This window comes from Lethenteron reissneri, chromosome 54 (genome assembly GCF_015708825.2).
Source record: "Lethenteron reissneri isolate LAM-NWPU_2019-01 chromosome 54, ASM1570882v1, whole genome shotgun sequence".
NCBI classification, from domain to species: domain Eukaryota; kingdom Metazoa; phylum Chordata; class Hyperoartia; order Petromyzontiformes; family Petromyzontidae; genus Lethenteron; species Lethenteron reissneri.
The window spans coordinates 8,830,039-8,959,167 of NC_083832.1; the positions used below are offsets into that span (position 1 = coordinate 8,830,039).

General features: G+C 45.9%; 1 protein-coding gene across 1 annotated transcript; it reads right to left on the minus strand.

The window, feature by feature from the left end:
- Nucleotides 1-2,208: 2,208 nt before the first annotated feature.
- LOC133356607 (neuronal cell adhesion molecule-like) lies at nt 2,209-118,211 on the minus strand. The gene is given in 32 exon segments (XM_061574232.1): nt 2,209-2,504; nt 5,041-5,052; nt 6,517-6,589; nt 8,010-8,141; nt 10,064-10,228; nt 11,186-11,305; nt 15,101-15,136; nt 16,138-16,252; nt 16,254-16,318; nt 21,352-21,474; nt 23,738-23,942; nt 24,972-25,087; nt 26,747-26,975; nt 28,125-28,195; nt 29,678-29,875; nt 31,120-31,221; nt 32,553-32,677; nt 33,906-34,050; nt 38,907-39,052; nt 39,981-40,092; nt 42,774-42,917; nt 43,805-43,936; nt 44,531-44,715; nt 47,424-47,532; nt 49,325-49,381; nt 51,833-52,003; nt 52,988-53,110; nt 59,522-59,721; nt 61,123-61,228; nt 62,776-62,793; nt 64,949-65,178; nt 117,940-118,211. Coding segments are annotated over 31 exon segments (3,888 nt in total). The 5' UTR covers nt 65,046-65,178; nt 117,940-118,211; the 3' UTR covers nt 2,209-2,248.
- Nucleotides 118,212-129,129: the final 10,918 nt, after the last annotated feature.

Consider the following 129,129-nt stretch of genomic DNA (forward strand, 5'->3'; position numbering starts at 1 on the left):
ATAAGACAGTGGGGCTTTACACCAGAGCCCTCTGCTTCTTCCATGCAGTCTTAAATGATCTCCAAAAACGGAGCTTGATGTGTTAACAATTAATGTGTACACCGATGCATTTTGAGCAAACATCTCCCTTGAACCTGCCCAGCATGCTTGCTATCATGAATCATTAGTCAACCACTGTACTGGTTTCTCAACGCTAACAAATATATTGTATTTATCTTATTCAGCCACCCGCGTGTGTGTGTGTGTTACTGCAGCGGTGCAGGTAGCATGCGTGTGTGACACTCCCCGTTCTATTTGGCGCGGACGTAATTGCAACGTTGGAATGAGATTTTTTTTTGGGGGGGGGGGTAAATCAGAAAGCCATCGTGGAGTGCGAGTCACCACCGAAGGCCAAGTGAGAAGCCGTCGATCAAAAGGCATGAATTGGAAATATGGTCCCTGACAAGTGGAGGTGATGTTACAAAAGCTGAACGTCCATGCAAACGAAACACGCTGTAACACGGGGTAGGCTTTCACGACCACAGTTATTCATAAGGTGTTTTTTTTTAATAAGATGGTGTAAATATAAATACGTGGTTAAGTCCCCACCACTAAACACAGCCAATTAGTAAGGTTTGTCACGTAAACAAAACATGCCAATTCGTTACTAGTTCAGCACACCGGTGCGTTGGAGAGTAAACCCACAACATTTACAATTCGAATACGACGTTTCACCGGTAATTACAACCAGCATCATCAGGCGACAGCCAGGGTTGTAAATGTTTACTCTCTCCCACTCAATTATGGAAAAAAAAACTTTTAGAAATATAACCGTTAATAAAATAAACAAATAAAAACATTCCATTGAACATTACGGAACTCGAAATGAATGTGAAAGGGAATCGAGCGAACACAGAAGGCCCCGCGAGCGGGCAGTGGCAACGTGCGGAGCAGGGACAGGAGGACTGATGGATTAAAGGGGTAGTGCAATGACAGTCAGGGGATTGGAAAAGATTACGAGACAGATTCACGGAAAAAGGTATCAGCAAATTGTTGGTATCTGCTTCCCGGACGAGAGCCACAAAACCATTCAAATGCAATAATCATAAAGGGTAAGGAGGTGAAACAGTGAAAACAACATTGGGGTCACGCCCAGGCTGACACGAAATGTATTTCATCTGCATGGCTTCAACGGTAGTGTCATCACCACGTGTAAGACTTTTTATCCAGCGGTGCGGAGTGTTGCTGACTAATGCTGACGCTGATGATGCTGATGGTGATAATTATGGTGAAGATGATGCTCTAACCCAGTGTAAATTTAGTCAACGTATTTTCTTTTTTCAGTCACGCAGTCTTAAGTCTGTGGATTTCATTGAGTCGTTTTCTCCAAGTCGAGTCGATGAAAGCAGTCGGGCAGTTTCGTCAAACGCTCTTTACTTATTAAATGTTGGTGTGAGGAGCGCGGAATTTGTCCCCACGCATCAGGTCATTCAATTGATCAGCTGGGTCAATTCCTTACTTTTTATTTATTTATACATTTATATCCAGTTACCACGTTTGGAAATCATCAGCGCACAAGCAGCCTCCAATAGCGTTACCATATTACCGTGGGGCCTGCGTTCCACTTCAGGGCCATTGATTTCGTCTCGTCACAGGTCAGCTCCTCTAGAGGAACTCTCTGGCACGCTCCCCCTTAGCCAGATGCCCCCTTTCTACCGGCCGTGGCGTCAAACCGGCAAATGCAGGGGGTGGAGGTGGAGGGGTGCCAGTGGCGTAGCTAGGATATTTTGCACCCGGGGACGAACTATAAAATTGGCGCTCCCCCCCCCCCCCCGTTTAATCACATACCAAAATTTAATTACATGACATGTAGGCTGTGTGTGGCGGGATATATAAACTTTTAGGTTGAGGTGTAGATTTGTGCAGTAGTTTCAGGCTGCCGCGCCCGCCGCAATAAGTTATAATGTCACGTTGTAAGCCTCATTTTGGCGCCCCTTTACCTTGGCGCCCGGGGACACATGTACCCCCCTGCCCCCCCCCCCCTAGCTACGCCTCTGAGGGATGCCGCGTTCTGCAGTGCGCCGGTCACGGTCATCGTCACTGTCAGCAATTCCCTCCCCCGGTCCAGCCACGCCACGGCCACGCGCCGGCTAAATGAAGAGCGACCCTTTCCGTCGCCGAATCTCGCAAGCCGCCGCCACCCCAACCCACCCACCCACCACCCTCCAAAAAAAAAAACACCCCCCGGCTCGCGCCGCCGGCGACCGGCTCAAGCCGTAGGGGCGACGGGCGACGTGGCGGCCGAGCCACCGGGCGGCGGGAGCGGCGGGGCCGTCGGGCCCCCGTCCGCGGTGGAGGAGACGCGCTCCTTGCTGCCGCGGTACTGCCCGATGAAGGAGCCGTCCTCGTTGAACATGCCCTCGACACCGTCGCCGTACTGCGCCAGGCTGTCCTCGCTCTCGCCGTGCGGCACCGAGCCGTTGAGCGACGGCATGCTCGCGGCCAGCGGCTTCTCGTCGTTGTCGCTGCGGGGTGGGTGGGTGGGTGGGGGGGTCAGTGGCGGCACGAGCAAGCGTGGGGAGTTGGGGGTGGGTGGGTGGGCACAGGTTGGCACGAAAGGGTGAACATCTTGCCAGTCATCTCGGGCAGTTGACTCATGGCACCTGCTGGGGCTGTCCCGTTGACCTGAGCCTACGACACTTCACGTGGCTTTAAAGTACACATAGCCTGGCACAATCGCCGTGGTGACATCACCGTCACTTAGTGGGGAATGTCGGTTGTCCTGAGTTCGATTCCTGCTCACGGCCAATATCGCTGAAGAATATCTGAACCGGTTCTGGGCCTCCTCTAGATATACTCAGCCTCAAATGAGTACCTGGTGAGGTGTGTAAACATCACCACTAGGGAGACAAAGGCGGCCGGGCCGTGGTGTTGGCCACCCACCCCCTCGTGTGTCGTGCCGGCCTTCATAGGTGCTCGCTAACAGCACTTTCCCCAACAATCTGTTACAGGCTATACGGGGGATCTTTGTCTTTGTAGGGAGGAGACATGGGGGGAGGGGGAGCGGTGGTGTAGTGGTTGTTAGCACTCTGCGTTATGAAACCCAGCAAAACACCACGTGCGTTTATTGGAACCGGTCCTGGGACCTTCCCTCCGTCAACTCAGCCTTAATCATATCAGCTTCAAATTAGTGGCGGGCGCGGTGTGTAAACTAGCACTGTGCCGGTGCTGCATGCTAATGGCACTTGTCCCCTGCAACCTGCATGCCCCGGCAATTCAAGAGACTTTCATATATAAAGATAAAGATCCCCCGTATAGCCTTAACAGACTGTAGGGGCAAGTGCTGTTAGTGAGCACCTATGAAGGCCGGAACGGTACACGAGGGGGTGGGTGGCCAGCACCACGCCCGACCGCCTTTGTTTCTCCAGTGGCGATGTTTACACACCGCACCAGGTACTCATTTGAGGCTGAGTCGACCTAGGGGATATCCAGGACCGGTTCAGATAATCGTCACTGGGTGTTGGCCGTGAGCGGGAATCGAACTCGGGTCGCCAGGTTCATAGCGCAGCGCGCTAACCGCTACACCACCGCTCCCCACTATACACACACACACGCATAGTTGAGCATGAAATAATGAAGCTGATTAAGGTATGCTTCACCAAAGCAGCTGAGCCAAAGCTACTGTGCGCATGATACATTTCACAGGCAGTGTTATAACTATTTAATATTTTGGAATAAATCGCAAGCGAAGGTTTCCTTCAAATGTCTCGGAATCAAGTGACAGTAACTCGAAGCGAACCTGTACCATGACTTTGTTAAATTAGAGAGGTGCACGAAAAACGTTTAATAAACGTTGAAAGGAATATGAATCAATAAACAGAATCAGAAAAGATACCACCTGCTGTGTATTAGGCTTGCCACTGGTGTTAAATGTTGTGCAAACATTTGTTTTTATATTCCACTATTTCATGAGTATCCTCCTCCCGCACCAGGAATTCAAGGGGCTGATGCAAAGCTATTGACATTGGGCCACACTAATTAAGCCATTGGCAATGCAAAAAAAAGGTCACCCAGCAGATTGTGCCAAGTTAGGAGTAATCCTGAACACGCTTCAATAAGGGACAAACCCTATAGTCCGTGATATTGCCATAACGACTCAAAGGTCCTTGATCCGCAAAGAAAATATTCAAAGTAGACTGTCATTTGCTCAGCCGTGTCGCTTTTCACGACAACACCTCCGAGCCATTTCCGTCGCTGGCACTCAATCAGGTATGTGCTGTTTTGGCCACGCCCCAGCCACTGTTGCGGGATGAGTTTGCGATGGTGAGCAGCAAATGGGGCTGGGAAGAAAGAAAGGTTGGCGAGCAGGTACAGCGCGGTGGGGCAGGAAAAACTGAAAATGTAACGGAAGCAAGGACTGTCAAATGTTGTTTGTGTCATCCATAACAGGGACATAGGGCATTAAACTGGTGCATATTCGTTGCTGCTTGGATAGGGGCAATGGTTAAACCAACAGTTAATAGAAAATGGCGATTGTTTATTAAAAATGTGTCATTTTCTCCCACGTTATCCCGATCGTGCAAATGGAATAATTTGATAGGCTGACGTATCCATTGAAATATCCCTGGAGAAAAGCCTACAAAAGCAGACACTCCAGAGCTACATTTAAGATCCCTTCAAGTGATCCCTTGTCCTCGGAGCAGAGGGCAGCACTGCCTCTGGTGTATATGAGAGCAATGCCCGTCGCATGGCAGTCAAGCCAAATATTTGAATTCTCATAGGTGGAAAATTCATTGCAGAACCACATTTAATGCGAATGACGTTGCTGTGAGGTCATTGGTGACCAGGCTGAGACCATGAAGTCATCACGGCACTTGACAACCTGGTTAAATCATGAGTAGTTCCCTGAATTCAAAGATTAGGCACCCGTACCGACACAGTGTTCTGGCATCTGAGCCACCCCAAGAATAGCCTTTATTTAAGGTGTCAGTTTGTTGATTATGGTAAAGAATTTGTTTTAACATTTTAAGAAAATATCTGTTAAATGTGAACAGTACCTACCTTTCGAGTGGTCTATATATCCAAAGGTTTGCAAAGAAAATGAATTGAAAGGCATTAAAAAGTGATTAACATTGCGTTGCAGATGTGCATTTCAAGATAAAATGTGGTGAACAACAAAGACATGCGTGTTCATGTTTGTTAAATGTCTAAAGGAAAAATGTCGATTTATTGTAAACCCATGAAAGTTAGTTAACTTAAACGTTTCAATTCTGGGTTTAAGTCAGGGGACATGTCTACGGTGCAATTGTGGATACTTCAACATTGAAAGTTATGTTTTTTACTTTCAATTTCAAATTAACATTTTATGGAAATAATATATGTATGTATTCACGTAAGTGCATTTTAAGTGGATCCTTACAGGAAGCCATTTAAAAATCACATTTAAATGTGAGACGTCACTGCACTTTAATTGCTGTGGCCTCAGTAGACATTATTAAAACATGCTTATCATTGCACCACTTGGAAAGCTGATTCTAGGCGAGCAAGTTTTTTCTCTCAGCCAGAGAAATGAAACACGTGTGAGCAAAATACGATGGTACCGCAGTTGAAATGTGCTATTTATATAGGCATTAGTGCTTAAGATCCATTTGGGCAATGCATGCTTGGGCAGGTAACACGTAAAAGAACATGCACCAATACACACACAGCAAGCAGAGCTCGGCAGGGTAAACAAAGGAAACATTTCAAAGGCAAAACTAAAAGCATTTTATAAATAATGATAATAACCATGCGAGCACCGTTAAATTAAAACAACATACATGGGTTTCATCTATTGTGAGAAGAATGTAGGTATAATTTATTTCTTTTTCAGAACCGGCGATGGAGAACTTAAAAAAAGATGATCAGGCAATGTGTCCATGTCCTATTGCTAGTTTTGATCCGATTGACCAGAAATAATACACTTTCTTATGATGGGAGCAAGTCTACCCATTAGGGCTGCAATCAATCAATAATTTAAAAAAATTCAATCATAATCTATAATGAGGTGCAGGTTTGCTGCCTCCAGTAGCTGCAGGGGATCACGTGAACGAGCGACTGATGACACCCAACATGCACACGCTTTGACAATCGTTAATTCCCGCACGCACGATTTGATGCAACGTTGTACTCAAATTCTGGACATCATTCTCCACGTTCTATCTACCACTTTGCCACCTCACGTCGTTACGATGCCGCAATCCATCTCGCTCCTTTGCAAGAGCCGATCTCACCCAGGAGAGGCATCGTGTTCGTGCCCGGTGAATCATATTACTCTGTATACACCTGCAATTTATCTGGCATTAAACACAGCTTTCAGTACATTGGCCAGAGGCAAAAGTGAGATACACAGGAAGACGAGGCGTACGTATTATCCGCCTGCCCTGTCTTCACGAGCGACAAACAACACGTGTTGAAGCTACCTGCAAATATCACTCCACTTTAGGAGGTTGAGTGTATATGTTTTTGGGGTGTTTGTTTGAGTCCACTTTCCCATACCTGTATTCACCAAAAGTCTCCTCTTTCGTGGGTTTTATATCAGGATCTGCTCTGGCATCTTCCTTGTCTTTGACTGTTGACGAGAGAAAGGCAGCACTCACAAACAAGGACACTCATCACATTCACGTTTGTCTAATGCATCCGTTCTCTCTGCATAGCTACACGTGCTCGACAGTGAACGCGGAATGATTTACTTCGAATGGCATCCAACGTCGAACACCAACAACATTTGATGAGGCTGTTGAATAAGTCTGGCTGCTGATGAGATTGAAGGTCAAACCAAATAAATTCTGTTGTAAAAATAAAATAAAAAATACACTCTCATCCGGAGGGTCCGTCATCTATAACACAACAAATACACTTTTAGAAATCTATATTTTTAGAGATTTCCTCAATTTTATCCAAATCATGGTAATGGCGTCACGTCATTAGACAAAGTATCCATTCAAATATCTCGCAAAGCAGTGGCAACCCTTGGAACCTCATTTGCCAATAAAAATATGATAATTGGATTTTTACCCTTCTATCTGGCAACAAAACTGACACCTTTTTACAAGGAGTCATGTTTGCATAGACCACAATACCTGCAGTCATAATGCAAAAAAAGAATATAACTCTGATAATGTGCACTGTCCTTCAAGTTGATTGGTCCACACCCGAGACAGCTTTCCTTAGAGCCTAGTCTCACATGGGTTGTTGCACCAGATGACGCCAAAAGGCCTTTTGGCCACCAAGGAAAGCTGTCTCGGGTGTGGACCAATCAACTTAAAGGACAGTGCACATTATCAGAGTTATATTTTTTGTTTGCATTATGACTGCAGGTATTGTGGTCTATGCAAACATGACTCCTTGTAAAAAGGTGTCAGTTTTGTTGCCAGATAGAAGGGTAAAAAACCAATTATCAGTGGCAACCCTTTGTGCTTGAGATTGGCCCATGGAAGTGGATATCACAGAGTTGCCTCTGAGATGCCTTTGAGTGACCTCTGTTCCACGTGGTAGACGCAAACGGAAAAAAAAACACGTATTTAATGTCGAGTGATTGACTACCTTATCCATTATTTATATGCTAATTCCACTCAATGTGCTCTGGGGCTCAGTGAATATTAATGATCGTGAAATAATATGTATATATATTTTTTTAATAATACGATTCATCTCACTGATGTCAGGACTCAAAATGTCAAAAGCATACTTGTGGATAAAAAGTAGTAGCACACATTTCACGAAATTCCCTTTCTTCAGCATTCACATTATTGCAGCTAAACTAGCAAGTGGCATTTCGGCATTGATTTAAATGCAAAACCCAACTGCCAGCACGGCGACAACAATTTGGAATTTTCAACGAAGAGTGCTCGGCAACCAAGGCAACGTAATTATCACATTTCCCATCGGCAGAATCTTAAAGATGACGTGCAAAGGAATGGCCCGATAAACAAGGCAGGCCGCTGACGAGTATCCAGCGACATCTGCAATTAGCACGTGGTGAGGCTCACCGGAATACTTGCCGCCTTTGTTCCTCTTGATGAAGCAAATGATGAGCAGGATAAGGATGAGGAGGGCTATCAAGCACAGCAGCGCGATGAACCACGCCTGAGTAGCCAGGTCCACGGACCTCGTCGGGTACGCTGTAAGCGGCACACGCAGAGGTCCCGTGAGCTAAACGAAACTATATATACTCTTAGTTCTTTCGGTAAAGTCACGTAGGTAAAAAATATGAAGTTAAAATTAATAAAAATAAAATAATAAACTCACGACGTTTCGGAGGCAACACAAGTCTCCGTCATCAGGTGGGACCGTCACAGCCAGATTTGCTGCAGCAAATGATTTGCTGCATCAAGTGATGTAGCAAATCTGGCTGTGACGGTCCCACCTAATGACGGAGACTTGTGTTGCCTCCGAAACGTCGTGAGTTTATTATTTTATTTTTATTAATTTTAATTTCATTTTTTTACCTACATGACTTTACCGAAAGAACTAAGAGTATGAATCCTTGCAGTCACGAAAGCTACAAATCTAAAACTAAACAAAATTTTGTATTTTTATTTTACCAGATAAAGCGCACTGAGCAATAGAGCTCTTTTTGACAAGCGACCTGGCTATCACAAATGGCGTATCCATCACGTGGGCATTTATAGCAGCCAAATACTCTAAACGCATGTTTCTAAATGCGGAGGGAAAAACTGGAGAAACCGAAGAAGAATCCACGCGATCACAGGGAGAACATGCAAACTCCAAATATGCAGGCGTCAGGGTTGGGATCAAACCCACGACCTTCTGCATCCCTGGTGAGGTAGCTAACATCTCGTCACTGTGGCGCCCCCCTAAGGGGACCCACATGAGCTACAACATTCAACAACAGCCACAGCGCGGACAACAAAAGTGTAAATCTCACCACCGCACGTTACGGTTGCGCAACTCTTGTCGACAGGAATTTTTTTTTATCGTTGAAGGCCTCCACGAACAATCCACTGAGTGCCTACACACGAACTGACTTCATCGCTACATCACCCCGGTGGATGTTCTCTCGGACGCATTCCATCCCTTATTATTCACTCTGTTCATTATTATTTGACCATCGGCCATCGTCCCGTTCTCGAGACGTGTCCTGCCCAAGCCCTATTGGCTTTTCTGCGCAGTTCGGATGAAGTCTTTCACCTCCGTAGGTCAGAGGTCGCAACCGGGTACCCGATACCCGTACCCTACCCGATACCCAGCTACCCGTACCCGGCCGGGTATGGGTTCGGGTAGCCGTTTGCGACCCTGGTGCGGCCGGGTACGGGTAGGCCGTGAGTCACTGGTGAGTAACCGTTTGTCACTCATTTCGGGTAGGGTACGGGTACGGGTAGGGAACGGGAACCCGTACCCGGCCGGGTACGGGTACCCATTTGCGACCCTGGTGCGGCCGGGTACGGGTAAGGAATCAAAACCCGTTTGCGACCTCTGCCGTCGGTTCTCCGGTGAATGTGTTCTTCTTTCAACGACAGCCGACCCATCAAGCAAGACCTCAACAATCTATCTCGCCGCCGACTTATTGACGATCCCCCTGCTGCGATTGCGCTCTTGCCGTCTCTAGAATCTCACCCGGATCCATGAACAACGGCTGGCGAACAGGATGGAACAACGCGGACGCCCGGAATTAACACCTCGTCCGAGACAGAAACATCGCACCCTCCTGGCCCTGACATTCCTCAAAGACACACGTGTAACCATCAACCGTATCCGAACATCATCAGGCCGATGCGCAGCATCTCATTCATGAACGGGCAATTGAAGGCACAGCCACATTGCAATTGTGGCCCTTCCACCCAATGTAAGAAGAACACCGAAACTCGACAAACTTTCTCCCGAGGCCCTCTCGACGTGGCTAGCAGACCTCGACATGACATCCGATTTGTGTGTTTAGTCCGTTACCCCTTTCCCCCGCACCTCCGGTTTGCACGGTTGGGTACCTACAGTGCCCTGTGCAAGAATGTAACGGCGTAAATTCCAAGCGTGCGATGACACACGTGCTGCAATCACGCAAGCCGGATTGTGTGCACGTCTTTACCCGTGCCGATGGTTTCCACAAAGTCCTCCTCGCTCACGGTGTGCCCATAGTCGTTGCGTGCGATGACGCGGATGTTGTAAGTGGTCCCCGGCTGGAGGTCCTCGAGGACAAAGAAGTTGGTCGAAGAATCCAGGGTAGAGGAATTCTTCCAATCGTCGTCATCGCCTTTGGGGGGGGGGAAACGTACAGGCAGAGAGCGCTTTGAATGATCAGACTTCATCACGCCACCTCTGTTCCCAAGTGCTTCTCGCTTTGCTCGATTCATGAAATGTGTTCACTCGTTTCTATTGCGGCTGGAATAGTGCCATTCGTTCCTGGCAGCTTTGCAGCACAACTTGAAGAAAAGCAAACAAATATTCACGCATGCAGCACGTACATACATGTGCACACAGTCAACAAAGACAAATCGGGGGTGCATCCTTAAAGGACTGCAGGGGCAAGTTATGTTAGGCTGGAACGGCACACGAGGAGGTCGGTGGTCAGCACCACGCCCGGCCGCATTTGTCTCCCCAGTGGCGATGCTTACACACCACACCAGGTTCTAATTTGAGCCTGTGTCGAACTAGGGGAGGCCCATGACTGGTTCAGATAATCTTCACTGGTGTTGGTCGTTAACAAGAATCGAATTCGAGTCGACGGATTCGTAGCGCAGCGCGCTAACTGCTGCACTACTGCTCACGCACTTTCGCACACGTAGCACACGCATTCACACAGCCCACACACAGTCACGCATGCAACACACACACACACACAGGCACATTGATGCAGCGCGCACACATTCGCGCGTGCAACACACGCACATTCACACAGCGCGCACACATACATACGTGCAACGAAAACACAGGCACAATCACGCAGCGCACACATTCACGCGTGCAACACACACTCACGCACATCCATACAGCTGACACACATCCACGCGTGCAACGCTCACATTCGCACAGCACACACACTTTCCGACTCCACTGAGCGGTGCAGCGGAGTAAGTAGGACACCGAATAAGAAGGGCACTTCCAACTAACACTTCGCGGCTGACAAGTAATTGCCTGGCATTCGAGACCCCGATGGTAGTAGTGGTGGCGTTGATTGCGCGTCCACAGTGTCCATTTTCCCACGGCGTACCATTTTTCTTCTGGTACTGGACCACGTACTGCTCCTGCCCATCGCTGGGAAGCCACGAGATGTTGGCGAAGTTTTTCCCGACGATGTGACTCCCTCTCTGCAGCGAAGGTGATTTCGGAGCTTTGCAAAAGAGAGCGCGCAGCAACCGTCATTTGTTATTCGAGCGAGAGAAAAAAAAAACGCTGTTCACACTGCATTAGTTAATAACACTGCCCGAATGAAGACAACAACAACAGCATAACACGTTGTAGGATAGGTGACGTTTCAGGCAATTGCCCTAATTCGTAGTAGAAAGACGAAGATGAACGACCCATTGCCAGGAAAGTTATATTTTATAAATAATATTACGTCTTTAATTATTTACGTCACAGTTATATTGTTTCTCATTTAATCAACCACGTTTGTACTGCTTTGTTCGTGCAATTTTACAAACGCGTTAAATCAACACATCATCTGCATATACTTTGCATGAATCGCACACGATGCATTTATGCATGCACAACGCAACGCAAATATAGTGAGCGTAGGAAATTATACGGATCAATTGATCTGTAATCAGATGCCTCGAAAATATACAAGGTAGCGTGCGTCAGTTTACAAGGGGAAAACAATATCGTTCTGCTTTACATCGCATTCGCACAGTGGTTCTCAGCCTTTCAGAGGGGGACACAGGCTGCGGCATGGATACCGTGCAGGAGGAAAATGTTGAATGTGCGAGGGAACGTCAGCACCTCAATGTGGCTACAAAACGCACTGATGCATAACGTTAAACGCATGCTTTACTAGCACAAAAACACACCTATACACAATGTGAAACACGTGCCTTAGTAACACGAAACACGCTAATACACAAATTTGTATAAATGCCTTGACAATACACAATGCGCAGATACACGCAACGTGTAAACAAGTGCCTTGTTAACACAACAAAATACACACAAATACAGAAAGCAAAACAAATGCCTTCGTAATCTCGGTGATGGAGGAGGAGGGCGCATGCAGCCCTTGATTGTGGAGGAGGGAGAGGGGGCAAACATGAGGATTGAGAACCACAGCTTTTTAGCGGTTTCGCCGCGATGGATTTGTCAGATTTGACCACAACAAAGTACTTCAACATTGCAGTTTCTATCCAAGGTCTGGGATTGAAGCGATCACCCATTGCCGCACAACGCGCACACCAACTTGTTTGCTCGCTGCGCCTTTCGATCGTGAAGAAAGACATTCATTACGAGAAAGGGGCGACACGGCCGTGAATCCGGCCCCGGCGAGCGTGAAGAATGCGCGTCCCTTTGGAGGGAACGATCGACGGGTTTGTTGCAGGCCCGACAGTCGCATCACGCAAACCACGCTGGAGGATTCAAATGCACGTCGGGTCAAAAGCGCTTCGCGGAGGACGAGGAGGAGGCGATTTAACACGCCGTAGGCTTTCGCGACCAAAATTATTCACGATAAAAATTAATAATGTAGAACAAGGGCCCTGTAATATAAGTTATTTGGGTTAGATCGCGTAAATATATTAGCGTCGTTAAACCTGCCACCACCCAACACAGCCAATTGGTGAGGTTTGTCGCGTAAACAGAACGTGCCAGTTCGTTACTAGTACAGCACACCGGTGTGTTGGAGAGCAAATCCACAACATTTACAACATTTACAATCCAACACACCGGTGTTGCTGTACTAGTAACGAATTGGCACGTTCTGTTTACAGGACAAACCTTACTAATTGGCTGTGTCGGGTGGTAGCGGGTTTAACGGCACATTTATATTAACTCGATCTAACACCCCCTCCCCCAAAAAATCCTACATTATGGATGATATTGGTCGCGAAAGCCTGCGTGTTAAACTCACAATAGGTTTTTTTTCTTTCGGTTAGATCGCGTGAATATACGTGTGTCGTTAGCCCACCAATTAGTAAGGTCTGTCACGTGAACAAAAAGTGCCAACTAGTTACTAACTAGTTACTATCTTCTTGGTTCTTTCGGTAAAGTCACATAGAAGGGAAGTAATAAAATAATAAAAATAACGCAAGCAGCTATGACAGCTGCTTGCGTTGTGGCCGAAACGTCGTGAGAATGATTTTATTATGTTTTATTTTTATTATTTTATTACTTCCCTTCTACGTGACTTTACCGAAAGAACCAAGATGATGAATCCCTGCAGTCACGAAGGCTTTAAATCGAAAAACTAGTTACTATTTAAGAATTTCCTAGGATAACCTCTGTTGAATTCAGGTGATCTCCTCATCGAGCCTGTGCTGTATTAATGATTTAAGACTGTGCCATCAATGATTGTAATGTCTCAGTAATGGTGCAGGTTTACTCTAAAATAAAGGCAACCATGTTGGATTGTTCAATATGCATTGCTGTGCAACAATTACATTCACAATACAATGCAATTGAGATTTATAAGGCGTTTAAATGTGACCGCATCTCGGAGGTGCTATATTAAACAGCGTGGGTATATATCTGTACGCACAGTGTACGCATTCATGCAGACAGCCTGGGGAATCAGCTCTTGTGCGGATTTCTGGACTTGGCGTTGTTGCGTCGCATAAGTGAGGCACAGGCTTGGTGGGGAGGCCTTCAACCAGTACGGGGGTTCAACGGAGAGACAAGAAGTCAGTCGTTGACGGAGGAGAAGAGGAAGGTGTTGAGACTTAGTCCAGAGCACGGATGGCTGGGGGGGGGGGGGAGTTAAATCTGGGGTGCAGCTCAGGAAAATGAGCGACCTTACACCTGAGCAAAGATCGACTATTTTGAAGAGCGCAATCATTTACGTACAGAACAGTTACAACCATTGAACCTCAGCTTCATGAGGTGTAATACATACAGTGCGTGTGCATACGATGTGTATAATGAACACATTTTTCTTTTTTAAATCATGGAATTAACCTTTCACTACATAACACACCCGCATAGGAATCGGACCTTTTATTTAGCTGTGAACGTTTCCAAAATGTAACTCAAGTGACTCCAATTCATTGCCAAACGCCCACGAATTGTTGACATTAACGGACACGTAGTTACTGTTAAGGAAAAAAAACGAATTCCCACGCGTGGCACAAGGCTTCCTAGTTTCAGAATAGCGCGGTGTATATTAATATATGGATAGTATTTGAGTGTGATAAAACAGTCTCAGATTCCGTGGGTCAATTTACAGTCAGCTTATATAAATAATAATTAGCAGCCCTTTGTCAATCCACTGCTGGATGAAGAACACGGTAGTGGGGGAAGGGGGGGTGTTGACCATACTTCACCACGCTGGTCTCTCTTGTTTGATGCAGGAGAGAACCCCGCTTACCGAAATATCACTCTACTAATTTTAGCCACGGTCCTAGCAAGCAAACTCATCTCACCTGATTCATATTTGTTTGTATTCATAACTGATTGAATGTAACAATGGTAACACCATTGCAAAAGAGGCAATGCATCACACGCCTCAATGGGCCTGCATTTCCATCTGCTGGTTAAGCAAAAGATACCGCAACTACCGTACGTAATGTATGTTGAACATATTTTAGCACCGTACGTAGGCCAACCGTGCTAATCGGAGGGTGAGTATGATCACGGTTGGCTACTCCTGCTACTGGCACAGCGCAGTGTTCTCACCGCTGCGCCACTTGCTCCAGCCTTGTTTTTACGTGACAGGAACAACAACAACATAAATATATATATACAACCATACACGGCCACAAATAGCAGTCAAGTACGCCCGCCAGCCGTTTCAATAACGCCGCTGTCACAGTCCGAGAGCGCGAAGTGCACCGTCTCTCTCAAGGGACCCCGGGGAGCCTAAATTTGTCCCGGAAGGTTCGGGCAGTATGATAATCCACAATCTCAAAAGCAATGGAAAGCAGCCGCAAGCATTCCGAAGCCATGCCTCTCGAGAAGTGTGACCTCCTTCGTGTAGCGTTACCTGCCATTCCTGTCTGAACAGCACGGTTAAAATCACCTGATTGTCAAGGACAGGAGGAACAGAGGGACATATGCTTGCTTGATCAGGACAAAGCACAGGGCAACACACACACACACAATCACAAGCCCGACGCGACCCACTGGCAAACACACCGCAATGCATTTGCACTTTCAAGTTGCCGTGTAAATTTATGTACGCACAGCATTAAGGAAACTGCTTCCCAAAATTTTTAAGATTTCTAAAAATGTTCAGTCTGATCACGCAAAGTACAATTAACTGTGGTTTGTGCTTTAGCTCAAATATAGCCAGCGTTGCACGAGGAAATGCATTGCAAAACATATCCCTTTATCAATTCCCCACACAATTAGCAACATAATCACTGCATAGTAACTATAGGATCATACAATGGAATAAATAGGTTGACAAGATGAATTATCAGCATGGCTGGGCAGTGGCAAATCGAAATGATGGGAGTTCAAATTCTGTTTGGCGGTTGACACAGCCCATCATCCCTCCCCAAGTCGTTAAAACGAGTTCCAAGTGAGTACTCAACTGTGGTTGTCTAATGGTTAGACTGGCACACGCCATACGAACGTAGATTTTTCACCAAGGGCACCAGGTCTGTAAACGGGAGATGAACAATGCCCCCCTGTGCTAATTTGAGGTGGAAAAATCACATTTGACCTTTTTTTCCTGAACCGGGGCCTCATCATCTTGGTTCTTTCGGTAAAGTCGCGTAAAAGGGAAGTAATAAAATAATAAAAATAAAACATAATAAAATTTTATTTTCATTGTTTAATAAAAATAAAACATAATAAAATATTATTTTTATTATTTTATTACTTCCCTTCTACGTGAATTTACCGAAAGAACCAAGAAGATGAATCCCTGCAGTCACGAAAGCTTTCAATCGAAATTTAACCGGGGCCTCATTATTATTTTACCAAAGCAACTCGCTAAAAACGAAAACGAGCGCGAACGACAATTCTACGCCAGCGGTTCGCCCACGGGACAAGTGAGCAAGGGCGAATATTTACCGACATCCATAACGGTGTGGGCCTCTTCCGTGATCACGATCCCAGACCCGGCGTTGGTCTGAGCGCCCACGTGGAACTTGTACATGCTCTGGGGCTCCAGCTCGGTCACCTGCCACTGAGGTCACGTTCGCCGGGATGTTTTCCGTTTTACTTGGACCCAGCTCCTGTGTGGTGCTGTTAACTGCACACACGCACAACGTGGATAATGGGGGGTGGAGGGAGAGGCAGAGGAATACGGGGAGGGGGGGGGGGTGCACAGACATGGAAAATAAATATTTTGGATTATTCCTGCAGCTATGCAACTACTAAGGCATGAGCTATATTACGATGAGTATAAACTGATATCTCGAGGGTTAAGGACCACGTGCCAACGGCAGAGGAATATGGAATTCCACATTCCTCTAGCGGAGCAAGTGTACCCATAGGACAAAGACTGTTGACTTTCCCACATAAAGAGGGACGCCTTCATTTTATCGACCCCAGAGGTATGATGGGCCGAGTCAACCCCCAGGCAGGATTTGAACTCGCAGGCCTTCCGATCGCAAGATGCTCACTCTGCCAGCGAACCGTCGGGATTCGGTGCGAGTTCGTTTTTTTTTTTGGGGGGGTGGGGGGCATCTGCTTTAATTACGGTGCAGAGAAAAGTGAACTGGGGGGTGAAACTGCCACCGCATTGGCCGAATGCAAATTTGAAAACACACAAAGGACGCTTTTTTAAAATCCTTTATATTAAGTGCACTTGCTTGCTTGCTTGCTTACGACCTTGCAAATCTTTCGGTCGTTTTTTAACCCACTTCCCGTGATCCAATCGAGCTGACATTTTCCACACAGACTCGTTGTGCGTGACAATTTATTTTTGTGAAAATTTTTTTCCAACATTTTACACTTTTTAGGAACAAAAATAATGGTATGACTGTGTGTGTGGGGGGGGTCTGTTTATATGTATGTGCGTGCAAGTCTTCATCCTGGTTCTGGTTGCATGTAATTACCAATTGCTTAATGGTGGCAGGCAATCATCTGACCCATAGGTGGCAGCCATCTCAAGCCAGAGGACGAGAGGACTCTAGCCGCCACGCATATAAAGGATTTATAGTGAAAAACTTTGTTTTTACGGGTTAATTTTTTTTGTCTTTCTTCCGCGAGTGCGTGCACCGCATCGGGACGTTTTGTTGCAGGCAAGCGCCCCCTGCCCACCGTTCCATAACGATTTACTGAAAAAAAACCAGCTGGAATACATTTTGCGGTTACGTGGACGGACGTTTACTCCACGGCGAATTTATAATGAAAATTAATGAGACAATTAAGGGTGTTTGTTTGTGGGGGCTGGTTATCTCCGTGCGATGTTTGCACGGCTCGCGTGTGCCCACAACTTGCCTGTCTGCAGTACATTTCACATCCCTAGCACTGAGTCCACGTTCAATGTTTAACGCATTTAAGTTTGCTCAGCTCAGTAAGCTTAGGCTCTTTCCACGTTGTTAAACAAACAACCCATTGTTTTGTTTGGAGTTTATTAGTGGCCCATTGACAGTTGTGTTTGGAGATGCCAGCCTGTCAAGGATAATGAAACAGTGGCGCGGCTGCTTCTAGTGGCTATGTTTAGCACTTCCACATCCAAAATGCGGGGCATACCAATGACCGCACACAAACACCTCCCGGTTTGCGATTGCGTTTGCCGCAACGCACATTGTGATAATAGTTTTTAAAGGGATTCGCGTACTTCCACAGGCTAACCACGTCGACGTTATAAAACAACAGCGGGCGAGTGTAAAGGGGCAGCCGTGCAATCTCCTGCTTACGCCACTGCTGACGGAAGAACCTCATTCTAGATTTGAAGCTTTCGTGACTGCACGGATTCATATTTTTAGGTTTTTTTCGGTAAAGTCACGTAGGTAAAAAATGTATTCAAATCAATAAAAGTAAAATTAAAATAAAAAATCACGACGTTTCGGAGGCAACACAAGCTTCCGTCTTCAGGTGGAACCGTCACAGCCCGACAGCTGTATCAAGTAAATGAGAGATTACTAGAGATACCACTCCGTATATATAATGGTTGGAGAGGGGAAGGACCAGGGACGGCACACTTTTAATTAATATGGTAAGGTGCGGCTTAAGACTAAGAATAGACTGCATAACAAATGACTGAGCCTTTGTTATGGAGAGGTACGGTTTGTGACTACGCATAGCCTACATAACAAATGCTGTAAATGAGACCGAGCCTCTGCCATGTAGATGGTAATAGGCTACATAACAACTAAAGGGAACTCGAGGTGGCGTCTTTTAGGCGAATGCGATCTTAAAACGCTGCCGTCATGGGATGTGTAACCTGCGCAGACCCTCGCACGCAAGAGGGCACGAGGGAAAGCAGCCAGAACAGGCACCGACGATTTCCCAAGCTCTGCGGTCCTATATTGGGATGTTTTGCCAACTCCATTAATGAGTGTTTATAAACTAGGCGGGGGGGGGGATGAAACTGAAGCACCCAGATAAAGCCCACTTGTGCAAAGGGATGGGGCAAGTGGGGGGGGGGGGGAACTGCACTCCCCATACAGATGGAACTTTATCCACTTGCTGTAATGCTATTATAGTCTGGCCATGAGCCAAGAGATGGCAACGATTATCGGAACCGGCCCTGGGCCTCCCCTAGGTCGACTCAGCCTCAAATGAGTACCTGGTGCGGTGTTTAAACATCACCACTAGGGAGACAAAGGCGGTCGGGTGTGGTGCTGGCCACCCACCCCCTCGTGTACGGTTGTGGCCTTCATAGGTGCTCGCTAACAGTACTTGCCCCTACAGTCTGTTAAGGCTATATGGGGGGTCTTTGTCTTTGTAGATACATATTTCTTCCCACCTCCCTTTGGAGTGTAGGTTTCACGAATTTGTGTGATCCATCAAGTCCGCCTCCACACTTCCGAGTTTCATCCGTGCATAGGCAACAGGCCATCACTACAAATGACTATTTACACATAGGCTGTGATTTAAGTTATAAATATATATGTAAAGTGCACGCACAAGACGCAGTGTTTCACTGCATGAAGCACATGTGCTTAATTTTTCATAAGAACTCATGCAGTAGCTTGGTTCGCTCGCTGCTTCTGCTGCTGCTTTTTAGTGTTACAGTGGTGACGTAAAACTAAAATTGCTGGGTTAATCGTTTTTTTTTTCCAGGCTTTAATGAGGCCAAGAATGCACCATTGGACACAGAGACCAGCTTTCATGAAAGGATGGGCATTCGTGACTGCTTTTCAAATTCTGACTATGAATGGGAGACAGCCTTTAGCCCATCACAGCCAGTGATTGCTATCCAAATGAAAGGAGACAAGGACACTGCGAAATCACCTCCTCACCAAACAAATTCCCATGGAGGGTTAAGGCGAAATAAAAGAGCGTGCCTTGTGCATGCGATGGACATGGCACTGGCCATGGCATTGTCCTACTTTCTACGTCGACCTCAATAGGAGCTCACTAACGGCGCTTCCTCTCAACTAGCCATCGCAGACCAAGTGTGGGCATCAAGGGTGGCACAGTCGGGTTTTTTTACAATCGGGCTTAATCGTCTTTTTATATTAAACCCGATCATCTGAGATTGTGAGAAATCCGGTTTAATTGGTTCTAATTGCAGAACCGCACTTCGCCAACTTCTCAACGACGGGCTTCATCCATTCCAAGCGAAGGAACTCACTGGCGCCCACGATTGTGGAGGAGAAGCTCGTGTTCATCAAGACGAACCTGCCCGCCGCATTCTACGACTACCCCGTGCCCGACGGCCCCGAGTACGATAGCAGCACCGACGAGGAAGCAGCCTAAGCCTTGGATCAGAGTTTCGTATTCATTAAACCAGGTTTTAATTCCCCGAAATCAGGTTTAATTGTATTAAAGTAAAAACCCGATGCCTGCCGCTGGAAAAATCGGGTTTTTTCCACCCATGGTGGGCATCACTGTCTTGTGTGTGCGTGTGTACGTATATGTATGAGACGGCCAACATTAGTATCAGTAGAACATGTGTTAGCTGGTCCTGGGCCTCACATAGGTTAACCCAGCCTTAAACGAGTCACCGGCACTGTGTGTAAACATTAGCACCGGGGAAACAAACTCGGTCGGGCATTGTGATAGCCACACCATCCACTCATTTGCCAGTTTGCTCTTCAGAGGCGCTCGCTAACAGCACTTGCCCCACCGTTTTTTAAGGCTACAGAAGGGATCTTTGTCCCCTGATTTGTGTGCCCTGGGATATATCTTCAACCTTTCATTTTTGTGTATGATGGTATCTGAACCTATGCTAGCCCTCCCCTAGGTTAACTTAGGGTGCACGCTGCACCCCCTGGGGGTGTGAGATGCCCTTCCTGGGGGTGCGAGGCACGGCCAGATTTTTTTAGAAGGTAAATAATCGAAACGCAAACTAAGCACGCGCACGTAAGTACAACCACTTTGTTTCATCAAACCCCTATGTACAGGTAGTCCCCGACTTACGATGGAGATGCGTTACAACGACCCCATCGTAAGTCGAAAATATCGTAAGTCGAAAATGGCCTAGCCTACCCAGGAGTCCTAAAGAATGGTGATAAGTTAGCAAAACATAGCAATTTACAGTACCGTATTGTATAAACAATATGCGTACAATACATCCCGGCAGCGTCCCAACGTACAGTATCGTACCTCGTACGCTGCTGCGTTTGCCTGCCGCGCGAAATGTAAAATATTTTACAATTTTGTCATATCGCTATCGCCATCGTAAGATCCAAATATCGTAAGTTGGACCATCGTAAGTCGGGGACTACCTGTATTTATTAATATTGTAAATTTTTGTAACGATTGAGAACCAAAGGGGTGCAAGGCTGCAGTGAAGGTGAAAAACCGCTGGTCTAAACGCTTGTCACCCCCACCCTTGACCGAGTGGCTTTTGCCCGAGCACAGTCTGTTATGGAGTCTTCGGATGCTTTCAAATCAGGTCATGTATAGTGTTACGCCTCCACCACACTACTCAAGTGTGTCTGGGGTCAAGGGCCAGCAACCCTTGAACCCCACCCTCAGTCGCAACGAGAAACAATGCACCACACGCCTTGTACGACCAAGCCTTTGCGCTGCAGTGAACCCAATGATGATGCCGATCAGACGTCACTAATGTCTGATATGGCTGTTTACAATTGTACCCAATGAAACAAAAAAACAGAGACATTTGTTTGTGTGTTTATTTGATGATTTCTTTGGTAGACTTACTGTATTCGTACGTCAGGGTATATCCGGTAAGGATACCGTTGCGTTCTGCTGGCGGCTTCCACTCCAGTGTCACGGAATTCAAAGTGGTCTGAGTAACTTGTAGGCCAACAACTTTTCCAGGAACTGTAAATAAAATAAACCACACATATATACATACGTGCACACACGGACGGAAAAAAAGATTAAGAAAAAGTCACACAGCAGTGCACGTGATTAGTACAGGTCCTGCAGCTATAGTAAAACGCAATTCAAAGCAGGTATGTGGTTGATATGTCCCGTATAAAGAAAGAGGCATTGTTATGTTTTCATTCACGAATTCAACTGCCTCCAGTGTGACAATTAAATTTCTACAACCATGAAATACTGCCAAGTTGTCTCTATCGCACAAGGACTGAGCCTAAACGAAAACTTCAAAGTCATCTTTAACACTACCTTTATAACAGCAAAACACAGTTCGTCTATCATCAAATATAAAAATCTAATATTTAATAATATTAATTGGACAGCAATTCCAGCTAGTTTAGTACAACTATACACACACGCACAATGAACTGTGAATACAATAATGATGCACATTGCCAGGTCTAACTGTTCTGAATGTCTGTTTATAACCCTCTTCGTTAAGTTTGAAGCACTGGACCAGGCCTCTCCTGACTCACCGATAGTCACCTGCCTCTGTTCCACTCATTCTGTAGTACACACAGAGGGTGCTTTTTTCCTTTCAGCAAAGCGCTCAAATTGATGGACCATTCTTCATCAGGCCAGCCATGTACCTTTGCATATCTTTCAATTAATTACAAAAAAACGAGACTGGGTAATCCTTAGCTCGGACGAGCCCCCACAATTTGTACGTACGCTTTTCGTCTCTCCAAACCCCACGTGGCATTGGCCATACACGTCGCATCAATAATTTTTTTAGACAGTCCCAAGCGTTTCCCCCAACACCTTGAGAGCAATTGTTTCAAATGCCCCTGCTGCACGCGCGTATGTACATGTTTAACTTCTTTCGCAGCGTACGTAGCCAGCTGCCCTAATCGGATGGTGCTGCGTTCGTAATCCACTTTGCGGAGTGCTTGAACTCGTGCAAAATACGAGCGCCCATCGTGATTTCTCAAGCTGCGCTATGAGGAATACCCAGTTCTAGAGGTGAAGTATGGTCAACCCTCCCCCTCCCATGGATCGTCTCGGTGATGTGGTGTGAATGTGTACGCAGGCTGGTACTGCGTCCACCTTGATTTCCGACAGTTGCCACTGGAAATCCCCTTCGCAAGGGATATTGGAACTGTCGAGATGTGATGTAAGCACGGGCGGAGTTTTTTTTGGGGGGGAAGGGGGGGGCATGCTCCCCCCAGACTGGACACATTAATTAATTTATTTTTAGTAGTTTACAATGAAGATTACAAATAGAAAAAATTAATGTTAGGGAAAAGAAAACCCCTGCTCCCCCGAAATATAGAAGTGAAACTCCGCCTCTGGATGTAAGGCACTGTGAGTTGCTTAGGCAATTAAACAAGTGTGCTACGCATTCAACTCATTATCCGTATTGATCGACTGATAATAGGTGGCATTTATCCTTTTTTAATGTATTTATTTTGGTGGGATAGTGAGCCCAATTGCTCCCCCTACCCTCCTTTCTGTTGATTGTGAAAGATGATAGATTTTGGATGTTTTTTTGGATGCACTGCGTTTGGGGATTCTGTTCGCCGAGTTTCTGTGCCCCTCCTCGTGAGTAGAAGTTTAGTGCTCCATATGGGGCTCTTGTTGAAATACAATAAAACACATTTAATATACAGGGTGCTTAAAAAAATATTAACACTTATGAGAATTTGCAACAACACCACAAGAAATGTGCCCCTCCGGGCTCTGGAGACCACCTGGAGAAGATTCAGGGCACGTGTTGACAATGATGGTGAACAAGTGGAGACTCTATGACTTTTTGAAGCTATTGACGACATACATTTGTTGTCATGTCACAGTGTAGCATCCGTTCTTTTTCTATTAAAAACGACAGTCCCATGAAGTGTTTACATTTTTTTTGAAGCACCCTGTGTGTGTGTGTGTATGTGGGGAGCGATAGTGTAGCGATTAGCACACTGCGCTATGAACCTGGCACCCGAGTTCGATTCCCGCTCACGGCCAACACCAGTGACGATTATCGTAACCGACCATGGGCCTCCCCTAGGTCGACTCAGCCTCAAATGAGTACCTGGTGCGGTGTGTAAACATCACCACTAGGGAGACAAAGGCGGTCGGGCGTGGTGCTGGCCACCCACCCCTTCGTGTACCGTTGCGGCCTTCATAGGTGCTCGCTAACAGCACTTGCCCCTACAGTCTGTTAAGGCTATATGGGGGGTCTTTGTCTTTGTATATACATATTTCTTCCCACCTCCCTCTGGAGTGTTGGCGATGATGGGGTGACTTGCGGGCCCCTCTCCCTTGCTGTTGAACGCCGCCACCTCCACGCTGTAGGCGCTGAACGGCTCAAGGCCGGGCAGCATTGTGAAGTTCCTGGCGCCGTGAAATTCCAGCACCTTCTTGCCCGTGTGACGTCGCCTCCTCTCCTGCAGCCCCCTCACCTTCGAGTAGTAAATCTGTTGCAGCAACGCACACGCTGCCTTTACTACGACAACAACAACAACAGCAACGACCGCTAAGTGGCGGTGACATCATTGCGGCACTTGTGCCAGGCTAGGAATGCTTAGAGGTTATGTGATGTGTCGAAGGATCTCTGCTGGCAGAAGGTCACGAGACAGACCCAGGTGCTATGGGTTGATTGACTGAGATGACTGGCAGATGCACCACCTGTGCTCCCCACTGTGCCCACTTGCTGCACTTTAGCATCGCTCCTCTGCCCTCCGTTGTTGCTGAAGGGCGACTGCCTCCAACTGCCCAGTAGCATCTTTCATGAGCTTCCTCCACAGAGGCTGATCTTGAACGGCTGTTACCAGTCGTCAGAAAGTCCACTCAGCTTCACATCCTCTTGTACCACATCACCCCATCGCTTCTCTAGCCATTCCCATTGTAGTCCCCACTATCTGGTCAAACAGAAGCAGTTTGGTTTCAACTCAACCTCCCCTTCTGGAGAAGCTCACTCATGGAGATAGTGCCTTACGCACCTATGGTCATGTGGAGCACTATTTAGAGGAACATAATAAGTTAGTCGTAAACCAATTAGTCATGAAAAAAGGCCACTCATGCGAATCAAATGTGTGCGAATTCACGCAAAATATGGCTGCATTCTACCACAACAGTGTACCACATCGTGTCTACTGCGAGTCTATGGCTCAATGTGTGAGTCTATGGTTCTCTGTGTGAATCTATACTCTCTGTGCGAGTCTATGGGTTTCCATGTGAGTCTGTGGGTCTCTGTGTGAGTCTGGGCCTCTGTAAGTCTACGCCAGTCTCTTTGAGTCTGTGTCTTCGATGGAGTCGATGCATCTCCGTGTGACTTTATGCAGGTCTCTGCAAGTCTACTCATCTCTGTGTGAGTCTACGGGACACTGTGCGAATTTGTGTCCCCTGTGAGCATTTTCTGAGAGCGAGAGGTAGAGAGAGAGAGAGAGGGGAAGAGGGGGAGCTAGAGAGAGTGAGAGAGATATGGGGGGGGGGCACGGTGTTACCTTATAACCTTGAAGCCGACCGAGCACATCTTCTTGACGGAGTGGCTCCCACGAGACCCTGATCACGGTGCTGTTCACCACCTTGTACATCACGTTCTTCGGTGCTGTGCGTGGAACTGCAGCAATAAGGCAATGGGAACACAGCGATTGGGATGTGTGGCAATGCGCGTCTGATTCACCGCTCGCGGGTCGGGCCGAGAAATAACTTCGCAGCTCATGGGATTCCCTCCAGTGTGTAAATAAACGACCCGATTCCGATTCGGCTCTCGCGTGTACTCGCGGCGCACGCGTCGAAGGGTGTGTGCAATGCATCCGCTGCCGAAAAAGCTCCCTGGGGGGCGCGAGGAGCAAAACGTCAGACATCGCGCCAAACGACGCACGCGGTACACCCCGGAACCACGTCGGGGAGATGTCGGTCATGTTGATTGTGTGTACACGTCGTCATGCGAAGGCGTTCGTGTGACCTCTGCCGGCGAGGCAATACGTTCGCTAGAAAGCTAAACACACCAATTGTTTTATTGAATCGTGACAATTCGTTTAAATATTGAGGGGGAAAGACGGATAATTGAAATAACTAGGAGTTACACGGGGGTTTTCAACAGCAGCTGCGCTTTGTGTGATTGTACAACATCGACGATTAAAACCAGCAGGAGCAGCAGAAATAGCTGTGCTTGAATATTAATATCGGTTGTGAGGCTTTTTTCAGTTCTGTGTATGAATGCATCAGGGAACGTTAAGTGGGCCTTCAACATCCATCATTTATTTGGAATCAGTGGCAGTCACTTACGTAGGTTTGTGTGTCTCTACATACATTTATGCAATTACCTAAAGGCTACATTTAAACAGGAGGTGGTGCGGTGGTGGCACTGTGGTTAGCGCACTGCACAACGAACCCAGTGACCCAGTGTCCAGTACGAACCCAGTATCTGAACCTATCTGGTAGCCACCACCTCCTGTTCAAATTAATGATCTAGGTAATTGCATACATGTGCGTGGAGAAACACAAACCTACGTAGCTGATTTGTCACGGCAATGGATTCCTTAAAGCTATTTTCCAATTGAATGTCGTCCCTGAATACTCCAGGTTCCTCTCAAATGAAGCCCAACAAGACATGCAAATCTTCTTGGTTCTTTCGGTAAAGTCACGTAGAAGGGAAAAAATAAAATAATAAAAATAAAACATAATAAAATAAAATAATATAATAATAAAATAAAATAATAATATAAAATAATATAATATTATTTTTTCCCTTCTACATGACTTTACCAAAAGAAGCAAGAAGATGAATCCCTGCAGTCACGAAAGCTTTAAATCGAAATTTAAGACATGCAAATGTTGCGCACATCCCAATGCGGAACCCTGTGTTGTTCTCCTACTGGATGTAGGAGGCCTGGTAACCAGGTTCTCCTGCATGCTGTACACATGCCCCACCCATCACTTTCAGATGCACTTCCGGGGCCGTCTGGAATGCTTTTTCTTCCGATATTAGGAAGCCACTGGAGCTATGCACTTTTAAATCAACTAGATTGAAAACGAATTTATTTTGAACTGATTTTTGTGTTTAGTTTGTTGTCCTTCCCCCGCACCTCTAATTAGCACGGTTGGCTACGCACGATACGAAACAAGTTCAACATACGTTGAACAGCACCACATTCACATGTGGAGGACTTGCATTGCCTGTGGGTTCAACATACATACAGTACATACACATATCACAACGTCCTGTCCCCGATCACGCAACGGCCAATAGGAGCTGCAGGCCTTCCTCTTTTACCGGCCTCTCCGGAGAAGCCGACGATGACCAGCGGTTCGGGCCCCTTGCCCTGGTTGTTGACGGCCTGCACTTTGACCTCGTAGGGTGTGAAGGGCGGCGTGCCGGCCAGCACGTAGTGAGACTCGTTCCCACCCACCAGCTCCTCCCGCCAGTCATCGCCAGATCCCTTCTGTCGCAAGCTCACTTTGTACTGCAGGTCCGGGCCATTGGAATCCAGGGCATCCAGTGGCTGTGAAATGTGTGAGACACGCGAGAGATTTAGGGTGGCAGTGGTAACACTCGAGCCTCACAGCGAGAAGGACCTGGGTTCGATTCCCAGGCAAGTGATTTTATTGTGTAAGTTGGAGAAATAACTATACAAGCAACAAATGACGTTTGTCATTTCGAATGCACCCGCATTTTATTGTCGTAGCTGCACCGCGCTGATGCGTGACTTTGACGTTCGGGATTTGACCAAGTACAGCTATTTGTGGATTCATCTTCTTGGTTCTTTCGGTAAAGTCACGTAGAATGGAAATAATAAAATAATACAAATAAAACATAATAAAATAATTCTCACGACATTTCGGCCACAACGCAAGTAGCCGTCCTCAGGTGGAGAACAGGTCTGTCGAGGAGACAGAGTCTGTCAGACTGTGGCCGAAATGTCGTGAGAATTATTTTATTATGTTTAATTTTTATTATTTTATTATTTCCATTCTACTGTGACTTTACCGAAAGAACCAAGACGATGAATCCCTGCAGTTACGAAAGCTTTAAATCGATATTTGTGGATTGTCTAGATTTCATGTTTGTTTGCTGTAACCAGGTTTGACGGTGTAGTCAGGTTCCCATCCAAAATGAGCATTCATAGGGGTGAGAAAGGCGGCTTTGGATGCTTGTTTCCGACCCCACCAGGAGATCTTATGGCCATCCCATGGGTACTCGCTAAACAAACGCAGGAGCTCATGCCTGTAAGCCAACACTTTGGAGGTAAGGTTTCGGTGGATCGAGCAAAATTTGTGAAACTTCCCAAAGCTGCTGAACTGCGAGGTAGCCTGGAGGAGGTAGTCAAGTGAGTTAATTTAATTAATCTGTACGGAACTTTGAGTGTTAACCCATTCGTGCGTGTGGGTTTGAGCCGAGTAGCTTAGTTTCCTCCCACTGGCTTCTGAACTCTCATTAAATGGCATTGGCCAAACTTCCCCGAAGCAGGACGGACAGTCGCAATCCGACACCGTGTACATGTGTGTTTTATTTCACACCGCTCGTAGCCAACATTTGCCAACCGTGCTAATAGGAAGTGCGGGAGAAGGACAACAAACTAAACGCGAGAAGCAGTTTACATGTGTGTCCATGCGTTTGCATTGATAGTGCAGCGCATTAATCGCACGCTTACTTTCCAAGATATGATCATCTTGTCTGGATCGGTCCCTTCTGCTTTCACGCCAAATGGCGCAATGTCAGGTGCTGAAAAAAACCACACACACAACACAAATTACGCTCACCCAAACTTTTTTTCCAAATTATAGTCGATTGTATTCATTGGCCTCGATGCGTAATTGTTCGACCATTTGGAACTTATTTTAGCGCCTGTTGAAGGCAATATTTTCGGGTCGGTGCAGGATTGGTAAAAGGCCTTTCCGCATAGCTGCTCCACGTTTAGGGAATATCTACAGCTTGGCTCCCTCCCTTCACCCCCCTCTCTACTCCCCTGTGAGACCAAAACACACAGTGCTTATTTGTGCCTGTGTCTAACTTTTTTCCTCCGGTGCCTCTTGCTCCCACGTGTTTTGCGCTGTCTTTTTCGATCCGCGTGTCCTTCATGTCAACGTTAGGCTAAAATGCAGAGCTTACTGGTACTGGCACCCGTACCTAACTTCTTTTAATGGCAACTCTTGGTGTCATATTGTTTTTTTGCAGTTTTTATTTTATTTTAATTCATGTGTATTTCGTGTACGGCCGTCATATGAACCTTATGGCGGGACCCCGGGGTCCCATAAGCCCCCGGCTCTCGCATAAACTGCATTGCGACGTCATTTTATGTCTGTTGAAGGCGAACGATACGGCAATCTATTCCTATCGACGCGCTCTACACGATGCACTAATCAAAGTTTCAAAGTTTTGTTTCTTCTGCGCATTCATCCTCGCTACTGCGCTTGGACGACACGACAAAAGAATGATCCGCGCCAGGTGGGTCGCGGCGCAGACAATAATAATTGAGATGCTCCTGTTGCCAATGACGATCATAATCATCATCACAATGCTGTTGGAAACGCTGACGATGCTGGCAATGTTATTAATGCCGCTGAAGCTACTTTTGCAGATAAGGCTGCTGCTGCTGATGATGATGCTGATGATGAGTATGCTGATGTGGACATTGTTGGCACTGTTTTTAGTGTTTGTTAAACAGACTTGATTTATACTAGTGTAATATCGCATAATAAATGACGGCGATGACGATAATGCTGATAATTCTGCTGCTGCTGCAGATGATAATGATAATGATGTTTTTTGTTTTGTTTTGGCTAGTCATCGAACAAAGACGATCACTGCATCGCACGCTTTCAGATGCGCGTTCTGGAACGCTCTTCCTTCCGATATTAGGAAGCCACAAATTAATTTGAAAACTAATTTCTTTCGAACTGCTTTTCACGTGTAGTCTGTTGTCCTTCCCCCGCACCTCCAATTAGCATGGTTGGAAACGTACGGTGCGAAAGAAGTTCAACATCATACACACGCGCACACGATGAAACCGGCTGCACTGACGCGTGGTTGCCGTTGAAACTGCTGCTGCAGACAAAGCTGCCTGGCGCTAGCGATGCTTCACCGTGCCGGCCTTCGTAGGCGCTGCTTGCTAACAGGCACTTGCCCCTTAAAGTCTCTTAAAGCTACACGAGGCTAGGGGGGGGGGGACCGTGTTTGTCTTTGTTGATGGTCGCGGACACCTACTGGACGGCGGCGTGAAGTATCGCTCCGAGGGCTCGCTGGCATTGCTCGGTCCCAGCTCGTTGTGCGCGATCAGCCGGAAGCGGTAGTTCACGTACGGACGCAGCTGCAGCTTGGCCGAGCTCACATCGCCCGTGAAGTTGTCGAGCGTCTGCCATTCGCCGGGGCGGTGCTTGTCCTCCTCGAATTGCACCGTCACGCCTGCGTGCCGGGACAAAACGATGCCCCACCGGCCAGCGTGTTGAGAGGAATGCTGCTGTTGGCTGCGGGCACCGCCTATGAAGGCCGGCGCAGTGCCCGTTGGGGTTTGGCGTGGCCGGCGCAGTGCCCGTTGGGGTTTGGCGTGGCCGGCGCAGTGCCCATTGGGGTTTGGCGTGGCCGGCGCAGTGCCCGTTGGGGTTTGGCGTGGCCGGCGCAGTGCCCGTTGGGGTTTGGCGTGGCCGGCGCAGTGCCCATTGGGGTTTGGCGTGGCCGGCGCAGTGCCCGTTGGGGTTTGGCGTGGCCGGCGCAGTGCCCGTTGGGGTTTGGCGTGGCCGGCGCAGTGCCCGTTGGGGTTTGGCGTGGCCGGCGCAATGTCCTCGGACCGCCTTTGCCACACCGCAATGCTGATGTTTAAACACCGTGCAAGGTGCTCTTTTAAGGCTGGTTCGATTCATTTAAGGCTCATTTGATCCAGGACCGGTTCAGATAATCGTCACCGGTGTTGGCCGTGAGCGGGAATCGAACTCGGGTCGCCGGGTTCGTAGCATAGCGCAGCGCGCTAACCGCTACACTACCGCTCTCTACACGCACACATACACAAGATCAACAGGTCATCAAGGTCAAAGCCGCCTATGCCACCACACTTTGCCAATGCTTTCTACCACTGGAGACACGTGACCTCCAAGACATGCCCTGACAGTATCGAACCATTGGCTCTTACTACAGTGTTAAACGAGGGTACTTGATGAGATCAGGTGCATTCAGAGATAACTGCTAAACGGGAGTCACCTTGTGCTCCTTCGTCTTCTGGCCGATGTTGTTGATGTAATTTTACATTGAGATGGTCGAGCCAGATAATTTGCGCTCAGGAGCAGCGGAGTGCATCGCGTTGACGATGCATCCTCCTTTATATATAAATAAATACGTGCGAATCGGACTCGTTATATAAGTTCCACGGTCTGCTCTGGCTGGTGACCGCAGTTGCACACTGCCAGGGAGTTTCTCATTTTTCCATCTGGTGCACCATCAAAGAAATCCGCATCTGCCGTTGCTGCCATGGCTTGTTTGTGCCGTGGGTGCCGTTTCAGGGGTGCGCCCGCAACCGTCGCGGAAGACCGGTGGGCCGCAGAGTTCAAAGTTACCGCCTCCGAGATCCTGAGAGACCACATTTTCATTCGGGGGAGCGGGGAGTGGGGAGGGCGTTCGTAACCGCTGGCAAGAGCGTGCGGCAAGAGTTGCTGCACCTGAGACGGGGCTGTTGTGGCTGTCGCCCGGAGCCCACTGGAGCTCCACGCTGCGATCGCTCAGGTCAGAGAGGGTGAGCTGCGCGGGGGCGGCCGGCCGGTCTGCTCGCGAGGAAGAGAAGAAACGAATCAAACAAGAAAACAACAGGACGGTCGTCGTTTACGCCGGGGATTCAGCCTCCGTTTGCTCGAGTGAACGTGGAGGAGTTGTGGGGGGGAGGGGGTGGGGGGTCATCAACAAAAGCAAAGCGAATAAACCGGAGCTAAAACAACGGCGTCACGTGAGTTATCGAAAACGTTCCACGTACGTACCTTATCTTCACGTTGTTTATAAAGTGCCTTAACCAAGGCGCTTTTCAGTGTAATTCACAGCGCGTCGCATGGATGCGACGGTAGAGATGAGGTGAATGAAATGTATGGGAGGGAGCAATGGTGTGTTAATTCGGCGAAAGCGCGAAATTGATGACGGCAAATGATGATGGATTGAATGAACGGGGTCGATGAGTGACAGCCATGTGAATGAGAAGATTAAGAGGGAACCAAACAAGTGAGTTTTGAGGGAGGGGCAGAAACTCTTGAGGAAAGATGACTGCTTAGATCAGCGTTCAATAACACGTTTCGACTGATCATAGTCCAATTACAGTGGTGGACGCACACAGTTTCAGTTTCATTTATTTGGTATAACCCTGTGAGCCATTCGGCTCTTGAATCGAGTGCAACCACAACAAACAAAAAAATGAACAAGAAAACATCTTAAAGTGACTATGTGACTGTGCAAACAGAAAAATCCAGGAAAAAACTGCAAAGTTTTCCAGAAAAAAAGCACCGTACACCAACGCTGTGCAAAAGTCCCAGTGGGATGCAAGGACATGGAGAAAAATCCACGCGGCCACGAGGAGAGAGAGAGAGACACGAAAACTCCAAATATACAGCAGGCGTCAGGGTTGGGATCGAGCCCACGACCTCCTGCATACCAGGCGAGGCAGATAACACCTCGCCACTAGCACAATGATCACGGTTGGCTACGTAGGGTGCGAAAGAAGTTCAACATACGTAGAGCAAGTAGCTAAAGAGAAGCTTGCTTTGGCTACTGTACCCCTTCTTGAATTTTGTGTCCACCGAGTGAACCCTTGCCTGAGCCAACATGATTCTGAGAAATAATTGCATGCATAATAAACGTCAATATTTTACCCAAATGTTAATTTCGTGAGGTGTCCTTGACCGGCTGGTAACCGCAAGCAAATCAAACCAAACCCAGTGGGCGCTCTGCACGCGCGACGTCATTTGCTTGCGCTCGCCAGTAACTCTTGACGAGTTTAGAAAAAGGCATTTTACATCATTCTAGGCTACCATCTGACTTAAAAATGTCACCGCAGTTATTTCGCGATGGCAGATTCTGCCGCGTGCGTGCGTGCAAGCGTCGGCGTGCGTACCGAGCACGGTGAGGCTGGCCGAGGCGGAGTGTCGGTCGAGCGAGGTCTCGGCGAAGCAGGTGTAGACGCCGCCGTCCTCCTCGGTGACGTCCTCGATGGTGAGCACGCCTCCGTCCACCGCCACCCTGCACGGGACTCGGTGCGTGTCAGCGGGGAGGCGAAGGGTGCCCGTCTAATGGGTTGGCAGGGGAGCCTCCGAAAGAGGGACCTTAAAAGAGACCCTAAAATTTTCAGTTTCAGTTTTCGGTTTCAATTATTTAGGTGTAACCCTGTGAGCCATGTGGCTCTTGACTCGGGGGCAACCGCAACAAACACAAACATGAACAAGAAACATCTTAAAGTGACTATACGCAAACAGGAAAAAACAGCAAAGTCTTCCAGAAAAAACACCGCATTTCAACGCTGTGTGCAAAAATGCCAGTGGGATCCAAGTCAAAACAATAACAACCATAAGACAATTTAGATTAAAGTTATCAGGCTAACTCTGTACTAGGGTGCTTGGCCTCCTCTTCCACGTTGGCCAGATCCCCACGACACCGCGATGGGCCCATGCATCCTGCTGGGTGGACAAAAGTTGGTGGATATCGATAAATGTTCCCCCGTTGTTGAAACTGTCATGCCAGGAGACTGGGCCAGCGACCGTCCAGATTGCAATTCCCGTGACACTATCCGTTGCACCACCATGGCAGAATATGACATAACCACTGGAGCGATGTACTGTTAAATCAGGATTGAAAACTCATTGCTTTTGCTTTTTGTGTTTAGTTTGTTGGCCATCCCCCTCCCGCACCTTCGGTTAGCGCGGTTGGCTACGTACACCGCGAAAGAAGCTCAACATACGTAGAGCAAGTAGCTAAAGAGAAGCTTGCTGTGGCTACTGTACCCCTTCTTGAATTGTGTTTCCACCGAGTGCACCCTTGCCTGACCCAACATGGTTCTGAGAAATGATTGCATGCATAATAAACCAATTGTTCATTTCGTGAGGTGTCCTTGACCAGCTGGTAACCGCAAGCAAATAAAACCAAACCCAACGAGCGCTCTGCACGCGCGACGTCGTTCGCTTGCGCTCGCCGGTAACTCTTGAAGACCGCCATTGTTTACGGTCGACGAGTTTAGAAAAAGGCATTTTACATCATTCTAGGCTACCGTCTGACTTAAAAATGTCACCGCAGTTATTTCACGATGGCAGATTCTTACGCGATTAGTCACCAATGCGTCGCGCGCGTAACGTAATTTCATGCATTTGTAAATCGCCTCACGTGCCCCCAGTGGGAACATTTCTCGATTTACCACGCCAGCCCGCCTCTCGGTTGAGAACCACCTGCTGGAAACGACGCAATGCACGAAACCTGCCTGCTGCTGATGATCGGCGCCGCACCGTCCTTCTCCCAGGAGACGTTGAGGCTGAGGTTTTCGTCGGAGGAGACGTTGCACACGAACCGAGCGTCCTTGAGCCTCTCCACCCGCAGAGACGCCATCGGCTCGATCCTCGTAGCGTCTGCGGTGGCGAGAGCGCCGCGTGGCCCCGCGTCGAACGGAACGTTTACTCTGTGCAGCAGCAGTAGCCCTCGTCGGCCGGATAGATTACGTGTTGATCTATTTAACTGTTAACTATAAATGTGTTGTTCATTTGACCAGGTAAGGCCCCCACCTGAACTGTACGGCTCTTTTTCAAAAGCGAACGCGGCCACAAACAATAGCGCAACGAAGCGGCTCGTCACGTGCAAATTTAAAGCGGTAGCCAAAAACTCTAAACGAGTGTTTTGTTTCTAAATGTGGAGGGAAAAACCGGAAGACCTGGGGAAAAATCGACGCGACCACAGGGAAAATATGCAAACTCCAAATATACAGCAGCAGGCATCAGGGTCGGGATCGAACCCACGACCTCCTGTACACCAGGCGAGGTGGTTAACATCTCACGGCCATGGTGCCCTTCAGGATCTCCTCTGGCACACTTTCCCACCCACCCTACTACACAAGAATTCCGTCACTTGGCAGGCAAACCGATATTATTTTAATTATGAGAGCTGGAATTTTGTCAAATTAAGTGAAAAAGCAAATTTAATTGCTTTTTGATACATATATATGCAGTCATTGATGACTGGGCTTAGACCATTAACTCACGACGTTTGGGATCCTGTTATGAATCGCATGTGGTTGAATAAACGCTGAAAATATGCACAGAAGCGCGGAGACATGCATGCTTGGAATTGAACTGAGATACAGAAAGAGCAGCGCGTGGATTAGAAAACAGGTTAACGACACCATCCAAACTATGAAGAAGAGTGAGTGATCTAGATGAGTGCTCAGTCTGGGTGCATGCCCACTCATTGCCTCCGATCAAAACGCAGAGAGAGAGAGAGATCCGTGCACGGCGTGACGAAAGAAGCTCGCGGTCGATGTTACTCGCCATCGAAGAAAGACGATCACACCGCAACCGCGCGCTTTCGGACGCAGCTTCTGCGGCCGTCTGGAACGCTCTTCCTTCCCGATATTAGGAAGCCACTGGAGCCTGTGCACTTTTAAATCTACATTGAACACTCATTTCTTGAGAACTGTTTTTTTGTGTGTGTTTAGTTTGTTGACCTTCCCCCCCCCGCACCTCTGATTAACATGGTTGGCGACGTACGGTGCGAAAGAAGTTCAACAAACATACATACAAAGACAAAGATTTCCTATATAGCCTGGAACAGACTGTTGGGGCAAGTGCTGTTAGCGAGCACCTACGAAGGCCAGCACAGCACACGAGGGGGTGGGCGGCCAGCACCACGCCCAGCCACCTTTGTCTCCCGAGTGCCAATGTTTAAAACACCACCCCAGGTACTAATTTGAGGCTGAGTCGACCTAGAGGAGGGTCCAAGCCCAGTTCAGATATCCTGCACCGATTTTGGCCGTGAGTGTGAATCGAACTCGGGCCGCCGCGTTCGTAGCGCAGCGTGCAAGACCGCGACACCAACGCTCCCCACAACACACACACATGCACCTACTACTGCACTATGACAGACACTCCTCTCTCAGCGCAATCTGGCGTCCGTTTCACGACCTTGCGTGCCACGTGAATTTGTGTGTGGGGGGGGGCAATGGGGCTCCTGTGGGCCTGGCTTCGAGCCAAGTGGGAAACAATAAACAGAGTGGTCACAACCTCATTAGGAATCCTGCTGAAGTAGCTGCTGTTCATCCCCTATGGGCTCTTGACACTTTAACACAAGCCATACTAATATCCGGAGCAATTTGGTTTCTCGCTGACGTACAAATGTGCACGTGTATATGCATACGCAACATATTAATGCGTGCATTATGTTGCGGGTATAGTTAAAGGTAAAGCGGGAGCACTGCAATGACGTTCCTGCTGGCAGATGAGCCTCCAAAGAGGGTATTTTGCTTACTCTTCCCTGGTGGCCATATGTTTTGAAAGAGGTAGGAGCACTCACACTCTACTCCACCACTACACGACCTGCCGATTGGCTAAGATGTGTATAGATATATATGATTGCCGCTCAATAACTGTCAATCGCGAAGTGCTATGCAGGATGGACCAGCTCAGTGTGCGAGCGAATCAGTGTCCGGTCAGGTGGACGCAATGTCACAACAAGATGGATGTGACGAAGTTATCAAGTCCTTCACGGATAATGTTGTCACCATCAGGACTGGGATGTCATACGCCCCCTCAAGGTCGGTACCCTGACCGAGAAAGCTGCGATCCACCGATGAGCAATCGATGAACATGCCTGGTCCCTGGGGTCCGACTGTAAACTTCTGGGATCTTGGTGCTTTGCTTGCAAGGCTCCTGCCCTGTAGAATTCCCTTCCTCGTCGGACGAGGAACTGCCCGACTGTCCAATGGTTTTAAAGAGAACTTAAAATTAATCGGTTAAGCTTCGCTTTTCCAGATGAAAAGTAAATGCATTTTAGAAACTTAATGGTTGCGGATCAACCTGCTTACAATTTTAATGGCGTGGTTTAAACATATTAATGGAGGATACATTTTACGTATTCTTTGGGTCGTTCGGTAACATCAAGACGTGAGAAAATATTCTCAGCAGCTCTCCCGCTATATTTTTCACCTGATGACGATTGCTTGTGTTGCGATCGAAACGTCGTGATATTCATCTTCTTAGTTCTTTCGGTAAAGTCACGTAGAATGGAAATAACAAAATAATAAAAATAAAACATAATAAAATAATTCTCACGACGTTTCGGCCACAACGCAATTCGTCGTGATATTGTTATTATTTTTATTATTTGTTATATCTACGTGGCTTTACCGAAAGACTCAAATAATATGAATCCCTGCAATCACAAAAGCTGTAAGTCAAGATACATTTTACGTCCAGGGGGAGGCCTTGGTTTTCAGAAAAGTAACTTTGGAGAAATAAAGTATGACTGTTGAGCTTACTTACATTCCTCAACATCGAGGCGTATGATAACACATCAATTAACTGTTTGTTTTAAAGCACCGTTACACTTGCGTAAACATGATTCAAACGGTGAATGCAAGAACCGATTATTTTCAAATTGCTCTTCCTCCCCATGAATTGGGTCCACGCAAAACCTTGCAGCTACCAGAGGCGCTGCATTCACCACAATAAAAACTAAAAAATCTTGAGTCTCGAGCCAAATCTGAATGGTGACAACACACTCCACGTGAATTCATCTCTACTTTCACAATATTTCCCCATCATCATCATCATCATGGTCGATCTACTGCTGGAAGAAGATCTCCCCAAGCCGTTGCCATCTCTCACAATCCTTGGATGTAACGATTCACCCAGCATCTGCGATTTCATCGCACCATCTCCTTTGTAGGAATTATCATAAATGAATTCATTACTTGGCTGCATTTATATATATATATGTGTGTATAGCTCTCATCACTGAAACATCTTTAGACAGAGCAGCAACTGTGATGAGAATCCTCCTCTGTTTATTAAGCATCACCCCTGCAGCGGACAAATTTGGTAGTTTCAAGGAAAAATGTCTAGGTAAATTGGGTCATGCCATTGGCTTTAATTAAACTCGTATAACATTTACAAATACTTGGATCAAATGAGAATTGCAATTATAAACTGTTTAACTATTTACAGAAGCATGCCGAGCATGTGTCTTTAGGGCATGTTCCCTGAGTCGCTCAAATTTAAAAAGTAATCATACAAAAACATTACAAATCTGATTCATTAAACTCCCTTATTTCAATTTTATTTGGCAAACAAATTAATGACCCTAGTTTAAGTGCAACATTTTCTAAATTTAGAATATAAGTGTTGGTGTCTGATATATCTTAAAGCACTTCAGTTGACTGATTTTGAGTAACATTGACATGCGATATACGCAGGCAGTTTCAGATCATCAATCTCACAGTCATGCTTAATTCACTGCTGAATTAAGACCTCTCCAAGCCGAGATCATGAATGCAATAACCATGAAGCGAGGACACAATCGGCTTTTCCTGGCTGTGGAAATTTGCTGCAAAAATTCTTTAAAGTCGTTCCACTGCATTACAAGCATCAGGAGCCCTGACCCTGCCCTGCTTAGATCCTGGGTTCAAATCCAGGTTTTGGTTAGCTGTGATGAAACTGGGTCCTCAAGTTCAAGTGTCGCAAATCCAAGGGTCTGGCAATGACTGCATCAACAACAAATATGTACTCGTAGTTATTTCGGTAAAGTCACGTTGGTAAAAAATAAAATTTAAATTAATAAAAAATAAAAAAAATAAAAATTACGACGTTGTATCAGCAAATCTGGCTGTGACGGTCCCACCTGATGACGGAGACTTGTGTTGCCTCCGAAACGTCGTGATTTTTTATTTTTATTAATTTATATTTCATTTTTACCTACGTGACTTTACCGAAAAAACTAAGAGTATGAATCCTTGCAGTCACGAAAGCTTCAAATCTAGAACAAATATGTGGCTTTGGTTTCTCACGTAATTCATGACAAATTCTAACTCGGATTTGTTTGTATTTTTTATCGACTCGCCTGCCATGCGGCAAACGTCTCTGTGGCAGCAGGGACTCGCGGGGACATGACGCGCCTTTGGTTTGAATACCAGGTCACTTACACTTGGAGGCAATTGCAAACAGTAGTTTAACAATATCCTCACCAATGGATCATTCTCAAACACAAAGGGGCGGCGCAGAGGTCTGCAGGAGTTGCCGAATGTAATCCCATTTCGTCGCATGACATCAAGAGCAGAATTTGAATAAAAAACTGGGCACAAAAAAAAAGACCCAGACGCAAAAAACTAATATTTGCGTTACAATTTCACAAATGGCGCACGTTGAGAGCCCGCGAGCATTTTTGGAGAGCCAGTGAGGAGGGAGCGGGCTCTGGGCTGTCTGTGTATCAAGTCACGCACCTCTGACGATGAGGTTGGCTTGAATGCTCGTCGAGTTGAGCTCATTGGTCGCAGTGCACGTGTACAGCCCTTGGTCGCGCTTGGTGGTCCTCTGGATGAAGAGGTTTCCATTTGCGTAGACGACATTTTCATTCTTCTCCTTGGACCTAGGAAGAACGGAAAGGTGCGTAACAGCGATAACGATTGCTCGGTTTATAGAGCGTCGTCGTTAGTGCAAATTGCATCTCACAGTCGCTGAGCAACCACGAACAAGCTGCAAGACAGCCAGCCGGTGGGCCGGCCTGCAACCATCGCCATATATTAAGATGCTTTCAGCCCATTCGTGAGCATTCATACGTGTGAGAGAAAGCCGGAGCACATGGAGCAAACGCACAAGTGCGAGGGGGCAATACTCTATCCCAAGCCAGGGAATCACACCTCGATACCCACAGAGGAGGGAGCGGGGTGGGGGTTGGGGTTGTAATCCATCAGCCCTCACTGCCTCCACAGTGCAGGATTACAGGAATGTATAACTACCACCGACATCGACAATGCACCGATTCATCGATTCATATTGGCACTCTACGCTCGCGACAGATACGCGCATCGAATCGCGTATGAACGAATGCATTGCTTACGATGTATACATCAACAGTGGTGAACGTGAATGACTTATTGAAGGCGGTGATCGAGGGGACATTCTTTGGGAGGAGACCGAGAGGAAGAGAAAGAATGGTGAACGCGTTGGCGATGTTCACCAAGGCAGGACATACGAAGAGATGAAGGGAGCAGTGGAAGACAAAGGCTACACACGGAGGAGAGAATTGTGCCTCCGACCCATCTCGAGACAGAACACAAAGTGAACACACTTGCACTGTATGCAAAATGTATGCTCGTGGTACGTACAGAGAATACAACTGTGCAGACAACGCAGAAAGAATTGCTAAACAATGCAAACAAGATGGTGTAATTAAGAGGGGGAAAAAATGCCAATTCCTGAATCAAACCATGGCCCTGTATTATGGCAATTCGTTTAATTATCGGGGCGAGGGATTGCATTGCCAGCATCCTTAATTGCGATGCCGAGTCTCTTACCATTGCATCACAGGCTTGGGTGAGCCAAACGCTTTGCACTCCAGGGCAATCGCCTTGTTTTCCACCACCTCGTAAACTTTGTTGTTTTCCGTTTGTATGAGTGGGGCCACCGCTGCAGACACACACAGAAGGCCAGCGACGTCGTACGCATCAGCTTGCACGGGTTTCCACGCTTACGCTGTACAGCAGAGGTCGCAACCGGGTACCCAATACCCGTACCCTACCCGATACCTGGCTACCCATACCCGGCCGGGTACGGGTATCGGGTAGGGTACGGGTAGCCGTTTGCGACCCTGGTGCGGCCGGGTACGGGTAGGCCGTGAGTCACTGGTGAGTAACCGTTTGTCACTCATTTCCCAACGTCTTGTCTCTTCTCACAATTCAAGTTCCTAGAATCAACCCACCCGCGCCTGCAACATGGCTTCATCCCAGAGGTCGCAATCAGGTACCCGATACCCGTACCCTACCCGATACCCGGCCGGGTACGGGTAGCCGGGTATCGGGTAGGGTACGGGTACCCGTTTGCGACCCTGGTGCGGCCGGGTACGGGTACGGGTAAAAAATCAAAACCCGTTTGCGACCTCTGCTGTACAGCCCCCCCCCCCTCCCTCTCTCTCCGACGTGTTCCTGAAGAAGCTCCGAGCGCGATGGAGCGAAACGTCGAGATGTGACGTCGCACAACGTGCGGTGCAACCCAGCTACGTAATTAGAAGGCTGTAATTTCATATGTAGCGACACGCGATATGAAACACACACAACATACCGCGGAATATCTGTACCCCCACATCTCCCCGTTTCTCGCGCTTTGTGCCACACTCTTGTTTAATAAAAAAAAATATTATAACAACAACAAAAACACACGCAACGCGTAATTGATGACTTGTCGTACAAATGTCGAATGGACAAGACACCGGTTTTGAAAAACAAACGTGAGAAAAAGCGTGCGCGGGTGGGCATTGTCTTGTTTTTTTGAACAACATTTAACATCACGTGAGAAACTTAATTTGTTCATCCATGAGTGAGTCTGTCAGTCAGAGTGACCACCTGGGTCTTTATTTTGTGGATCAAAAGCTCATTCTGACTGCAGAAAGAACTAGGGCCCTATAATGGAGGTTTTTAGTTAGATCGTGTAAATATAAATGTGCTCGTGAAAGCCCGCCGCCACCCGACACAGCCAATAAGTGAGTTTTGTCACGTAAACAGAACAGTGCTAATTCGTTACTAGTACAGCACTAAGCGGTGTATTGCAGAGCGAAACAGGAGGAGGATTTCTCCACAACTCTGTCTGTTGCCTAATGATGCTGGTTGTAATTACTGGCGAAACATCGCACTTGAATTGTAAATGTAGCGGGTTTACTCTCCAACACACTCCGGTGTGCTGAACTAGTAACAAATTGTCATGTTTTGTTCACGTGACAAACCTTACTAATTGGCTGTGGCGGGTGGTGGTGGGTTTAACGAAACATTTATATTATACGCGATCTAACCGAAAATCCTCTATTGTGGACAATATTGGTTCGTGAAAGCCTACAACTACATGTTAAACAAGGGCCCTATGGCATTGATGATGGATTCTATACAAACTACGATGTTGTCCTCTGTAATAAACAAAAACAAAAAAATGACTGGGAATTTTCACCACGCTAACCTTGGGGGTGAGTGATGGGAGGGGGCGTTATAAGTTTCTGAACTAATTTTAATGATCATCAGCCATGATCATTCCACTGGTGGATGAAGGCCTCCCCCACGCCCCTCATTTCATCGCTCCATCTCCGAGCCCCTGCCAACGGGACAGATTTTGCAGCCTCTGGAGATGGACCGTGCGACTGGATGCCATTCCGGCTGATTTGGTCATCCGGCAGCGTCCACGCGCAGCGAGTCGACCATGTGTATCACTTCATAAATATGACTGTTCCTACGTATCGAATTAATACATTGATTATGAACAAATATATATTATAGAAGTATAGGTAGGAAGTCCCTATACTTCTCTACCTCTGTTAGTATTCATAGTTTTTATTATAAATTCATCCTTTCTAGATATTAACAGAGTTTGGGCAATTTGCTGACGTTGCTTCAAACAGTCTTCACACCTCTGAATCATTCGATCTGTGCGCTTTGATTACGCTAGAGTATTATTAGTATTATTCATGAAGACATAGATATAGGAACTTTCACCGGGGCTGGCATACATTAAAGTGCACGACGAACAGATTCAGACTACGAATTTGAAAAATTACCCACTAAATCAGAACATACAATCATTGCCCCCCCCTACCCATCACCACGCACCTGTCAACCCCTTATCAGTGCCCTACCTTACTACAGACCAATTCAGACATTATTGGTCATCTCGTGCCCTTATGAATCCTACAAAGTCCCATCACAAGGGAGAAACACAAACAAATCGTTAAAAAAAATGTTTTGCTCGTATTGAAACGTCAGTACGCCATAATACAGTTTTTTTTGGGTCAGATCGCTTAAATATATAAATGTGTCTTCAAACCCTCACCACCTGACACAGCCAATTACTAAGCATTGTCACGTAAACAGAACGTGTCAATTCGTCACTAGTACAGCACTAGCCGGTGTGTTGGAGAGCCAAGCCACAACATTTACAATCTGAGTACGACGTTTCTCCACCAGTTGCAACTCGCCTCATCGGGCGATCGGCTGTCAGCCCTATGGACCCGAAAACTCAATGTCCATGTACAAGAATACGGGGTGAACCCGCGTGAATTGACAGCTACGAGATCGGCGGTGGGTTATTTTTTCTCTCGCTCGCTCGCTCACCCAGCACATTGACGAAGACGTTGGCGAGCGAGGAGCCGTGTTTGTTCGTTGCTTGGCACTGGTACACGGCACTGCCGCCAATCGGCAGCCGCTTCAGCGTGACAAGGTCCCCCCTGACGATGCGGTTTGGGTTGTGCGGCACCTCTGGGGAAGAACAAACGACGGCGTTAGCTCCGCGTGTTTACGAATCACGCGCAACAACAACAACAACAAAAACCGTCGTTTAACCCACGGAGTGTCGGTGACGTCACCGCGGCGCGTGTGCCATGCTAGGTGCACTTTGGTGAGTGAGAGTGTGAGTGTGTTGTTGTGACCTGCAGTGCGGTGAGAGTGTAAGTGAGCTGAGTGTGTGTTGTTGTGATCTGCAGTGTGGTGAGAGTGTGAGTGAGCTGAGTGAGTGTGTTGTTGTAACCTGCAGTGTGGTGATAGTGTAAGTGAGCAGAGTGTGTGTTGTTGTGATCTGCAGTGTGGTAGTGGCTTAACCCAGTGTGGCAGAGACTGAGCAGTCACGTAGACCAAGTCTGCAGCAAGGGTAGAGGAATCAGGCAGTGGCTTTGTGGGGCCTAAAATCCATGACGACGTTGGGGAAATTTCAGACTACATCCTCTCTGCTGCAGTGAAATGGCCCCACGTCATGTGTTGTCTCGGGTATTCACCCGAACCCTACACCAGCCGCCATCGGTGTGCTCACCCAATGTATAATTGACGGGAAATGACGGCGACTGGTAGAGTTATTGCAGAGGCCCACGCTGCAATAGGGCGACCGGATTTTGGGCTGACCATCGAACACAGACAGTCACCATAACGCGCGCTTACACGTGCACTTCTGCGGGCCGTCTGGAACGCTCCTCCTTCCGTTATTAGGAAGCACTGGAGTTGTGCACTTTTAAATCTATATTGAAAACTAATTTCTTTACAACAGCTACTTTTACGTGCTTCCTTTGTTCTATTTCCCCCCGCACCTCCGATTATCGCGGTCGGCTACGTACGTTGAAAAAGAAGTTCAACATACAATACTGCAATGAGCGCACCTTCCACAGGAACGCCGTTGATGAGCCATTGGATCTTGGGCTTGGGTTTGCCATCCGCCTCGCAGTACAGGTTGGCATCGTCTCCTGGAACAACTGTCTTCCCCTCCGGCTTCGATGTCCAGTAGGGAGCGGCTGCAATGACGACAGCAATAACAACAATGAAGTCAAAACGAAAAGTCAGAGTATCTCTCTGCTCGGTTACTCAAAGGAGGGTGTCCATTCGCGTTGGTGTTCCCTAATCCAGTATTGGAAAACTCCACTTTTCGTTGGCAGGAGTATTTTTCTCTCCATGGGACGGCCACTCGAGACTACCCACAAAGTGGTACTCATTTTTATCAACCGCCGACAGATCGTCGCTTGACCTTGGAACCTTCCAATCGCAAGTGGCACGGTGGAAGCAAGAGGGCTGCTCCGTCACTGCCGAATGTCTTGCGCTGTGCTCGTCCTTGTCGCAGAGCCGCTCAATGGAGCCCTCGCCGGCTCAAACAATAAAGCGTGAGATGCAGTGTAGCATCTCACACCTCACTAACAAACCGCTCGCTGCCCTGCCCGTGATGGGCATCGACTCATCGAGCAGCTCGCGATTCGGAAAAGGTTTTTGCGGCGACTTCAAAATCCTGTTTGGATTGGCCAGTGGCCGGCGTTAACAAACGGCTATGCCGGACGCCCCCTCCCCCCCTACCCTCTCTCTGCGATGTATCGGCCGCACGACGCATCGGGACCGACCGTCGATGGTGACGTCGAACACGTGCTTGTCGGTGCCCTGGGGGTTGCTGGCGGTGCACTCGTACTGGCCGGCGTTTCTCAGCGACACGGGCGAGATGCGCAGAGTCTTGTTGAAGTTCTCCAAGCTCAGCGTGCCCTGGGGAAGGCTGCCGTCCAACTTGCGCCAAGTGATGTATGGCGTCGGCCTGTCGGCTCAAGCAAATTCACGACAACAACGTTAGTGATGATGATGGTGATGATGATTCAACCGTGTTATTACATCTATGCCGGGCACCCTTCAGTACCCTTAAGACGTAATAACCGAGGCAATGGATGAATGGCGATATCCAGTCTTGAACACCTCTGGGCCTCTGTAGCGGTGATCGCTCATCGTTTGTAGGAAGATCTGGTCTCTCGTTGACTCGTGTCACCCCACTGTGTGCTCACCGCACATCACTCCGCCACTCTTTCAGTTTGCCTTTCCCTTGTGTGCTGCTGCTGCTGCTGCCGTTACCAAGATCACAACTAGCGGCACTCACCGTTTGCACGGGTTCAGGCCGGGTCATACAGACACCGTGTACCGCCCCGATGCTGTGCTTTCGTGTATTCGTTGCGTTGAACGCGTGAAAAAATACACTTTTCAGACGAGAGATGGTGGAGGGAGCTGCCCCACTCCCCCCCCTCCCCCCGACCTTTGCTGAAGGCTCAGCCCACCATTCTAAATATTTATAGTCAAGCAAAAAAAATGTTGGTACGTTATTTTAAGTCACCTGAACGAGTGGATAATCGGCAGAGCGAGCCGCTCACATCCGGAAAAGACTGCGGGTTCAAATCATCCTGCTTGATGGCTGACTCGGCCCATCAGATCGATAAAAAAAATTAACCCGTAAAAACAAAGTTTTTCACTTTAAATCCTTTATATGCGTGGCATCGGTTTTATTTTATTATTCATTTCTGTTTTTTCTTGAGTAAGAGTTTCATTTTTATCACATTGGTATTTTACATTAAATATGAAAAAAAAAATCCTAAAAAGTGAAAAATTTTGGAAAAATGTTTTTACGAAAATAAATTGTCACGTACAACGAGTCTGTGTGCAAAATGTCAGCTCGATTGGATCACGGGAAGTGGGTTAAAAAGAACGAAAGATTTGCACGGTCGTAAGCAAGCAAGTGAACTTAATATAAAGGATTTAATAGGGAACCGCTTTGTTGATTTTCATCAGCGGTGGTTCGTCCGATGGAGAGACTGGACCCATCCCTAGAAATGTAAAATTTCCACCGCTGGCTCAGAACTGTAAACGGAAGATGCTCAACTTGAGCAGGAAATCACTTTGACTTGCGTTGTTTTCGGCAAATAGGCAATAAGCCGGTCGCAGCCTTTCCTACAGGATCGTTACACAAGCAGATGGCATCGTCACTAATTGTGTTTAGCGATTAACACTCGTTTAAAGTTGACATTCACTGTGCCTCCACCCACGCGTCAACCCCACCCCCCACCAACACGCTTTAAACAAGGTCACGTTACTTGACGCATCTACCAATCTCTGTTTACATGCAGCTGGAGCACGAGACAGCGCGCAATGCAATGCCTGGGATTCCCGGCTCCGACGGGAGAGCGGGCGCGTGACATTGCTGACGGAAGGCAAACACACGCGGTCAATGTCAACCTGCTCAGCTGCATTGGCATACACACCCACCAGATGGCACTACACAACGGATAACCCAAAGCCAACGCATCGACCGCACAACGCAAAGCGAATAGAATTGTTAATGCGGTAAAGTTCAACGTTTGTATGTGTGTTGAACTTCTTTTACAAGATACGTAGCCAACCGCGCTAATCGTAGATGCGGGGGAAGGACAACACACTTAACACAAAAAGCAGTTCTAAAGAAATGAGTTCTTAATCTAGATGATTTAAAGTGCTGCTACCATTGGCTTCCTCACATCGGAAGGAAGAGCGTTTCACACGTCCCGCAGAAAGCGCATCTGAAAGCACGTGATGCGGTGAGACCGTCTTTGTTCGACGGCGAGCCAAAAGCCGCTTGCGACGGGGATGACCGCAGTTTGTTGGCTACGTGCAGTGCGAAAGAAGTTCAACGCACAAATCCAACGTGCAGCGCCAGGGAGCGCGTGACGCATGTGCCACACGGTATGCATCCTCATCCAGATTGAAAACTAATTTCTTTAGAAATTATAATTTTTCGTCTGTTTATACTCTTCGGTTCTTTCGGTAAAGTCACGTAGGTAGAAAATCATAGATCACGACGTTTTGATCGCAACACAAGCGACCGTCATCAGGTGATATCAACACAGCAGGGGAACTATTAATGTTCTACCTACGCGACCGAAAGAACCAAAGAGTATGGATTCCTGCAGTCACGAAAGCTTCAAATCCAGATTCGTGTGTTTAGTTTGTTGTCCATCCCCTGCATCTCCGATCAGCACGGCCGGCTACGTACGGTGTCGACAGAGGTTTCAACATACACGGCATGCAAAGACAAAGGTTCCCTATATAGCCTCGAACAGACTGTCAGGGCAAGTGCTGCCAGCGAGCACCTACGAAGGCCGTCACAACACAAGAGCCGGCGGGTGGCCAGCACCACGCCCGGCCAGGTGCGGGCCGAAGGTTTGACGCGGCGTGGAGGGGGGCATGGGGGTGGCGTGGGGAGGGGGCATGGGGGGGGAATGGGGGGGCATTGGGGGGCATGGAGGCGGCGTGGGGGGGGGCATGGGGGGGGGCATGGCAAGGCATGGGAGGGGCATGGGGGGACATGGGGGGGCGGCGTGGGGGGCATGGGGGAGGGGGCATGGGGGAGGGGGCATGGGGGTGGCGTGGGGGGGGGGGCATGGGGGGGCACGGGGGCGGCGTGGGGGGTGCATGGGAGGGGGCATGAGGGGGGGGTCCGGCACTCACAGCCCCTCGGCGATGCACTCCAGGAGAAGATCGTCCCCTCTCAGCGCGTGCTTGCTGCTGCTCTTCCCGAGGGGGGTGAGCATCCTGGCCGGACGGCTTTGCAGGCGGCCTGCCGGAGACAAGCGGGGGGGGCGGGGGCACCGCGGTGAAACTGCGGCGGTGGCGGCGGGAGCTGCGGCATCAGCACGATACGAGGGGGGGGGGCACTCAGAGTCAAAAGCGCTTTGGCGCGCTGAAAATGATCAAGGTCGTCGTTTGCAAGTCGGCAAGCCGTGAGGCGGCTCGGGGTGAGATCGAGAGGCTCGCGATGGGAGAGGTTGCAAAAGTTCAAATTTCAAAGGTTGGGGCGGTTCGCTGGGCTCATCTTCACTCCCAGGGTCGATAAAACGGGTACCACTTTGCGGGGAAGTCGACAGCGGTGGCCCTCTGGAGAGACTCTCTAGCTAGTGGAGTTTCCACCACTGGCTCAGCAGTGACTAGATGCACTTTTGCACAATCATTCACTTTGTTTGGGTTGTTTTTTTTTAGATGTAAAAAACATAGGAAGGTGCGCTCATGAATAGTGATGACGTACTTTATTTTACACACACACAGGGGGGGGGGTGGTTTAAGCGTGCGGTCGAGGCCTTACGTGATCCAGCACTAACGGGGATTGCATGCTGTCATTGTCACTAGCCTCCCCGATCAATACCAGTGGCTTGGAGCAGCTTGAAGCATTAATTTAGCTGCTTTGGCCACAAATGACCGCCGTCGTCTTGAAAAATCAAACACGAACGAATAAATGTGAGATTAAGTTCGCGTTTGATCAACGTCGGCCTCATTTCGCATGGGATACGATACGCACCGATTTGATTTGGAAAAGGCGTTATCAACGAGACGCGCTACAATTCACAAGAAAGTTTACGGAGCAATGTTCCGCAGTGATTTAGGCGCTCTGCTTTCCGTGACTGTGGAGTGCTTAGTCAATGTACCCAATTCAAATGACAAAAAAAATCATAAACGGTTGTAAAACATTTGTTTGATCGTCGCTTTTTTTCTTCTTCACAACGGCATTACGGATTTCTTTCAAGTCCAGTCTACGGACAGAAAATATAATTCTTCTCCGTGTGTTTTTGTTTTTTGCCTCCGACAAAATGTGCGGACATATGGTCCAGTGGGGCTTCTCGAAAGGAAAATCCCACAAACACCAGATGGATGCAGGCATGGTCGTAGCTCAAGTTTCAATCCCACCGAGGTTTTGACAAAGTGGCGAGGGCCATAAATTTTTCAAAGGAGTAAGGCAGAACTAACGGTATTTTAGAAACAAAGAAAATCATTTATTTTCCCCAGTCTTTGAAACCGTTTCAAAGAATAAATCACTTTAAAAACTCAATCGGCATGTTAAGACGTCAAATGTATTCGTGATACTGGTTTGGCAGTGGTGCATCAACACAAACTAAACATTTGACACGTATGAATAACACGGTCCTAAGACAGAAAAAACATATAGAAAGTGGGAAATGAGACTTCTTCATAGCAGAGAGATAGAGAGGCCAGACAGATTGAGTAAATAATAATGTCAAAACTGTACGATACTCCATGGAGCCCTTACACAAATATAATGTCAATATTTTGTCCCTAATGGACAGTCTTAAATTTGAATATCAATAGTAAAACGTTGGTAATTTTCCCTCAAAATAAATATTTGTGACATTATATTTTCTGTTAATAGGCAGCCTGGAGATCCCTAATATGCCACTAGAAATAAGCAGAGTAAACACGCACCACGGCAAAGTTAGCATCTAAAATCAGTGCAAGGTTAATTTCAACATGTACCGGTTTAGCAAAAAACGATTAAAAGCAAAGTGAGGTTGTGGTTAAAGCTACACATCAACACGAGGTTAGTTCCGAGGGACACTTACCACCACCTAACTGCTTCCCATCCACATTAGTTGCCAATGAATCATTATGAACAGCAACTGTAAACAAAAGCATGCAAATGGCTACGTAAAAAATAACATAATGGCAAACTTAAAAATGCAAGCGAAAAGGAACAAGATATTAAGAATAAAAAATAAGGTTGCTTGGTCTGACCCACAGAATAGTTTCATGCAAGATCTTGATACAGTAACGGATAGAGGTGCAGCCCTGCAAGTTCCATCTCATGCCACTGCTGCCAGAAGGGCCTCTGCTATAGGGATCTTTGAGAGAGTATTTGGCCTACTTGTCCACTCTGGCCGGACATCTAGGAATTGGTGAGAGTACCCACACGACAACCTCACCGCATTGCAAATGGAAGTAACAATCTCTCGTGGAGCCACAGACGGCGAAGTTACAAAAATAAAAAGATTGCCCCATTGCATCAACTGCTGCGGGTGACCCAGTGACCTCTGCACCACAAGTCCAGTGTGCCAGCCATTGCACTCGACGTAGGCATACTGCGAAAAATGTTTTATACATCTTCTTGGTTCTTTCGGTAGTGTCACGTAGAATGGAAATAATAAAATAAAAATAAAACATAATAAAATAATTCTCACGACGTTTCGGCCACAACGCAAGCAGCCGTCTTCAGGTGAAGAACAGGTCTGTCGATAAGACAGAGTCTGTCAACGCAAGCAGCCGTCTTCAGGTGAAGAACAGGTCTGTCGATAAGACAGACTCTGTGTTATCGACAGACCTGTTCTTATCGACAGACCTGTTCTTCACATGAAGACGGCTGCTTGCGTTGTCTTATCGACAGACCTGTTCTTCACCTGAAGACGGCTGCTTGCGTTGTGGCCGAAACGTCGTGAGAATTATTTTATTATGTTTTATTTTTATTATTTTTTTATTTCCATTCTACGTGACTTTACCGAAAGAACCAAGAAGATGAATCATTGCAGTCACGAAAGCTTTAAATCGAAATGTTTTATACATGTTATTTAATCTATACGGACTACATTTTCTGGACACGGTAAGGAAGGTGGGTGTTGAGTGGGTCCCTAGGACCCCGTGTACAGAAGCACCGAGGTAGGGACACTGTTTTGGGAAACAGCGCTGCCTGCTGCACAGTTATATCAACCGCCTGGTGACATAAACCTGAATTGATTGTTTTCGTCGGGACTCTCATAGCCGTGCCCGATGGGAGACATAAATTAGGCACAAAACACTAGTTTGCCAAAACAACAACCATACATTACCAACGCATGGAATGGCCTTGGATGGTGTTGATGGAAAACCAACACGCTGTCAGGATTTGCGATGCAATACAACGCCGGCAAACTCCTCACATTAGATTGTGAGCATTCTAGTGTGAGGGGTTTGTTCGATCCTCCCTGCTTCTGTCCACCCAGCAGCATTAATGGGTTCACTGCAATGATATTCTGGGGTTTTTTTCGGTAAAGTCACGTAGGTAAAAAAATTAAAATTAAAATTAGTAAAATGAAAATAAAATAAAAATAAAAAAAATAAAAATCACGACGTTTCGGAGGCAACACAAGCTTCCGTCTTCAGGTGGAACCGTCAAAGCCCGACAGCTGTACTTGATACATCAAGTACAGCTGTCGGGCTGTGATGGAAGTTTGTGTTGCCTTCGAAACGTCGTGATTTTTATTTGTATTTTATTTTCATTTTACTAATTTTAACTTTATTTTTTTTACCTACGTGACTTTAGCGAAAAAAACCCAAGAATATGAATCCTTGTAGTCACAAAAGCTTCAAATCTAGAATCACTGCAATGAGTCTATGAGCAGGTCACTTGGGGTGGGGTGGAGTGGGGGTAACTCCCCACCTCTTCCAAGGCATCTGACCAATATGGAGGAGTAGGCCAACAAAACTCTCTCGAGAGAGGTCATTCCGCCAGCAACGTGCGAGCAAGACATTGCCAGGCTCATCGCCTTTCCATTTCTGTTTCGATAAAATATACTGAGCGAAGATAAACTGAAAGCCTCAGCTCGCTATTACACCCGTACACACGTGGTGATACCACCCCGCCCCCCTCCACCTCGATGCGTGAGTCATCTCCGGACACTCAGATATCCTCCCACATGTATAGACACTCATCCATGGCAGTTCACCAAACATCCCAATGTCGTAGTCCCCCTCCTTTCTCTTAACCGGTTTGGCTTATGTTGACGGTGCGTAGGACGTGCGTCACAGCGTGACGTAACGGGCCCGCATACATCGCCTCAATAAAAATGTATATTTTTAAAATCAACCCTAGTGTAGGATCACAGAGCTCGGGCAATTGCTGGAGTCAGTTCTGGGACACTTTCCCGCATCGTCTGCACTTCCCCGCGCCTCTGCAGGAGGGGGATTCTGCGCGCGTTAAAATTCCACGGCGTTTTCGTGATGCATTATTTTTTAATAATGGCGCTACGCAGAAATTAAGATCGTATGTACGTGTATATATATCAACAAAACGAACGCAAGAGAACGAACGCGCTGCTCACGCGGGTTCACTTGGAGCTTGATGGGCTCCTTCTGGATGATGGTGCGAGACGCCTTGAACTGGGCGTAGCACGTGTAGTCCTCTCGGCTGTCCGACGAAATCACGTTCGCGAAGTACAGGTCGCCGTTGAGCCCCTGCGTCACCCTGCGGTCCTGACGGATGTGGTCGAGCGCTGGTGCAGGACAGAAACGGTCACGTGGCGGTGAGGGGGGTGAGGCATGGGGAGCCATGGACACATGACCGGAGCGCAGCTGTCAGAGAGAAGCATTGCCATTGCAGTTGCATGTGGACAGCTCCTCTTTCTAATTGAATTTTACGTGTAATCTATTTTTCACAACGCCACGTATCCGACCGTCATGTGCGCGTAGGTAGACCCTGTGCAGTGCCAACCGCCATTTTCCCGCGGTGTTATAGAAATCCGACCACTTGCACGTACAGTATTGTGTTCTTAATCTCGCGTAAATTCGCTTGCCGCTAAATGTCCCCTCCGTTATACACCAGGTCCGTGAGTCACTCATTTCACTCTACGGACCCATTTCATAATATTCAGGAAAGCAGAAGTTTTTCTTTGAAAGTAAAGCTTTTCCCTACATTCAAAACATTGTGCACTTTAGCTGTGCCCAGTAAACTATAAGTAATTTTATTAAAGGTCCAAATATCCCTCTGGACTGTTACACGATCATAACCTGTGTATGCCTCTCAGATGTCTGTGTTGTGTATTTGGACTCTCGAATCATAAATGAATATATATAAATGTCCACGTAGCCAACCTTTTCACATATCTGCCACGGTGGCGAGATGTTAACTACCTTGCCTGGCATACAAGAGGTCGTGAGTTCGATCCCGACCCTGACGCTTGTATTATTGGAGTTTGTGTGTTCTCCCCATGGTCGCGTAGATTTTTCTCTGGGTCCTCCGGCTTTTCCCTCCACATTTAGAATCAATGTGCGCTTAGAGTGTTTGTTTGCTTTACATTTCCACATAAATGATAAACCACTTCATTGAAGCCATCATTTGTGGCCATGTCTCTTCTGGAAAAGAGAGGCTCTTGCCTCTGTAAAAAGAATAGTTTATTTTTATTTTTTACTCAACACAGGAAAAGTGTTAGTCCCTGTGTGAATCCTGTTCGTCACGCAGAATGACAGCGGGGCCTTACTGCTCGTCATCCAGTAGATAATGGGAGGCGGCAGTCCGAAGGGTGGATTGCAGGGCAGCACCACGGACCTTCCCTCATCCACCCTCTTCGGCTCCAGGACTTCTTTAGGCCACTTCGGAGTACCTGCAAAAAGGAATGTCTCATTAAAAAAAAAACTGTCCCGCACTTGACAAAAGCATGACCAACGCACACGGGACTCGTGTGCCTGGGTTCTTCAGCTGTACTTCCCCAGGCGATGTGGGGAGGAGGAGGGCAAGTAACACAATTAGCATGCGCTAGTGGACCACGTGGCGCGACAGCATCACACAGTGCAGATTTTACGATGTCACGTGGCGTCGTGACGTCATAACATCTGCACATGTGACCACTGATCTGTATCCGTCGTATCTAGCTCTCTCAACTCCACGTCTGGTTTATCTCTCTTTCATTAACCTGTATCTCTTTGTCGACAGCTCTCTCATGTCTATCTCCTGTCTGTCTCTCTGCCGTGTCTCGGCAAGCCGTATCTCCCAGGAGGCCACTCTGAGGGTCACCCGTTAAAGATCCCTGTCTGTTGCAAGCAACACGCGATCCAACCTGACACATTTTGAACAACTCTCTTTATGACTCAATTGGGAAAACACCATTAAATTTAGAAGAACCCTCCTGAAAAACAGCCTTGAGACTCACTCAGTGAGGGCTTTCCTGGGCAAATAAATGCATTAATGAATGAAAGGAATCGTCCATAATACAGGTTGCTCTCCAACACACCGGTGTGCTGTACTGGTAACGAATTGGCACGTTCTGTTTACGTGACAAACCCTACTAATTGGCTGTGTCGGGTGGTGGCGGGTTTAACGACACATTTATATTTTTAAATCCTTTATATTAAGTTCACTTGCTTGCTTGCTTGCGCGCTTACGATCGTGCAAATCTTTCGGTCGTTTTTTAACCCACTTCCCGTGATCCAATCGAGCTGACATTTTGCACACAGACTCGTTGTGCGTGACAATTTATTTTCGTGAAATTTTTTTTCCATAACTTTACACTTTTTAGGAAAAGAAAATTATATTTAATTGCCAATGGCTTAATGGTGGCAGGCAATCATCTGACCCATAGGTGGCAGTCATCTCAAGCCAGAGGACGAGAGGACTCTAGCCGCCACGCATATAAAGGATTTATAGTGAAAAACTTTGTTTTTACGGGTTCATTTGTTACGCGATTTAACCCAAAACCAAAAAAACCTGTATTATGAGTGATATTGGTCACGAAAGCCTGCGTGTTAAACCGACAGGAATCGCGTTTGAAGTTAAATGTGTCCATTTCTCTCGAGATGTTGTGCACAGCAGCAGATGACTTAATGTGTAAAGATGGACCGGTTGCGGGCACACGAGGTCTCACATGGGCCACCCTTGCAATGCAGCAGACATTCGCACATTTTTCTTAAGATCACCAACACAGAAACGTAAAGGCGCACGTTTCTAACGGGGAAAGCTGAGGATCTCTGCCGAACAAAGCACTTTTTTTGTCTGCGTGCAATATTAACGCCGCTGTCAGCAATGATCAATTCCACCCAGGAAGACGAGTCCACCCCTGGTTTTGCGGAGCGGTGCAGAATGTGGGTAAATGCACACGTGCGTTGAAAATGTAAACATTTCCAAGCACCTCCTTGACTCGCTTCATGACCCTTGAAAATACAAAAGCATCATATTCCTTCATTCTAGATTTGAAGCTTTCGTGACTGCAGGATTCATATTCTTAGGTTTTTTTCGGTAAAGTCACGTAGGTAAAACATTAAAATTAATCATATTCCTATTCATTTACAGTCCTTTCCTATTCCACTGCTGGATGAAGGCCTCCCCACGCCATGTCAATCATAAAGTATTTTTTTTATATACTTCACCATGTTGGTCAGTGCAAGTGAGTGATTGTCGGGTGAGTGCCCAAGATTAGTTCAGACATCACTCTTCACTGATATTAGCCAGGGCCAGGATTCGAATTTGGGTCATTAGATTTGTGATGGGTTCCAGAGACACTTTGTAGAAGTTGTGATGGGCCCTGTCTACCACTGCCGGTAAGCGTGGCACATCTACGGCACTACAGATTCATAGTGCAGAATGCTTACCGATGCACCACCTCATCCGCCCAAATACAAAATAACCCATCTCAAACAAATGTATGATGTTAGCCAGGGCCAGGATTCGAATTTGGGTCATTAGATTCATAGTGCGGAAAGCTTACCAATGCACCATCTCATCCGCCCAAATACAATAGAACCCATCTCAAACAAATGTATGATGTTGGTCAGGGCGAGGATTCGAATTTGGGTCATTAGATTCATAGTGCAGAAAGCTTACCAATGCACCATCTCATTCGCCCAAATACAAAATAACCCATCTCAAACAAATGTATGATGTTAGCCAGGGCGAGGATTCGAATTTGGGTCATTAGATTCATAGTGCAGAAAGCTTACCAAAGCACCATCTCATCCGCCCAAATACAATAGAACCCATCTCAAACAAATGTATGATGTTAGCCAGGGCGAGGATTCGAATTTGGGTCATTAGATTCATAGTGCAGAAAGCTTACCAATGCACCATCTCATCCGCCCAAATACAATAGAACCCATCTAAAAAAATTGTATGATGTTAGCCAGGGCCAGGATTCCAATTTAGGTCATTAGATTCATAGTGCAGAAAGCTTACCAATGCACCATCTCATCCGCCCAAATACAAAAGTAGCCATCTCAAACAAATGTACGATGTTAGCACATGGCCAGGAATCGAACTTGGGTCACTAGGTTCATAGTGCAGAATGCTTACCAATGCACCATCTCATCCGCCCAAATACAAAAGTACCCATCTCAAACAAATGTATGATGTTGGCACATGGCCAGGAGCGAACTTGGGTCACTAGGTTCATAGTGCAGAATGCTTACCAATGCACCACCTCATCCGCCCAAATACAAAATAACCCATCTCAAACAAATGTATGATGTTAGCACATGGCCAGGAATCGAACTTGGGTCACTAGGTTCATAGTGCAGAATGCTTACCAATGCACCACCTCATCCCACCAAATACAAACGTATTCAGCTCAAATAGTGATTGTTCATGCACCACTATTTCTGCCCACACACCGGTAAAACGGGCACAACGCTTACGTAAACTCTACAGTCTTCCAATACAGTTGCATTCAAATGTGAATGGCTTCCCGAGCCAGAGAGACACGTGCACAATCGCTAAAAGGCTTGTCTTTTACATGACCTATAAATGCACTTGTGACATCGTTCTCTAAAAAAAAGCACCATTAGGGCTGCCACATCCAAAAAAATGGAGGTAAAAACCTTTTGACACGTATGCATCCCTCTGTTTTACCTTCACACTGGCTTATTTATAGGATAAACACACACACAGAGGCACTCACTATCTCCGACACACACGCGCGGGTAGAGTCATCGGGAAACACATTACTACAGGGTCACGGGACAAGGCAGGGAGTGCTAATGAGGGCAAATCACCGATTGACGAAAGCACCAAAGCTGAGGATAGATTTCCCGTTTAATAAAAACTATATTAACAAAGGAATAAGACATTTTCAGCCTTTGAAAATTCCACTGCTGGATGAAGGCATCCCATGCCGTGTGGCCATGGGGGTTGTTCGACCGCACTGAACCTCACTGGGTCAGTGCGGGTCGGTGACCGGTTCAGATATCGTTGACGTTAGCCGTGGGTGGGAATCGAACTCTGTTGCAGTGGCTTCATAGGTGCAGTGCGTGAATCACCGCGCTACTGCTTTGGCCGATTATACTATCGTCATTATTTAGAATGTACTCGATCATATTACACTTCATGCCAATGCATTTCATTTCGTAATACAAGTTTAAATTTTTTAGAATGTAGGCATACCTTACGTATATATAATCAACGATTTGCCGCTTTCGAAAATCGCGCGTTTAAAAGTCACAGCGCAGACACGGCGTCGGTAAACAGGCTTGGACTGGCAGGCGGGTGAGGTTTACCTTGCAGGACATGGTGCATGACACCCTCAATCGCTGTCCGGGAATCAAGTGAAAAAAAAGCGAGCGGAAAGACAATAAAAGAAATGTAAAAAACCAAAAAATGTAATCCGCGTGAAATGATTTATCAAGTGAGAATGTTCTGGGCTGCATGCTAATAAGCAATTCGAGTGATGAGAGCGATATTTATTTGAAAACTCACCTTTTTAATCTGGCCTTTAGCTCCACTAGTTCTGCCCGTTTAACCTGCAGGTTCTGATAATTCCCTGATTTCCATACACAGCGCATTGGGTTCTACGGATGAAATGTGTCTTACAATTGTAAATTATTATCGTTATTAATGTCTTATCACATTGCCTCTTTGCAAGGTAAGAGTAACTCAAGCAAGGTTTTTGTTTTTTTTCATTCATAGATTAATATCATTTTTGTTCATCTCAAAAGGACGACGTTTTTACCGTTGATTTCAATTAATATGCGGTACCAATTTATTTAGTGAGCCGATTGGCAGGTCGGACATGGTGGGGTAAAGTGTGACTATTTGTGTCCAGCGTGGAAGCGTAGGCCACGTGACGTCTTGTGGGGAAATCTGCAGTTCACTTCAGTGGCGTGAGCTGGCAATTGCAGGGCTGCACCTTTAGCCTTTTACTATAAACTTAATACAAATAGGGTATTGCCAAGTACCGTGATTTACTCTCTGACAAGTTACGATAAGGATATTTTAAGACGATTTAGTTATTTCCCTCGATTGACATTATCTGCAACTTTTTTGGAATCCCGTTAATACATTTTTGGCCAAGTTGATAATCAATTTTAAGTGCAATTCTGCGGATACTGCTGTGGGTCTGTACATCATTTATTGACGGATTTATTAAAGAGCCACACTGCTTTTGCTATGTTCAAAAATCCCTGCAGTGGCCTTGAACACAAAATTAACTACATCTACAAAATAATCAATATATATTTTTTCCAAATGTCAGCTGCATTTGACAGCCCAATAGAAATATTTAAAAGTGATGTAAAAAAATCGATAATCAATAAATAGTGCACCTCCATAAAAATGCAATGATACGGATAGCATTAACAACAGAAAATAAGTTTGGATTACTAAGCAAAACATTCTCTAAAATGTAATTGTCCTTCGACCTGAATTTTACGTATTTCAAAAGTAAGAGTTACATTTAAAATGTTATTAAAATAATATAATGAGTTTTAAGGAGATACTATTCGGGTTAGGCTTTCATGATTCTGACTAAAGGTCAGTCTTTTGCAGAGACTCATTAAGCAAGATAATAGCTTTTGCAATCAAAGGCAATTCATCTAAATGACATCACCCCATTCCAACGCGAGACACAGCCATTAAAACAAGAGCAATGGAAAGGCAACAAAAAAACAACACATGGAGAGCTTGGATATTAGGACCACAGTGATACATTGATGGACGCCTCGAGAAATACTTATTAACTTTGTGAGTGATATAACCACACAGAGGTATGTATGGTAGAGTCAACTGCTGTTACGGAGCAGCTGTTCAGGTCTACGCAACACATCAGGGAGTGCTGTGTCCATTGTATTAAAGATCCTAATGTTTACCCACTTTGCCAGGTACACATCTAAGGCTGAGTCAACCTAGGGGAGGCTCAGGACAAATTCAGATACCACTTGCCAATGATGTTGTTATACATGCCTAAGAATCGAACTTGGGTTGCTCAGATTGTGTCACATGCACAAAGACAAAGACCCCCCGTATAGCCTTAATAGACTGCTGGGGCAAGTGCTGTTAGCGAGCACCTATGAAGGCTGGCACGGCACACGAGGGGGTGAATGGCCAGCACCACGCGCGACCGCCTTTGTCTCCCAAGTGGTGATGTTTACACACGGCACCAGGTCCTCATTTGACACTGAGTCGACTTAGGTGAGGCCCACGACCAGCTCAGATAAATCGTCACTGGTTTTGGTAGTGAGCGGGAATCGAATTCTGGTCGCCGGGTTCGTAGCGTAACACGCTAACTATTACGCTACCGCTCCCAACGCACGCACATGTGAGCATTCAGACACACACTGCGTAGTGTTTTTTTTTGCCCCAATCACTTTACATTCCAATTTAGCTCATCAGTGTCATGTCAATGACACGTACTTGTCAACCCCTTATCAGTGACTACCTTATTGCAGACCAATTCAGACATCACCCCGTGCCGTAAAAAATCTCAACGTTCATCCAACAGTCTCAACACGAACAAATGGACAAAAAACATTTCTTGCCGGTATTAAAACGGCTGTACGCCGCCGTATGGACCTGCAAGCTCAATTCCCCTGTACAAGAATACGGGCTAAACCATGTGGGTTGACAGCTACGATGAGATGAAGACACATTTTCATTGGGGTGAAACTCTCACAGAGAACAGTGGCAATCACCCCGCGCTCGCGAACGCACGATGGAAACCAATGTCACATCCGTGCGTCCCGAGATCTCTTACAACAACCGACCGATCGACCGAGCAACCAGCGAGCCAGCGAGCGACGATCGTCGAGGGACGTACTGGCCAGGCGGAGACGAATCTTTTCAGAGAGCGCCTTGCCTACGGCGTTCGAGACGATGCACTGGTAGTCGCCCTCGTACTTCTTGTTGAGGACGCCGTTCGACTTTTGCACCTTGAACGAGCCCGAGTTGTTGTTGGTCAGCGCGATGTTGGGGTCGAGGCTCGGGTCAAAGTGCTCCCCGTCCTTAGTCCAGGTGAAGCTGGGGAGAGCACGTGCCCATTCCATGCATGAGTGGATTATTTATAATGGCACGTGCGGTCAGGGGAGGCAGAGCCCTCACCTGTCATACTACAACGAGAATAGCTGTTACGAAAAGTAAAAAAAAAATACATCATTAGACCTCCTTTGCCAGTACCAAAATATAATAATAGGGTTTTCCCCCTTTTTTCTGGCAACAAAACTGAAACATTTTTAACGAGGATTCATGTCTGCATTAACCACAATATGCCACGATGCTCACCTCGAGCCCTCATTACATTGATAGTGGCATTGTCTTTGAGCTGCACGCTTTTTGGCGTCCTCTGGTCGAGCACTAATTGGGTCGAGGCTCAAAAGAAAGCCGTCCCTTGGTGTGGACCAATCAGTTTCAAGGACAATGCATATACTTAGGCTTTTTTCGGTAAAGTCAAACGCTATCCTTTCGACAGACCTGTTCTTCACTTGAGGACGGCTGCTTGCGTTGTGGCCGAAACGTCGTGAGAATTATTTTGTTTTATTTTTATTATTTTATTATTTCCCTTCTACGTGACTTTACCGAAAGAACCAAGAAGATGAAAGTCATGTAGGTAAAAAATTAAAATAAAATGAATGCATATATTATCATAGTGTGTTTTTTGTTTGCATTTTGACTGCAAGTATTGTGGCTAATGCAGACATGAATCCTCGTAAAAAAGGTTTCAGTTTTGTTGCCAGAAAAAAGGGGGAAAACCCTATTATTATATTTTGGTACTGGCAAAGGAGGTCTAATGTTGTAGAGCTACTACTGTATTTTGGTTCTATCGGTAAAGTCACGTAGATAGAAAAATACAAATAAAATTAAAAATTTAAACCACTAATGTAAACTGTAGCCTGGTTCTTAATCGCAGTGAGTGTACTGCCAGTCAATAATGTAGACTGTAGCCAGGTTATTAATCGCAGTGAGTATACTGCCAGTCAATAATGTAGACTGTAGCCAGGTTATTAATCGCAGTGAGTGTACTGCCAGTCAATAACGTAGACTGTAGCCTGGTAGTGTCTCATTCTTCACCTGAAGACGGCTGCTTGCGTTGTAGCCGAAACGTCGTGAGAATTATTTTATTATGTTTTATTTTTATTATTTTATTACTTCCCTTCTACGTGACTTTACCGAAAGAACCAAGAAGATGAATCCCTGCAGTCACGAAAGCTTTAAATCGAAATGTAGCCTGGTTATTAACTGCTGTAACAGTTACTGCTGTAATAGCTACTGGCGTAATCGTTACTACTATAAAAGCTACTGCTGTAATAGCTACAGCTTTAAACAACTACCGCTATAGCAGCTGCCGCTGGAATCGACGGCCACGCTCAAGCCATCCGCCTCCTGTGCGCATGCGCGACCATGGGCCGTGTGTGCAGGTCGCACCTGGGGGCAGGGTTCCCCTTGGCCTCGCAGTCGATGTGGATGTCGTCCGTGGGATCGACAAAGTAGACCTTGGGCGGCTGCTTCGTGATCGTGGGCGGTTGTTCGACTACGGGGTCATACAGCAGGAGGGGTAGGGGTGCGTTTGTCCACATTTCACTGGAGACTAGCAAGCGACCGGATTTTGTGGCTTGATGGGAGCCGTGGTGACGTTGTTTATTGGGTCAGAATTGATCATTGTACGTGGCCATGACATTGGGAAATCGGTGGCTGTATTTAGCCACAACTGCAGTGCTGTAGTCGTGCTTTTTTAATGCACACGGAGTAATGGCCGTACGAGCACAATCAATAGTCGTTAGGGTTATGAATATCTTTTATTATTTATATTGTTCTGCTTGACTTTTTTACGACGTTCAGATAAACAACGCCTTTGTCCTAGGTAAAAAAAAATTGGGGATATTTCCGTCACGGTAATGTTTTTGTTTTACGCATTTCCAAACTCTCTTCCCATGCCTCTTCATGTTTCAGTTGAGAACATGGAATAGGTTTTTTTGGTTTTTCTGAATACAATTTGGGATAATGTAATCCCGACCGTCGTCGGTGAGGTCAAAGGTGACCCAAGCGGTGTTTGGGAAACGCTTCACCAAGGCTTGAGGCCACTCATGTTAAATCCAGCCCTTGTTCGTTTGGGTAAATTTGATAAGGTCCAAAGTGAGCTGGCTTGTGGAGTACACATTTTTACTAGTCTGTAGGTCACTCGTACACGATATCACTTTTGTTCAAACTTGAAGAGGTTAATTGTGACCGGGTAGCAGATGACAAGGCCTACTACATACACTCCAGGTCACTCGTGCCAGGAAGTTTTACGAAGGTTTGATGTAAAAAAAAACTATTTACTCCATCCGTAAATCTTTTTTTAATGGCTTGTAGGATAAAGTAAGACGAACAACATTTTATATCAGTATTATTGTATGGCTTTTTCCAAACAGTAATTTTTTTTTATGTTGTGGGCTTACTCTCCAACACACCGGTTAGTGCTGTACTAGTAACAAATTGGCACGTTCTGTTTACGTGACAAACCTCACTAATTGGCTGTGTCGGGTGGTGGAGGGTTTAGCGACGTATTTATATATTTACGCGATCTAACCAAAAAAATATACATCATGGATAATTAACAAAAATGCTACGATTACATTTTGGCAATCTATAACATTTTCTTGGTTCTTTCGGTAAAGTCACGTAGGATGGAAATAATAAAATAATTATTATAAAACAAAATAAAATAATTATTATAAATCATAATAAAATAAAAGAATTATTAGAAAACATAAATATTTTTTTTATTTCCATTCTACGTGATTTTACCGAAAGAACCAAGAAGATGAATCCCTGCAGTCACGAAAGATTTAAATCGAAATATCTATTACATTGTCTATGGATGGCAAATGGGATATGGACTTCAACACCAATTTAATTTCCGTTCGAAGAGATGTTGATAATCGTTCTAGCCGCAAGTTCAACGACGTACAACTGCACAACACAAATGTCTATCTATGATCAAACACGTATGGCGATTCAAACGCATGCGTACACACTGCGGCAACATGCAAGTCATGCGGAACAATGAAGCATATATTAAACGTGCAAGGCACTTACCACCTTCAAGAAATTTGGCTACAAAATGCAAGACATACGTCAATAAAAGGTTAGCGTTACTTGTTAAAGTTCATTGATTAAGTGTCACATACTTAGTGGTTGCTTGCCCCTCCCCCCGTGTGAGGACACTTGCAAGAGAAGAGCCACACTGAAATAAATGCGTTACCAAGTTGCGATGATCTCACGCTGTTCATTTTTTCCCCAGTATTGTCCCGACTTTAGTATCCGCTGTAACGTCAGTGGACGCAGCATCCATTCAGATGTCACACAGAGCCATGGATCGCCCCATGTTAGTGAATTTGCCCGCGGAATGAGTTATCCAAGCACCCACTTGTGAGCTACAATCAAGGTGAGTTCTGCAATCTTTATCACACGCTCGCCTGGAATGCAGGAGGCCGTGGGTTCGATCCCGACCCTGACGCCTGTATATCTGGAGTTTGCGATGTTAACTACCTCGCCTGGTATGCAGGAGGCCGTGGGTCCGATCCTGAACCTGATGCCCTTATGTTTGGAGTTAGCCATGTAAACTACTTCGCCTGGTATGCAGGAGGCCGTGGGTCCGATCCCGACCCTGACGCCTGTATATTTGGAGTTTGAGATGTTAACTACCTCGCCTGGTATGCAGGAGGCCGTGGGTCCGATCCCGACCCTGATGTCTGCTGTATATTTGGAGTTTGCATGTCTCTCTCCCTGTGATCACGTAGATTTTTCTCCGGGCCTCCAGTTTTCCACATTTAGAAACATGCGATTAGATTATTTGGCTGCAATACATTTCCGCATGATAAGTCACTTAATTGAGCTATCATTTGTGAAAAAGAGCTATATAGCTCAGTGGGCCTTACCTAATAAACGATAAAATTGTTAAGTAATAGTAGTAGGTTCGTCGCATATCAAAGTAGTACCGTATATCTTATTTTATAGTTATCCAGCTATCACTCTTCGAGCTAGAATTTCACTAAATTCAGTTTATTACCTTAATTGAAGTGTGCGGTCATCGATGACAAGTCTCGGACAATCAACTCAACTCTCTTGAGAACCCAGGTTAATCACAGGTGGCTGAAACTCGAATTTAAAGCCAGTCCATAGATCGAGACCAATTCATGTAATTTACTTGCTGATACCACCTGATATAGCAAAGCTTGAGTTGTTCCAAGAGCTTCAAATCGCGAATAAAAGTGAATTGTGGAGTAAACGTTTCTTATCGAAGACATTATCACATCATCCGATGTTACTTGCCATATACAGAAACTGGCATCAGTAAACATTTACCACTTCTAGTGCGGGAGCAAATATCTGCTCTGGCCCGTGGACGTGGCGCCAGCTGAACATTTCGACCATTGAGCCACTGGGCCACCTGCAGGCTTGGAACCACATAATGCTTCCTGGGTTGGTGACAGTTCCGTAGGGCCGACTTTGGGCGTGCCGCGTCCCCTTACGGCAGAGGATCAGCAATCTGCGGCTCTGCAGCCCCGTGCGGCACCTTTAAGGGGCTGCTCCGTGGCGTTTGCTAATTATAATGCGGTGGATACGAGGCGTTGGCCCTCAACAAATATTGAGGGCCTCAATAATTTTTGAGGGCCAAAGTCTCAATAATTTTTGAGGCTCTCAAAAAATATTGAGGGCCTCAATAATTATTGAGGGCCAACGTGTCAATAATTATCGAGGGCCAACATCTCAATAATTATTGAGGGCCTCAAAAAATATTGAGGGCCTCAATAATTATCGAGGGCCAACCTGTCAATAATTTTGAGGCCCTCAAAAAATATTGAGGGCCTCAATAATTATTGAGGCCCTCAATAATTTTTGAGGCCCTCAAAAATTATTGAGGGCCTCAATAATTTTTTTTTTTTTGAGGGCCTCAAAAATTATTTTTATAATTTTTGAGGCCCTCAAAAATAATTTTTGAGGCCCTCAAAAATAATTTTTGAGGCCCTCAAAAATAATTTTTGAGGCCCTCAAAAATTATTGAGGGCCTCAATAATTATTGAGGGCCTCAATAACTATCGAGGGCCAACGCCTCGTATCCACCGCATTGCATTGAGGCTCTTGAAATATTTGGGGGTTTTGTTGCTGTTGTTTTACCGAATTCGAGAAAAAAAAATGCCTCTTGTTATTTTGGTGGCCGATCGCTGCCCCGCGGGAGAGCAAGTGGCTGGCGTGCGCGCGTTCTTACTCTGTAGGGGGATGTCCTGCGACAGGGACGTCACGACGCCGACGCACAGTATCGCCAGGGCCCTCAGAAGGGCGCACGGAGGTTTCCGCGGCAACATTTCTCCCGGTCGTCAGCAAAGCTGCGGACACGTAAGACGGCAGAGGGAGTGTGACGGGGCGATGGGCCCGGGCGAGGCGGGGAGGGAGATCGGGACGTATCCTCGCTCAATCTCGCTGGGTTCTCAGCAATCGCTGTCTGGTGGGGAGGGGAAGGGGAAGAAGACGAGCAGAAAAATAAAAAGATAATAATGGATGGAGATGAAGGACACGCAATTCGGAGTATAAATCCCTAATGGATAATAATAATAAAAATAAGCAAGGAAATAAATAACTGCAACAGAGGAAATGGATGGTTTTTTTTTCTTTTATGCCTACTTATTTACAGCGCTGTATAAAGCATCACTAAGTACATCTGTGTCTTGCCTTGTATTGTCCATGCGAGCTGTTGGGCTGCAACAACCCTCATAGCTGTTTACTTATTCAAAATGAGCTTGGCACTGGGGCTCATGAATTTATTACAAATTGCGTAAATGCGGCAAATGTTCACCTTTGAAGCGTGCAACAGCAGCAATGAATAAAATAAAAACCTGCAGCCCGATTGACCCTCGTGAAAATTGTTTCCTTGACAAATACAAGGATTTACAAACAACATTAACGGAAACGACTTCCAGGGAAATAAATCATTTTACCGACGATCACATTGCAGGACAGAGTTACTATTTAACTCACTTTGCCGTGCACACAAATGATACAAATCTGGAGATAACACAAGACGAAGGTTTAGACTGGCGTGGTTCATAATCTTCAATACTTCAACAGACAACCCCCCCCCCCCCAAGACAACACCCCCGAAACAAACAGCATTTCAAATCCGTCGAAAAAAATGCACAATCGTTGCACCGCTGTGATACGACGCGAAATCACCATTCGCACGCGGATTCCCGCAAGAGTCAAACAACAGCAGCAGCAGCCACGACTCACCTTGGCAGAACGAGAAATCTCCGTTGCCGCACGCACACAGACACACAGACACAGCAGTGGGACCAGATGGCAGCAGCAAGCAACGAGGCGCGTATTGCAGAAGCCGTCTTTCAGAGGCGTATTCACCACCCCACCCACAACACGCCAGGCGGGACAACGCCCACGGTGACCGTGCCGGCGAAACGCGGCGCGGAGTCCGATCGAGGGGGTGCCCAGCTCCAGCCAGACGCCACCGCCGTAGCCAACGGCGATTGCTGCAACCTGGCAGAGGCCCAGCTTAGCGCACTCTAAGAGATTAGCGCTGGGCCCGCTGCTTGGCTCGCGCGAGTCACCGCGGCGAAATTAACTTTGGCACGAGGACAAACGCGTCCCCGTTCGAGTGCGCGCGGAGCGGATGAACTGTGGCTGGCTCGGTGGGTGGAGGGGGAGGTTGGGATTTGGATGGGCGGGACGTGTGGTTTGGACGGCGGCGGCACGGCAGCGCGGATATGTGTTTGTTCTGTTACAATCGGTGCCGGATTAAGCAAGTGCCGGAGCCTGTTGAATATGGTATAAAGGGGCCCTACATAAGAAAAACACATACACGTGAAAAAAGTGTACTTGCATAGTAAAGTAATTGTATGTTTTCATTGGCTATACAGCCAGATAATACGACAAATCGCTAACCTTAAACGCCCAGTCGTTCATAAAAGTTGAAGGCAGTATAGTACTATAGTAATAGAGCAAGTGCAGAATGACCGAACCGGAATTGATAGCTTGAAAGCATTTAGCGCGGGGCCCTTGAAAGTGCGGGGGGCCGTAGCTACTACTTATGTAGCTACTACTTATGTAGCTACTACACATGTAGCTACTTTTGCTACTAGGATAATCCGGCACTGGTCACAATGCCGATCGATGCGTGGAGTTGCAATGCGTTCGATCGACGGACGGATCGCAAGCCGACCGGCGTCGCGGACCATCGCATCCGACGTGTGATACAACTGCCGGATGTCCTAGCCCTCGTTGGCTTAGTAGTTTTCGTGAAGGATGAGGCGTGCCGCCGTGATGGAAGAGTCAACACGCTGAACTTGCAATCTTGCTTCATCGCGAGGTCGCCGGTTTGATGCGATGCCCTGGGCGTGGCAGCTGAAACAGTCGTGCACGTTTCTTAAATACCCCCCCCCCTCCCCCCGTCGCTTTTGTACACTCAACATGGTTATGCCACAGCTATAAAACAATATCTTCCAACTTCTGGCACACGTGGAAGAGCAGGCCAAATACCCACTGAAGAGGCTTTCTAGTGGAGGCCCTTCAGCCAGCATCCGACTCCCATTGCAGGTGCAGTCACGATGCATATACGCGGCGTTTGCTTCAAAGTGGACCTTAAAGATCCCGTGACATCACTCGCAAGAGTAAGCCATTGTGTGCTCGCATCATGGTTCCAATTTGTCAAAGAATGAGACAAATTATACCGACAAATCACTCGGTTTGAATGAAAAAACAACAACTTGGCAGGACCCTCCTGAAAGAGTCACGAGACTCATCGAGACTTTCGTAGGTAAATAATAATCATCATAGCAGGTCGTAGGTGAATAATAATCATCATAGCAGTTGGATGAGTAAGCAATAGAAGGGCTGCACCTTTACCCTGAATGACGAATGATAAATTGAATGTTTTTTTTACTTAAATTTTTTCATTTTATGGAATACCCACCATAGCTTTGAAGAAGATGAATTTGAAACGTTCATAGCAACAGCGGTGCTGTGCTATGAATCGGCTTTTGGGAAAATAATTAATTTACGTCCTGCCACTCAGGCGATACAACCATTACTCCAGTCCGCTTTTATTCAATTGCCCCGTGCGCCAAAAAATAATCCCGATGTGAGATAGGAACAGCCACTTTAAGATACACGCTTTTGAGTCACAGTTATGCTACATAACAGACCTGTTCTTCACCTGAGGACGGCTGCTTGCGTTGTGGCCAAAACGTCGTGAGAATTATTTTATTATGTTTTATTTGTATTATTTTAGTATTTCCCTTCTACGTGACTTTACCGAAAGAACCAAGAAGATGAATCCCTGCAGTCACGAAAGCTTTAAATCGAAATTTAATTATGCTACATGTTCGGTTTAATATAATATCTGAGTCGGTGTTCTAAAGGTGATTAAGGAAGCTGAACAAAATTTCCGTGCAAAGACGACAATTCCGATAAATTCCCACCGTATATTCACTTAAGCACATAATTACTCGGAGCAACAAACCATTACTGTGAGTTAGTCCGTTCGTTTATACTGGTAGGAACCTCCTGGTTACACCAGCCCACAGGGGATTATTGTGTCCGTCCGTCGTGCAGGGAGGGGCTGGGTGGGGAGAGAGGGGCTGGGTGGGGTGGGGATTGGCTGGGGGGGGAGGGTGGGGCTGGGTGGGGAGGGGAAGGTGGGGAGGGGCTGGGTAGGGAGCGTGGGGAGGGGCTGGGTGGGGAGGGGCTGGGTGGGGGGTGGGAGGGGTGGGGCAAGGTGGGGAGGGGAGGGGCTGGTCACCCCGTGGTGCCCTTATAAAACTCAACGTTTAACCTACTCACGCCGGCTTGTGCCCGCCCTCACAGTCGGGCATATTGGCGGAATACACCACGCCGCCGTTGACCCTGCAGGCCATTGACCGAGCAACCCAACGTTCCTACCAGCTTCCTTCCGCAGGAATGTGTTCCCAAGTAAATGTCAAATGTGCACAGCAAAAATATGTGGATGAAATTAATTTCTAAAAATGCATCGAAGACTTTGGTACTGACTAAGAACATGGAAGCAAAGCTCGAAACTGCACAAAAAGAAGCAATGCCACGTATACGTGCCAGGAATTACACTCAGATTCAGACCTACAAATCAGAGGCATCACATTGTTTATCAATGTAAACTCAAACTGAACTATGTTTTTTTTTTACCAGGTCAGGCCCGAATGAGCTATATGGTTATTCTTCAGAAGTGAACGTGGCCACAAATGATAGCTCAACAAAGTGGCTTATCGTGTGGAAATTTATAGCAGCCAAATGCTCTAAACGCACGTTGAGTCTCATTGTGAAGGGGGAAACTGGAGGACCTTGGAGAAAATTCCACGCGACCACGGGAAGAGAGACACGCTAACTCCAAATACACAGCAGGCATCAGGGTCGGGATCGAACCCACGACCTCCTGCATACCAGGCGAGGTAGTTAACATCTCGCCACTGCGGCTCGAAGCGATGGTGGCTGGATGGACGCGACCGGTGCTGGAACGGCGCCCCAAACTCGATATAGAGGACGACCACTGCGGAGGTGGAGCGAGAAAATTGTCCGACGTGCGTGACATGGACCTGTGGCACTGAAGGGCCATCAAAAGGGATGGCAACAGAGGCTTTCGTACTTCAGGGAATAGACCACGGGGGGTGGCAATCTGTGGCTACAGGAGCCGCATGCGGTGGCTCCTTGATGGAACGCTTCGTGACGTTATTTTTGTTTTGTTTAAGGACCACAGTCTCGAATTAACCAAATGCATTGCAGCTCTTGAAATATTGAGGTTGATTTTTGTGACAGAATTCGGAAAAATAATGTGTCTTGTTGTTCTTCTTAGGCTCATTCGGTAAAGTCACGTAGAAGGGAAATAATAAAATAATAAAAATAAAACATAAAATAATTCTCACGACGTTTCGGCCACAACGCAAGCAGCCGTCCTCAGGTGAAGAACAGGTCTGACGCTGTCTTCCCGACAGACCTGTTTTTCACCCGAGGACGACTGCTTTCGTTGTGGCCGAAACGTCGTGAGAATTATTTTATCATGTTTTATTTTTATTATTTGATTATTACCCTTCTATGTGACTTTACCGAAAGAACCAAGAAGATGAATCCCTGCAGTCACGAAAGCTTTAAATCGAAATGTCTTGTTGTTGTTTTGCTGACCGACTCTTGGAATAGACCATGGTTAATGGTGACAACGGCGAGATAAAAATGGATGGCGTGAGAAAAAATAAACGCAACATTCCCGTTGACCTTATAGAAATACACGCACACCTCCACGCTCGCTGTGCCTACTGGATGAGGCAGCGAGACCAATCCCCAACCCGCCAGCCCCTCTCTCCTTTGAACTCAGGCGCACTGCGTCTGGGGCTAGGGAGTTTCTGTACCCCATGGGCGCGTCACGGTTTGTGCTCTGAACCGGGCTCCTGTTGAAATATAAATAAATATAAATGTATAAATATAGCTTTATATAAATGAAAATATAAAATAAAAATATAAACAGTTGAAGAAAAAAACATAACATTTTCGTTGACCTACAAAAAACAATGAAACCGTGTAGAGTCTCTGCAATCCTAGCACCTCGTCGCAGTTTCCTAAGAGGGCAGCCCCCACAACTAAGGCTGCCCCGATCGCAGAGTTCACTTTGTTCAGCGGGAGGAAAATAATTGCATTTTGAAAGGCGAAGGGGGAGACTTTTTCGACAAAAAAGACCACATCGTACAACAGCGACTGTGATTCAGAATCTTTGAAGCCCACTGAAATGTAAATACGAGATTCAGAGAGCAGGTCTCGCACAAAAGAACAACAACCGAATGGACCCAGACATCAATATTACCGATTCTTCATCTCGAGTGCACCAGCCCTGCGTAGAGAGCTCTCGGCTGAGTGAATCTCTCTCACCATCTCTTGTTCAAGCCCGCCAAGTAAAACATCGACTCTCAGTTCAAAGTCAAAGATTGAGATTTCTACTCCGAGGACAAGGTGGGACACACACAAACGTGGCCAATTTGTCCCACTAGTCATTGGTCATTGGCTTCCGGTTGCCGAACGAATACATGATGAGGTCGCACTAATTATACACAGAGTGCTCGCCGCAAGTAAACCACAACACTTCGTCATGGAGCATAAACCATCACAGGAACTCTGATCATCCTCGCAGCAAGCGGGTTTTGGCGAGCCGTCGCGCAAAGACGCTCGCCGCATCGCGCGCTTTCAAATGCGCTTCTGCGGCCGTCTGGAACGCTCTTCCGTCCGATATTAGGAAGCCACTGGAGCTACGCACTTGTAAATCTAGATTGAGCTCTCGGCTGACTGAATCTCTCTCACCATCTCTTGTGAATCTAAATTGAAAACTAATTTCTTTCGAACTGCTTTTTTTGCGATGTTTTCTTACATCTCCCCACACTCCGATTAGCCCGGCCCGCTACATACGTGTATGTGCAGAAGAAGTTCAACATATATACAAACCTCCATACGTTGCGAAGTCATTTTTGTTTATTGGCAGCTAAGAGGCAACAAATATAACTGTCGATTTGCTTTTCCTATTTAAGGCAAACTGATCATACGTTTCTATGCGATGCTTTCAGACTTTGCGAATCGTTTCCTACGGCTCGCTTCTTAATCCCGATCGGGTAGCTCAGCGGTGGACTGGATCACAATCGGAATATTGACGAGTTCAAACTCCTGGTTGAGAGTTGACTTGGCCCATCGGCCCTCTGCAGTCGATAAATTAAGTAACCGCTTTGTGGGGAAGTCAACAGTCGTCGTCCACTGGATAGACTTACCCCTGCCATCGGGATGGACGTTTGTGAAAGAGCTTAATCGATTATCAGATTCCTTCAGTATAAATAAATATTCTGATTCTGAATGGTATTACTACCACTGAGTATAAAGGAGATTAACACCACCTCAATTCTCATTTGAGCAGAAAATCACTTTGGCTGTTTTGCTTGTTTACCCAAGACTGTAATTGGAATGTGAATTACTTCAGCCAGGCATTACTTCTCAATCGTATCCAAACAAATGTGTAGCTTTGCAACCAACTCATGTCCCAATGTATTAATTTAAAGTCAACACCACTTTAATATTCTCAGAGCCAGCCTATTCACACGTGCATATATTCAGAATTGCACTGACAGATAATCCATTTAACAGAACGCTCGAATCACGTGCACTTTAAAGTCACGGTGCTTGAAGGACATTTTCTTTTTAAAACTTTAGCACTTAATTAAAACACAATCTTTAATTGACGCTTTAAAAACCAGCATTTCTACAACATGCCTGATGAACCAATAAGTACAGCGGCACGTGCACCCATGACATGTCAAATTGCTGCAGACATTACGTTTTGTTATTTCACTGCATTACTTCTTACGGGATCATTAAAGGCCCTTATCTCCTATTATTAAGCGTAGAGTCACCTTGACCGCTCCATGTATTGGTGTGAGCACCTCATTTATGGAATAATCGAGTGCTAGTCCGGTCAAATTGGGAACACTTTGGTAACATCCAGGGTGGATCGGTCAGTTCTTGTGTCAGGAACTTGGGCGATCGAAGTTTAATAAAATTACACGTAAAGATGATCAAAGGGTGAAATCAGTCCGGTTCATCAACGCTCCTACATTCTAGATTTGAAGCTTTCGTGACTGCAAGGATTCATATTTTTAGGTTTTTTCGGTAAAGTCACGTAGGTAAAACATTAAAATTAATGAAAGTAAAATAAAAAATAAAATAAAAATCACGACGTATCGAAGCTTGTGTTGCCTCCGAAACGTTGTGATTTTTATTTTATTTTTATTTTACTTTTATTAATTTTAATTTTTTACCTACGTGACTTTACCGAAAAAAACCTAAGAATATAACGCTCCTACACTCACTGATTCACTCCAATGACTCGGCCATCAATCTTTCGTGACTGCAGGGATTCATCTTCTTGGTTCTTTCGGTAAAGTCACGTAGAAGGGAAGTAATAAAATAATAAAAATAAAACATAATAAAATAATTCTCACGACGTTTCGGCCACAACGCAAGCAGCCGTCTTCAGGTGAAACCAGGCCTGTCGAGGCGACAGCGTCTGAATGGCCATCAATGTTTAGTTGCCTTCTTACTTACTCCTGTTCGCTCCCTGTGAAGCATACGGCAGCAGCAATCCCACGCCATGCCGGACGATCTTTCGCAGCTTTCTCTGCATCACCCCAAGACATGCCCCCCCCCCCCCCCATGGTCTTCAGTTGGTCTTGAACGGTGCCGTCGCCAGGTGGACTTCGACCTGCCCACGTGGTCTCTTACCTTGTGGTGTCCACAGTCGGACAGTTTTCGCTATGGACTCGAGTTCCATTCTCAGCACGTGTCCCAGACAGTATTCTGTCTGCTATGTCCCGCGTGAGGCATCTTGCATTGGTCCTTATGACTCTTGTATATTGCTGGTGCCACTTAGGGCGTTGTTCAGTATACCGTGTTGCCTCTCACAAATATTCAGTTACCTCCACATCACTCTTGTATTGCTACTATGACAGGCACCCTTCATGTGTGTTTGCACTTAGTCACATATTCACTTTAAGATGCTTTTCGTTAATGTTTTTGTTTTTTTGTTTGTTGCGGTTGCACCCGATTCAAGAGCCGAATGGCTCACAGGGCTATACCTAATAAATGAACTTGAACTTGAACTTGAGTGCCATCCCATCTTACTTGTGAGTTGTCTCAGCAAATACAAAACAATTACGAATGTTCCCGTCATATTTCTACTCACAGGAATCTCCTGCATATGGCGCGTTATGGGACTTGCTTAAATGTCCCTGCCGTGGCATTTTTTTTCTCAGATGGTATCAGGACATCAGGCCAGCGTGGAAGAGACGATCAAAAATTTGGTCTGGAGAGAGCTGTCTAGAGCTCCTACTCAGGGAGGGCCTTTTGCCAGCAGTGGCACGAGCAAGATATTCTATGGCTCCATCGTTACACTTTATCAAAATATAAAAAGGCAAAGTTTTGGGCAATGCATGTATGTTGGACTTCTTTCACACCGTGCGTAGCCAACCCTGCTAATCAGGCAACAAACGGAACGCGAAACGCAGTTCCATATAAATGAGTCGTCAATCGAGCCATGGTCCTTCTCCAGCGCACATAGAGGCTGGAGAAGTAGAGTCACTCCACTTGGTGCACTCTGTGGGCACGTGAAGTGTCAAAGCACTGCTGGCAGGAAGTCCCAGTACCAACTCAGGTGTTATGGGCCCACTGAAATGACTGGTGAGATGCACCACGTGTGCCCCTCGTTGTGCCACTTTGCTGTGTCTTAGCCGCCCGGTGGTCCGCTCGTTGCTGTGAGTGTTGCTCCTCCAACCTCTGTTGTTGTTGAGGGGTGAGTGCCTCCAACTGCCCAGTAGCATCCTCCACGAGTCTCCTTCATAGAGGTCGATCTTGACACCGCCGGTACCAGTCATCGGTAAGTCCGCTCAGCTCCACATCCTCCCATACCACATAAGCCCATCCCTTCTCTAGCCCGTGCCACACCCGTTAAGCACCCTCTATCGGGCCAAACAAAAACTGCTTGGGCAAGCGGTAGCTGGGCATGCGGGCTACGTGACCCAGCCAACGCAGCCTCGTCTCATGCACTGACACACACTCTCGCACGTATGCACATATTGATTTTTAAATGGTCCCTCCGTTGGATGCTCTGTCTAAAGCTTTCTCTGAAGAACCCTCTGTATTATTCATGTGCTGCAGGGGAAGCTCTGCCAATGTCTCACCGTATGCACCCACTCCACTGTCTGGCCGTGATATTATCATACGGACAAGACAATGTGAATCCAATTTGGGAATGTGGAGTCAATTGGATGGGGAATACTCCCAGGTTGAGTGCAACTTACGCCAAGGTGAATGGACAAAATATATTAACGAATGCATTTGTCTTGTATTGTTCATTTTGACATCACAATTAATCATTGATTTGTTATTTCCTAATTAGTACAAGAGCTTTGTAAAGTGTATTTGTTTTTTTTTCTTCTTGGTTCTTTCGGTAAAGTCACGTAGAAGGGAAATAATAAAATAATAAAAATAAAACGCTGTCTTCCCGACAGACCTGTTCTTCACCTGAGGACGGCTGCTTGCGTTGTTGCCGAAATGTCGTGAGAGTTATTTTATTGTGTTTATTTTTATTATTTTATTATTTCCCTTCTACGTGACTTTACCGAAAGAACCAAGAAGATGAATCCCTGCAGTCACGAAAGCTTTAAATCGAAATGTATTTGTTTTATAAAAAAAAAATTAATTTGTAAGCCCCGATTGTTAATCCACTGCTAGATACAGGCCTCCCTCATTCAGTGACGATCATTGGGCTTACTTGATTATACCAGTACGAGTTGTCGATTTTTAGTTTCAATATCTAAGTGTTGACATTGTATTACGAAGCAAATGACCAAAGTGTCTGGAAACTAAGCAAAGGTTTTCGTCTGGTTAGTACTTGGACGGGAGACAGCCATGTGGAGTGACATCCGACTCGCTCTTGCCGCCACCAGCCCCACCGATCCACCGTCACCGACCACCACGAAGTGGTGAAGTATGGTCAAACAAACGTTGACAAACGAATGCACCATACGGAGGCCCTCGTCCACTGGTGAATTAACAAAGGGTTTGTAAATATTTTATGTATATATGAAGTTTTTTTACGTATACATCCAATTATTTTAAGTTCAGCTCCACACGCTGAAGGGCATCGCAAAATGTGGAGCCTGACATCGCATCGTACCTTTGGTCAACATCATATGTACGTAGCAGAGTAGACCATTGCGTATGCACAGTGGTCGAAATGGACATTTTGAAGTCCTGGCGTAGAAACCTATTAACCCTGCAGACAAATTCCACTGCCCGCTTTGCCTCTGCGGAAACATCATGGCATGGGCATAGTAACCATCCTCAACACCGGCCCCATTTCTACCACCGCATACAACATATATGATGATGATGATGATGGTGGCGAGTATTCTCCTGCACGATATAACAAACAAAACATTATCGTGGACCGCATCAGCGGTTCATCTTCTTGGTTCTTTCGGTAAAGTCACGTAGAATGTAAATAATAAAATAATAAAAGTTAAACATAATAAAATAATTCTCACGACGTTTCGGCCACAACGCAAGCAGCCGTCCTCAGGTGAAGAACAGGTCTGTCGAGAAGACAGAGTCTGAATGACACACCCCAGGCTTGGAGCGTCTATTTAAGCTGGGATGGAGGGGGGGAGAGCGCCTTGACAAAATAATTTGCATACCAATAGGAATTTAGCATATTTATGGTAAATGGAGATATGCGATTAGTAATACTTGTGAAATGCGTAGGAGGTGGGTGGGGGGTTTAAAGTCATATGATGCCCGTGCATTATGCACGATTAGCAGCATTATTTTTATTATTTTATTATTTCCATTCTACGTGACTTTACCGAAAGAACCAAGAAGATGAATCCCTGCAGTCACGAAAGCTTTCAATCGAAATTCGCATCAGCGGTGTTAGAGGGAAACTGCGCGCAGACACTTCACTCTTCGCGTCATTGAGACACAAAGGGCTCGCGTGGTTTTCTGCTCGTGTTCTGTTCTCAAGCCCAGTGCCATTGTGGGGAAATCCCAACATTCCTACTACGTTCTTGGCACGTCTCTCCACGCCTATGTGTGCATGTTGAATTTGTTTCGCGCCGTACGTAGACAACTTTGATCGTTATAATCGGAGATGCGGGGGAAGGACAACAAACGAAACACAAAAAGCAGTTCTAAAGAAACGAGTTGTCAATCGAGATGATTTAAAAGTGCATAGCTCCAGTGGCTTCCTAACATCGGAAGGAAGAGCGTTCCAGACGGCCGCAGAAAGCACATCTGAAAGCTTGCGATGCTGTGACCGTTTTTGTTCAATGGCCCAGCCCAACGCTGCTGCTGCTGCTGTTGCTGCCAGGCTGAGTTCGCGTGATGACGCCCCTTAACGCGCCATGTGCCGCTGTTGTTTCACCCGCTACCTGTCCAGCAAAGAATCGATTACGAGCTAACCATGCCCATATTTCAAACGCACACAAGGAATTAGAAAAGGCGGGGTGGGGTGGGATGGGGACTGAGCCTTTAGCAGGAAAGGGGTGGGTGGGGGGGGGAGTTGCTCAGGCTCGCACAGCAATGCGTGGAGCGCAGCAGGCCACGTCGGGACAGAGGACAGAGGGCCCGGTGCTTTGCTAATTGTTCGTAATCAGTCTCCACCCGTGGCCACCCATTTTCATTTCCCTAATGTGCGGGAACGGAGGGTTCGACGCGTCTTGAAGGCCGTCTCACCGCGTCCGCACGCGGGCAATTATTGAGGCCGTTGTTGTATATATGTTTTAACGAATGGTTTATTGACGTTCGGAGAACGGCCACGCGTTGTGGATGCACCGAACGCAATGCGTCACCGTCGTCATCGTCAGCCGCAGTCCGTCATCCACTGCTGCGTGAAGGCTTCCCCGTTCAAATGTTACACGTCACAATGCCCCTATGTCTATGCTTAGGGGCCGTCCATAAATGACGTCACGCACCTAGGGGGGCTGAGGGGGTCAGACATTTGTGACGATGTGTGACGAGGGGGGGGGAGTGTTTGAGAAATGTGACGTCACATCAAAATTCGCAACTTTAAATAAATATAGACAACACGTTCTACTTAAATTTCGATTTAAAGCTTTCGTGACTGCAGGGATTCATCTTCTTGGTTCTTTCGGTAAAGTCACGTAGAAGGGAAATAATAAAATAAAAATTAAACATAATAAAATAATTCTCACGACGTTTCGGCCACAACACAAGCAGCCGTCCTCAGGTGAAGACCAGGTCTGTCGTCTACGTGACTTTACGAAAGAACCAAGAAGACGTTCTACTTAATTAAATAGACGTTTTAATAAATGTTTTCTCCTACAACATCAGAGTGCAGCGCCACATTAAATACGCACTACAATGACAATAGTTTTAAGCGATTTGAAGCATGTTTTATTTTTTCTTTGGGGGGGTGGGGCAGAGCTTTGTGACGTCATATTTGCGGGAGGGGGGGGGGGTCTGACTTCTTGTGACGCCGTGTGACGAGGCGGGGGGGTGGGTCAAAATCGTCCAAAATCGCGTGACGTCATTTATGGACGGCCCCTTACCCGTCCTTCACCAATCAGCACTGTCCAGTGTGATGGCGTACAGTCTGCTAACCCTCGCGGCGGTGGTGGTGGTGGCTGTGGACGCCTGTAATCCAGCACTCTCAAGGCCAGGGTTGCTGGGGACCACGCAAATGAGAATTATTTTATTATATTTTGTTTTTATTGATTTATTATTTTCCTTCTACGTGACTTTACCGAAAGAACCAAGAAGATAAACTCTCTACCGGCGGGCGCCGGGGTTGCCGTACCTTGGCGGGCCAGCAGAGGGCAGCACAGCAACAAATGTGGACTCCATCTGTTCCGTCTGCACGGGATAGAGCTCGACACAAATCTGGCTGTCGCCTGATGAAGCTAGTTGTAATTACTGGAGAAGCGTCGTACTCAGATTGTAAATGTTGTGGCTTGGATCTTCAACACACCGGTTAGTGCGGTACTAGTGACGAATTGGCCACGTTCTGTTTACGTGACAACCCTTACTAGTTGGCTGTGTCGGGTGGTGGCGGGTTTTAACGACACATGTATATATTTACGCGATCTAACATAAAATATCTCTATCATAGACGGGATAGAGCGTTTAGCCCTCGCACGCTTGGCAGTTTCTCTGGGTGCTCCCGTTTCCTCCCACAGGTAAACACTCATTCATTGTCCGGTAACACCGCGATATATAGAAGACTGCAGAGCTTGGGAAAATTATGACGTCTGCTCATCGCGTGGCTGCCTTCCTGCCGTCCTTGCGTCTCTTAGCTGCTCCCTCTCTCTCTCTACGAGAGTGAGCGAATACTGTGAGCATCACAAGTTAAGATGAGTATTGTTATTACAACCATTCTCGTATGGCGTGGGAAGGTCCCTCATCCTGCGGTAGTTTGACAAAAGGGTTGTACACGCACATGTGGATATGGTGGTCATCGCTATATGCTTAATACGTTCAGATTTGTGGCCTCGTTTAGCCTTGTTCAGACATCCCCGCAGGAGCACAAATGATACCACAACGATTTCTGACAGCTGCCGCCCAGGGTACAGATCAGAATCCGAATCGATTGCCCCTTCTCCCTTGATAATTTAATCTTCCGCCCACGCTCCCCCTTGCACCGTGACTCGCTCTGCTCATCGCCTGAGCTGAAATGCCTCATTCTCGAACATTCCCACGAGACGTCTCACATCCCCACAGTGCATTTCGGGTCGCGCGTCTGCATCTGTGACACTGACGGACGTCAATAAATGGGAGGATAATCAATTAAGCTTAGCTGGAATACGTGTACCTTTGAGAAAATCGATAACCCTCGGGTGTATGACGTGCCCGTTTGGTATGTGGCATTGCTGATCAGCCGCCTGTTTGCCACTTGTTGCAGAAGTTCGCGGTTTGAACCCCACGGCGAATATCATCGGTTTGCTGACCATGAATGTGCACTGTCTGTTTCACAGCGAACGACGAAAATCCTGTGAGGTCGTTTGAAATAGAAAGCCACTTGAAGTGGTGTCGTGGTCCAAATCATCAAAATAAAAACAACGATTCACCAATTACTCGATTGCAAGAACACACATTAACTACGAAACTACTGCAGACTACGTATGTGAAACATCACACCTTTATGGTAGCCTGACACTCTAAGAATGCTACGAATAGAAAACGTACTAATGCTCTGATTGTGTTATTTATTTGATTCAATGCCGAACCCTTTAACTGAGAAAATATCGAATAAATATATAACACTGAGTGTATGACGTGATATCAATATATTCTTGATGATGTTTTATTTCACCAGAAAAGGCCCACTTAGTTATTTGCATATTTTTCAGAAGCCACCTGCCAATCACAAATGATAGCTCAACGAAGTGGCTCACTGTGTAGACATATATTACAGCCACATATTCTGAACGACTGTTTCTAAATGTGGAGGGAAAATCGGAGGACCCTGAGAAAAATCCACGCGACCACGGGGAGAGACAATACAAACTCGAAAAATATACAGCAGCAGGCGTCAGGATCGGGATCGAACCCATGACCTCCTGTATACCGAGCGAGGGAGTTAACATCTCGCCACCAAAGCCCTTCACACTCCACTGCTTAAATGAAGGACTTCCCATGCTGTGTCGGTCGTGGGGGGTTGCTTGACTATACTTCACCACGCTGTTCCCTATGGGTTGTTGAGTTTGGTGGAGACCCAGGATCGGTCCAGATGTTTCTCACAACCGACGTTATTTGTGGCTTCAAATCGACGCACGTCACCGGTTTCCCACCACAGTGCGTCAAGCATTGCGCCACCCATCCACCCCAATGTATAACATGTGTTTGGTGAACCAGGTTATTTTAATCTAACCCTAATGGTTGCAATATGTGTTAATCCACTGCTAATGAAATATAGAAATATGCTTAAATGCAATTAATCGGCCTACATGTACGATTCAATATTTAACTATAAATAAATGCATTATGTGCATGTGAGCAAACGCACGCATGGCCCGAATAACTTCACGTTATATCGACCTTACTGACGCTAATGCCAGCGGCAATGGTTATCGCGCGTGGAAATTAACGACGTAGCAAGATTCCTAACAAAAAGAACAATCACAATTCTGTTTTCTTAAAGCAACCTTAACAATGTTTGTTTGTGCCTCCCTAGTTGTATATCCTCCTATGGCACTGTATGATGTCATCTGAAATCTAGAATGAAAAATCATTTCTTTAGAACTTATTTTTTGCGTGTGATGAGTTCGGCGTCCTTCCTCGCCACACCTCCGATTAGCACGGTTGTCAACGTACGGTGCGAAAAAAGTTCAACACGCACGTCATACGTACAACATTCCCCAAACGCCGTTGGCACAAAGGACAGACTCCGGCAATCAAAAACGTGTTTAATTTCACCCCGGTTATAACCCCCCAGAGCAAAACAAAGGAGTGCCTGTGTTTAGTTAAACCCGCAGTGATTGACGCGGGGTGATAATCCTCCCTCGTTGGCTCTGCCAGGGCAGCCCAGCGCGGCTTGGCTGCAGGTCCAGGCCCCCCACATTCCACGTGCAAGTTCAACAGGGTCGCACCACGAAACGCATGCAACCAGAAACCGTGGTGTAGCCTTTCCTTGAACTTCCAGCTCTGAATTAGACGCACAGTCCTGCGCTAAATTCCCATTAGCCTGCGTGTATGCGATTGGCCAAAGTTGACATCGTCATGATCTTTTTTTTTTTACATGACATGGCCGTGTTTTGCATGGCCCTTCAAAGGACTCATTGTCACATTGTATTCCTTAAATGCAATTGGGGAAATTGAGGACAGGACTGGCGTAAAAGACATGTTAAACAACGTTTTCTTCTTTATTTTGAGCAGATGGTGAAGTGTGAGCCGGTGGTACGTCGTGAGAATTGTATTTTATTATGTTTTATTTTTATTATTTTATTATTTCCCTTCTACGTGACTTTACCGAAAGAACCAAGAAGATAGTCATGATCGTCTTCATCGGCCATGATTAATCCACTGCTGGATGAAGGCCTCCCCGGTGCTTGGCACAAGTGTTCCTGAGCCACCAGGTCACCGGCTGTAAAATATCCACGCTGAGATGCGCAATGATTTAACGTTTAATGTAAGTGGTGGTGGCGTTTGCTTACTTATTTTTCATTATTTTGCTGCTATAATTTTCCACGTGATAATCCACTTCGTTGCGTTATCATGTGGTCACTTCTGACAAAACAAAAGATTATAGCTCAGTGGACCTTACCTGGTAAGAAAAAAAGCAGTTTAACAGTTCCAATAGCTTAACATATATGCCATTTAAAATATCCATGAGATGGCCCACATACACACATAAACCCAAAATGAAAGACAGGTGTCTTCGTATAACCTCATACAAAACGGATCACGGAATCGATGCATTAGCGTGATCATTCTTTCCATTTTCGATTTAAAGCTTTCGTGACTGCAGGGATTCATCTTCTTGGTTCTTTCGGTAAAGTCACGTAGAAGGGAAGTAATAAAATAATAAAAATAATTTTTTTTTATTTTATTACTTCCCTTCTACGTGACTTTACCGAAAGAACCAAGAACATTCTTTCCATGTTTAAACCGTGGTTGTTTTCGTCGTCGTTGAAACTTCGCATAGAGTGTTAAAAGGCTCTGCGCTGGCTTTTTGGGACCAAAACAAACTAAAAAGCAGAGCAACAACGATCCCCGTGGCACAATGTCGAATCAGCCCGTGAGGCGGAATGATTGTTTTTCTCTCCTAACAAACACAAGCTGTGCGCTTAATTCAGCGAGCACTTCGCCCGAGGCGTCAGCACAGCAGCCGTGGCAAGTAACTACTACTACTACAATGCCACTAACCGCCGGCTAACACTTCACCATCTGCTCAAAATAAAGAAGGAGACATTGTTTAAAATGTCTTTTACGCCAGTGCTGTCCTTAATTTCCCCAATTGCATTTCATGAATACAATGTGACAATGAGTCCTTTGAAGGGTCATGTAAACCACGGCCATGCGAAACACGGCCATGGCATGCAAACCACGGTCGTGCAAAACACGGCCATGTAAACCACAGGCAGCGACGGGGCGACGTGGTGGGCACCAAAGGGCAGCGCAATAGAAGCCAGTAGCAAACGGTGTACTCGGCACAGCACAACAAGTTGAGTAAAAAAAAAACTTAAAATACCCACGCGGCACGGAGAGGCCCTCAATTATCAATCCGTCTACGAGCCGAGGGGGTTATTCGGTTACCACGTGGGGTGGTGAATGCTTCCAGTGTCCACCTTGGACATTGTCCACCATGGGCAGTTTCCACCACGGCCAGTGTCCACCATTTGTAGATTGTAAGTGTGTATTTATACACACTGTTTAATAGACACCATTCATGTTCATATTCCCCAGATGTTTCATGTAAAAAAAATTGAACAAAACATTCTATCAAACTTACAATGGCAAGCTTCTTTGACAAAATGTGTCCTGTATAAAGGCTACGTTGGTAATCTGGCTATCATACATATTCACGAATAAAGAGAAAACAATATTCAAAGTAAGCAACGTTAGCAGTTGCCACCCCGGTGGGTAACAACAATCCATCGTTTGGCCATTGGCCCAAGAAATTAGTGGTTTGACAAATACGGAGAAGGGATTACATCTGCCGGTGTGGGGTGAATGGGTTAACAGATATAAAGAGCTCTGTGCGGGGCTTACGCACTGCCCACCAGCTTCCTAATCCCGCCACGCGTGTGCATATGTTTGCTATTCTCCAGTGTGCTCGTATAATCGCGATTGCATTAGGTGTAGGTGGAGTTACAAGGTTGCTCATGTAATCACACTCAGAGCTCTTCGATGCGTTGCGGTGCATGACATTCATTGCGATGCGGTAACTCAAATCTAGATTGTTACACATATCTTCGATGAATTCCGTACCGCCACTACATAAGCACGCAGCGGCTTTTGAAACAAATGATTTTAAAGAGATAGAAATGAAATTCGATGTTATTCTGTGATAGTTTATCAATAGGTTGACGTACGCAGCGTACTTGATACACAATTTAACATTGGTGTACACTGTATATCCATTCGAATTCATACACCAATACTATTCATTAGTAGTACAGTGCAGTGATAAACATGAGCCCCTTGTCAACAATTTCCTGGATGAGATGGAGGCCTCCCCATGCACTGTCGATCATTCTAGATTTGAAGTTTTCGTGTCTGCAAGGATCCATACTCATTGTTTTTTTTCGGTAAAGTCACGTAGGTAAAAAATATGAAATAAATTAAAATGAAAACAAATAAATTAAATATGTGTTTCGATTTAAAGCTTTCGTGACTGCAGGGATTCATCTTCTTGGTTCTTTCGGTAAAGTCACGTAGAAGGGAAGTAATAAAATAATAAAAAATAAAACATAATAAAATAATTCTCACGACGTTTCGGCCACAACGCAAGCAGCCGTCCTCAGGTGAAGAACATGTCTGTCGATAAGACTGAGTCTGTCTTATCGACAGACATGTTCTTCACCGAAAGAACCAAGAAGATAAATATTTGTTTTCATTTTTTTTTACCTACGTGACTTTACCGAAAAAAACCAAAGAGTATGTTTGTACATACTTCACCACGTGGGTCGGTGGGGGTTGTTGAGGGGGCGGAGGCAGGGGAGGAGGTGGAGGTGGGGTTCAGACCCGACTGGAGGTATCACTCGCCACTGTGAATCGAACTCAGGTGGCCAGGCTGAAAGCAGTGCGCTAACCACTGCACCACCACTCGTCTATTTGACTCCGGTACTGTCTAATCCAGGGGTCAGTGACCTGCTGCTTTAAAGCCGCATGCGGCTCTTTAACGACTGCTTGGTGACTTTATTTATTAAGGACAACCGTCTCCTATTCACCACATGCATTGGGGCTCTTGAAATATTCCGTTATTTTATTCTTTACCGAATTAGAAAAGAATGCCTCTTCCTGTAATGCTGGTTGTCGACCACGGGTACAATCATACATCTGCACCTTTTTTGTTATCAACCACTGCCTCAACAGCCATCGCTCACTACAGTATAGGGACGATAACCCTTGACTTCTGCATATCCTCTAACTATTGTAGCACTGCTGGCGAACGGCTGTAAGCCAGCACTGTGGAGGCTAGAGTCTGTGGATCGCACAAACGTCGTGGTCAATTTCCCTTCCCGCGAGCGTTAAGGTTGCCACACCTTGGCTCGCTAGGAGAAGGTGGTACAGCAACATTCAGACTCCACCTCTTTCGCCTGTATGGGACAGTGTGTCCAAACTCCCCCCCCCCCTCTCTGGAATGCGTGGATTTTCTCCACGCGCTCCCATCCAATCCCCATAAGTGAACACTCTATATTTGGGTGAAAACTTCTTGATAGTTAGAGAGGACTCAGGACCTCCTTGGGTAATTGTTGGTGCCGGCTCAACGCCTGGCTACCTTTCCAGTTCGTCTGTGGCCTCTGAGTCATCCTCTCTCTCCATAAGAGCGGGCGAGTACTGCACACGCATATAAGTTAAATTGTCTTATTGTTGTGGACAGCGTTGTTAGCGATGCGTTATACGTTGAAATGTTGTTGTTATTCTGATTATTGTGTACAGCGTTGTTAGCGATGCGTTATACGTTGAAATGTTGTTGTTATTCTTATTATTGTGGACAGCGTTGTTAGCGAGCACCTTTTAAGGTTGACGAGCAATATGAATCGGAGTATGGTCAGCACCACGGAGAGCGCTTTCTCTGTTCTCCATAATGCTGACGCAGACCACGCAACGCCAACGAACGTGCGTTTTGGTTGTGTCAACCGAGTTGGAAGCACCAGTGCACGCGCTCATATAGAGAATAAAATGTCATTGTTGTTACTGGTGTTGCGTGACATCGTCAGAAATTGGATATGGGAAGTTAGAATGGTGGTGCAGTATGCTAGCCACGGCGCTGGTATTTCCCTGGATACACGTTAATGTGTAAAGGGTGCTTCAAAAAAATGTTAACACTGCCGAGAATTTTCAACATTGCCACAAGAAATCTGCCCCCCGGGGTCTGGAGATCACCTGGTGAAGATTACAGGCACTGTGTTGACAATGATGGCGAACAAGTGGAGACTCTTTGACTTTTTGAAGCTATTAGCATTAGATTTGTTATCATTTGACAAGTGTATTATCCGTTCCTTTTCCATTAAAAACGATAGTCCCATATAAGTGTTAAACATTTTTTTGTAGCACCCTGTATAAGTACTGTACTGTACGATAAAGATCTCCCCCGCATCATAGCCTTTCCCAGACTTGTTGGGATGAGTGCTGTTCTCGAGCCTCTACGAAGGCCAACACCGCGCGTGAAGGGGGTGGGTGGTCAGCACCATGCCCGGGGCAGCCTTTGTCTCCCCAATGCTGACGTTTAGACACCACGCCAGGGTGACTCATACGAGTTTGAGTCAACCTCGGGGAGGCACAGGACCAGTCCAGATACTCGTCGCCGATATTGAACTCGGGTCGCCGGTTGGGCGGGGATTTTCTATTTTAACTCAAGGGCCACCTCTTACCCAGTCCCATTGTTACGTAAAGCGCCTAGGAATTAGCACGAGTTGGCTACGTACGGTGCGAAAGAAGCTCAACACACATAAGCCGTACAATATTATTATTGTTTCTACGCGACTGCTCCCCCACACGCATGTACTCAGCCACTTGGCCGGCCAGTGGCTGAATATGTGTACTGATCAGATGATGTATTTCGTGAAAGCGTTACAAAACCTAAAAGCTGCATTCATAATGTAGAGCTCACCGTGGACGGACGCCAAGTATAAGATAATGCACAATATCCGCACCCAGATGGATTCCATGTCAGATTCTACAGCGGCTGCAATTACTCCAATTGATGTTCGTCCATGGCAGGTGGATGGCATGCAACATGTGCGTGTGCGCATATGTGGAGAGTGGCGGGGAGCGGTGGTGCAGCGGTTAGCACATTGCGCTGTGAACCCGGCCACCCGAGTTCGACTCCCGCTCGCGGCCAACACCAGCGACGATTATCTGAACTGGTCCTGCGCCTCCCCTAGGTCGACTCGGCCTCAAATGAGTACCTGGTGCGTTGTGTCGTAAAAATCGCCACCGGGGTAACCCAAGGCGGTCGGGCGTGGTGGTGGCAACCCACCCCCTCGTGTGCCGTCGTGAGAATTTTTATTATGGTTTATTTTTATTATTTTATTATTTCCCTTCTACTTGACTTTACCGAAATAACCAATTATAAGAGATTCATAGCTCGTCGAATTCCTCCAAGTGTGAACAAATATTCCGATTCTAGTTGTTCGCTAACACAGCACTGCATGCCAATGGCTTATACGAGCGGGGCGTTCTGTGTCTCTTATTCTACGTGTGTGTGTATAGATACTGCTGCACCTTATCTGGTAAGATACTGGGGGCAGGGTTAGAATCAAGTGCCTGTAATCGCTGACTTACCACCGCTGAAACACTGAAGAATTAAACAATTGTTTAACGGGCTTAGAGGTACGGTAATTTGTTTAATCCGTGTATTAGTGTGGTCGTGCATGTCAGACATCTATTTACTAATACCGCTGCTACAGTATATACGTGTTAACAACACGTGCACGTACATTTCTCTTAGACTGGCATAACCCTGATTTGTATTAGATAATGCTGTTTACATGTGTTGTGTACACACACACGTACGTTGTGTGTGGTGTGGGCCAGCGATGCAGTGATTTGGGCACTGCGCTCTGAACCTGTGAACCTGAGTTCGATTCTCAGCTATGATTTAACGCTGTATCAGCCCATCACTGACCAGCGTGGTGAAGTATGGCCAACAAATATCACCTCGCCTAACGGCATGGCAAGGCCTTCATCCCGCAGTGGGATTGACAGAGGGTTCTCAAGTCACCATTTCTAGCTACACGTGGGAATGCGTGCCATGCACGTGAAATATTACTGGTAGGAACCACCTGGTTCCACCAGCCCACAGGGGATTATTATGTCCGTCCGTCCGTCGTGCATCCAAAAATGGGAGGGGTCGGGCTGGGTGGAGAGGGGAGGGTGGGGAAGGGCTGGGTGGGGAGGGTGGGGAGGGGCTGGGTGGGGAGGGTGGGGAGGGGCTGGGTGGGGAGGGTGGGGCTGGGTGGGAGGGGTGGGGCTGGGTGGGGAGGGGCTGGTCACCCCGTGGTGCCCTTATAAAACTCAACGTTTATCCTACTCACGCCGGCTTGTGCCCGCCCTCACAGTCGGCCATATTTGCGGAATACACCACGCCGCCGTTGACCTTGGCCATTGACCGAGCAACCCAACGTTCTTACCAGCTCCCTCCGCAGGAATGTGTTACATTCTAGAAAGCAGCCCGTCCTATACAGACGGGATTATCTTCGTCAGCGACTCAGTCCCCCTTCGCTCAACTCCCGTACAGAGCTGTATCCTGCCCCTTGACTGGTGTCTGCTTCGTGGGCCTCCACTCCTCCTCTGTCGGCCGCTCTCACCACTCACCAGGCACCTGCCACTACTCACCACCTGGGGCTGTCACCGGATACTCACCACTCACCTGAACACCGCTGCCAGGTGACCCGCCAGACTGGCATCTGGTTTGTTTGTTTGCTTGAAAATGCAGAGAATACGGGCTTTCACATCAATAACAGATTTTTCTTTTGCACGGAGCTTAAATTTTTTTCATTTCCATAAGGTTTTTTCAAAGCAGCACATACATACCCAGTGCTCTACTATTCAGCTACATATAGCCGAATTCTAGATTTGAAGTTTTCGTGACTGCAAGGATCCATACTCTTTGGTTTTTTCGGTAAAGTCACGTAGGTGAAAACAAAAAAAATAAAACAAAAAAGAGTATATAGCCGAATGTTAGAATGTTAGAGTGCTAATTATCTTTTCTTGGATTTTCTGTTTGCACTTAGTCACATAGTCAATTTTAGATGTTTTCTTGTTCATGTTTTTGTTTTTTGTTTGTTGCGGTTGCACCCGATTCAAGAGCCGAATGGCTCACAGGGCTATACCAATTAAATTAAACTGAAAACTAAAATGAAAGAAAACTATTAATCGTATATCCAAGACAGCATATATATAAAGAAGGACACATAACGTACAGTAACAACCATTTCTTAATAAAGTTCATCAATACAGAAAGCTGGAGTAAGCCTTTTCGTGGAATCACATTACTGTGGCACCATTTCACTTGCTACCCGACATGGATTACATGGACCGGAATGAACTAAGACACACTCCAAGGCGTCGGCACACGCCAACTCCAGTTCCACGCAAAACAAATTCGCGCCGTATTTTGGAAATCGGCATCGCGCTAGCAATGCAGGGATGCAAAATGCTTTGGTTGCAGGTATTCAAATAGCCGTGCGATGTGCACACACGGTAATGTGAGCCCGAGGTAGTATCGATGCACAAAGAGCTATCGATTGCCCTTGGGCGTGGCCATCAATATTATCAAGAGCAGCAGGGCATCCTGTTTGGTGGCACGGCCATCATCAGTGCATTTGCCCGCTCGATCCGTGCCAAGTTTGTGGTTTTAAATGACGGTCAAGAGTGTATCTAATACCGTGTCGTCCTTTCATGGCCGGTAAAATAGATACCGTTTTGGGGGTAAAGTTCCCGAGTGCACGTCGCGTGGGTAGATTTAGCCCGGGCATGGGATTGTTAGATTCCCATCGCTGGATCAGGACAGTCAACGGTAGATGTGCACCATACCACAGATCTTGTGGTGAGGACCCAGTAAACATGCTAATGTTGGGCCAACATTGACACAACGTTGGTTCAAAGTTGATCCAATGGTCCCAACCACACGCCGACGTTGGTTCAACGTTGCATGTTCACTGGGGAACTGCTCTGACGCTTGATCATGAGCTCAAGGCATACGTTTAACCACTGCAGCCTGCGCTCCTCCAACATGGCCAACTGTTTCCATCCATGAAATTAGTTGATTGCGAATATTAACGTAGGGGTACTACGTTCATCATATAATATGCACGGTAGATTTTTTTTTTTTGCATAACGTGTGAATGGCTACACTGTAATGTTTTTTTTTTTTACAAATTAAATTCGTTAAGTGCAAACAATGACAATAACGCCATGCTTTATTATTTACCCATGAAGCCACCTTGAGTCTCAGCACTTTCACAGGAGGGCCCTGCATTTGGACGTTTGGCCCATTCCATGACTCAGCCATTTGGCACGTGTAATGAAACCACAGTACCCAGCAGAACAAAACCTCACAAACATAAAGGGATAACCCTCAAAGGACTATACAGATTGGTTCATGAAACCACTTAGTTTGCTACCATATCCTGGGCACATCACGGACCAGCGAGTTCCACGTGTAAATGTATCGCACAACGACCACGCGCAGCCTAGCGGGATTTCAACCCCAGCCTTTTCACTGGCACAAAATCATCACTCGCGTTGTATTTGTTGTTTTGTGTGATTGCGTTACATAGTTTTGAGTCAAACTTGGACCCATAGCTAACAGACAGGGTCCTTGTCCATAGGTATTCGCCTTTGTTCAAGCAAGCCTGACTGCTGATGAGATAAAGATACTCAAAACCGGTTTAGATAATTGGTTTGTATTGAACCAATGATGCTGAAACTGTGCACTTCCACAAGGCTGTGCGGCTAATGTGATATGAAATACATTTGTTCGATCTAGAGGGACAGATATATGAAGGAAATTGTCTGCTTATTTGTTTAACCTATGCTATGAAATGCTTTCAAACCAAGTCACCTTTCTTTACTCAACCTAAGCAGCGTCTCACAGGAACGCCTTTACATCTGAGTAACGCTGTGAATATACTGAAGAAATTGTGCCCTTAGCAATACGGTTTTTCAAAACGTGATATCAGCAGGGCCATTTGCCAGCCGCATTGAAAGCAATACCAACGGAGTGGAACCGATATGGAACCGATATGTCAAACGGGCCTTTGCATGAAGCTTTCGTGACTGCAGGAATCCATACTTTTTGGTTCTTTCGGTAAAGTCACGTAGATATAAAATAAAATAAATCACGACGTTTCGGGCGCAACACAAGCGCCCGTCATCAGGTGGGACGCTTGTGTTGCGCCCGAAACGTCGTAATTTACCAAGCCGATTTCATCGCTCGTTAAACTTCGTGAATGTACATTCGGACACGTTTCCATTCCTTAGTTGCCGCTCCGTTATCATTTTTGACCGTCAGACATCATCCCTTGGAGTGACGTGTCCTGTCCAAGCCCACTCACTTTTCTCAGTAGTTTGAATCACGCAATGAACCTGATTAGCACGGCTGGTTACGTACGGCGCGAAATAAGTTCATCATACGTACATTTGGTAGCATACTGCTTATTTATGAGGATACATACTCTTTGGTTCTTTCGGTAAAGTCACGTAGGTATGAAATCAGGTGGGAAAGCATGATGGACGCTTGTGTTGAGCCCGAAACGTCGTGATTTATTTTAGTGTATACCTACGTGACTTTACCGAAAGAACCAAAGAGTATGGGCCTTTGCATGTTACGTTACGGGGCACCATAAAAGCATGTCCATACCACAGAGGTACGGAACCAACGCGATGTGAGTAGTCGGAGCCTCGATTGTCTGGGGTGCGTTGCCATTGTCGGGACAGTGTGAGCCACGAGGTCAGAACGTGACGTCAAAATCAACGTCAAGTCTTGCGGTGGCATCTTCTTGGTTCTTTCGGTAAAGTCACGTAGAAAGGAAATAATACAATAATAAAAATAAAACATAATAAAATAATTCTCACGACGTTTCGGCCACAACGCAGGCGGCCAGCGGCGTTGTGGCCGCAGCGTCGTGAGAATTATTTTATTATGTTTTATTTTTATTATTTAATTATTTCCCTTCTACGTGACTTTACCGAAAGAACAAAGAAGATGGTTCCCTGCCGTCACGAAAGCTTTAAATCGAATTCTTGTGGTGGCTTTAGGGAGCATCGTCCACTCGGAGCCGAGCAAGTGAACTGCTGACAGCGAGCTCGCAGGGACGGCGCTACGCATCTGCACTGCTCCGGCATTATACCGCCACCCATCTGAGCAACACAGTGGCGAGATGTTAACTACCTCGCCTGGAGTGCAGGAGGTGGTGGGTTCCATCCCGACCCTGACGCCTGCTGTATACTTGGAGTTTGCATGTTTCTCTCCCCGTGGTCAAGTGGATTTTTCTCCCGGTCCTCTGGTTTTCCCCTCCACGCGTGTAGAATCAACACGCGTTTAGAGTATTTGGCCGCGATACATTTCCACGCGATAAGCCACTTCGTTGAGCAATCACTTGTGGCCAGGTCGTTTCTGAAACAGCGCTATATCGCTCAGCGGGCCTTACCTCGTAAAATAAAAAGAGCTTCGTTAAAATAGTTTTTCACTGTAATAGCGCCATCAAGTGCATCATAAGCAGACACAATAATATCGCCAAGTCTGCGGCGAGCCACTGAAGAAGTGCTATTATTGCACCACAACCACAATCCTCCCTACTCACGTCTTAAACTGCCATTCCGCAGCACACAATAAATGCAATCCTTGTGCACTGGGGTACGGCGATGGAGTTTTACACGGGGTTTCATTGAGTGGGGAGGCAATCGCAGATGCATTTAGATAATGGTTGTAATGTCTTCGTGTGCGTACGCACGGGATATGGTTGTCTTTGTGCGGAGCGGTGGGGCACAGTTTAGCGCATTGCGTTACAAACTTGATTTGCACGGGTTCGATTTCCAGACGCAGCTAACATCAGTGGCTCTTATCTGACACTGATCCAGGCCCTAGCCCCAGGTGGACTCAGCCTCAAAAGAGTACCTGCTACAATGTGTCGATATCAGCACGGGGGAGAGACAGAGAGGGGTAGAATAACGTCCTGCCTGGCGTCAGTTGCCATGCAAGTCCTTATTTACAGAACTCGTTTTTGGCGTTTTTTTAAAAGTTAATATCGCCATAGCAGAAAATGTCAAATGTTTATATCATACCAATTCGTATGAATCCGTGGGTGCATCCAGTGGTACTGATTTCAATGAACAAGAAACAGCCCATAAACCTTCGTCCATTCAAGGATTGAAGGTTGTGGGGGTCGGTTCACCATACTTTACCAAGCTGGTCAGTGCAGGCTCAGCAAATATTTTAACACATTTGCTGCATTGTTGACACGCTCATTTTCATAGGAGACGAGAAGAAGACGCATCTTTTTTTAACATTAAATGTTGCAGCTGAACAACCTGTGCAAAAACATCGTCTCTGCCCTATCAATGCCACCGTCATTGTCCCCATCGAGAGACCACTTCACTGAAAAAATGTGTGCAGCTCGCTAATAATTCAGGCGAAAAAAATACAGAGCTATGAATGATTCACCATCAACTTCCAGTGACTTAAATTCAGCCGGAACAGTCTGGAACGCTGCTCCGGTAATTATTATTGATGGCACGCCACATCCATCTCGCCATACCCTGTCCTCACGATACCCACGGTGGTCTGTGCAGCGGTCTGTGTGACAGTCTGTGGAACAACAAAACAAACATAAAAACTTCCGTGAATAGTGCTTAGGAACAGCAGATGTCCTTCAAGAGAGGAACTTGCATTCAACGTATTTGTCCTTGAGATAAACTGTCTATTGTAACAACCGGAGCGTACTTGGCAATACCATTCGTCAGCAGTCTATTTTAATTGTTATAGCCAGGAATGATGGTGCGCACCTGCAACCCAGCGCTCGGTGTGTGGGGATTGGTGGATCACACAAGGATCACGACGTGCGCGAGACATCAAAGCGTGCGGGGCTGTAAGGTGGCCAAGGTGGAGAGCTGCAGTGTAAATGAGTTCCTGACCCATCCGTGTGGAAGCTGCGTGCTGTTTCCTTGTGTGCGTGGATGTTCTGGGCGCCGTGGTGGCGAGATGTTAACTACCTCGCCTGGTATACAGGAGGTTGTGGGTTCTATCCCGACCCTGACGCCTGTTGTATAATTGGAGTTTGCACGTCTCTCTGCCCGTGATCATGTGGATGTTTCTCCGGGACCTCCGGTTTTCCCCTCCACATTTAGAATAAACATCACCCGTTTAGAGTATTTGGCTGCGATAGATTTCCACATGATAAGCCACTTCGTTGCGCTATCATATGTGGCCAGGGTCGCTTCTGACAAAATATCTGAATAGCTCAGTGGGCCTTACCTGCTATAAATAAATAAAAACATTTGAGTTTAAAGAGTTTATATTTTTTCAAACGAATCTCGCTTCCTGCCGGGGCAAGCAATACTTCACTCGCGCTGCAATTTGATGAACTGTCACAATCAGATTGCTATATATGGGTGTGTTTTGGCATTGTGGTAAATGACCATGGATGCAGGATGCACGTCAACTAATCACGTGCAACACATTGTTCGTCACGATCCTGCACCGTGAGTGGAAGAATGCGTTGGCATCAAATACGTCGAAGAGTCGAGGCACAGTCCAAACATATAGGGACAGGATCCCCTTGAAGAAAGAAAAATAGTGTCTTGAGGCTATTTAAGAATGTTTTCAATTAACAAAAATGAAGGCCAATATTTTTTTTTTCATGTATTGCCGTTGTGGTGAAACGGCTTAGCACACCGGACTTACAACACACAGGCCAACTGGTTCGATCTCCCAGAGCAGCAGTTGATGAAATTGACTAAAATAAAAACAAATAACCCCCGACTCCACCTACCCTCTGTCCGTCCGTCAGTGCAATTGGGTCACCAACAGCTGCTTGACTGCCAGTGTGCGTGCATGATGAACTTCTTTCGCACCGTACGTAGCCAACCGTGCTAATCGTAGGTGCGGGGGTTAGGACAACAAACTAAACACAACGCAAGTTATAAATAAATCAGTTTTCAATCGAGATGATTTAGAAGTGCACAGCTTCAGTGGCTTCCTCATATCGGAAGGAGGAGCTTTCCAGGAGGACGCAGAAGCGCATCTGAAAGCGTCACGCGATGCGGTGACCGCCGTCTTTGCTTGATGGCTGAGCCAAAAGCCGTTGCTGCTGCTGAGAGGATGAGCACCAGAGGTCGCAACCTGGTACCCGATACCCGTAACCTACCCGATACCCGGCTACCCGTACCCGATACCCGGGTACGGGTACAGGTAGCCGTTTGCGACCCTGGTGCGGCCGGGTACGGGTACGGGTAGGCCGTGAGTCACTGGTGAGTAACCGTTTGTCACTCATTTCGGGTAGGGTACGGGTACGGGTAGGGAACGGTTACCCGTACCTGGCCGGGTACGGGTACCCATTTGCGACCCTGGTGCGGCCGGGTACGGGTACGGGTAAGGAATCAAAACCCGTTTGCGACCTCTGATGAGCACTGGAGTTCACGTGATGGTGGTGTATGCTCCTTGGCGAGATCAGCAAGGTACTCTGGTTCCATCGTGGCAAGCATGTTGCCTGTAATGAGTGCAACCTCTTAATGTATTCGTATTGTGGTCAGATCTTGTGCGATGTAACGGTTAATTTGCTGCCACCAGTCATTGTTGTACCCTGGCCATTTCTTCTTCTGCTCTGGTTTACTTTTTCTGGTTATTATTGTTGTTGTTGAAAAATATTTTTATATATTTTTTAAGTGAGTCACAGCTCCCAAGCCCCCCTCCTCCCCGCCTCACCCCCCAGGATAAACAAATGCACACTCATAAATACAGATGCACACTTCCTGCACATCATGTTGTAAAAATCAATAGATGCTCGGGTGATGCTTTGGGCATTATGCCTCCATTAAGTACTTAATCGTTTCTCTCCCACGTTTGAAAGCTCATCCTTTGGTTTATTTGCCTCCCACTTCAAAATTGAGTTTGTATCTCTCTGAATAGTCCCCTATTCGATGTAATGGTTTGCACTCCGAACAGCTTAGGCTGCATTTGTGTTCAATGCACATCCAGTTAAATGCAAGCACGAGTTTACTCGGCACCACATAATGGTGGCTTAGCTTGATCACGTGATGGATGGCGACGATCACTTAACATGCATTAACAGCAGACCAATATAACAAAAAGAGCCGAGTTTTTTTTTCGAATTCAGTAAGGGACTCGATATTTCAAGAGCCGCGATGCAATGCGAATCACGGGACAGTGGGTCCTTAACAATAATAATAATTAAAATTGATAATGCGCATTCCATTCCAGGATCCCAACGCGCAATGCATGGAAAGCAGGAAACAAAACCAGGGGCAACCGAACAAACTAAAGAGAAAAGGGCACTTTAAAGAGATGGGTTTTCAAAGCTGATTTAGATTTAAAATTTTTATTTTAAGCTTTCGTGACTGCAGGAATCCATACTCTTTGTTTCTTTCGGTAAAGTTGCATAGGTATAAAATGTTATAGACTCTACCGAAAGCACCAAATGTTATAGACTCTACCGAAAGCACCACATTTTTGCTACCGACTCTGATTTCCTGATTTCAAGTGCCAAGGTCGTTTCCATAGCTGAATGGATAACGTCTCACGAACGAATCCCTCCAAGAAGAACGCGTTTGGCTCCGGGGCTGCAGATTGCCGACTCCCCCCTGAGCCAGACGCATCAGCTGGCCTCTTCCACATTGTACACAATGCCTGTGTGTGCGCGTGTGTGCGCGCTACGCGATTGGGCTAACGATGAGGCGCCGATGCATCAATCAACATTGGTTTATCTTCTTGGTTCTTTCGGTAAAGTCACGTAGAATGGAAATAATAACATAATAAAAATTAAACACAATAAAATAACTCTCACGACGTTTCGGCCACAACGCAAGCAGCCGTCATCAGGTGGAGAGCAGGTCTGTCGAGTAGACAGTCTGAATTTCAGGATTCCAACTCGACAGACCTGCTCTCCACCTGAGGACGGCTGCTTGCGTTGTGGCCGAAACGTCGTGAGAGTTATTTTATTGTGTTTCATTTTTATTATTTTATTATTTCCATTCTACGTGACTTTACCGAAAGAACCAAGAAGATGAATCCCTGCAGTCACGAAAGCTTTAAATCGAAATTTAACATTGGTTTATTTTGACTTATTTCACGAATACGGGCATCGATTCACAGGTGCTGGAATCTATGCATTTTTTTGTTCTCGTATTTGTTGTGCGTTAATGGGTTTTGGCGACCCCCCCCCCCCCCACCTGCAGCCACTAGAGGCCGCTGCATTCACCACAAAATATTTTTTTCTCAAGTTGAATCATATTTTTTCTGAAACTCGACCCTTCGTAGAATCGCAGTAAATATCTAAAACATTTTGTTTCTATTTACTGAGCTGTGAGCTTATTTTTTAGAAGCGACCTGTACCACACGTGATGATAGCTAATCGAAGTGGCTTATATCATCACACGTGGGAATTCATGAGAGAGGCCAATTAATCTAAACGCATGTTATTTTAAATGTGGAGGTGGGCAAAACCGGAAATAACCCGGAGAAAAATCGATGCGACCACCACGGGCAGAGAGAGAGAGAACACGCAGACTCCAAATATACACAACAGAACATCGTCAGGGTCCGGGATTGAACCCACGCCCTCCTGCGCACCAAGTGAAGGAGATAACATCGCGTCGCCACCGGATTACGAGCACCATAAGAGGCTCGAGAAGAATACGAATCAGTCAAATACAGAGTGCTTTATCGACTCCCAGGTCGAGTGCGAGCATCAAGCCCGGCCGCCTTTGTCTCCCGAGTGACAATGTTTTCGCACACCGCACCAGGCACGGGACTGGTTCAGATATAATCCGTAACCCGGCGTTGGCCACGAGTGGGAATCGTACTGGCTCACCGGGGCTCGTAGAACAGCGCGCTAACCGCGCACACCGCGCTAGGGCTGAACGATTTTGGGAAAATATCTAATTGCGATTTTTCTGACAGATATTGCGATTTGATTTGTGATTGCATTTTTTTAAAAGTCAAGCTTCTGTTCAATATGCACTGTGTAATAGGTTTTAAAACACGTGATGGAGCATTACCACGTGATACCATCAAAATATGAACTGCTCTATATATTCTCTAATGCAAGGATGAGAACTTAAAATACACGAATTGCTTCCAACATCTATTTATTAAAATGTTTTAATTGAAATAGAACAATCAAACATAGAACAATTGTTAAGTTAAATTTAAAAAAAAATTAGAATAATAACATTTGTTTGGATAAAACTCACCACGAATATCAGCCACGGCTGGGAATTGAATTCCGATGGTCAGATTCATGGCGTGGCGTGAAAACCACTGCACAAACCACACCTCTCCACGCGCGCGTCCACGCGTGTTCATCCCATGAAACGTTTAAGAGCTGGTTGAAATACAGGGACATTTACTTTTATCCATCACCAAAAAAACAAGATTGCAAGGTTACGTGCGAAAGGCTGGATTTATTTCATGTTTTATGTATTCTCCTTCAACGATGCGACATGGCCCTTGAGGAAGCTGTGCGATGTGGAAACCCACTCACAATGGGGAAGAGACACCGACAGAACCACTCTTTCGTGGAGCGTTTTCTCTCCTCCACCATCACAATCTGCTCGTTTCTAAGCGTTTGGAGTTTTTTTTTCCTTTCCTGGGAACAGCGTGAATATCGTAGTTGTCATCGTCTCCTACAGCCCTGTGTGATTATGCTCCAGGCAGGTGCCTCGGCCCTAACCCCAATTCGGAGCCGGATTACATTGGGAGATCGTTCAATACCGCAGCGCATTTAACTTCACAGTGACAGCTTCCATGCCTCGTAATTTTCCCCATAGACGGAACACGCAGATGGTACACGAATTTTTTTGCACAAAACTAGAACCTATACGTCTGATTTTCTCGTACAAAAACAAATCTATTACTGTACATCACGTAGCTGTTTTTTTCATGCTATTTTTACGTTTCTGTAATTTTTTTCCATAAAATGTTTGCCATTTATTATACGTTTTAAGGATGCAAAACACATTTTTTTTTTCAAACGCGGTTGTTGTTGCTTTGGATGTGATTAATAAATAAACGAATGACGTTTCTTCTCGGGTAACCTGCTGCATCGAAACGTTGGACACCACACGCCACTTCGGACATGTGTTTTGTTTGACCATACTTCACCACCCTGGTCAATGCAGACTCGGTTGAGGATATCACTTTGACACCGTCGTTAGCGGTGTGCCGGGAATCAAACTCGAGTTGTCAGATTCGCCACCGTGCCGCCACTCCAAACCCACTTTGTACGCACTGTACACATCAATCATTCAGGTGAACGCTATAGGTCACGTACCGTACATGCCAACTTGCAAAGGGGCAGTCCATAAATGACGTCACGCGATTTTGGAGGATTTTTGACCCGACCCCGCCTTCGTCACACGGCGTCACAAAAAGTCAGACCCCCCCCCCTCAAATATGACGTCACAAAGCTCTGCCCCCCCAAAAAATAAACATGCTTCAAATCGCTTTAAACTATTGTCATTGTAGTGCGTATTTAATGTGGCGCTGATGTTGTAGGAGAACACATTTAATAAAAAAAAGTCTATTTAATTAAGTAGAACGTTTTGTCTATATTTATTTAAAGTTGCGCATTTTGATGTGACGTCACATTTCTCACCCCCCCCCCCCCTCGTCACACATCGTCACAAATGTCTGACCCCCTCCCCCCCCTAGGTGCGTGACGTCATTTATGGACGGCCCCAAAACAAAATCTTCGTCCCATCCAAGATAAAAAAAAACACGGGTTCTCAGGCGAGCGTGAGGTCAGTTGAAGGGCGAATGCAATTAAGGGCACTTCCAGAGTCTCAGAATGAAAACAAAAACCAACCCAAGTGAGATTGCCTCCCGTCTCGAATGGACAATATCCCAGGGACTCATCTCCTGAATTTCATACAGCAGACAGGTACGATATGTGTGTGTGAACCTAGCTTAAGAATTGATCATGCACATAAGCACGCACCGTGCTTCAATCAGCACGCGAACAGTGTCGCGGCTGGTATCTTTTATTTACTTATTTAGGAAAGTCATCTGGCTCACCCCAAATTCTGGCTTGCTCGAGTCCGGCCTTTGAGAGGTTTTCACCGTATTCTAGGTTTTTTTCGGTAAAGTCACGTAGGTAAAAAAATTAAATTAATAAAAGTAAAATAAAAATAAAATAACAATCACGACGTTTCGGAGGCAACACAAGCTTCTGTCTTCCACCTGAAGACGGAAGCTTGTGTTGCCTCCGAAACGTCGTGATTTTTATTTTATTTTACTTTTATTAATTTGAATTTTTTACCTACGTGATGTCACCGAAAAAACTTAAGAATATGAATCCTTGCAGTCACGAAAGCTTCAAATCTAGAGTTTTCACCGTAGTTAGATAACCGCTGCTGGCAGAAGCACTACATGAGTACAAACTCGACGTGGGGCAATGCTCATATTTCAAATCAAGAATGCTCATATTTGTTGATTTCCCTGCGCCAGTGGTGGAGATTCCATGTTCCTATGGAGGGGCCGCAGTGCATCCACAAGGTGACCACTACCATAACGCAAATCTTAATCTTGTATCAGGTAGTGAGTCAGGCTCGGCTGTCAGTGGTGGCTTGCGATGGGGGGGAGGGGGGGGATGTCCAGTCTGTCATGGAGAGTTGTGAGATTTGGGAAGTGAGAAAAGGGTGGCAGGAGTTCGGAGTTCATGGAGCCAGGAAGGATGTCTTACAGAGCGTGGTTTCACCAGTGACTTAAATGCCCTTTCATTCGGCGGCACAAAGCCACGACTGATTCCAGGGTGGGTGAGAGTGGGAGAGTGAGAATAGGAGATAGAAGGGGGGTGTGGGGGGGTTGGGGCCCTGCGTTTGAGATTTGTCAGCGAGGGTGAAACTGAGCCCCTTAGACGCGGGCCCCGCACGTATAAAGCGTCCGTCTGACCTCGTGAACTTTGCGCGAACAGCGCTCTGCTTTGCTCGTGTATTAAACGGTAAATTCGGTGCACGAAACCAGGTTCAAGTGATTCCTCTGATGTTTGCCAGTCGATTACATGAAGCGTCATCGGTGCTCGCAGTATTAATTCGCCGTAACGGATCGTAAGCACAGCCGGGGAGAATCAACACCAACATGACCACATGCGAATTTCTAGCCAGCACAGACTCATTAACACGTGCGGAAAGCTTATCCATAAACTATGGGACGTGAATAGGGCTGATGGAATCGTGAAATTTATTGAGCAGTGGTGCGTCCGATTCCTGTAGGTTCGGCAGGCCAAAAATTCCACGTGTCCAAGATGTCGTGATTGAAATATGATGACGTTTATGTAAAATGCTGTGGGGTAACCCTCTATTCCAAGATGATTTTGATAACAAAAAACGATGCTGAAGGATTGAATTCAACTTCTCGCAAAACGTGTGTGCTCTACACGTTTCACTTCATCTCATCCGCGAAAAGCCGCCCCCATCACCGTTGGCGATCTGGAATGTTTTGCCACGAGTTCGGAGTGAAACCACCAAAACGAGTCCGCCTCCATTGCCTATTTAGGCCCGGGAGGAACCTTTGACTTTTGAGGGTGGCTTCAATCAAGGGTCAATAGTCGACCCCCGAGAGCTTTCCTTTGAAAAAAAAAATTTACGCGCGCAACACAAAACAACACACACACACATTGTGCATTCAACTCTGACCCCCCCCCCCACCCTGATACTGGCCATCTGTGCAAAAGAGCTTCATGGCTCGTCGGATTCCTCATGCAGTCTAAATAAAGATGCTGATTCTATTATTTAGGTCTGTCGGTGAAGTCACGTAGATAGGTTAAAATTAATCAAATAAAAACTACATTGTTTATTTTCATGAATTTAAACCTATCTACGTGACTTTACCGTAAGAACCAATGAATATGAATCCCTGCAGTCACGAAAGCTGTAAGTCGAGGGCTGTGACGTCACGCTGACGGTGTGGTTTCGGCAGCTGGTCAAGGAAATTACAGGGCTGTACTTTTACATTTTAAGTTTCCGGTTTAATTCGTTTAACAAAGGCGAGAACTCAAAAGGACCAGGGACGTCTCATTTGCAAGAGTGACCTGGGTCACAAAATGCCAAAAGTAAGACAAGTTAAATGCAGCACAGCATTCAAGCGAATAGAAATCAAAGCAAAAGCAACCGCTGTGTCACGTGAGAGTTCGAGAATATTGGAACAATACATGAATCAATTGGAATGAATGAATTACACTGGTCAACAAAATTAAAAAATAAAAATTCTGGCCTGGCCTTTTGCAGCTGTTTTAGACTAATTTCAGGGTGCCGATTCCAAATCTGATCTCAGATTTGCTCTATCACATCTCATTTTTATGCAATCGGCATACCCCATTTTCATTGATTTTACCCGAAATTAACTCTGTCACTTATGATTGCAAGTTGTTGCGAGTCAGTGACTGCTTTAGTGTTAAAATACGGTGCTGTATTTTTAGGATAGTGTGTTTATAATATCATTTTATGTAGATATCCACATTTATTTAATATTTTTCTTCTGCAGTTTTTATTGAAAATGCAATATTTTATATCTGAAAAACCTGATGTGATCGACAAAAACTGATGCCAGATTTGGAATCAGCACCCCAAAATTACATTAAAACCGTTGGGAATACCTTATGCCAGTAAAAATTGTGTGGATCCGGTGTTATCTGAAGTTAAGTTGACTCGAGCCATTTAGCGACTTTCAGCACGGATCTGACTCTGGAGTTGTTTGGGTTATGGTCTCACGCATGTCTGGAATGACCACAACCCAATGGCCAGTCCTCCAGCTGACCTTCGCTCTGGCCTTCTGCCAGGATGCTCTTTAACTTTAAACGGCTATAAATTAGCACGAGGTGAATGCCTTAGTGTTCACGCATCCTGTCCAAAAACAATGTGCGTGTTTTAATTATTTATTCCAAACCCACGCCGTTTATCTTTTTCTCCCCTTTTATCATGTTAATCCTCGCTATTCACACTTGTACATGGGACCTCTATTTGCCAAGGTGCCATGGAATGCCCCATTAGAATGTGACCAGAGCAAATTCACGGGGAAATACATGGAGGGTTGCTCTATTTAACGTGCTGTCGACGTTTCGTTTGTTTTAAATAAGCACGAGGATGATTTTTCGATTTAAAGCTTTCGTGACTGCAGGGATTCATCTTCTTGGTTCTTTCGGTAAAGTCACGTAGAAGGGAAGTAATAAAATAAAATCATTATTTTATTTTATTATTTTTATTTTTATTATTTTATTACTTCCCTTCTACGTGACTTTACCGAAAGAACCAAGAACACGGGGATGATGATAATAACGAGAATAAATTTCGCTTGCAACGCGCGCGCACGCAGCATTCGCTCGCTCTTGAAGAGAGGGAACGGCTCAGAGGGGCGAGGAACCACTGACAAGTGGGAAGAGCATCCAAGCGGTGAGCTGTTGCGAATTTTTAGAGCCGAGCCAACCTAGGTGGTGGCCAAGCCAGTTAAAGATGCCCCTTACCAACGGGTTTGACATTGCCACCGCTAGACCCTGCACCGCGATATTTTCGCAGTGCGTGAAGATTGTGAAGACACAGGGCTCTCTCGCGTCGCCTTTAATCATGGTAATGGTTGGTTGTTGATCAAGCGCCTTAGACTGCTGGGGAAAGTTTCTGTGAGCGAGCACCTGTAAAGGCCGGCACAGTGGTGTGGCAAAAACCACGAGCCTGCCGCCTCCATCTCCCCAGTGATGACGTTCACAAACGGCACTTGCTACCCATGTGTGGCCAAGTCGACCTAGGGTAGGCCCAGGACTGGTTCAGACATTCACCACTGATGTTAGCCGTGAGTGACAAGTTTACGTAGCACGCTGTGCAAACCACCGCGCCAATGCCCCATCAATGCACACAAGATAAAGATCCCCCGTATAGCCTTAACAGACTGTTGGGGCAAGTGCTGTTAGCGAGCACCTATGAAGGCCGGTACGGGACACGAGGTGGTGGGTAGCCATCACCACGCCCGGCCGCTTTTGTCTCCCAAGTGGCGATGTTTACACACTGCACCAGGCACTCATTTGAGGCTGAGTCGACCTTGTGGAGGTCCAGACATTCACCGCTGGTGTTCGCCATGAGCGGCAATTGACCGCAGGGCACAGTTTCGTACCACGCTGTGCGAAGCCACTCCGACAATTCTCCACCACTGCGCACTCACGCGCGCGGCACGCACACGCACGCAGCCTGGTGAGTTTTGATCTTGCACATGCTGGGCAGCTCTTCACAGCCCTTAAACATTCTCATCTTCTCAGCAGCAAGCCACAGCGGTGACTCTACATTGTTACCAATGCCGCCCGTGAGCTTGTTTTGAAAAATAAATCATCTCGCGCACACCGTGAGACAGAATCGGGTAGATGACAGCATTTAGGCACGGCCATTGACACGAGCCAAACAAATGTTCTGCACATTATGGTGGTGTTTGCATAGCCCGAATAAAGCCATTCTGAAGGTGTTACAGAATCAACGCTGACATTAATTGTGCAGGATTATTTTTTATCATTGAATTAGACCGTGTTTTAGGTCAAAATGCACTATCAATGTTCTTGGTTCTTTCGGTAAAGTCACGTAGAAGGGAAGTAATAAAATAATAAAAATAAAACATAATAAAACAATTCTCACGACGTTTCGGCCACAACGCAAGCAGCCGTCCTCAGGTGAAAACCAGGTCCGTCGAGGCGACAGAGTCTGAATGAAACAGCACACGGGCTTAGAGCATATATATAAGCTGGGCGCATTGACAAAGGAATTTGCATATCAACAGGAATTTAGCATATTTATGGGAAATGCAGGAATGTAATTAGTACTGCATATGCATGTGCATTATGCAGGATTCGTCGTGAGAGTTGTTTTATTATGTTTTATTTTTATTATTTTATTACTTCCCTTCTACGTGACTTTACCGAAAGAACCAAGAAGATGAATCCCTGCAGTCACGAAAGCTTTAGCACTATCAATGATTTACCAACAATCAAATTCCAAGACTCCGATTATTTTCTTGGGACCTATCAAGTGTTGTGTTACTGAGTGGGAGAAATGTGCATGTGCGTATAGCCCTTGGACATAATTTACAAATTGTCTACGTGGTTTGTCCCACGTAAAACGCTGACATTAAATTAAAACTACTCGTAGAAATTAGCGGGAGCGGAGCACACTTGAATGTTTCAGTTCAAACTTAATTTGGAGCTTTTGTGACTGCAGGAATTATTATTTGGTTCTTTCGGTAAAGTAACACAAGCAATCATCATCAGGTAAAAATTAAATAGAAACACAAATCTAGTATAAATGTTGTATTACATTACATTTCTAAGTAATTAAATTTATTATTTTATCTTTATACGTGACTTTACCGAAAGAACCAAAGAATGTTTCAGTTCAGTTTTTCAGTTTCATTTATTAGGTATAACCCTGTGAGCCATGCGGCTCTTGACTCGGGTGCAACCGCAACAAACAAAAACACACGAACAAAGAACATCTTAAAGTGAATGTGCCCCGTCTCATCGGATTGCCATCTGCAGGACTGGGTCTGGCTTGTACTTGTTTGGGTGACCACTACGGCTTGCCGGGTGTTGTAGTACGTGTGGGGCCCTGGGAGGTGGCCATGGCGATGTCAGTTTTAAGAGTCACCCCATGACATGTTAGGTGTGGCTTTCTCTCTCCGGTGGACGCCAAAAAAATCAAAGTCAAGCACTCATTCATGGATTTTGGTTATTGCATCTCAACGTAGCAGTTCCCTATCTGAAAGGAAGTTTTGACATTTGCCGAGTCTCTGCTGATTAAATAAGTGGCATTACAATGACCTTTGATGAATTACAGCAAATGCATCCTCGGCAGTGTAAACCAAAACAAAGCGAGTTCTACTCCATCGCCATCACAAACTCGCCTTGGATGGCGTGCGATGTTTAGCAGCGTCAGCCGTACGAGCACGCCGTAGCACTTAAAGAAAGTCTGCTACCAAGAGCAGGAAATGGGATGAGAATTCGCATCACGTCACACGCGGGTTTCAAGAGACACACAGCATCGCCAGCCACCACCACCACCCTCGCCTCTCCATTAGCATCACAGGGAAGGCTGGGGGAGGGTGCGATGGGCTTGGGAGCTCAGACATTTAACTCAAAAGGGAAGCAGCGAACAAACGCATCCTCTAGCTCGCGGGCACATTCATGTCGCGGGCGTGCAGTCGGTGACCAAATGAGAGAATGTTGCTGGTTAATGCGTTTGTTCGCTTTTCAGGACTAACGATTTGTCTCTTGTGAGCCCAAAGCTCACGGCTCAGTTGCTGGAGTACCCCCCCCCCCCCCCGCCTCTGAAAAGAACGTGGGGTCGGGATGTGCCCTGAAGTGGCATCGAGCAGCCGTTTGTTTCCGCACCTCGGATTGACACGCTTGGCTGCGTCAGGTGCAAAAGAAGTTCAACATACCTACCTACATACAAACATGTGTCACGCGTGACTTTGTCAAATATCTAAAGTGCAGCCGACACGTGGATCGGAGAACCGATCAATGGCATCATTTCAACGTTTCAGAAAAGTACGTGGGCTTGAGGACAGGGTACGGATTGACTAGGGGTCGGAAATTAAAATAACAAGAAGATATCTAGATTTGAAGTTTTCGTGACTGCAGGGATCCATACTCTTTTGTTCTTGCGGTAAAGTCACGTAGGTAGAAAATAAAATAAATTCAATCACGACGTTTCGATCGCTACACAAGCAATCATCATCAGGTGGGAAAACCACAGCAAGAAAAGTGGGAGAGAGAGTTTTGCCGTGGTAAGAGGTAAAAAAAAATATTATCGATATTTCAAGAGCAGCAATGCGTGCGATGGATACGAGACGGCGGTGGTCCTGCGTAGATGACGGTCACCAATCAGCGGGTTCCGCGGGTTCCCGAGGCCCGGGTCACGGCTGTCACGGGGGCGACGGTGGCCCACGGGCAGAGGATGACAACGGAGCGTCAACCAGGGAACTAGAAGGCATTCCGAGATGACGTCCATCGCGGAGACGGAGCAAGGTGCTCGCCGACTGATGGCAACATCGCAAGATCGCGAGGGGCGGCGATGGCTCGGGTCGAACTTCATCAGGCAGTCGGCTGGCCGTGGCTGATGACGGCGATGGTGAAGATGTAGCCACGGCAAAAGTTGGGGGTTTTTTTGAACGAAAGAACGCGTGAATTACGAGCGAATTGTGCTGCGCGAGTAAGACCCGTCACGTTGGCAAACAGCCACACGGGCGTGAATAGACAGAGGCAACCAGACTCAGACATACAATCACCAAGGGACCCAGACACTCAGCCACAGATACCGAGGCACCAGTCCTTCGGTTACAATCCAGCTACGATCAGCAAACTGACACAATGGCCATATTCTCTGCATTATTATTGTCTGCATTGTAAGCGTCTTATCCGGTAACCGCGTGTTGTGCATACGCATCTGTGTGCATCATGATAATATTGAACGCTTGTTAAATATGTGATTGACATACGTGACGATTCATCAATGGAAAACAATTGTTGTGCTCACTATATTAATAGATGCGTCTAACAATTGATCTTATAATGTAATAAAAAACATATGCATATTAATAAAAAGAAATCTGCTCATCTCTTTGCTGTGGAGGACTATTGCTCCAAAACTTTGCCTGTGATATTTGTTTTATCAGATTTGACCACTGCCGACGAAGCATCACAAACAGATGCAGGTTATAACATATAACATATAAGTTTTTTGTGGGTTAGATCGTGTAAATATAAATGTGTCGTTAAGCCAGCCACCACCCGACACAGCCAATTAGTAAGGTTTGTCACGTAAACAGAAGGTGCCAATTCGTTACGAGTACAGCAACATCGGTGTGTTGGAGAGCAAATCCACAACATTTACAATCTGAGTACGACGTTTCGCCAGTAATTACGACTTACAACATCAGGCGGACAGCCAGATTTGGATGATATTGGTCGCGAAAGCCATCGTGTTACACCAATTTCAGGCTAATAGCATAGAGTAGGACAGGACACATAAGGACCCTAGTGAAACAGTACAAATTAAGCAGTGCAAACAAGATTTTAAAAAAAACATTTACCTGGAATGTAATTCTGGCCTTGAATCATGACAATGAATGTAACAACTTGTAGATAGGCGATGCACTCTTACAGGTTGAATATCAATTTAAATGTGTGTGGCGTCACATTTGTCGTTTATGGGTTTCATATCTTTGTAGGTAATATTTGACGGAGGTAAGAATGGAATGATAACATAGACCTGCTCCAACCGACGCTTTCCCTAGGTAATGTTGCCATTTGCGAATGTCCTCTTCAGAGTGCAGGCGCTTAAAGGGATTGTTTGTATAGCACACAAGACAGTATGTTGATTGGCAGACATACAAATACTGGACAATGACGGAGGGAGGTGACTACTATTTTGGAATGACTGTCTTACGGCTGGGATTAATGGGACAAATGCCTGCAACAAAGGGTGCATGAACAGGATAAATGTACACAACATCTCATTAAGGACATTTTGGGCTCTCATAACTCATTAAAAAAAAACACTAGAATCTCATGGAGGCTTATTACAAATTGGCTCTTCACGAAGTCTTAATTCCAGTGATGTCAAAAAAAAATTAGATTTGAAATTAATTTCGCAAAAAGAGGCTGCCCCACCTCATTCCAACTCACAAAGACGAAAATGAAATCCAATTACATTACCAGCAGCGTGCACCTAATAAGAACAATATTTCGAATGAAAATAAAAGATAAACAATCAATGAAAGGGTGCATTTGGTTCTAGATTTGAAGCTTTCGTGACTGCAAGGAGTCATACTCTTTGGTTTTTTCAGCAAAGTCACGCAGGTAAAAACATCTAATAAAATAAATGAAAACAACTAAATTAAATCACGACGTTTCGGGCGCAACACAAGCGTTCTTCTTCAGGTGGGGACAACGTAGCATTTGGTATGTGCGCAATTCTCATAACGCAAGGCTACTTGAGTAATTCACCGACAATTAAAGTCTGCGGTAATTTCACAGGTGAGGGGCAACGCTCCTTCACCAATTAAAGTAATTTGAGTCATTCTCAATGTTGGCAAATTTGCACCGTCATGCAGGCTCACAACGGAGGCCTCCTCCTCTCTTTCATAAAACATCTCTGCAAAGCAGACGGCACGTGTGCACCCACAGTAGTAACAACAACAAGAACGTCTTTCATTTATCCAGGAAAGTCTCACCGAGCCTCACGATTTGTTATATTTCAGGAGGGCCCTGCCATAATGCTATGCAAGCACTATCATTGGTGTTGCCATACTCATTTGTTGTTATTAACCAGGGTGGCCCATGGGTTCAAACCGCGAAACCTCTACAACAAGCGGCATATGTGCAACCACCCGGCCATGTTGCGATGAAACTCGTTTCACATAGGCCGCTTTTTGGATCTTTCACTGCATAGCCCGCGGCATACACTGCCGAACGCAACCAGGCGTTTTATGAGCAGATGTCACTCTTACCAACAACAGGCAGTGTCCCATACACAGAGGCAGCATTAAGTAAGTTACTCTGCAATTAGCGAGAAGGGATTGCCAAAGTGAAGCGTAGCAGTGTCTTAGGGACAAAGAGCTCCGTTAGACCTGGCATCGCACGCCATGAATTGAACCTTTGTGTGAACGCCAAAAACCGAGGCCCAAAAGTCAGTGACCATTTCAAAGAAAACACAAACGCAGTTTTTTTTCCCGAAAAAATGCAAAAGCAGCATTCATACGGTCCCCCTTATTATTCACCGTGCATTGTTGCAATTCTTCACATTGACCTTCATGACCAAGGTTATTCAGCTCTAAAAAAAAAAAATCTGTGTGCGCATATTTATTTTGGGAACATTTTAGTCCAACACCGAATAAATCCTCGACTCGTGTGTTGGAGTTGTTTTGATGGGGACGCAACAATACCTTTCATCTTTTGGGCAATCTTTAACACTCAAAAACTCGAAGCATTTTTCATTCTCTATGTATGTATGTTGAAATTCTTTCGCGCCGTGCGTAGCCAACCGTGAGTGGATTTGGACAGGACACGTCACTCCAAGGGATGACGTCTGACGGTCAAAAATGGTAATAGAGTGGCAGACAAGGGATGGGACGTGTCCGAGTGTACATCCACCAAGTTGAATGAGCGATGACATCACTTTGTGTGAAGGTGCGAGGTGGATTATCACATCGTGGGATTTGCGAGAGGTGGTGGCAGATTGAGGAGGCCTTCATCAGCGGATTGACCATGGCTGGAAATGATGATGATGATGATGATTTCTGAATGTACATCTTTTTTCATTATTTGCTTACGTATTGCAAAGCCTACACTGATATTTTTCCCCTATAATTTTTCGTATTATTTTTCTGACATGAACGGGAAACAATTCTAAGCAACAAGTTTCCCCCCGCCCAAAAAAAAAAATATTACACACGAGTCGCGACACGTTGCTGAGCCTAATTGTGCATGGACGTCACATGTGGATGCAAAGCGAGATGCGTAAAGTGAGGAGGGAAGGGGGGAAATAAATAAATATATAAACACCTCGGTGGCATTTAATGTGCCGATGAAATCTGAAGCGTGCATGCGGTCAACGTGGGGTGCCTTTCTCGTGAGGCCATCTGCTGTGAGATGCACTCCCCGCATGGAGGTCGCTGCTTCAGGCTCGGCGTGATCCACCTACCTGCCCTCCCCAACATCTATGATGGTGCAGCAACGCGTTTCCGTAACATATGATGATGATGATAATAATCTCATTGATTTTGCATCCACGAAAGCCACACTGAGCCGTAGGACTCTTTTTTTTTATCCTTTATATTAAGTTCACTTGCTTGCTTGCTTGCGTGATTGCGTGCTTGCTTGCTTGCTTACGACCGTGCAAATCTTTCGGTCGTTTTTTAACCCACTTCCCGTGATCAAATCGAGCTGACATTTTGCACACAGACTCGTTGTGCGAGACAATTAATTTTCGTGAAAAAATTTTTCCTAAATTTTACACTGTTTAGGGAAGATTTTTTAAATATTTAATTACCACTTGCTTAATGCTGGCAGACAATCATCTGACCCATAGGTGGCAGCCATCTCAAGCCAGAGGACGAGAGGACTCTAGCTGCCACGCATATAAAGGATTTATAGTGAAAAACTTTGTTTTTACGGGTTTACTTGTTATCCTTTATATTAAGTTCGCTTGCTTGCTTGCGTGCTTGCTTGCTTGCTTACGACTGTGCAAATCTTTCGGTCGTTTTTTAACCCACTTCCCGTGATCCAATCGAGCTGACATTTTCCACAGACTCGTTGTGCGTGACAATTAATTTTCGTGAAATTTTTTTTCCAAAATTTTACAGTGTTTAGGGAAAATGTTTGAAATATTTAATTACCAATTGCTTAATGCTGGCAGACAATCATCTGACCCATAGGTCGCAGCCATCTCAAGCCAGAGGACGAGAGGACTCTAGCCGCCACGCATATAAAGGATTTAGAGTGAAAAACTTTGTTTTTACGGGTTAATTTTTCAGGAGTGTAATTCATTTGGGTTTTTATTTTAACATGTGTTCAGCCAATTAATGATACACGTGGGATGAAACCGGAGCACCCAGAGAAAACCCCACGTGTGCAAGGGAGTAACACGCTATCCCTTGCACAGAAGGAAATAATCCCCACGAACCACATGGCATGGGGAGGCCCTCATCTAGCAGTGGATGGACAAAGGGCATGAATGGATATTGTTCAATGATCATTATATTCATATCATACAAGGCCATATGGTCACATGGACTACATAGGGGAAATAAAGTTCAGTTACTGAAGAGCAAATGTATTATTTAATTGCCATAAAAACTGGCATGAATATGTGTATTCATCAACCAAACCCTTACAAATTAGACTCAACAACGAAAAGAGATTCTGCTCACATGTTTTGTTCACTCGTTAGTCTCCAACAACCGTCGCTCATCATCATCATCATCAGCCGTGGTCAATCCACTGCTGGATGAAGGCCTCCAAAAGCAGCCACGAACGTAGAAGTTTACCCAGCACCTGCACACGAACCGATTTCATCGCTTCGTATTGCCGGTTCACGTCCTCTCGTCCAAACTGTGCATCTATGTACATGTCAGTGCGTGCGAGTGGCATGTGTTCCGGAGCGAATGCATGCACTTTGACGTTTCGCTATCGAGGTCATTGATTAAGCTTGGCATCGATCTGTCCGGCACGGTCGCAGAGCGCTGAGGACTGCAGTGAAATCAAGAGAGGGCCATCTGCATTGAGCTGCACGCAAGTCTGCGTGCTTGTGCACGTACTCGCAGAATGCAATGCATCACAGGGTGCTCAAATATGCCAGTGGTCTCAAAGGACGCAAAAAAATATGTAAAAACCTCAATAGATGCAGCATTTTTTTTTTCTTTTTTGCGATCCGTGTTTTTTTTTTGTATGAACACCGAAGAAGAAATATGAATTTCGATTTAAAGCTTTCGTGACTGCAGGGATTCATCTTCTTGGTTCTTTCGGTAAAGTCACGTAGAAGGGAAATAATAACATAATAAAAATAAAACTTAATAAAATAATTCTCACGACGTTTCGGCCACAACGCAAGCAGCCGTCCTCAGGTGAAGAACAGGTCTATCATCAAGCAGCAATTTCAGACGCCGTCTTTCCGACAGACCTGTTCTTCACCTGAGGACGACTGCTTGCGTTGTGGCCGAAATGTCGTGAGAATTATTTTATTATGTTTTATTTGTATTATTGTATTATTTCCCTTCTACGTGACTTTACCGAAAGAACCAAGAAGAAGAAAAATGAAGGCTGCTCCCCAGTAAACGTGCGAAACTGGGACAACGTTGGCACCTCGGATTAGCACGGTTGGCTACGAACGGTGCGAAAGAACGTCAACAGACATACAGATGCCTGGAACTGTTGGCTCGATGTTGACCCAACGTTCCATGTTTACTGCGCCGGGTTCATGCTTCTTTACTTTTATATTGAACAAATATGTACATAATTTTTTTTCACTGTGCAAAAAAACTATGCTTTGCTCCAGTAAAGCATTGTGGGTAAAAACAAACATCGACAACTCAATTCTGCTTTTCCACACAAAGACAATATGTTCTTATTAGTCTTCCAGTTCAATATCATGAAGCAGCAAGTTTAATTGCTCTTAAAAATACTGCTGAATAATACTTGTCAAGAAAGCCAATAGCCTAATGGACTTAAATATTTCTTTATTTTTCTGTGCAGACAATGCACTTCCGCTTTTATTTATTTTGAAACTGTATTGTTGAGCCAACTACAGTGTACAGAAACTAATCACGACTTTTTTTTGCATTTGCCCACATATATATTTAGTAGTATGCAGTCACGTATATGTATATATTTAAAGCCTAGACGTGCTGAGTGTATCCGCTGAAAGGCATTGGTGTCATTTTACGGGGATGGGAAAAGCAAGCACAACAACACGGAATTTTTTTTTTACAAATGATCCTCGCTGGGGAAAACTGTTGGCCGGAACCACAAATTTCCGTATTGGGAGCTGCATGGAGATATTAGATGGGGGGGGGGCTGTTGTTTTGTTTTAAACGTGGGATTTCTCATATCTGCAGTGCAGACTATGAACTGACTTTGAACGTCTTGTCCGAAAGACGACACAGCGCTGTGCCTCGCCTCTTGCTGCATGACACTGGGCTGGGACATTTCTGTTCAAGGCTGGCATGCCCAATTTAAAATGCACATGAACAGAATTCCATTCTGCCTCTCCACATATCATGCATTTTCCCCCGCACCTCTGAATGTCTATTTTAGGTTCAATTTGTCTGCATTATAAATGCAAACAAATTGTGAATATATCAATAGAAATTAGATATTCTAAAAATATATATGTGTGTGTTTTAGTCCGGCAACCGAGTGGCTTTCCAGACCAATATTATCCAGCGGTGTTTATTTAATTAACACAACTCTACATCCGGTTCCCACTTTTTCTGTCTCATCCGCCAAGGCAGGTGTGTTAAACACGTGCTCCTGTAACAGGACCCTGCGGGGTGGGCTGGTAGGAATAATACTTAGTACCGGTACAGAGATATCGACCGGGTATAGAGGAGTTAAAGAAAAAATACTGTATTCTAGTGTAACGTTAATTGAAAGTGTTAGTTTTGACAAGAAACGCTGTGAGATTTAAAGACTCGTAGTCTTTCATTTCCAACACCACCCTCAACACCACCCCTCCCACGGACGGACGGACGGACGGACGGACGGACGGACGGACGGACGGACGGACGGACGGACGGACGGACACATTAATCTATTGGTGGTCTGGTCCACTTCGTTCCTACCAGTATAACCAGAGGTTATTGGCAAGGACACTCCTCCGTATAAGCGGTGGGACCCCGTTCGACGCAGGCATCATCTGTAAAAGGCAATACAAGTTGAACTTCTTTCAATTTAACTAACAATTTTAAAATGTCATCGGTAGATCAGCTGCCTGTTTGATTAAGTAATTATCAAGGCTTAAACCCCAGGTTGCGTTGAGGTATTCAGAATTGTCTTCATGATCTTAAGTAACCACCCGCCGCCAACATCGGCGAGCATGATCATTATGCAAACACTCACAGGATTCACGGGCATCATGGCATGCGGGAAATGCCAAGTGGTCAATAGAGAATACCTAAAAGAGAACCAATCTCCGGAGTTTAGGTACGAAATGTAATGGTTCGTTGAAATGCACAGCATTGATTCATATTCTTGGTTCTTTCGGTAAAGTCACGTAGAAGGGAAATAATAAAATAATATAAATATTAAACAATAAAAATTATCACGACGTTTCGACTGCAACACAAGCAATCATCAGGTGTGAAATCCACAGCAAAAAAAATTGAAGAAGAAAACTAATTATTGATGTGGATTTCAAACCTGATGATGATTGCTTGCTGCAGTCGAAACGTCGTGAACATTTTTATTGTTTTATATTTATATTATTTTATTATTTCCCTTCTACGTGACTTTACCGAAAGAACTGAGAATATGCACAGCATTGTTTAATTGTTAAAACACCACGTTGCATCTTGCAAGCAGAGCGAGATAAGGGAACTCATACTGGGGGTGTCATCTCCTTAGCTTGGCCTATTATTAATAGCCCAATAACATAACTTATTAATGAGTAAATAATTGTGGAACAACTTAAGCTTCAAATCGTTTTTTGCGTCAACATGAATAATTAATTAATTTTCCTGTTGGTTTCAATTTATTGCAAGTGACTTATCGTGCGATATTCAGCCTCATTAATGTAAACGTTGGAACAACAGCGTCCACAAAGCGTCATGAGAGTCTCATTACTCCAGACGATCTTCGCCCTTCCACGTTTGGCAGCCCTGATCCCGGTCGTGTAAATTCCACATTCCTATGGAAGCGACCAGTCTCTCCAATCACTCCAATCACGGACCAATCGTGATACAAGCACAATCACGAAAACAATCTATAAACAATCACAATCACGAGGCCACACCCAGTCGCGTTATCTCATCCAGCAGAACGGATTGTGTGTGTGTGTGTGTTGATAATCGTGGGGAGCTGTGGAGTAGCGGTTAGCTCACGGCCAACACCAGTGACGATTATCTTAACCGGTGCTGGGCGGGCCTCCCCTAGGTCGACTCAGCCTCAAATTAGTAATTTTGTCTCCCCAGGCGGCCGGGCATGGTGCTGACCACCCACTCTCTCGTCTGCCGTGCCGGCCTTCATATGTGCCCGCTAACAGTACTTGCATTAATCGCCTATCAGTGTGCAGGCAGCCACAGCGGCACATTGGCTGCGTCAAGCACTCAAAGAGGAGGTCCCTCAAGTTGAGATCCGTGGACCTCGGCTAACGCGTGGCCGCTCAGACACATTTGGGATTTGCATCGCTATTACGCGGTCTGGTTGCACTGCGGCTGCAAGCTTCAAGCTTACAAGGCTGGGACAAACGCACTGGTGTGAGCCGATGGCCGAGATGAGTCCAGTGCATTCGGTCGTTGTAAGAAGATGTGTTAAGTGCCGAGAGTGACTGCGGGGGTGCAAGGTGCTGTCTGTCACATCGCGATGTTAAAGCGATCCCTCGCCCGCATTGCAGGCGCACAAGAGCCTCCAATAGTGGAAGCGATCCAGGGGTGTGTGGCTGACTCTCTCGGGCTGGATGGGACGTCCTTGCATGGGGTGGGAATAACGACGATTGACCCCACCACACGTGATCTGCAGATCTACTCAGTGCGAGCCACGTGATGCGAAATTCATGAAATGCTGTTGTGTATAGGGCATGAAATAGTAAAGCTGTCATTTGACTGACAACTTTCACGTGTAGTATATTTGTGTGTGTATATAGTCTCTACACGTCGCCATCCATATTGGACGGTCTCATGATGCCAGCAATCCAGCTCGCTATCTTATCGCTCCGTGGTTGGCTACGTAGGGCGCGAAAGAAGTTCAAAATACATATGTACCAATGAAGCAGTCGACATGGCGCACGCGTTTGCAAGCGAGCAATTATGCGGCCCGTATCGTTTTCCCTTTTTAAGCAGGCTGTACGCAACGCAACATCAATCAAGATGCTGCTCGAGTGAGCAATTGGGCAATGCAACTAATCACGCGTGAGAATGCATGCGGGAAATAAAATCCATCAAATACGCAAACACGTTTTTGGAACACTGCAGTTGAATACAGAGCTGCAATGCCAAAGGGTGACTGCATTCTGTCTTTCGTGTGGATCACACAGATGTCGCGAAACTCGCTTCCCGTTGGCGTCGACGTGGAGCAGTATCCCTGGCTCACCAGGAGAGGGCGGCACAGCAAGTGGACTAATCGCCATCTGTTTCCATCTGTACGGGGATGGAGCGTTGCCACCCCCCTCCCCCCCTATCGCGCGCGTGGATTTTTTTCCGGGTCTTCTGGTTTTCGTCACAATTGCAAAAACAACTCACACATTTTCTGGCAACATCTGGATATACAATCCAATGAAGCGGGACCCCTCGTGAAAAAAGCCGTATGACGTGATTGGTGTGGCTTTCATCGATAATTAACTAACTATAGTGGTGATGATGATGATGATTATTATTGTAAGAAACGTTTACCCTCTGAATTTTAAAACAAATATCAGAGGCGCGTCTCATAATCCAGTAGGTGTGTGACCATGTTTGTATGATCCGAAGAATAAAATTTAAAAAAACGAAACACGTTGGTTAAAATATATATACACCACTTTCTGTCAACAAATAAGAAAGACGACCCATTGTTTAACCACTCGATTGCACTCACTCCGCGCTCAGCAGTAATCGTGTCCACATAGCCAATGGAGTGTATCACAAGCGGTGTCGACACCGAACGTCTGCACCGCTAACACAGCAGAAGTAGGGGTTTGTTTTAGTCTACTATTTTCGCACGAGCGATTTCGTTATACAAAGACAAAGATCCCCCGTATAGCCTCAACAGACTGTTGGGGCAAGTGCTGTTAGCGAGCACCTATGAAGGCCGGCACGGCACACGAGGGGTTGGGTTGACAGCACCACGCCCGGCCGCCTTTGTCTCCCCAGTGACGATACAACACTTGGTCTCACACACATACCTACCGGATTACAAGACGCAGCAAGAATATTTATTTAAAAAATACAAGTGCGTCTTATAATCGAGAGAACAAAAACTGTGCACACACACATACAGTATACAAATTCCGAAACGACTGCTTGTGTGTGTACTGGGGAGCGGTGGTGTAGTGGTTAGCGCGCTGCGCTACGAACCTGGCGCCCCGAGTTCGATTCCCGCTCACGGCCAACGCCAGAGACGATTTATATGAACCGGTCCTGGGGCACTCCCCTAGGTCGACTCAGCCTCAAATGAGTACGCGGTGTGTAAACAGCGCCACTCGGGAGACAAAGGCGGTAGGGCGTGGTGCCGGCCATGTCGGCGTTCATAGGTGCTCGCTAACAACACTTTTCCCAACAGTATGTTAAGGCTATACGGGGGATCTTTATCTTTGTACTGCAGACAGCGCACTGAGCTCGACTCAAAGTCTCTGGCACAACCCAGAGATGAATTGCTCACTCGATATTTCGCTTTTCAGGGCTTGCCGGATTATCGGCGTAAGGCACTACTACCACGACGTATCCATTACAATCATATACTGCATTGTTGTGCCATGCATTTTGGTTACCATATTGTCTTGGACGGATTTCCGAAACGAATTGAGGGATAGAATAAGGCGAGATGCTTGCGTCGAGCTAAACTAATTCCCTTCAACACGAAAAGGCTCTTCTAACGGTGCCAGCCGGAATCAAGTAATTCTAGATTTGAAGCTTTCGTGACTGAAAGGTTTTTTCGGTAAAGTCACGTAGGTTAAAAAATGAAATTAAAATTAATAAAAAATAAATAATAAAAAATCACGACGTTTCGGAGGCAACACAAGTCTCCGTCATCAGGTGGGACCGTCACAGCCAGATTTGCTGTATCAACTGAGGCAGGGATTCCAATATCAAGTCCTCGCCGGATTGTAATACGCACCCCCAACTTTTGCTTTAAATCACGAGGGTGGGTGGGTGTTGGAAATGCGCGTCTTATAATCCGGAATACACGCGCGTAACAACAACAGCAGCAGCAGCACCGCAACACCGACTCTGCATACCAACAACAACAACAGCGCGCGCTCGCACTGCGCTATTGCAACTCACGGCGAGTGCGAGTCGCGGTGCGCTGACGCTGCTACTGCTGCAGCTGCAGCCGCAGCCGTAGCCCACTCTCGCGTTACCTGCTCAGAAGAGGAAGGCAGGAAGCGTCGGGACGATGCTCGCCTCTCGCAAGCCTCTTGCTCGGCACAGGCGCGAGCGTTGTGAATAACGAGCTTAAATAAACGCAGCAGGAGAGATGATGATGGTGGTGGAGGGGGAGGAGGAGGGGGAGGTCTCGGCAAAGCTCCGCAGCTCCAAAGACTTCACCAACGCATGTGGCCCTCTTGCGCCTCCTCGCAACGCAAGTCACAGGAGCGAGCTGCTGCGGTTGCTTCTGCAGCTCGCAAGAAGTAGCATCAGCAGCAGCATCATCAGCAGCATCATCAGCATCAGCAGCGGCGGAGGCGGTGTCACGCCATTACGTAATGCTAATGATGGCTTTGCACTGCGCATCAGATTTCCGTGACGCAGACGCGCGCGCTGGCATCACGCGGGATCCCCGCGGGACTCAATGCGGACGCAATGGACATGACTAATCTACTGCTGGATGAGGGCAGCCAACGCCACCGCCAGCCCGAGCCGTTCGTTCAGGACGTGGGGTTTGCATGGTCATATTTCAGCACTCTGGTCAGCAAGGTGTGGGCAGCATTGTAATTGTTACGCACGAGTACGACATTTTCGTGTAGAGTTTACAATGATTGTGGCAACAATCGTGTTTTCTTCCGTTGTTTAGTTTACCTGTACGGGCACTTTTGTCAATCCACTGCCAAATGAGGGCCTCCCCCTCTCGCCCACCAAGCGGTGAATTGGCCATACTTCACCACGCTGGTAAGCGCTGGTGGTTGAAGATTGGAGTTGTGGAGAGTGCTGGATTGCAATATATAGTTTAACTTATTAAACATGGAAGGCACATGCATTATTGTTTTTTGGGGCTATGTAAATTGCGCTACTTATTGTTTCGTCGTAAAATGATTAACTGGTTTCATATTTGAGTTGTTCGTTCCATTTAAAACGGTGTCGAATGGCGTTTCCTCGCATTTCGTTTGCACTGTACACGTACAGGCCCCTCTATCGCCGTGTCGTGCGGGTTATTTGACCACACCTCACCACGCTGGTCAGTGCAGGGTTTTTACGTGGGAGCATAGAAGTGGAGTACAATAGCTTGTTTATACTGGTAGGAACGAAGTGGACCAGACCACCAATAGATTAATGTGTCCGTCCGTCCGTCCGTGGGAGGGGTGGTGTTGAGGGTGGTGTTGGAAATGAAAGACTACGAGTCTTTAAATCTCACAGCGTTTCTTGTCAAAACAAACACTTTTAATTGACGTTACACTAGAATACAGTAATTTTTTCTTTAACTCCTCTATACCTGGTCGATATCTCTGTACCGGTACTAAGTATTATTCCTACCAGCCCACCCCGCAGGGTCCTGTTTTTCCTACACTACCCTATGCTTCCCACAACATAGACACCCCCCCCCCTGCCCCCCAGAGACTTCTAACGCCAGCAAGTCGGGGAGACAGCGTGACTTTGCCGAAAGAACCAAGAAGATGAATCCCTGCAGTCACGAAAGCTTTAAATCGAAAGCCAGCAAGTCTCTTTCGTCATCCGTCGACGGTCTGAGCTCACTGGGCCTTGCCGAAGTTCCGAGACTCAGTGGTTCATAACCTGACCATGTTTAACTAAACCAGTGGTTCTTCTTAACAAGACAATGTTTAACTAAACCAGTGGTTCTTCTTAACAAGACAATGTTTGACTAAACCAGTGGTTCTTCTTAACAAGACAATGTTTGACTAAACCAGTGGTTCTTCTTAACAAGACAATGTTTGACTAAACCAGTGGTTCTTCTTAACAAGACAATGTTTGACTACATCAGTGGTTCTTCTTAACAAGACAGTGTTTGACTAAACCAGTGGTTCTTCTTAACAAGACAATGCTTGACTAAACCAGTGGTTCTTCTTAACAAGACAATGCTTGACTAAACCAGTGGTTCTTAACCTGGCAATGTTTGACTAAACCAGTGGTTCTTCTTAACAAGACAATGTTTGATTAAACCAGCGGTTCTTGACTTGGCAATGTTTGACTAAACCAGTGGTTCTTCTTAACAAGACAATGTTTGATTAAACCAGTGGTTCTTAACTTGGCAATGTTTGACTAAACCAGTGGTTCTTCTTAACAAGACAATGTTTGATTAAACCAGTGGTTCTTAACTTGGCAATGTTTGACTAAACCAGTGGTTCTTCTTAACAAGACAATGTTTGATTAAACCAGTGGTTCTTAACTTGGCAATGTTTGACTAAACCAGTGGTTCTTCTTAACAAGACAATGTTTGATTAAGCCAGTGGTTCTTAACTTGGCAATATTTGACTAAACCAGTGGTTCTACTTAACAAGACAATATTTGACTAAACCAGTGGTTCTTCTTAACAAGACAATATTTGACTAAACCAGTGGTTCTTCTTAACCTGGCAATGTTTGACTAAAACAGTGGTTCTTAACCTGACAATGTTTGATTAAACCAGTGGTTCTTCTTAACCTGGCAATGTTCGATTAAACCAGTGGTTCTTATCCTGACAATGTTTGACTAAAACAGTGGTTCGAAAACACAAATGAAGCATGGGCATGTAAGAACAACTTACTTTGTTTAATCAAACCCTGTGTATTTATTAACATTGTACTTTTATTTTACGATTGAGAAACAAATGGGTACAAGGCTGCAGTCAATGTTAAGAGCCACTGCCCTAGAGAGTCTGAGTATCAACCCTGGATGTGCTTCTGAGGTCTTAACGAGATCACGCGCGCATTAAAGGGCGACGTGGGTCGTGGCGCTGGTGTTGTTTACGCGTTTTCTATCCGTGTTGTGCTGTATTTAAGTAATCCCATGTCTCTTTTGGGCTCAAAACCAGTCCCAAATAAAGGTCGTCTATGTATCACATACGTGTGTGTGCATGTGCATGCAAGCGGATGAAATTGAGGTTTCATGTCGGAGGCTAATGCTTGAACTGTACACGCTGCGTACCGTACACACGTGCGTGAAATATGCATTTGGCCATGGCTGATTACAAAATTAGCGGTGTTTTAGAAGGGCTAGAAAGGTGCAAATTTACACAAACATAGTCGAATCCATGGTTATGGTAAAATTGCATTTTCAAAATTTGGGTTCACCAAAAGTTACGGCCCACAGGTTCATTGCGTTCGTTTCATGGGGCACGGTCAGCCTCGAGTTGCACATCTCGCTCGAGCCCTCGTGACAAACACACACAGCCCGGTCCACATCATCAGTGGACACGTGTGGAGCTGAAGCCCAACAACGCGGGCGAAGGTCGGTACAAATGACTCGACTACGACATCGTTGTAGCGTGCAGTTCGTGGATGTGTACGGCACTATGAAAGCTCACAGTCGACTACATTATATAGTACGAGCCCGACGATTGTGTGAATTAGTCATAGGCCTCTCCTAGGTCGACTCAGCCTGAAATTAGTACCTGGTGCGATATGTATACATCGCCACTCGGAAGACAAAGGCGGCCTGGCGTGGTGCCGTGCAGTCCTTCATAGGTGTTCGCTAACATCGCTTACCCCAACAGTCTAAATGGGGGATCTTTGTCTTTTGGTATTTAGAATTTTTTTTAAATCAGTATTTCTGGAAATGTTTTCGTAACCATCCAAATGTAAATGGCCATATTGGCAGACACCCCATCATGCGTCATTGCCCAGATGCACCAAATCATCGGATAAACCAGCGGTCGGGAACCTATGGCTCGCGAGCCATATATGGCTCTTCCAGTGATGGCATATGGCTCCCAGACAATTTTGAGTTGAAAAAATAAAAAAAAAAATCAGTTTGGAACTGATTTTTGAATACTTGTGATATTGCTTAATAATACTGTGTAATTTTAAAGTAAACAGAAATTCGTTTTGAAGATAAATTTCACGGGTCACGCCTGCATGAAGCTCAACCTCACCACGTATGAACCAGACTACAAGGCCATCAGCAAAACCATGCAGCACCAGAAGTCGCATTAAAAGTAAGACATATTTAATTTATTATACGTTAAAAATACTATATGGCTCTCAATGAAATATATTTAGAAATATTTGGCTTTTTATGGCTCTCCCAGTCAAAAAGGTTCCCGACCCCTGGGATAAACGCACGTGGAACACGATTGATGGTGACATTGAGATAATGACAGCATCGTCACGTCCTGTCAACGTTTGCTCCACTAATAGCGTAATAGATATTCGATTTAAAATAACAGGACTCTTTTTTTATGGAACTATAACACAAACCCAACGTGTCAATGTTGTTATGGCAGTTATGTGGTCTTTAGGTACAGTACTGTAGTCCACTTTGTATTCGGACGAATTATATAATACCTTGAGCCTGATAAAATATTTGTTGTTCATCTTCTTGGTTCTTTCGGTAAAGTCATCACGTAGAATGGAAATAATAAAATAATAAAAATAAAACATAATAAAATAATTCTCACGATGTTTCGGCCACAATGCAAGCAGCCGTCCTCAGGTGAAGAACAGGTCTGTCGAGAAGACAGAGAGAAGACAGAGTCTCTCGACAGACCTGTTCTTCACCTGAGGACGGCTGCTTGCGTTGTGGCCGAAACGTCGTGAGAATTATTTTATTATGTTTTATTTTTATTATTTTATTATTTCCATTCTACGTGACTTTACCGAATGAACCAAAAAGATGAATCCCTGCAGTCACGAAAGCTTTAAATCGAAATATTTGTAGTTGTTGAATAATCCACTTGAGCCCAAGTTGAAAAGGATAGAATTACACTTTTACCACCAGTCACGGAATAAGACAACCAAGGTGAAGACGCAGACCTGCAATTGCCGTCACACCGAACGACTGCCAGAAGCGCCTCCTACGAGATCAAACTCAAGACAGCCCAGCCGCTCTAGAGGAGGACAGAATGTGGCCTATGGGGCCGTCCATAAATGACGTCATTCACCTAGGGGGGGGGGTCATACATTTGTGACGTGTGACGAGGGGGGGGGGGGAGTATGTGACGTCACATACAAATGCGCAATTTTAAATAAATATAGGCAACACGTTCTACTTAATTAAATAGACGTTTTATTACAGGTAGGAACAACAGATTCCACACTGCCCACCAGGGCTTATTTGTCTGTCTGTCGTGCATATTTGTCTGTCGTGCACGAATGCGCCGTCCAACCAAGTTCCTACCTGCCCACTCAGAAGGAACGTGTTAAATATTTTCTCCTACAACAAGAGTGCAGCGGCACATTAAATACGCACTACAATGAATATAGTTTAAAGCGATTTGAAGCATGTTTTATTTACAAAATGGAAATGTGGTTTTGGGGGACGGGAGGCAGAGCATTGTGACGTCATATTTGAGGAGGGGGGTCTGACTTTTTGTGACACCCTGTGACGAGGGGGGGGTCAAAAATCGTCCAAAATCGCGTGACGTCATTTATGGCCGGCCCCTTTGTTGTACACGCTGGCCCGACAGCTAAGAGGCGGCACTGCTCACACTTGATCCCACTGAGAAAACTCATCTGTGGTGTTGCCCATCGACAGAGGTCCCACGGTGGTGAGATGTTAATTAGCTCGCCTGGTATACAGGAGGTCGTGGGTTCGATCCCGAGCCTGACGCCTGCTGCCTGCTTGCTGTATATTTGGAGTGTGCGCGTTCTCCCCGGGGTCGTGTGAATTGTTCTCCGGGTCCTCCGGTTTTTCCCTCAACATTTAGAAACGTGCGTTAAAGAGCAGTTGGCTGCGGTACATTTCCACACGATAAGCCACTTCGTTGAGCTATCATTTGTGGCCAGGTCGTTTCTGAAAAAGAGCGACATAGCCTTGAGACAGTGGAAGGCGCCTTACAAATAAATGTAAATTACTATAGCTCAGTGGGTCTTACCCGATAAAATAAAATTGCTTTTTTAATAGTAAAATGTTGGGTGGACAGAGGCGGGAAGATTTCCAAAAAATTGCACCATTGTCAATTGCCACGCCTGGAGATCGAACCAAACCGACCACTTCAGTGTGCTGCTAAACGTTACAGCACGGCACTGAGCACTTTGTGTGTCACAGAGATATGGATCCCACCGCATGCAATGTCAGGATCTCCCGCATGGAAGACAGCACTTCTCGGAAGCAGGCTGCGCGCATTATCAACACACACGCCGCCTTCTCGCACACAAACTAAGATTGATACGACCGCCCATCACCAATCGATAAGCACACCGCCGTTTATTTCTTAATGGATGTGCGTGCTGCATGTGCATTATCACTAAGGTTCTTAAATTATCCTACCGTACATATGGATACATACGCACGTTTTAATGTGTCGTGTGTACAGGAAGCCTCTTTCCTCTAGAGCCGCAGACTATTTTAACAAACTGCGGCAAGGCAGTCCCTGGCATCCATCTCGTGGTTGCATGTTTTGCCACAAGTCTGAGTGGTAAATGCAGATTTGATGCCTTGCAGTATGTATCTATTTGGCATTTGAACAGAAAGGGGAAATCCTTTTTTTCCCCCCATCACTTTGATATCCCACTGGGATTTTTGCACACAGCGTTGGTGTACGGTGTTTTTTTCTGCAATATTTTGCTGTCTTTTCTTGGATTTTCTGTTTGCACTTAGTCACATATTCACTTTAAGATGTTTTTTGTTCATGTTTTTTGTTTGTTGCGGTTGCACCCGATTCAAGAGCCGAATGGCTCACAGGCCTATACCTAATAAATGCACTTGAACTTGATACTGGCAAAAATGTCCCATAGACATCGTGTTATCGTCACAAGCGAGAGTTCATGCCCACGGCGGATACGTTCTGTATTTCATGACCTTCAACGTGTCTCGTGGAGTCCTGTCCAAACCGCTCACATTGACCCACCAACCCCTCATCCCTTGCCGACTCATCCAACTGACACGCACACAGCAAAAGGCAATTACGTTGTGCCCTTTGACGACACACCGTTGTTAAATATCCAATGCCAGCGCTAAGAGGAAATATTTTACGATGGCTCCCATGCAGGCATGGACCAACAGATTTTTTTGTTCCAATGCCAGACGGCAACATCAGGTCGTGCCAGCTTGATTTACGGCATACTGCCACGAGCGATAAGCATTCAAGTGGTGGCGCTCTTACGCTGAACCCAGGCAGCCAAAGGCGCATTTATGTAACCTTTCCCCCCCCTCCCAACACAATCCTCATGTCCATATATAAGCGAAGCTGTGACTTTTTTTGTATCTCTCCATATTATAGCGAGTAATCCACTTATTGCTTAATTTCAGGCAGAACAGTCCAGAAATGCTGTTTCGGGAAATGATGTTGTCACGCCACATCCACTTAACCTCAATGCGTCAGGACACTGCGGTGGTGTGAAAGAAAAAAAACCCATGCGTGTATAGTAACTTGGCGTTTCCAGATGATTGTAGGGACCGTACTTAAATAGTGGGTCCCATAACATTGGCTGCGTATAACTTGTCCTCTAAGGATACACCCTGTCTGGTAGCTTATGCCAGGAATCCCGACTCCCAAGGCATCGCAGCAGCGTTCCACAAAATATTGAGAAATCAACGCCTGGTACCATCCGTGATTTATGCATTACAATCGAGAGCCAAAAGTCAGTGACTTGAGTACCATAAATTGTCTCTTTCAAGTAAACAACGTGGCTCAGTATGCACGCAAAGCATACATTCTCAAACAGTCCACGTGGAAATATTGGCCGACGTGAAGACGTGCTTCGTCTTGAGCCACTGGAGTATTTTATTTGCCAGAGAACGCGTTAGCTTGTCCCGAAATGTCGGGTTCGGTAATCCTTCTTGAAGTGTGGCCTCTCGATTTCCAAGCCTGACAATGTATCGGCAAGGGAGCAGGGCTACAATGTGCTGATGTGCCCTAATACATCACATCAGCATAAAATAGGCACATTGATTCACTGCTGTAGAGATTCAAAGTCAACATGGTCATCCAACAAAACGGTGGGCGAACTAAACAGCAGTGTGTATATATTTGTATGTACACTCTATCATGCCATCTCATTCTAAACACATTTTCTTGCTTCAACACGTATCGGTCAACAAAGAATGGCTGTGTGTTGATGTATGTTACTGGAGGGAGAAGGTCGAACTATAAGGCACTATAGTACTGTGACACACACCATGAAGACGGAGTTACCCCAAGTACTTCAGAGGCAAACTGTGAGACTATGTTCCTACGCACACGTACAAATATATATATTTTCCCCCAGAAATGTACAAAATAGGTACTGTATTTCCCCCGATAGCAATCTCACTTGGACCCAAATAACCATCACATTTAATATAATCGATTAATTATAACGAGTTGTCCACGCATTTCTTAAATGTCAGCGATAAGTCCAGAATGCTGCTCCGGGAACACGTTTGGCGCCCCACATCCGTTTCGCCTGATTTGTGTCCTTAGACACCGCGGTCGTGTGCTAGAAAACACGCGCGTGAATAGTGCTTAAAACCAACCAATATTAAAACTAACATGAATATTGTTCTTCTTGGTTCTTTCGGTAAAGTCACGTAGAATAGAAATAATAAAATAATAAAAATAAAACGATAAAATAATTCTCACGACGTTTCGGCCACAACGCAAGCAGCCGTCCTCAGGTGAAGAACAGGTCTGTCGAGAAGACAGAGTCTGAAGACAAGAGTCTGAAGTTCAGACTGTCTTCTCGACAGACCTGTTCTTCACCTGAGGACGGCTGCTTGCGTTGTGGCCGAAACGTCGTGAGAATTATTTTGTTTTATTTTTATTATTTCCATTCTACGTGACTTTACCGAAAGAACCAAGAAGATGAATCCCTGCAGTCACGAAAGCTTTAAATCGAAAAGTGAATATTGTTGCTAACGATATTGCATCGCAATGACAGATACGTCTCTCACGACAATAACAGCAACAGACCACATTAGAAACTCGTATCCATCCATGACATGCAGTCAATGATTTGCTAATTTTATTTTTTGTAAAAAGCAATATTGGCTACAATCGTGCATACACTTTACACACGTTTTTTTTTTATTGTGAGCCAAGGATTATATTAGAGTTAATGCAAGTACTGTACTGTATCGTCTATATTGCATTCTGGCAGTGAGAACAAATTTATAACCACAGTGAATGACATTAATCAATTATTGTTTCTCTGAAATAAAAACTGTTAAGATTTGTTTTGGGATGCAAGACTTCAGGAAAAGTTTCAATCTAAGCTGGGTATAGCCAGGGAGAATGTTAATACTTGCCTATGGCTATTAACATAGTAACTCATCTTCATAATAAATGCATTTCAATTCAAGACCACTAATCACCACCTAACATTAAATAACAATACAATTTGGCAACACGTAATTTGCTTTGCATGCCATATAAGTGGTCATAAACTTTTTTTTTGCAAATTGACAGTCAAGGGTAAAATCTGTTTTCCACTAGTTTGCATTGACTACAAACGTGTTTCATTGCTTGAATGTAATAAATTTACTAAATTCCATAATCCCCCCTGCCATGTGAACCATTTTGTTTAAGTTGCAGATTTTGTTTGTATTTCTTTATCAAATAATCTTGAAATGTAAACACACTTAGCTGCTATAAATGCAGTGGAGAAACAAGAGATGTGGCCAAACATATGGACGGCAACAGAAACATATAAACATTACAAAATGTAAATAAGCACCTCATGAATTATGGACGTGTACGGTAATTCGAGATTACTAATTTCAAGAAACACAATCTTGTAGAAAGTGCTCAGGTTTGAAACAAATTAAATGTACCACTGTCATTGAGATTTATTAAGCAATTTTAAAAGTGTCTCTTATTAACGCAGGTTATAAAACAGACCATTTTTTTGTGAATCAGCTCTTAAAATAATAAGTGCTTTAACGTGATGACCTTTTAATGCCAGTGGAAATATACAATTTTCGTGCAAAACAGGAGATGTAGAATGGCGATGAACGTGTCACATGCTACTTCGTATTGTAATTGGTGTGATCCAGCAGTTCACCTTCACTGCAGTCGTTAAAAATAACCCATGTTAATACACAGGGTTTGATGAAACAAGAGGAGTTGTACTTCCGTGGCCGTGATTAATTTGTTTTCGATTATTTACCTTCTAAAAACATCTGGCCATGTCTCGCACCCCCACGGGGTGAAAATTTGAAAAACGTGGCGTTTTTTTTAAATCCTTTATATTAAGTTCACTTGCTTGCTTGCGCGCTTACGACTGTGCAAATCTTTCGGTCGTTTTTTAACCCACTTCCCGTGATCCAATCGAACACATTTTGCACACAGACTCGTTGTGCGTGACAATTTATTTTCGTGAAAAACATTTTCCAAAATTTTCCACTTTTTAGGAATTTTTTTTTCATATTTAATTTAAAATACCAATGTGATAAAAAATGAAACTTTTACTTAAGAAAAACAGAAATGAATAAAATAAAACCGATGCCACGCATATAAAGGATTTATAGTGAAAAACGTTGTTTTTACGGGTTAATTTTTCTTGCTGTGGTTTTCACACCTGATGATGAATGCTTGTGTTGCAATCGAAACGTCGTGATAATTTTATTGTTTCCCTTCTACGTGACTTTACCGAAAGAACCAAGAATATGAATCCCTGCAGTCACGAAAGCTTTCAATCGAAAAGCATCATCTTGCTTTACCCACAAGTGGTGCACAGGGAATATGGGGAGAAGGATACAGAGGCATTTGACACAATTTATGCAGATATCCGTCTCAAAAGCACTTTCCTCCCTTATAGCAGCTGAATTTAATGACGGGCAAGTACACTTTATAGAATAAATGATTACTCGGCAAATTACAGAACGAGGAGAACATAACAACACAATATACTCGTTGACTAAAGTACAACACAGCCTGTGATCGTGTAGGTTAGTAAAACAGAACGAAACATTATGAGAAATGGCAAGGACAATGTTAAATGTTGGCACCCCATATGCTAATGTTGTGAGCCTGTGATTAAAATATTTTAGAATGAGGAAGTTTTTAACTAAAGTACCATTCTACTCTATGGGGACCTCATTTGCCAGAAAAAATATGATAATTGGTTCTTTACCCTTCTATCTGGCAACAAAACTGACACCTTTTTGCAAGGAGTCATGTTTGCATAGACCGCAATACCTGCAGTCATAAATACAAACAAAAGACATAACTCTGATAATGTGCACTGTCCTTGAAGTTGATTGGTCCACACCCGAGACAGCTTTCCTTCGAGCCTAGTCTCATATGGGTTGGACCAGAT